Consider the following 144,179-nt stretch of genomic DNA (forward strand, 5'->3'; position numbering starts at 1 on the left):
TTTTTTTTAATATATTTTATTGATTTTTTACAGAGAGGAAGGGAGAGAGATAGAGAGTTAGAAACATTGATCAGCTGCCTCCTGCACATCTCCCACTGGGGATGTGCCCGCAACCCAGGTACATGCCCTTGACTGGAATCGAACCTGGGACCTTTCAGTCTGCAGGCCGACACTCTATCCACTGAGCCAAACCGGTTTTGGCATGATGAGGTTTCTGAATGTTTTGTTTTTAATCTTCACCTGAGGATATGTTTTAATTGATTTTTAGAGAGAGGAAGGGAGAATGAAACATCTATCAGTTGCTTCTTGTATGTGACCCTACCAGTGATCAAACTTGTAACCTAGGTATGTGCCCTGACTGGGAATCAAACCTGCAATATTGGTGTACAGGACGACACTCCAACAAACTGAGCCACCTGGCCAGGGCAGTTTCTGGTTTTTGTTTTCCAGTGTAGACATCAGTATCACTGAAGAATTCAGAGCTATAAGTAGCAAAGTCTTCCTAATACTATGGCTCAAAGAAAATAATCATGCACCATTACAAAAAAAAAGTTGGCCAGATGTCACAGTGGTTGGAGTGTCAGCCTGTGCGCCAGAGGGTCGTGGGTTTGATTCCTGGTCAAGGGCGAGTACCTTGGTTGCAGGTTCAATCCCCGACCCCGTCAGGATGCATGGGGGAGGCAACCAACCAATGTGTCTCACATTGGTGTTTCCCCTTTCCCTCCCTCCCTCTCTAAAAATCAATGGAAAAAATATTTTTGGGTGAGAATTAACAACAACAAAAGTTGGCCAGCAGATAAAACCATTTTTTACTTTTTCATTAAGGACCTGGAATCTGAACACCTGGATAAATATTGGTTTGGCAAGATCCCAAGTTTAATACCATTGAGACAGAAGGGGACACTGACCTGGAGTTTATTATCAACAAGCTTACTTTTAAAACCTCCAAAGTTTTATTATTGTGATCCCTCACTACTTTCCCCTCTTCTCTGCTTTCCTTTTGAAATTGAAAATAAATGAATGTACCTTCTTTATAAACCAGAGATCCGGTTCTTGGTAATTCTGACAGGACCTGATTGATACTGCATGGGGTGCAGTAAGGGGAAGTAGTCCTTAGAAGACATTTACAAGTATTGTCTCCCTACCCTTTCAAGTTCTTGAACCTTAAGGTAATGAAGGTAATAGGTTGGAAAGAAAATGAGAAAATCATGAGCTTGAGCTTGAGCTTGATCATTATATTTTCCTTTTCTATTTCTGACAAAAAACAGCTCAGGTTTGTTTTTTTGGGTGTGTGTGTGTGTGTGTGTGTGTGTGTGTGTGTGTGTGTTTAATCCTCACCAGAGGATATTTTTTCCAGTGATTTCTAGAGAGAGTGGAAGAAAGGAAGGGGAGGAGGAGACAGAGAAACATCAGTGTGTCTCACATCGATTGGGTGCCTCCTGCATGCACCCCCACCGGGGCCAGAGAACTTGTAACCTAGGAATGTACGCTTGACTGGGAATCAAACCCTGACCTGTCCACAGGCCGATGCTCTAACCACTGAACTAAATCAGCCAGAGCTCAAGTTTGTTTTGTTTTTTGTCTTAAATATCCACCAGGCTCCTAGCTGGGCTCATATGTATTGGTTACTTTCCCCTACAAGGCTAATGAATAGTGCTTAATTTCACTTTGGAATGTGTGTGTGTTTTCAGGCGTAAGGCTGAATGGCTGTTTTACATTATATTTGATTTTTACAAATATACATTATTTTTTATTAAACCGATATGAAAATTGGGTGTCAAGCAAAAAATAAGAATCTCTAACATGCAGAGGAGTATAAATAGTATGTGTATTTGTATGTAGCCTGTAAGATACTGAGTCCCTGTTTGGTTGAATAAATGAATTTGTACCTTTTACTGAACAAGGGGGGCAATTTAACAACTTACAAAAATTTTAACTATACTCTGGTAGTTGATTTGGTATGATCAAGGGAGTTGTAGTAAGTGCCAGGCTTTCTTGTTAATAATGCTCATAGCTTGATCTCTCTTCTGATTATAGTTTCTCCTATGAATGTGCTGCACTTTTCAGATCACAATATCATTAACTTATCTCTTAACAGAGAATACTTAAGGAGGGGGGATTGAGGTTCGATCTCCAGTCAAGGCCCATATGAGAAGCAACTAATGAACACATAAATAAGTGGAACAACAAATCAATTCTCTCTCTCTCTCTCCTGTACCTTCCTCTCTCAAAAAAACAAAAAACCAGCAGCTCCCAAATCTCCAAGTCTGCCTGCCTCTATAGAGACATTGAGTTTTTCTCTCTCTCTGATGTTCAATTTAAAAATTCTTTTTTAATACTCATCTGGGGATATTTTTCCATTGATTTTTAGAGAGAGTGGAAGACAGAGAGAAATATCGATGTAAGAGAAACACATTGATTGGTTGCCTCCTGCATGAGCCCAGACCAGGGCCTGAGCTGGGGAAGAGCCTGCAACCGAGGTACATTCCCTTGACCAGTATTGAACCCAGGACCCTTCCGTCTGCTGGTCGACCCTATCCACTGAGCCAAACTGGCTAGGGCCAATTCAAAAATTCATTAAGAGATCTCTGGCCGAAACCGGTTTGGCTCAGTGGATAGAGCGTTGGCCTGAGGACTGAAAGGTCCTGGGTTCGATTCTGGTCAAGGGCATGTACCTGGGTTGCGAGTACTTCCCCAGTGGGGGATGTGCAGGAGGCAGCTGATCGATGTTTCTCTCTCATCGATGTTTCTAACTATCTCTCTCCCTTCCTCTCTGCAAAAAATCAATAAAATATATTAAAAAAAAAAAAAGATCTCTGATTAGCCCGGCTCAGGTCGGATGTCCTTCCTCCTCAAATTATCAACTATAAGACATATGGGAAAATATGATTGGATCAATCACAGAAAGAATGTTTTCCAGAAAAGGGTGGGTGTTTTATATATTTAAAAATGTACAACTAATGCAAATAATTTCAGCCAGTTTGAAAATGCTTTATTAACCTTTGTCCTTGCTTTTTAGAAAACTAATGTGAATATTTTCACTGTTGGAACATCATAGAACTTCCTACCAACTCTACTTTTCCAGTGAATATTCAAATCTGTCCCTCTCCTTAAATTTAAGTACTGGGGAAAAACTGACTAGAGAGTGTGGGACAAGAACATTAATGTTGAGCCCTAACCGGTTTGGCTCAGTGGATAGAACATCGGCCTGCAGACTGAAAGGTCCCAGGTTCGATTCCGGTCAAGGGCATGTACCTTGGTTGCGGGGACATCCCCAGTAGGAGGTGTGCAGGAGGTAGCTGATCGATGTTTCTAACTCTCTATCCCTCTCCCTTCCTCTCTGTAAAAAATCAATAAGATACATTTTTAAAAAGAAAGAAAGAAAGAACATTGATGTTGAAAGCTACTCTTATTATTCCATGAATGCATAATTATCACTTTTTAAAGATAAAACCATAGGCTCAGCCTTTCATCCTTATTCAGAAGTTCTGCATTTTAACTTCTTAAAGAAAAAAACACAGAAGCTAAATATTAAGTGACCATTTATAGCAACCTTTTTTTTTTTTTAAAATAATTTCAGTATCTACTATAAGGATCAAGCTCGGTGGTATCCATCAACTTTTACCTATTCCCCTGGTGCATTTATTGGATAGTGATAACACCCTAATTTAATATTCTGAATTGGTCATTCTGGAACAGTAATATGTTTATTATTTATTTTGTTAATTATGGTTTTTATTGTGGTAAAAAAGAAAAGACATAACACAAGATGTCATTCTTAACCAAGTTGCAACTGCTCAGCACAGTCCTGTTAAACTATTAAGCTAATATTTTCAGAGTTCCAAAGCCACTTTGATGAGCAGTCGCAGAGAGTCAAGTGAGAAGAGAAACGGGCAGATCTCCAGGGGAAAAGCCTAGATGAGAATGGGCGTTGGAGAAGGTAGATCTTACATTCAGGATCCATGCCACCACTTCCCAAGGCCTTTTTGGCATTTCAGTAACCGAATGCCTTTAACTAGATCCCAAGGTGGACTCGCTTTAAAGTTAATTCATGTTTCTAGCAAATAGTGTCACAATGAGTTTCCTCTTGTGCCTTCTCATTCCTCCAGCCTCTTTGTTTAGCTTTCATGGACATCTGATTCCTCTGCACCAGGAAAACTTTCTGAGTAATGGAAACTTACCTGTGATGGGCTGACAAAAATAACAGTTTGGACGTTTTGCAGAGGGGATGCTCTCGCTTTTCTTGCAGTTTGTTATCCAGCTCACGGAAAGCCCAGCTCAGCACCGTTCCAGCACCAGAGCATTACGTCTAACAGGGAGGACTCTTACATTGCACTTCTCTCTTGTATTACCCTATATAATAAAGAGCTAATATGCTAATTAGACCGGACGGTGGAACAACCTTACAGACGACCTTTCAGAACCACCAGTGAGTGGGTGGGGGCGGGGCCACGGGGCAGTCGAGGCTGCGAAGGCCTACTCTTGCACAAATTTCGTGCATCAGGCCTCTAGTCATAAATCAATAGGAGACTCATCTCTCTACATGTGGTTATGCAAATGAGGGCAGACAGGACCCAAGCTTTCTCCCTCTTCTAGAATTTAAGCGCAGGGGAGCCAGTTTCTGACTTTTTCACTGCTGTATCCTTAGCTCAGAGAAGAGAACCTGGTATAGATTTGAGGAAGGGAGGGAGGAAGGGCTCTGGATTTGAATTTGGTCTTGAAATAGATAGCATTTCTAACATTCAAAAACTCAAAAAGGATCTGCCAGAAGAAGAGTAAACCCCTAAAATAAAGGAAGCTCAATATATAGATCACCTAAAGGCTGGAAAGGGCAAAATTATATATTTTTAAATTTCAAGTGTGTCAATTTGGCTGAGCCAAGTGCCGGAATTAATAAAATAGACCTGGGAATGTACACTCTCCCCGCCCCCCACCAACCCCCTAAAATCCTGAAGCCTGCTTTAAATTTAGCCCACACAGTGCTCGCTTCGGCAGCACATATACTAAAATTGGAACGATACAGAGAAGATTAGCATGGCCCCTGCACAAGGATGACACACAAATTCGTGAAGCATTCCAGTATTTAAAAAAATAATAATTTAGCCCATACAATCTGAAATAGTCTCCCTTGTGCTTATCATTGTTTTCTGAACTGTTGATAATTTCTCCTATTGCTCCTCACTTGTCTAAAAACAAGTATATGTCTGTGGTAGCAAATATGCATTCCCTATTTAGTGTATGTATTCCAAGAAAAGTGGTCTGGATTGGTTCTATTTTGCTTTTTATTTTTCTTTTCTTAATAGTTTATTGATTTTTAGAGAGAGATAGAAAGGGAGAGGGAGAGAGAGAAACAATGATGTGAGAGCAAAACATCGACTGGCTGCCTCCTGTACACCCCCCCACCCAGGATCAAGCCAGCAACCTGGTCATGTGCCCTGACCAGGAACTGAGCCAGCAACCAACTGTGCCACACCGGCCGGAAAGGAAAAGCAGTGAAAAGATATCAGAGATTATGAGTACATGTTCATTTTCAGGGATGAATTAAATTCATGGTGGAATTGCTACCATTCCTTCCAACAAACAGGATCAAATTAAAAATGGTACAATTACTATGAAGGAAGTACTGCCCATTTGCTGTTCTTGCTTGGTACTGTTCTAGGTGTTGGACCCAAGTCTATTTCAGATAGACATATTTTTCTTCCTGTTTTTTTCAACCATTTGAAAATGTAAAAACCATTATTTGCTTTTGGGACACAGAAAGACAGGCAGATCTGGCCTGAAAGGCTGTAATTTGCCAATCCCTGATCTACAGGATTAAGTGAGAGAGATAAACCTTCTCTAAAAGAATGGTTAAGCCCTAGCTGGTTTGGCTCAATAGACAGAGTGTCGGCCTGTGGACTGAAGTATCCCAGGTTCGATTCCAGTCAGGGGCACATGCCCGGGTTTCGGGCTTGATCTCCAGTAGGGGGCATGCAGGAGGCAGCCAATCGATGATTCTCATCATTGATGTTTCTGTCTTTCCCTCTACCTTCCTCTCTGAAATCAATAAAAATATTTTTTAAAAAAAGAATGATTAAGAATCTTTACCTTAGACTCAAACACAAAATTTCACTGTCCAGTCTCAGTCATGCCCTGCCATCCTGCGATCTCTCCCTTCTTACTGTCAGCGTAAGAAATATCCAAACCTGTTGAAACTTTCTATAAGAGTTTATTTGAGCCAAAATTGACCACATATGGCAGGGGGAAAAGATCTCAAATGCTCCCAACCGTAACCATTTTGTATTTGAAACTAAGGAGCCGAAGGTAAGGAAGATTACAGGAAGGCGGGAGAAAGCAAGGCAGGGATTAGATTACAGGCTAGTTAACAAGATTATGTGCTCACTTGAGGATGGTTTTGGTTTATTTAAAAGTTGTGCTAATCTAGATGCACAGAAACAATGGACCGGGTGTGCTTCAGGCAAAGATAAACCTTTCATTAAAAAGTTAAATGCCTGGGGAGTGACTACCTACCATGACCTGCCCAGTTAGGAATTTATGGTCAGGTCACCCTGTGAGATTACTTTCCATAGAAACCCACATTTCCTCCACATTACCTACTTCTTTCTGCCTTCAGCTACCCTCTACCTACTAATTTACGTTTCCTCGAAAAAATAAATGTATGAGTTAGGCTCCCTGCCATGAGCTTCCTGTCTCTACCCCAGCATACCTCCCCTCACAGTATCATAACAGCAACTGCATTTGCCTGTCTTCCTCTGACAAGCTCCTAGGGAACAGGGGCTGTGTCTTATTAACTTTTTGAGCTTGAACAGGTGCCTGAACAGGCAACTGGTTGAGATTTTATTCATATCTTTGTGCATATGAATGACAAATTGCTTGAATTTACATCCACGTGCTTGCCGAGCCTAAGACCATTTTCACCTAAACTTATAGGCTCATTCTTTCCAATGTCCTTACCGGCCATTGACCAAAAGTAGAACTCACTTCACAAACCAGACATTTCCAGCCCTAGACAGATGTAGTTCATGTAGGTATATTATTCCAAATAATATCTCTAGTATAACAGTACATCCAGATCACATAGTGTTACTGTTACTGGAACGCGGGTCTGGCCCTGAACAGGTGTGGGTTCTTGGTGTAGAAAAAATTTCACAACACGAGTCCAGGTGAATTTTAGGAGACGTTTACTAAAGCTGGGGACAGTGAAGCAAGGAAGGGCCTAGGATAACAGGAGAGGGACTAAGAAGTCAGAAAAAAGGGGGCCTTGGGGACAGGTTCAGGGGTTAGCCCTGTGTTACCTATTGGGGTTAGGGGCTGGGACCTTGGTTCTTCTCATCCAAGCAGAAAAGATTTTAAGGCCAACAAAAATAAAATTAAAGAGCAAGCCAGTCAAGAGAGACAATGGCCCTTAACTCCTGGGTTATAGCATTTAAATGAGGGATTTTCTGAGTGGAAACTTTCATTTGCATTCAGGGATGATTGACAGAAAAAGGTTATATAACTATACTAGAGGCCCGGTGCACAAAAATTTGTGCACTGGCAGGGGAGGGAGGGTGGGGGATGTCCCTCAGCCCCACTTGTGCCCTCTCACAGCCTGGGACCCCTTGCTAGATAACCACCTGCTGGCTTAGGCCCGCTCCTTGGGTGGAAGATGGCAATCCCGATCCCTTGGTGCCTGCCCCGCCTTCCTGGGTCACGCACATGGCAGGGCCGATCTGGGGGTTGGGGCGCCATCCCAGGTCAGGTTGCACATGGGATGCCTGGGCAGGCTGGCCGATCGCTGCTGCCCCGCCCAGCCACCCCGGGTCTGGTTGCACAGGGGATGCCCGGATGGAGGCCAGGCAGTGCCAGAAGCCGGACCACCCTTGCTGCTTGACACAGTCACTGTAGGGAAGAAACATCTGCACAGCTTATGTTTCAAGGGACCTGGCGTATATGGCATATGGTTTGCTCCCCCTCTTAGCGCTATGTGTTTTAAACAGGACCACCTCCCCGAGAAAGGTTGTTTGTTTCCCCAGGTTAGGGATTAACAGGACTAAGGAAGAGAATAAATCAGTAAATCCCCCTAGTGTTACAGAAATACCATGTACTACTTATGAAGAACTTGGACAAAGACTGTTGGCAATAAATTTGGGACTTGTTGGTGTTGTAATGTACCCCACGAATCACAGGAGGACACCTCAAGAAGTCGAATTAAAGAGTCACATTTATTGCAATCGGGGACTATGAGGGGCCATTCCCCAAATCTCATAATAATAAGAAGGCCGCAAAACCAGACTTATATAAGCAAAGATCACAAAGGTATTGATTACATCCCAAGGTTTGGAATGAGGAACCTGGTTTGCAAAAAAAGCAGTTTACAGAAGCAGAAGCAGCATGTTATCTAAATTATAGTTTTGGGTCTCCAGATCACTGAATTGACAAAAATACATTATCTAGAGCCCTTGGGTCTGGAATGAGGAACCTGGTCATACTTAAGCATGTTATCTAAATTACAGTTTTTTGGTCTCTGGAACACTGTGTCAACAGGGACACCTTAACTGGAGCCCTCTGACCTTGGGATAACTGTGCTGTCCTTCCCAGGTAAAGAAAAATGTGCTTTCTAAGACCAGTATGACCACAACCAATGGAATATTCACAGTACAATCAATAGGGTAGTCAATTGAATGGGGTGATTTATATAATTCAGAAAATTATAATAACTTTTCTATTATTTTAGCAAACAAATAAGTACAGGAACCAAACAGCAGGGTTAAAGTTAAACTATAGTTTCTACCTGAGATGATTGCTACCATACTTCATTGGGCCCACATCCCCAGGGGTCTGCCCACCAGGGAAAGCACCAAAGCCTATACCCCTGGAGATCCACTGACACAGGGCAGTCCCAGGGAAGGCAAGCAGTGAGGCTGGGAGGACATAACCTTTACTGGGTAGGATAATCTCCTTCAGTCACTTCCTTGTAGCTTATCAGTAGAGCAGCGACCTTGGAATAGCCCTTGTAATGGAAGACAGAGATTAACCTAGACAAGATTAAAATCAACAGAACTAGATAGCGACAGGATTTTTAGCAAAGGTCAGATAAGAAACAAGGAACTGTAGAACATTACCCAAAACATACCATGATGTGATTATAGAGGCATGCTTATAGGATCAAATGGTATAAATATAGATGTAACAGGACAATAAAGAGAGAACCTGGCTATGCTGATCAACTGAAGGCTGCCTCCATTTCCTTCATTCTTCTCCAACTCCATCCACACCTTTGGGAACCCCTGGACCTGCTGGGGCTGGACCCCAACAGGGCGGGCTGGCCGATCGCTGCTGCACCGCCCAGACGCCTCAGGTCACAGATAGCAGGCCTGGATGGTGGCAGGGCAGGCGGGATGGCGCTCTCCTGCCCTGCCCGCAGTATGCAAATTAGGCGCCATCTTTGTTGGTGGTTAATTTGCATATAGCGCTGATTAGCCAGTAGGAGGCGTAGTGAAGGTACGGTCAATTATCATGTTTGTCTATTATTAGATAGGATTTCTTCTGTGCATGCCCTTGCCCATAATGCATACAGAAAAACCCACGGGGGGAGGGAGAATGTCAAAACCGCAATGCAATTTTTATTAAAATTAGGGCCCTAGAAAAGTCACACTGAGGTTTTCCTCTGAGCCTGCCTGCTGGCAGTCTGCTGGCTTCAGACCACAAAGAGGCGGTCTGAAGGCAATGCTGGTCCAACTCCTGTTCATGACCCCACCCCAGCCCGCTCATGTCTAACTTCCCACCTGACACCTGGATGAGCTGCCACTGCCCATTGCTGCCCTGGATGAAAGCCTCGTGGGGTCTCTTTGAGTTTAGTAGATGCATGCCTGTGGGGGAAGAAGAGAGGGAAGAGAAAGGCATGGGCCTGCCCTGGGAGGGAGAGCATGTCCTGGGGCCTTCTTTTGAGGGACTTTAAAGGTAGTGCATGAAGGGGAGGTCTTATAGGAGGATCTCAATCTAGTACTCATCAGTTTTATGCTGATTTGCCAAAATGAGATTTATTCCCTTAACTTCATCTGTCCGTGGGTGTGGTTGGCCATTGGCACTATTGGATTTCTGCTACCTCCCTGAGAAGGGTGATTTAAGCTATTTACCCTCTGGTTGGGTAAGAGAAGTGTAAGCCATTTACTCTTGTCTTTTTTTTTTTTTAATCTTTTTTGTTGAAAGTACTACCTATGCCCCGTTTTTCCCCCATTGTCCTCTCCCACCCCAGTGTAAGCCATTTAAGTGTCCTTGGTTTAGAGAAGATAGGATTTACTAGATGGCTGCATACTGCTTGTCTAATGGTCTCAGTTTCCCTATTCTGCTTGTCCTGGCTTACTAACCTGTCTCATTACTGTATCATAGCAACAAAGGAAACACTGGTGTGATTATTTCTTGACTCCATATCAATAATTTATAGCCCATTTGTTCCTACGTACAGAATTCCGTTGTTCAGGAAGAATCATCATCTCTACTAGTAAGTGTGGGATGGATGCCCAAGAAGATATAAAGAAATCCACTCTTCAAAAACAACAAATTGGGAAGGAGGAATGACAAATCACTTAAATTTACAGTATTTTAAAATTGTAGGTACACTAAGAGAAGCTTTTATTTAGGCATAGGCAGATTTAAGAGTAAGTTGTATAGCTACATTCTTATATGCATTCAAATGCCCACGATCGTACGTGTGTTTCTTCTCTAATACACACTGGAGTATGTACCCACAGTAAAACAAAGACTCTAAGACAGTGGTTCTCAACCTGTGGGTCGCGACTCCTTTGAGGTCAAACGATTCTTTCACAGGGGTCACCTAAGACCATCGGAAAACACATATATAATTACACATTGTTTTTGTGATTAGTCACTATGCTTTAATTATGTTCAATTTGTAACAATGAAAATACACCCTGCATATCAGATATTTACATTACGATTCATAACAGTAGCAAAATTACAGTTATGAAGTAGCAACGAAAATAATTTTAAGGTTGGGAGTCACCACAACATGAGGAACTGTGTTAAAGGGTCACAGCATTAGGAAGGTTGAGAACCACTGCTCTAAGAAAAAATGTCATAATTATTAAAATAAAGTTGGAAACCTTCAGGGGGAAAAAACATTTAATGTAAACACACACGCACCAGTAATCTCATAGGTAGAGAACTGGTGGAATTTTATATATGGTTAGTTACTTCAGTGGGGAAATAGAGAGCTGTCATGAAGTAACTAATACCAACAGTGCCTTGCATACAATGTCTAGATGACAGATAAGCACAACAGGAAATGTGGCAAAATGCCAATTAAATACCACTAGGAGAACAAGACAATTTACACCCCCCTCCCCCCCCCCGCCCCCACCCGCCAGCCATATATGCCTCTACAAACTACATAGGGCTTGGCAAACCATGGCTAAGTTTACAATTCCCAGAGTGACTGAGGAGATATTCATTGTCTAAAAATGAAATTGTGTTCCCCTGTTTCTACTGATCTTCAGGAGGCAAGCTGGTTGTAGAGGCAGGAAGTGTTCAGATGCTGTGGTAGTCAGTCAACCAAGAGGGCCCCCAAGGACTGCCTCTTGGTCTTCGTGCCCTTAAGTAGTTCTCTCCCAACTGTATCAGCCTTGGTCTGTGCGTCCAACAGCATACAGCAGAAAAGATGGTAGGTCACCTCTAAGACAGGTTAGAAAAGATGGCAGCCTGTCTGGGTGCTCTGCATCCCCAACCCTGACTGCAGATCACTCGCTCTGGGGTAAGCAAGCTGCCATGCGGTGAGCAGTCCCATGCAGAGGCCTGTCTGCTGAGGAACTGACGTTCCCAGCCAACAGCCAGTGAGGAACCGAGAGGGCTGCCGGCAACCTCATGAGGTCGATTCTCTGGCCACAGTCGAGTCTGGAGACGATTGCAGCTCCAGCCAACAGCTTTACGGCAATGTCGTGAGAGACTCTCAGAACCACTGGTAAGCCACTCCGGGATCCTTGACTCTCAGAAACTGTGGGAGATAATAAATGCTTCTTGTTTTAAGCTGCCAGTTTACAGCCATTTGTTATGCAGCAATAGATACTAATACAGATGCCTTTCTTGTCTTTCGCACAGAATGTTCTTAGAAAGCTGAATGGAACTGCCCTAGCTGGTGTGACCTCAGTTGTTTGGGCATTGTCCCGGGCCCTTAGAGGCTGCCAGTTAGATCCCAGGTCAGGCAGGGATTAGTGTTTCTCTCTCTTTCTCCCTCTGCCTTTTTCCTCTCTCTAAAAATCAGTTTTAAAAAAATTAAAAAGCAAAAACACTGGATGAAACTAGTTTTGCTAATCTAAATCTAATTTTGCTCATATAAATAGTAGCCCTCTGTATTATCTTCTCTTTTGTGTTATTTTTTCATTGAGTGTGTCTTGAAGATCTTTCAACATCAATACACATAGACTTCCTTCATTCTTTGATTTGATGCACAGTATTCTATGCCATGGATATATTATGGATTATTTAAACACTAAAGGCCCGGTGCATGAATTCATGCACAGATGGGGTCCCTCAGCCTGGCTGGTGATTGAGGCTATGGGGTGGCCAGCCGGCTGGGGGAGGGGGAGGGACTGTGGGAGGTTGACTGTGGGAGCACACTGACCACCATGGGGCAGCTCCCGCATTGAGCGTCTGCCCCTTGGTGGTCAGTTTGCATCATAGCAACTGGTCGACTGGTCGTTAGGGTCGTTACGGTCGTTTGGTCACTTAGGCTTTTATATAGATTCCCATATTGGTGGACATTGAACTTGCTTCCAGTTTTTTGCTGTTACAAACAATGCTGCAGTGCCCATCCTTGTACATACATGGCCCCAGGCACACATGTAAGGGTTTCTGTAGGAGACATGCTGAGAAGTGGTATTGCTAACTTATAGGATACACACAATTTTAGTTTTGATAAGACAATACCACATTGGTCTCCAAAATTGCTTCTTGAGTTTATACTCTCATGAACAGAGCATGAAAATACCTGTAGTCAACATGAGATACTGCCAATTAAAAATTATCAACTACGCTAAGGCATGGATTCTCCTTTCATGCCTTATTAGCTCTTGGTAATTCCTGTTTTGTGAATTGTCTGTTCGTATCTTTAGTGTTTGTCTCTCACTTTGATTACATATTTTTGAAGGCACTCTATAATATTTGAAAGGCTCAGAAGGATTTAGAGTACCCACTAAAGTGTATCCTTTTAGAGATATTTTGTACGTATATTTTTTAAAACCCCCCCCCACACATTTGGTGTCAGAAGTGTTAAGAGTATGGAAGCAGTGTGAGAATAAAGGAGAAGCACCGGAGTTCTTTCTTATACAGATGTGCAAAGACAACTGAACACATCGCATGTTGTGTGGCAGTAACTCCCATTATAGACATGTTAGCATTTACTGTCACTATTGGTCTTCTTACCAGCATTCTCTGTTTGTGATAGAGCATGAGGATGTGTTAGATATCCCAGTGCTTCATCTTCTCCCCCTATTTTAAAATTTATTTTTGTTAAATGTATTGGGGTAGCATTGGTTAATAGCATTATGTAAATTTCAGGTGTACAACTTTATAGCACATCTGTATACTCTGTTGTGTGCTCACCACCCAAAGTATAGCCTCCAGCCCTTCATCTTTGAAACAAAAAAAAATTCAACTATTCTCTTTCAAACTTCTGAATGGCTTAGACTGAGGAACATCTTCAACTATTTACACATGTTAGAAAGACTTCTAGGAGTAGATTAGACTTTTCTCAATATTGAGCCATCAGATAGAGAAATAAATTGGATGTTGACCCTAATAGGACATTCGAACAATCATTAACAAACCCCTGGCTTCAAATGTGGGTGTTCAAGAAAGCAGCGTCCGGTGGTCATGGATTTCTTTATGATAAACAAAATCAAATTCTTCAAGTGTATAGTAATAAAGTACGGTTTCTATTTTATAAATGGGGTGAACTTAAAGAAAGGATCCCATTGCTAAAAACATTTGAAAACCACTGTGAAGAGGTGACTGCAGGATTCTGAGAGTCAGAGTTTGGCAGGAGGATGGAAGGCAGGTGAGTAACACCAAGATCTGCCACATGAAATGTGTGTGGCTTGCACCTGAGTGGACCAGGGGAAGGGAGCAGGTCAAAGGCAGCGCCAAGTTAGTAGGTCTGGAGTGTTAACTGTGAGAACAGTCGTCCACTAACAACAGTAAGGAAGTCAGAGGGGTGGGAAGATAGATGAGAAGTCTGCACCCCTTTATCTTACAAACAGGTAACCAGGCTCAGAACTTTTTTCTAGTCTTTCTTTGGGGAGGGCTGCATAAGAGGTATTTTGAAAAAACACATTAGTTTGATAATCAAGAATGGTTATTTTTATCCACATTAATCTGTATGTCTTTATACTCTTAAAAATATTTTTATTTTTATTGATTTCAGAGAGGAAGGGAGAGGGCGGAGAGAGATAGAAACATCAATGATGAGAGAGAATAATTGATCAGCTGCCTCCTGCATGCCCCCTACTGGGCATAGAGCCCATAACGCAGGTATGTGCCCTTGACCGGAATCGAACCCGGGAGCCTTCAGTCCACAGGCTGATGCTCTATCCACTGAGCCAAACCAGCTAGAGCTGTCTTTATACTCTTGAAAAAAGATTATATTTGTAATGGACCAGAAATCAAAATCCAACTTATTTGTCACTTGTTTAATTTTTTTGCTCACTTTTCATTATTGTTTTAATGACTAATAAAAACCATCTTCTGTATATTATAAGTATCTGCCATGGCAATGTTTCTCAAGAAGGCAGGACCATTCAGGTAAATTTAGAGTTTTAAATGTAACATGTCAGTTAATTATAATTTCCGATCACTGAGTCCAGACAACTTTCCTTTTTTCTGTCTGGGGATTTTGCAATTTTCCTAGGAGATGGAGGAAGGACTCAGTGTCTTTTTAATGACTTATGAGTTAGAGGCAGGGAATGGAGGTGGCTTTCCTTAATATGTCTAAGAGCACTTAGCTTTAGATGGAAGATTAGAAAAGAGGATCAAGGTATAAAAACAGTTATAATAACAAAGTTATAATCATAACAAAAAAATCTGTCAAGCACTTACTATGCACTCAGCACAGTTCCAAGAGCTTCACCTGAGTTATTTCTCTTAATCCCCACAACAACCCTATGAGGCTAGTGCTGCTATCATTATCGTCCCATTTTTCAGGTGGGAAAATGAGGCCCAGAGAGTTTGTTATTTTCCCAGGATCACAGAGTGAGAGGTGGTAAAGCTTGGGTTTGAACCCAGTAAATGTAGAAGTCACTTGTTGAGGCAAGATTTGGTAAAATAATTTCTTGCCCAGCCAGCATGGCTCAGTGGTTGACCTATGAACCAGGAGGTCAGGGTTGGATTCCCGGTCAGGGCACATGCCTGGGTTTTGGGATCAATCCCTAGTGCAGGGCATGCAGGAGGCAGCTGATCAATGATTCTCTCTCATCATTGATGTTTCTCTCTCTCTCTCTCTCTCTCTCTCTCTCTCTCTCTCTCTCTCTCTTCCTCTCTGAAATCAATCAAAATATAATTAAAAAATAATTTCCTAAGGACAATTGTATGGTGATTTCATTAACAAACTAGGATTTCTTAAGCGCCACACAGTCCCAGTTTACTTGCTTACTGATAGTGTAACAAAAAGTCGCAACCTAAAAAAGGTAGCAGTGGCCTAGCTCAGGTGACTGGATTCAGGTTCAATTACAATTGTTAAGCCAGAAACACTACCCACCCAGCTGCTACACTGATGGAATGGCTTTAAACAATCCATTATTGCTTCATTCTGTTTTGAATTCTTTTCATATTCTGCTTTTCCTTAGGGCCATAATTCTAACATATTCAAATGATCTCTGATAGACTTGCCAAAGGTTTTTGCTGCTCTGTCCACAGTTGTAAGGTTGTGTTCTTGACCATAATAAATTCAAAAAGTTTTAAATTTTGCAAAATCTCTTAGGTAGGACCTTAGACACACGCTGCATTTTGTTTTCCAGTCAAAATGCTTTTCTTTGTGGAGCATAGAGACAAGAATTTGAAAAACAGACTTTAATTTTATTTTCAAAAGTGATTATGTTTACATTCACTTGTGTGTTATGACTTGGGTGCAATTTTAGGAAAATAAATACCTGATTCATATTTCAGCGATGCGAGTTCAGGATCCAAGAACCTAAGACATACTATTGCAGGTTTCGGAGTTTTGTTATGCAAAATCGATTTGGCTGTGGAGGGCAGCCAGGTACATTTTCAGTTGGGCCTGGAGTGGCCCTGAATGATAATCAGCAGCCAGCCATATTTTAAGGAGGAAATTCATGCTTGAAAAATGAAATATTAGGCTATATTTATTATTCTGCCACATAGTCACCAATTAGCAATTTCAGTGATTACAGTTATAAATCGCTTAAAGATGAAAATACATTCTGATAAACGTGTCATTATATTATTTCATCGTTGTGCAAATGTCATAGTGTACAAACCTAGATGGTAAAACCTACTACACATCTGGGCTATATGATGTATCCTATGGCTCCAAGGTTACAAGCCTGTATTGCATGTTACCGTACAAAACAACAGGAGATTAAATCCAGCACAAGATAAAATGATGCAATCGGATGTATGAGGCTGCTGCAGGCAACACGGCATAGTTTTACAGCAAAAAAAAAAAAAAAAAAAAAAAGGTATTTATTGATTTCAGAAAGGAAGGGAGAGGAAGAGAGAGATAGAAACATCAGTGATGAGAGAGAATCATTATCGCTGCCTCCTGCACGCCCCACAATGGGGACTACTAGCCAGTAACCTCCAGCATGTGCCCTGACCAGGAGTTGAACCGGTGACCTCCTGATTCACGGAAACGCTCAACCACTGAGCCACGCCAGCCCGGCAGCAAACTTTTTTTTTTTATTAAAGTAAAAAGAGTGCATTCTAAAATAATGATAAAGGGTATATATACTAAATACATAAACTAGTAACATAGTCATTTATTTTCCATGCAAACAAGTGGTCAGACGCAGCCCAAAATACCATTTGGGAAATGATTGACAGATCTCATTTTTTTTCCTCCAAAAGTTTTATTATGAAAGGTCTTAAACATGGAAAAGTTGAAAGACTATGGTACACTCCCGTATGCCCTCCACCTAGATCTCACGGTTCGCGTTCTATCCTTTTTGTTTATCACATAATCTACCCATCCCTCTCCCCATTCATCAATCCTTCCCCTAAGTAAGGGACCAGGGTAGCAAGCTCCCGGTGGCTATCCAGTGTGATTCCGAAGGGTGCCATTGCACACCCTCAGCTTCAGCAACCCCGCCTGCCGCCTGCCGGAGCATTTCCTCTCGTCTGACTCCAGGGGCCCGGGAGGCAGAATCCAGGCTCCGGCGCGCCGGCGCCCCCCCGCGGCTGCACCGCTCGCCGCAGCCCAGCGGGCCGCGGGGCCGCCTGGTCTCCCGCGGGCGGGCGGGAGGGCGGAGCGCAGCCGGCGACGCGGAGCCGCACCTGGTCTGGGCGGCGCGGGGCCGCGGCCCGGACAGCGGAAGCCAGTGGCCCGGCGGCGGAGCTGCGCGCGGGCGCGGGGAGCGCGGGGCTGCGCTCGCGTGCGCTCCTGGCATTCGCCGCCGCTGCCGCGCCTTTGAGTCAGCAAACTCCGCTGCGCGCCGGCCTCCCCGCGCGGCCGTCCGTCTGGAGCCGCCGCGGGTAAGTGACAGGGCACCTGCCGGGGGCCTCGCCAGCGCCGCCGCCGCCGGGGTTGGGACCACAGCCGGGGGGCGAGTCGACCGCCCTCGCCTTTCCAGAGGCGTGGGCCCTTCCCGGTGCGCCAGGTGCCGCTCCCCGCGGGCTAGGAAGGGTTTGGGTCTCCTGGGTTTGGAGCGGGGAGCAGCCTGCTCCCCAGCTGAGCTGTGCGGGGGTGGTGGTGGCGGGGGAGGTGAGGAGGGGGAGGAAGACGCGGTGGTCCGCCGGGGGAGGGCGCGGGAGGCAGGACCCAGGGCTTCTCCGCTAGAAGAGAGGGTGGGGCAGAGCTGCAAACCTGATGCCAGATGAAGTGCTGTGGCACCTTGCACCAGGCCGGGGTGGGTGGGTATTATTTTAATTCATGAAAGGGAAGCTTTGGGTTTGGGCATTGGGAAGGATAGCAGGCTTGGTTTTTGTTTTTGTCCCCCCACCCCCCACCCCCCATGGGATTGTAGGATTGAGAGAATCCACGTTGACCCCGAGTACCAGGTTTGGTGCCTCCGGAGAGCAACAGCCTGGTTTGCAGTTCTGATGCCTCATGCTTATGTTAAGGTTAGGCACGGGTTGCTGAGGGGAGTGGTCACGGGATTCAGAGCAACATGGGGCTTGAAAGTGTTTTTTTCAAAAAATTCAACCGAGTACATTTTAAAGATACTGACTTTATTCAGTGATTCATGAATCGGACAGGTAGCAGATAGAAAGGTGCTCCCAGGAGCCGTACAAGATGGAAGACTTTCATAGGCACAAGGGAGCGGACCTGGAAGTGATGCCAGCAAACATCGGATTGGTTGTGGGAGGTCACCTTCCTTAGGGGAAGGCAGGGGTCTGTCCAGCAGGTTACCTCACCAGTACTGACCAGGTAATTGCAGATTGACTGATTAAAGGTTTTACTCCTGGTAGAGGCTGGATGGTAATTAAATTAGGAATTATCTTGGTTTGGTGATGTGGAGCTTAGCCTAAGTGACTCCATTTGGGGCCTGTTGTCTCTTTCTTTCACAAAATGAAGGGCTTTTATTTGGGCAAGACATGTTTACATGTAAGACTCACGGAATTCGAAAGTTAGAGCAGGCAGGAGATTTCATGTGATTTCATTCTAACCTTTCCTTTTAAGAAGGGGTAAAGAAGGCCCTGGGAGGGCAGTCATTCAGCCAGACCCGAGTAGAACAGGCGTAGATTCCCATGGGCTGCTGACTCCTGCTGCAGAGTTCTCCCCACTTGGGGGCGAGGGGTGGGTGTAAACGTGGGGTGTATAAACTCCCTTTATTCCCCTGGGTCAGAGGGGGTGATGTGGGTGCCACTAGTGAGAACTGATTTCTCCATCCTTTGACCAAGCTTAGCTGGGTCTCCTCATTCTGAGAATAGAGATGAAGTGAGGTGCTCCTGCTACTTCTGCCATTACTTCCAATGATGCCTGTTCCTAAGGCTTTTCTTTTTCTTTTTCTTTTTTTAAGGCATGGGCTGTTTTGAATAAAGAAATAAATATAGGAAGATGTGAAGTCATGTGATTAGCACTGACTTGTATTTTACCGGATCATGCTGTTTCTTCTGCCCGTCTGTTTCCTTCTCATTGTCGAGGTCACTGTTTCACTGAGGTGAGGAAAGCGGTGTTGGAAGAGTGGGGACTGGTTCAGGTGACACTGCTCCTCCCCAGGGCCCTCTCTGCTCCCCCCTTTTATTGAATTTATTGGGGTGACAGCCAGGGCTCTCTTGACTGACACTCTCCGCTTCTCTCCCCACCACGATGGGCTGTGGTGCGAACTTCCTCTTGTTTTACTCATGGGAATGCTTCCTGGAGCTTGGTATCTGGAAAATGGAAATAAGCACCTTCATTCTTTTTCCAAATAAAAGCGTCTGAATTAAAGACTAACATTTGTGTTCTGTAGCAGCAGTGGGACGTGACTTTCGGGCACTCTTGATATCTTTCCTCAGTCTTAAGATTTCTACTTTCATTTTTGAAGGGTTCACTTGGTTAGTTAGGTAAGCTATTGTGGGAAATGGCTTTTTATTTATTTACTTTTGTTTATTTTGGGGGCTGTGGTTTAACAACCACTTGTGAAGGGCTTAGAACTGGCCGAGAGCAAGGTCCTACCTTGCAATCTTTCATTTCTTTTCTATTTATTTATTTAAAAATATTTTTATTTTTATTTATTTTTTTAAATTACATCTTTATTGTTCAGATTATTACAGTTGTTCCTCTTTTTTTCCCCTCCATAGCTCTCCTCCACCCAGTTCCCACCCCACCCTCTGCCCTTACCCCTCCCACTGTCCTCATGCATAGGTGTACGATTTTTGTCCAGTCTCTTCCTGCACCCCCACACCCCTTCCCCCACAAGAATTGTCAGTCCACTCCCTTTCCATGCCCCTGGTTCTATTATATTCACCAGTTTACTCTGTTCATCAGATTTTTTATTCACTTGATTTTTTTTTTTTTTAGTTTTATTGCTTAAAGTATTACAAAGGGTATTACATATGTTTCCTTTTTTCCCCTTGATTTTTATTTTATTTATTTATTTATTTTTATTTTTTGATTAAATCTTTATTGTTCAGATTATTACAGTTGTTCCTCCTCCCCCCCCCCCCCCATAGCTCCCCTCCACCCGGTTCCCATGCCACCCTCCACCCTCACCCCCGCCCCCCCCCCACTGTCCTCATGCATAGGTGCACGATTTTTGTCCAGTCTCTTCCCACATCCCCCACACCCCTTTCCCCCGCAAGAATAGTCAGTCCACTCCCTTTCTATGCCCCTGATTCTATTATAATCACCAGTTTATTCTGTTCATCAGATTATTTATTCACTTGATTTTTAGATTCACTTGTTGATAGATGTGTATTTGTTGTTCATAATTTGTATCTTTACCTTTTTCTTCTTCCTCTTCTCAAAGGATACCTTTCAGCATTTCATATAATACTAGTTTGGTGGTGATGAACTCCTTTAGCTTTTCCTTATCTGTGAAGCTCTTTATCTGACCTTTAATTCTGAATGATAGCTTTGCTGGATAAAGTAATCTTGGTTGTAGGTTCTTGGCATTCATCACTTTTAATATTTCTTGCCACTCCCTTCTGGCCTGCAAAGTTTCTGTTGAGAAATCAGCTGACAGTCCTATGGGTACTCCCTTGTAGGTAACTGACTATCTTTCTCTTGCTGCTTTTAGGATTCTCTCTTTGTCTTTTGCTCTTGGCATTTTATTTTATTTTTTATTTTATTTTTTTTAAAATATATTTTATTGAGTTTTTACAGTGAGGAAAGGAGAGAGATAGAGAGTTAGAAACATCAATGAGAGAGAAACATCGACCAGCTGCCTCCTGCACACTCCCCACTGGGGATGTGCCCGCAACCAAGATACATGCCCTTGACCGGAATCGAACCCGGGACCCTTCAGTCCGCAGGCCAACGCTCTATCCACTGAGCCAAACCGGTTTTGGCCTCTTGGCATTTTAATTATGATGTGTCTTGGTGTGGTCCTCTTTGGATTCCTTTTGTTTGGGGTTCTCTGTGCTTCCTGGACTTGTAAGTCCATTTCTTGCACCAGGTAGGGGAAGTTTTCTGTCATTATTTCTTCAATTAGGTTTTCAATATCTTGCTCTCTCTCTTCTTCTGGCACCCCTATAATTCAGATGTTGGTACACTTGAAGTTGTCCCAGAGGCTCCTTACACTATCTTCATATTTTTAGATTCTTTTTTCTTTTTTCTTTTCTGGTTGGGTGTTTTTTGCTTCTTTGTATTTCAGATCTTTGACTTGATTCTTGGGATCCTCTGGTCTGCTGTTGGATCTCTGTATATTATTCTTTATTTCAGTCAGTGTATGCTTAATTTCTAGTTGGTGTTTTTTCATATCCTCCAGGGTCTCACTAAATTTATCGGCAGTTTCTAGAAAATTCTTGAAAAACCTTATAACTGTGGTTTTGAACTCTATACCCAGTAGTTTGCTTTCCTCCGTTTCTGTCATTTGTTATCTGTTTCTTTGTCTCTGAATTTTGGCTGCTTCCCTGTGTTGGTAGAGTGGCTTTCTGTGCTAGGTGTCCTATAAGGTCCAGTGGTTCAGCCTCCCCAATTACCTGAGGTGGACACTCTTGGTGCACCCCTTTGTGGGCTTTGTGCACAGTCTTGTTGTAGTTAAGCCTTGATTGTTGTAGGTATCACTGGGAGGAATTGACCTCCAGGCCAGTTGGCTGTGAGAATCAGTTGTGTCTGCAGTGGGAGAACTTCTGAGCTGGAGACACCCTTCTGGGGCAAGACTTGCTTCAGTGGGGCTTTGGTGCTCACTGAGTCTACCCCCTGAGTGTGTCCCTTTTGGATCTGAGGAGTTGTAATCTGGATGGTCCCACTCTGACCACTGGGTACACTGTTTCTTGGATCTAAGGAGGTGCTAATTTAACCTCTTCTTGAGGCTACCCAGCAGGAGCTATGAAGAGATCTGCAGATTCCCCTTCCTTGTTTGGGGTTTGGAGGTGCCCAGATAAGGCCTAGCTGTGAAGCAATGCAAGCTGCTGTGGGGCCTTGGGTCTTCTCTTGGAAGTTCTGGGTCTGTTTGGCCCAGCTGCAGTTTGTTAGGTAATTTTCAGATTGCAAAGGGCCAGGGCATTCATATGCAAAAGCCTCTGCCGCAGCTTGGGTGGGGCAGGGTCTCAGGGACTCAACAGGGCGGAGCAAACAGCTATGGCTGATCCTCAGCCATGCCCTAAGAGTCCCTGCCTGTCAGTTTCCCTAGGTAATCGCTGCAAGCACCTTTGAGAGAAAGCCGCCCTCGAGTTCCGAGTTCTGCCCACTGCTAGACAGTCCAGTTTCTCCCTGTATGAGTCTGGGTCCCCAGAGACTTCCTGGAACTGGAGTTCAGAGCATTCGGGGGCTTGTGACTCCCTCCCGATTTAAAAAGACAGCCGCGTCCTCAGTTGCCAGCCCTTTCTGCGTGCGCCTCCATACCTCTGCACTTGACTTCCGCAGCTCCTCTGAGTCTCAGTGTTCTTTTCTCTTTCCTTCTAGTTGTAGAGCTTCCACTCAGCCTGCCTTCCTGTAGTTCTGGATGATGTTTGTTTTGTCTTTTCATTGTATTTTTGAAGTTGTTGTGGGAGGCAGCAATTTCTGGTGTTTACCTATGCGCCATCTTGGTTTCTCCTAAAAATCTTTTTATTGATTTCAGAGAGGAAGGGAGAGGGAAAGGGAGAAAGAGAGAGAGAGAGAGAGAGAGAGAGAGAGAGAGAGAGAGAGAGAAATATCAATGATGAGAGAGAATCATTGATTGGGTGCCTTCTGCATACCCCCAACTGGGGATGGAGCCCGAAACCCAGGCATGTGCCCTCACTGGAAATCGAACTGTGACCTCCTGGGTCATAGGTCAAAGCTTAGCCACTGAACCATGCTGGTTTGGCATCTTTTCTTTTGAATTTATTGACTTTTTTTAGAGAGAGAGAAAGGGTGGGAGGAAGCATCATTTTGTCGTTCCACTTATTTATGCATTCATTGGTTGCTTTTGTATGTGTCCTGAGCTGAGATTGAACTTGCAACCTTGGCTTATTGGGATGATGCTCTAACCAACTGAGCTACCTGGCCAGGGAAGCAGTCTGTCATTTCTAAGAATGGCAAAGAAAGGCTTTGGCTCAAAGTCATGGTTGACCTCCATGGAGAATACCCCAAAGTTTGAACTGTTATCACAATCTCTTTCTTTCTTTCTCTTAGTAATCCAGGAGGTAATAGTCACCTTTATTTGTTCTCTAAGCTCTGTTCAAACAAGAGGCTGTGCATGGTAGTGGTTACAACTTCTGCTTTCAGAATCATCAGAGATGAAATCTTGGCACAACCATTTGCTATCTGAGGTGCAATCGGGGGGGGCACTTAACCTAAGTTTGGTTTATCTTTTATTCAGAACTACATTAAGGTAATGATAATCCTTGCCCCCAGAATTGTTACTCATAATGGCTGAAATTTATTGAGCATTTGTGATATGCTAGGGATTATGAGAAGAGTTTTTATGTGGCAGTCTCATTAATCCTCACAACCAATTTATGAAGCAGATTCTATATTAAACTGGGGAAACTAAGGCATCATGATATTTATAACTTCCCTACACTCTTCAGCTCACAATTTTAACCATGCAACACATGTGTCCCAGATTTCTATAATAGCCAGACCCTGTTTCAACTACCTCTATAGTAACAATCCTTGAGGTAAGTACTGTTTTTGGCCTCTCTACCTTCATTTTACAAATGAAGAAACTGAGGCACAGAGCCCAGGTCAGACAAGTAGTAAATGATGGAGCCAAGATTTGCACTAGGCAGCCTGGTCCTCCAGTGGGTACTCTGAGCCATTCCCTGTGAATGTGGGTAAAGGGCTTAGCCAGGCCTCAGTCAAGGGAAGCTCTTTTTCTAAATATGTTATTGTTGATTATTTTCTTTTTAGAGAGAGAAACATTGATGAGAGAGAGAGAGAGACACACACACACACACACACATTGACCAGCTACTTCCTGTAAACCCCTTATTGGGGATAGAACCCGAAACCCTGGTTTGTGCCCTGACCGGGATTGAACTATGGTCTTCTGGTTCCTAGGCCGAGGCCCAACCACTGAACAACACTGGCTGGGCTCAAGGTCAACTCTTTTTTAAAAAAATATATTTTTATTGATTTCAGAGAGGAAGGGAGCCAGAAAGAGAGATAGAAACATCAATGATGAGAGAGAATCATTGATCGGCCGCCTCCTGCAGGCCCCCACTGGGGATCGAGCCTGCAACCTGGGCATGTGCCCTTGACCACGAATTGAACCTGGGACCCTTCAGTCCATAGGTGACACACTATCCACTGAGCCAAAGCAGGTAGGGCTCCATTGCCCTTTTTTTAATTATTATTATTAGATTGTTTATCTTTCTTTTGTTAAGCTGTATGAGTTCCCTATACATTTTGAAGATTAGCCCCTTATTGGATATAACATTAGCAAATATGTTCTCCCATGCAGTGGGCTTTATTGTTGTTTTGTTGATGGTTTCTTTTGCTGTGCAGAAGCTTTTTATTTTGATGTAGTCCCATTTGTTTATTTTCTCCTTAGTTTCTGTTGTCCTAGGAGCTATATTGGTAAAGATATTGCTATGACATATGTCTGATATTTTGCTGCCTGTGGGTTCTTCTAAGATTTTTATGGTTTCCAGTCTTACGTTTAAGTCCTTTATCCATTTTGAGTTTATCTTTGTGTATGGTGTAAGTTGGTGGTCTAGTTTCACTTTTTTGCACGTATCTGACCAATTTTCCCAACACCATTTATTGAAGACACTGTCTTGACTCCATTATATGCTCTTGCCTCCTTTGTCGAATATTAATTGAGCATGCTCTGTTATTTTTAAAAGCTTGTGGTAGGGTAGGCTCTCTGGAGCATGCCCATGCCTTTCTTCCCCAGGCCTATATCTTTACCTTTACCTTTCTTCCCTAAGTTTTTTTTTTTTAATTATTTGTATTGAATTTTAGAGAGAGAGGAAGGGGGGAGGGAGGAGAGAGAGAGAGAGAGAGAGAGAGAGAGAGAGAGAGAGAGATGAGAGCAACACATTGATTGATCGGATGCCTCTGCATGCTTCCTAGTGGGGATTGAGCCTGAAACCTGGGCATGTGCCCGGACAGGAATCGAACCTGGTAACCTTTCAGTGCACAGGATGACGCCCAACCAACTAAGCCACACGGACTAGGGCTCTCTCTAAGTTCTAAGGGCCCCCATGAGACTTGCAGCCAGGGAGCAGTGGGCAGCAGCCAGCTTGTCCTGGACTTACCCCCCTGACCTTGTCTCCAGGGCCCCCTTTTCTCTGACTTTTCAATGAGCTAAAGCAGCCCTCCTTGGCTCACTCCTTTCCTATAGCATTTCTAGGGAGCCAAAGCAGAGCACTGCCTGGCTCTCTCCTGATACTTCTGCCCTAAGCCCTTCCTCTGTCTCACCGTCTTCAGCTGAAATACAAATATTCTCAAAATAAAAAATAAAGCCCTGTCCGGTTTGGCTCAGTGGATAGAGCGTCGGCCTTCGGACTAAAGGGTCCCAGGTTCAATTCCGGTCAAGGGCATGTACCTTGGTTGCGGGCACATCCTCAGTAGGGAGTGTGTAGGAGGCAGCTGATCAATGTTTCTCTCTCATTGATGTTTCTAACTCTCTATCCCTCTCCCTTCCTCTCTGTAAAAAATCAATAAAATACATTAAAAAAATAAAAAATAAAATAAAGCTAGTGGCAGGGCTCAGACATAGGCTTTAGGGAGTCTGTGAACCCCCTGAAAATGGATGATTTCATACCCATGTGCAAAAGTGCATTATTCTTGGAGAGAAGCCACAGCTTCTTAAAGGGTCACCCATGGTGGAAAGAAAAGTTAGTAATGACTATTCTAATGTCATTTTTTGTATGTATGTATGTATTTATTTATTATTAAATTCATTGGGGTGACATTGGTTAACAGGATCATGTAGGTTTCCAGTGTACAGTTCCATTATACAAAATCTATAAAAGCAATAATAATAACAACAACAACAACAACAATAAAACCCCCAAAATCTGTGTATTGCACTGTGTGCCCATCACCCAAAGAGGTTTCTCTTCTTTTTATTTATCTTATTTTTTCTTTTTATTTACTTTTTTAATAACCTAATTTTTTTTTTCGAGGCAGCTCTGCCTCTGTATCTATTTTTGTTCATAAGTTTATAATGGTCTTTATTATCCATGAATGAGTGAGATCATGTGGTATTTTTCCTTCATTGACTGGCTTATTTCACTTAGCATAATGCTCTCCAGTTCCATCCATGCCATTGCAAATGGTAAGAGTTCCTTCTTTTTTACAGCAGCATAGTATTCCATTGTGTAGATGTACCACAGTTTTCTAATCCATTCATCTACTGATGGGCACTTAGGCTGTTTCCAGATCTTAGCTATGGTGAATTGTGCTGCTATGAACATAGGGGTGCACATATCCTTTCTGATTGGTGTTTCTGGTTTCTTGGGATATATTCCTAGAAGTGGGATCACAGGGTCAAATGGGAGTTCCATTTTTAGTTTTTTGCCTAATTTTTTAAATGAGGCAACTGAAGCCTAAAGAAGAGGCAGTATAACGTAATCTGATGTGCAGTTAGTTAGAAGTAGGACGGGGACTAAAACTCAGGCCTCCAGACCTCCAGGTGAACAAGTGGTGCCAGGTGAATCAACTATGAAATGTCAGAAGGCTCCGGGCTCTGCGCCGGGCGGCAACACCGTGCGAGAGGCCAGCACAGAGGGAGCGCCTATCAAAATACAGCATCCTCTGGCTTGACAATGACATCTTGCTGGCTGAACCAGTTTACTGTGATTTAGGATGAGAATCTACAACTCTGAAAGATCTGAGCTGGCGTGTTAAAAAACCGGGGAGAAGGCAGAAAGATTCAGACCACGAGGAGCGTATTCAGGCCTCTTGGTAGAACCATAGGGTTGGAAAGTTTTTGGTGAGAGATTTGTAAATTCAAATAAAATTCCATGGAGTCTAAAATTTCTCTGTGTGTGAATCACTGGGAAAAAGGCCACCTCCAGGCCAGAGATTGATGCTCTAATGACTAAATAAGATTAATAGGTTGTGAGACCTTTAAGTGTTAGTTTAGGCTAGCCTTTCAACTTCATTTGATTTTTACAAACGGATCAAATTCGCCTGGAAAAATAGATCTGTACTAATAGGCAGTACATTTTTTAACGTATTGTTCAGCCAGACATCAAAATATGTCATGTAGGACCAGGAATAGGAAGTCCAGAACAGTTCTATTGTAAAGGTAGGAATTGAGTGTATGATGAAATTGACTGTAGTCAAGACTTTGGGATAGTTGGCTGTCTACTTAGGGAAAAATGAGATATGCCTCACACCATTCACACAAGTAAATTCCATTTAGATTAAAGATTAAATGTCAAAACTAAAATTATAGATACTAAAATGCTCATATACATATGTAAGATGATTTAAAAAAATAACCTGAGGAGGAAAGGCCCCACCAAATTTAATAAAACTCAGAAACTCTAAAGGAAAAAAGTGGTCTAACTTCAGGAAACGTACTTCTCTAAGGAAAAAGCTGTCATAAAGTTAAAAGGCAGATGACAAAGTAGTAAAGCAAATAGTTGCAATAGGTATAATGGGACTCTTAGGAATCAATAGAAAAAAATCCAATAGAAATACAGGCCAAGGCTATTAATAGGTCATTCACATGTGAATATTAAAATGTTAAACCTGATTAATAATCAGATAAGTGTGGATTAAACACAACAAAGATACCAATTTTGCTTAGGTTGATCACATCCAGTGTTGGTCAGGGTGTGGGAAAATAGATTGTCACCATGTACTTTTGTGGGGAGTCTAAATTGGTACAACCTTTTGGAAAGGTACTTTGGCAGTGTTTAGGACATTAAAAACTTTGCATTCTTTCTGATGCATCAGTTCCATTTCTAGGACTTTATCCCTCAGAAATACTTGCCTGCTTGGTAAAGGAGGACGTTGCTATAAACGAGCTGATATGGAGAATATCCCTTATATATTTAAGTAATGAAAGCATCGTGCAGAACAATAGGTATAGTATGATCTCATTTTTAAAAAAAAATATTATTTCTGAAAGGATATAGTCCTAGTTATAGATAGTTGTTGGCTTTTGGAGAGTGGGATTAGGAAGGGAATGGTAACATGGAGGATTTCATCAATAGAAGCCTATTTCTTTTAAACTTTTAAATTTTGAAATAAGCTTAAATTTACAGAAAAAGTACTAAAATAATAAACCTCTTATTTTTAAGAATAATAAGTATGGCCCTAACCAGTTTGGCTCAGTGGATAGAGCATCGGCCTGGGAACTCAAGGGTCCTGGGTTTGAGTCCGGTCAAGGGCATGTACCTTGGTTGCAGGCACATACCCAGTGGGGAGTGTGCGGGAGGCAGCTGATCGATGTTTCTCTCTCACAGATGTTTCTAACTCTCTATCCCTCTCCCTTCCTCTCTGTAAAAAATCAATAAAATATATTTAAAAAAAAAAGAATAATAAGTATGTAGTACTAAAAAAAAAAAAAAGAGCCGAAACCGGTTTGGCTCAGTGGATAGAGCGTCGGCCTGCGGACTGAGGGGTCCCGGGTTCGATTCCGGTCAAGGGCATGTACCTGGGTTGCGGGCATATCCCCAGTGGGGGATGTGCAGGAGGCAGCTGATCGATGTTTCTCTCTCATCGATGTTTCTGACTCTCTATCTCTCTCTCCCTTCCTCTCTGTAAAAAAATCAATAAAATATATTTAAAAAAAAAAAAAGAAAAATGGTGCCCTGTCCGGTTGTTCAGAGCATTGGCCTGTGGACCAAAGGGTCTCAAGTTCAATTCCCAGTAAAAGGGCACCAAAAAAACAAAAAATACTTAAGCATGCCTATGATAAAAAATGACATAAGTGATCTACCGTCTCATGGGTCTTCTGGGTCCCTCTCTCTGCCACTCAGCCCTGTTTCTCCCAGAGGCTCCTGAGTCTTTTCCCTCCATGGCTGTGGATATTCCCAGTTCCTCTCTCAGACTTACAACCCAAAGGGTCCAAAGTGCAGAGCAGAACAAGGGGCTTTGTATGTAGGGAATTTACGCTCCTTAGAAATTATAAAGACACACACAAGGGTTTGCTATTACCGATGATTAACTTCTCTTTTCTTACTGACATAGCAGCTCTTCTTATTGTACAGTGGCATTTGGAAGGGCTGGGAGAAGGCAGTTGTTTCCACGACACCCCAGGTCACTGCTTGGGGGGTTTGGGGGTTGGGGAGTGTCACCATAGCTCTGGGTTCCGGTGTCTCGGAGTAGGAGACCGGAGCCTGTTAAACAGCTATTTATGGATGCTCAGAACCTGAGATCTCGTCTCCTTCTGCCCAAACACACATGAAAACTCAGGAAATCAACTTAATGATTTACAAGGTACAGACCGGATGCTGGCTTTTCCTAGTCAGCTCATTTTCCTGATGGTTGAGAAGCATTGGGAAACTATGACCTGTTTTGGGAGAAGTTTGCCAAACAGTCTGCAGATAACACGTGTCAAATGCCCTTGGATTACAGGCAGTACTTCAGGCAAAGGGTTGAAGGAATAATAACTTTGGCGTTTTACCTACTTTTAAAAGGACTTTCTTCATGTCTTAGCGTAGCCTTCTTGGGCCAAGGCCAGGCCGTGGACGTAAATGATTTGCTGCGGCGGAAAGTGTGTTTCCTATGCATGGGCTGGGTTTCAGAGCGTTAAGATTTAAAATGTTCTGCTTCTGTAAACATCACAATCCCATCTGACAAACATACTTGGAGAGAATTTTTATTTAAAGGAATAAGTGCTCTGGGATCCTAAGGAAGAGACCTCAGCAGTTTTCCCCTCTGGGGTTTGGAAAAGTCTAGAACCGATAATAGAGAGTAACCATCGCTGACAGTGAGCTCCAGGCACACACCTTCATCTTTGCTGAGCAGATCCATGAAGTAGGCAGTTACCCCCTTTTCATTCATGGGGCAGCTGAGGCACAGAGCAGTTGACTCCCCTTGGCGAAGGGCAGAATAAGAATTCAGTGAGGCCGTTTAGCGTGGGACGAATCTACTGCCTTTCTCAGTCATAGTGTCCTTCCTACTCCTTCTCAAAATGAAAATCTTACTCAAAACTGAAATCTGCCTGCGGCTTGCTCCTCAGATCGCTTGCCCGTTCTCCATATCTGGACGGGTTGTCACTTTGGGAAGACCTGAACTTGACCCTGGGTTACGAGCCCTGGTGTTGCTGTCCTCACAGAAACCAAAATTGCCTCCCCAGCGGCAGCTCTTTGCGACAGAGGCTGCCACTCTGGACTTTGTGGAAGATCGTTATTTCCAGAGTGTCACAACGCTCTTCCTTTTTGAAACAGCATTTATCACTCAGTGGAAAAGAGGAACATTTAATGCTGACTTTTGTCTCTAATTTGCATACCCTTTTTATTTTTTTAAATCCTCACCCCAGGACATGCTTAGAGAGAAGGAAGAGAGAGAGAGAGAGATATCAATGTGAAAGAGAAATAACCATGTGAGTGAGAGAGAAACAACCATTGGCTGCCCTCCCCACGCACACCAACCAGGGATCTAACCCGCATTCCAGGCATGTGCCCTGACCGGGAATCAAACCGGCAACCTTTGGGTGCACAGGAGGATGCTCAACCGATGGAGCCACTCCGGCCTGGCACCTGGGCCCTTTTCTTATCTCAGCCCCCAACTGCTGTCCAATTGCCTGAAGACTGTTCTGGTGGATGTCCAATACCATCCCACCTTGTTCCGAGCTGAGCTCATCTTCTTTCCTTCTTACCGCTAATAAACAGCCCCCTTTCCAACTTCCTCCTCTGCCAGTGACACCATTCTTCTTCCAGTCACCCGTTGGTGAGTCATCCTTGATGCCCATTTCACCCTTGTGCTGTGCCCAAGTTCTTCTTTATGTGTGTGTGTGTGTGTGTGTGTGTGTGTGTATGATATTTAAATAGACTTGAGCAGTTTTAGGTTCACAGCAAAATTAAGGGTAAGTACAGGGAGGGGAGATCTTATCTACTACCTGCGTCCCTCCCCCATTATCAGCCTCAGCAGTAGAGTAGTACATATATTATTACAATCAGTGAACCTACATTGATGTATCATCATCCTCCAAAGTCCACACTTTACATCACAATAAGGTTCACTCATTGTGTTGTACACTCTGTGGGTTTTGACAAACGTATGACATGTGTCCACCATTATAATATCGCACAGAGCAGTTTCACTGCCCCCCAAATTACCTTCTTGCAGTATTACTTCCTTGCAATAGTCTGCAACACAGGCCCTCTACTTCTGGAGGCTTGGGCCCCTCCATCGCCTGAAAGTGGTATTCCTTCTTAATCACCCCAGGCGTGTCCTAACTCAAGCCCCGAAGCCTCATTTAACCCTCCCTCTCCCATGAAACCCGTCCCTCTCCGTTCTCCTTATTTCCTGTTATTTCCTTTGACACACACAGGGAGCTTTGGATTACAAGTGAATGTGCTTCCTATCTGCATCTGGACATCTGTAGGTCTTAGAACTCAGAGAGTTAAAACAGTACCCCTCCCAGGACCAAACCTGGAATGATGATTACTTATTGAATTGATTTGTCATTATTGTCTAGTTATTCATTAGTTATCCTTTATAGCTAAAGAACCTAAATAGTTCTTTTTATTTATTATTATTTTTAAACAGTTCTTTAAAAATATTTTTATTGATTTCAGAGAGAAAAGGAGAGGGAGAGAGAGATAGAAACATCAAAGATGAGAATAATTGATCAGCTGCCTCCTGCACGCTCCCTACTGGGGATCTAGTCTGCAACCCCAGGCATGTGCCCTTGACCAGGAATTGAATTGTGACCTCCTGGTTCAAAGGTTGATGCTCAACCACTGAGCCACATCAGCCGGGCCTAAACAGTTCTTTACTACACTTTCTCCAGTATTACCTCCTTTCCAAGGGTGAGAAGGTCATTTCCAGATCTTTGGCTGTTGGTTCCCAGGTTCATAAGAAGGGCAGAACTCTACCCCCACTTCACATCGCTAAGGCATTCAAGACATTAGTAATTCAATTTATTGCTTGGTATTCTCCACTAAGTGCTATCTTTTAAGTATTTATTTCTGAGGAAGATGCCGTGTTAGATGGTGGTGGTACTTGTGGTTACTAAGAGTAAGGGCTGCCCTAGATGGATAGGCTCAGTTGGTTAGAGCATTGTGCCAATACACCATGACTGCGGCTTTGATCCCTGCCAGGGCACATACAGGAACCAACCAATGAGTGCATGGATGGTTAGAACAACAAGAAGTCCCCCCCGCCCCCCCCCCACCCCGATAAATGGGGAAAAAAGAAGAGTGATGGCTTTCCTGAGTTCAGATCCTGGCTCCTTCACTTAACCAGCTGCATGACCTTGGGCACTGTTTCTGTATTTGTAAAACTGGGATAATAAGGCGTGGTTTTGGGGCTTTCTTGAGGATTAGATGTGATTATTCATATTGCAAGCTTCACACAGTGTCTGACATGTAGACAACAATCAGTTATTTTTAGTTTGATTGCTATTTTTGATTGTTAATGGTGTAGTTTTAACACTGTTCCCCCAACCTCATCCTCCACAATGCAGTGGAGTTAAGTCAGGAGGAAAGATAGAAAACAATAGATGACGATATGTGGCCTTCAAGACATCCCACTCTGGGTTCTTGCTGGCTAAAAAGCTTTCTTTTTTTTTTCCACAGGCACGTGGTTAACCATGAGTGGGAGGAGGTGGGCTGGCAGGGGAGGCCGGTGTTGGTCTTGTGCCCATCCTCCCAGCCCATGTGGCTTGGCTGCTTAGAAACTTGATGGTGCTGCAGAAATGGAGAAAATTGGCTGGGGTTAATCCAATCAAATTTAATGGACCCAGTATTTATTGAGCACCTGCTCTCTGCCAGGCACTCTGCTAAGTGCTAGAGTTATAAAGAATAATGACTTGGACAAGGTCCCTGCCCTCATAGGACTTTTGAGAAGACAGACGATAAACAAGAAAATAGACGAACAAAATAATAAGAACCATCCTGGCCTGTTTTTCTCAGTGGTTAGAGCATTGGCCCACGGACTAAAGGGCCTTGGGTTTGATTCCCAGTCAAGGGCACATACCTCAGTTGCAGGTTTTACCCTCTCCCCCCCTTGCTATTCCCTCCCCCATCAGAGTGTGCAGGGGGCAACCAATCGATGTGTCCCGCTCACGTCACTGTTTCACTCCCCCTTCTACCTCCCCCCGCCACTCTCTCTAAAATAAAATCAACAGAGAAAATATCCTCAAGTGAGGATAAAAACAAACAAACAAACAAAACTATGATCAATTCTAAGGAGAAAATAAAAGGGAAGCTAGAGCCGTCCTGGGGGAGTTTGCTTTAGTGGGTGGTCAGGGAAGGCCCCTCGAGGAGGTGGCGTTTAAGCCAAGACTTGAAGGCTGGGAAGGAGCCACCGTGGTGGGTGGGGTGTGGGAGGTGGGACGAAGGTCAGAAGGAACAAGAGGCCTGTGGTGGGAGTTGTGGCGCCAACCTGGTTAGGGCGCGTGGACACTGAGTGGGCAGAGGAGAGACAAAGCGGTGGTTGGAGGGCAGAGGAGTGTGGTTCGGAGGGGTTGTGCAAGTACAGACGCTGGACGATGGTTTTGTCAATTTTTCTATCAGTACACCCGAGGGGGCATGCGCAGCACTCCTGGAGTGGGACTGTCGGGGTGCGGGTGATGGGGAAGACTTGGGTATGTGTGATCATTGAAATGAGCCCTCCTCATTTGGACATACCTCACCTTCTCCCCGCTCCCCACATTGACAAGCACTGCTCTTCCTGACCCAGCCACTGACCCAGTCTTGAGATCTGGGAACATTATATCTCTTTTCTTTCCTTTTTTTTTTTTTTTGATATATTTTTATTGATTTCAGAGAGGCAGGGAGAGGGAGAAAGAAAAACATCAATGATGAGAGAGAATAATTGATTGGCTGCCTCCTGCACACCCCCTACTGGGGATCCTCCCACAACTCGGGCATGTGCCCTTGACTGAAATCGAATCTGGGACCCTTCAGACGTTGCTCTATCCACTGAGCCAAACCAGCTAGGGCTCTCTTTTCTTTATTTTATTTTTCAACGATAGTTGATGTTCAATATTATTTTGTATTAATTTCAGGTGTATGGCATAATGATTAGACAACCATCTCCTTTCCAAAGTGGTCCCCCTAATATTTCAAGCACCCACCTGTACACAGTTATTACAATATTATTCCCTATGTTGTACTTTATACATCTCTTTCCAGTTACATTTTGTAGGGTGATAGAGGCACACCGTAGGAACACGGACTTCTGTCGAGTGGTGAGAACATTGGCATGGCATTGAGGTTGAGTCACTAATTGGACCACTGTGTGACCCACTTAAATAAAGACTGTGTTGTCTCTTAATAGAAAAATTATTGTTCACATAACTTTGGAGACATCCTTTAAGATCTTAATGCATGTGGACGTCATCCTTTTGTTAAGAGAGGCGGTGTGGGGGGAGGAGAGAACAACCTCTGGCATTCGGGAGTCCTCAGTGCGTCTGGACCACAGTGCATGGCTTTCGGGGGTCATTTAACCTCTCTGGGTATTGGTGTCCTGTTCTTAAAAATAAGGCAAACAAGTCCTGCACTGCCTGCCCCACTGACTGTCACGAGACAATGCTGTCTCCGAGTATCAGGAGATAAAAGTTACTTAAAAATTAAATCTTGGTTGCATACATAATGGCCGATATGCATATGATGGCCAGGATGTAATTCATGACCACAGAAGAGAGCTGCTCCCTGCTCACTGATGACTGGCCTCTAGAGTAGTCCAAAGGAGCATATTTTTTGTAACTTTGCAGTAGGAAGGGGAGCTCTCAGTGTGGTGCAAAACCTAGAAGCCATAAGGAAAAGATTGATCAAATTTATTACCTGAGAAGAGTCAGCATAGTAAAAACCCTGAAAGCAGAACAAAAGACAGATTACAAATTGGAAAAATATATTTTCGCTTCATGTTAGATATTAAGGATTCATTTCCCTAATGCATAAGGAACTACAACTCATAAGGAAAAGGACCTAATTCTGTAGGAAAATGGTCAAAGGATATGAACAGACAACCCATATAAAATAAATTCATGCAACACATTTTAAAAAAATTCAATTAAATGAAATTTCACTTATCTGGGATTGGCGAAGATAAAAAAAATGTGAAGCCCATCCATGTTAGGAAGGATGTGGGCAAACAGAACTCACACATACATGCTTGGTGAATGCGTATTAGTTTTCCGCAGGGGGCATCTTGCCAGTGTCTGTCAGAGTTAATAATTCATGTGGTCTTACTTGACTCAGAAATACCATTTACAGAAGTTTATAGGCATCCACTGAGCACTGTTTATGATAGCAAAAGAGTGTCTCTTTGTGGGGGCTGGTGGAATGAGTTACGTTGTGTTTGCACTGTGTGGAGTAGTCCGTAGCCACAAAAAGAGAACGAGAGCATTGTGGATAGCTGTGGAGCAGTCTCCCTAGCCGGTTTGGCTCAGTGGCAGTGGTTCTCAAGCTTCTGGCCCTTTCAATACAGTTCATGTTGTGACCCAGCCATAAAATTACTTCTGTTGCTACTTCATAACTGTAATGTTGCTACTGTTATGAATCGTAATGTAAATATCTGATATGCAGGATGGTCTTAGGCGACCCCTGTGAAAGGGTCGTTCGACCAATAAAGGGGTCGTGACCCACGGGTTGAGAACTGCTGGGACTAAAAGGTCCCGGGTTCAATTCCTGTCAAGGGCACATGCCTGGGCTGTGGGCTCCATCCCCAGTAGGGGGCATGCAGGAGGCAGCCAGTCAATGATCTCGCCCATCATTGATGTTCCCATCTCTCTCTCCCTCTCCTTTCCTCTCTGAAATCAATAAAAAATATATTTAAAAAAAAGAGTGAGGCATAGGAAGGACTGTGTGTGATACTACTATTAACAGAAAAGGAGGGGGACAAATAATAAATATGTGTATATACTTGCATATGCATAGAATGTCTTTGGAAGGATAAAAGAAATGACTAGGAGGTAGAGGAAAGAGGCAATTTTTATTTTATACCCTTTTGTATTATTTTATTTTGTAATAGGTGTTACATTTTAAAAATTAATAAAAAATAAAATATAAAACAAATTTTGCTTGATTTCCTCAGATTATGAGACATCTTTGTGTGTCCACCATGCACGATCACTGTCACAATTCAGGACTATTGAAAGGGGAGACAGTCCTTCAAAGAGCTCTTGGGCAATTTGGGGACACAGGACGATCAGAGGCCAGTGGAAGGGGCTGGTGCAGATGAACTATGCTGGGGATTCAGTTCTATAGTTGTCAGGAGACCACTATGTTCAAGGTTTATATACAAAGGTTGTGGTAGGCAGAACAATGGCCCCCAAAGGTGCCTGAGCCCTAATCCCCAGAACCAGTGGACATGTTTTCTTAGATGGTGTAAAGGACTTTGCAAATGTGGTTAAGTTAAGGGCCTAGAGATGGGGATGTTATGCTGGGTTGCTCAGCTGGGCTCAGTCTAATCACTGGGTCCCTAAAAGCAGAGGACCTTTCCTGACTGTGGTCAGAGGGAGATGTGGCCGCGAAAGAAGGGTCAGAGAGATGAAAGGTCAGAGAGATGAAGTGATGATTTGTTGCTGGCTTTGAAGATGGAGAAAGAGATTGGTGCATTTGCTTTCTCTTGATGACTAATGAGGTTGAACATCTTTTCATGTGCCATTTGTAAATCTTCCTTGGAGGAATGTCTATTCAGGATCCTTTTCCTACTTTTGAATTGAGTTAGTAGCCATTATTATTATTATTATTTATTATTATACCTTTGTTGCCAGCAGGACAAAGAGACCTTGGTTCTTGTCTTCTTGAAGGAAATATTTCAATCAAGAGACAAAGTGCAGCAAAGCAAGCAAGAATTTATTGGCTGCAATAAGAATACACTTAGGACAGTGAAGCTAGGAAGGGCTTAGCATAGAAGAAACAACAGGAGAGCCTAGGCTGGGCTGCTTTGGCTCCCTGGGAAGCCAGCGAAAAAGAGCCCTGGAGACAGGTTCAGGGGGTTAGTCTGGGATGAGCTGCTGCTGCCCATCGCTCCCCTGGTTGCAAGTCTCGTGGGGTCCCTTAGAGGGAAGACTAGGGGGAAGGGAATGGCATGGGCGTGCTCTGCTGAGGGAGAATGCACACTGGGTCCTTTGCATTGAGGGCATTTCTCTCTCTTGCAGGTGGAAATCTTACGGGAAGGTCTCAGCAGAGGGTCTCAATAGAATATTCATCAGCTTTTCCAATGTGCTCTTTCAGAGTCATGGTCTCTGCTGATTGGTCAGCACCAGGGCGGTGAGGGATCGGGGTGTCATTAGTCAATGAAGCTGGTCCTGAGGCAGCCACAGTGTCACTTGTCTGGTTTTGCAGCTTTCCTGGGCCTGGAGCTGAAATACAACTGAGGTCTGGAAGTTATCCTTAGGGAGGTAAAGGTCAGGGGGTCTACACCGCGTGACCAGCAATGTGCTAGAGGCGAGGTCCTTGTTTTCCCAGCTTTTCCCCTTGCTAGGCATCCGGGGCTTCTGCCCTGGTGACCTTCTGTACCTGGCCCTCGTCCTTGCTCTGCTCATGTCTAACTGCCTATTACAGCTTGATTGAGGTGTAACTGGCAAAATGTACAATGTGATGATTTGAGATATGTGTACATTGTGAAAGGATTCCCCCATCAAATTAACACATCCATTACCCCACTTACTCTCCTTTTTCTTTGTTTTTAGTGAGAATATTTAGGTTCTACTCACTTAGACAATTTCAATTTTACAGTACAGTATTATTAACTATAGTCACCATATTATACATTAGGTCCTGAAGTCTTTTTGTTATTGAGTTGTAAGAGTTCTTTCTATATTCAAGTCTCTTATCAGATATAGGATCTGCAAATATCTACTCCCATTCTGTTCACTGTCTTTTCACATTCTTGATGGTATCCTTTGAAACACGAAATTTTTAATTTTCATGAAGTCTAATGATCTATTTTTTCTTTTTTTACTCATGCCTTTGGTGTTATATCTAAGAATTGTTTGCTAAATATAAAGGCCTGTATTCTTTTAAGAGTTTCACAGGTTTTGTTTTTATGTTTAGGTGTTCGATTCATTTTGAGTTAACTTTTACATACATGGTATAAGGTAGGGGTCCAACTTCACTCTTTTGCGTGTGGCTATCCACTTGTCCCAGCACCATTTATTGAAAAAACGATTATTTTCCCATTGAATGGTTTTGGCACCTGTGTTGAAAATCAGTTGCCCATAGAGATAAGGGCTTATTTCTGGACTCTCAATTCTATTCTATTGATCTATTTGTTTATCCTCATGCCAATTGCACACTGTCTTGAGTATTGTTGCTTTGTAGTAAGTTTTGAAATCAGGAAGTGGGAGTCCTCCTACTTTGTTCTTCATTTTCAGGATTGTTTTGGCTATTCTGGGTTGCTTTTAGGTAGATATGAATTTTAGAATCAGCTTGCCCATTTGTACAAAGAGGTCAGCTGGAATTCTGATAGAGATTGCATCAAGTCTGTAGATCAGTTTAGGGAGAATTGCCATCTCAACAAAGTCTTCTAATCTATGAACATGTGATCTTTTCCCATTTATTTAGATCTTTAATAGTTTTTTAAAAAATCCTCACCAGAGGATATGTTTATTTATTTTTAGAGAAAGAGGATGGGGGGAGGGAAGGAGGGAGGGAGGGAGGGAGGGAGGGAGAGAGAGAGAGAGAGAGAGAGAGAGAGAGAGAGAGAGAGAAAGGAAGGAAGGAAGGAAGGAGGAGGAGGAGGAGGAGGAGAGAAAAATCTACTGGTTGCCTCTTTTAAGCACCCCCACCAGGAATGAACCCACAACCTAGGAATGTGCACTGATTGGGAATTGAACCCACAGCCTTTTGGTTTACGGGATATTCTCCAACCAACTGAGTCACACTGGCCAGGACTTATTTGGATCTTTAATTTCTTTCAACAATGTTTTGTAGTTTTCAGAGTTTATTTTTACACTTTATTAAATTTAATTCTAGGTATTTTATTCTTTTCATGCCATTCTGCAGGTGGCATTTTGATGAGAAGTCATGGTGGTAGTACTTCTGCAAAGTCCTCTTACCAGGTAAATGGGTAGAGTGAATGGGGAGTTGAAAAACATCTCCAGTTGTTGACAGGGGAGAAAGATCAGGGCATTTTCTGTGACTGGGCACCGAGGAATACCTCAGCCTGCCAAGAATGCTGTACTCAAGTATCAGTGATTTTCCCTCTTTCCCATTCTAATCAAAACTCCAGGTGGTGAGAGCTTGGGGGAGGGGAGTGAGTAGTTGAAGGTAGATAGCTCTAGGTTAATAGGAATGCAATTTGACTGGATAATTCACATTAATATTTAAATTAGTAATACCCTCTCCCCTAACTTCTGAGATTTATCTGCTTTTCTAAAAGGGAAAATGGATAGCCCAGATGAGTCACTAATCAGGAGAACCTTAATAGCTCAAAAAAGGAAGGAGACCATTTGGGAACAGTAGAAAATATTTTTAGATTTGATCTTGGAGTTAGGATTGTTTTGAAGAGAGGATGTCACAGCACAAGTTAGGAAGTCCAGTATTACCTGCTTGGCTGGTCTGGTGGCTAGCTCCTCTCTCCCACATCTGCTTTTTATGGCTTATTTACTTCAATTCTGAGTATTCTATCATGTTTTACACCAGCTTTCAAGCCTGTCTCCACCTTAAGCTCTTGGAACCTGGCCACACCTCCAGAAGCAAGAAGAGTATTTTGTTGAAGTGTTGACTATTCCTTCTGACACAGCAAAGAAAAGCTACACAAGTTATCTTACCTAATAATAGATAAACATGTAAATTGACCGTCCCTCCGCTATGCTCACCAGCCAATCAGGAGAGTATGCAAATTAACCCAACAAAGATGGCGGGTAATTTGCATACATAGGCTCGAAGTGGTGGAGTGGCAAAGACTGAAGGCTCCGGCTGGAGCGAAGGCCTGGGTCCCGGGTGCCGGAGGAAAATGGGTGCCGGCAGCCAGGGGAATGGAAGGCCTATTGCATGAATCTATTCGTGCAATGGACCTCTAGTTTCCTTATAAAATACCCTTCTCTCTCCTCACTCTTAGGAAGGCCCTGTCTCTCCTGAGGCTAGTTGTGAATCCACCTGCATTGTCTTCTAGGAGCACATGAGATTTCTCTTGGCCTCTGTGTTGGAAATACAGAAAAACGTGCCTATTTGGTTTATGAAATTGTATATTACAGTGGGTCAGTAACTGCAGACTTTTGCTAAAACCAGTTTCGTTCGGTTTAGGATGTTCTTGTGGCATTGATGTCTATTCAGATCTCATTTCATGATTATCAAGCTTGTTGGGTTAATCAGCCTTTGACCTGGGATGGTAGGAAAACCCAAAACTATGCTACTTAACACCTCTCCTTTATTTTCATTTTAAAGAATAATATAAACCATACTTGTTATTCCTTATTTCACCATTGGAAAAGTATGCAGTCCTTTCTCACTCTACCCACACACAGAGTCTACAAACACTGTCAGTAGGTTGCTTCTCAGAGAGGAGGCCGCCCATAGTATTCAGACCACGTTTAGCTTTGCAGGGGTTTTTCCTGTTGATCTAATAAGGGGCTTTATATATATAGAATTGAAAGCACAATATTTCATGTTCCATAGGTAGGGCCTGCAAACTACTGCCACCTGTTTTTGTAGATAAAGTTTTACTGGAACACAGCCCTGTTCATTTGATTACTACTCCTCTGTGGGCGTTTTCTCACTGTAAACCGCAGACGTGAGTAGTTTCAACAGAGACCATATGACCTGCCAAGCCTCAAATATTGGCCATCTGGCCCTTTATAGAAAAACATTGCAGATCCCTGCTCTATAGAATTTTAACTTTGTTTCACAGATATTTTGTATTTTATAGAAGAAAAATATCCCAAGGTGGGAATGGAGGCAGTTTTTGGTTTTGGCAAATCACACTCTTGGTGGTAATGGGATTGTGAAGACACACATTGAGTCTCTCGGGGGAGTTTCCATAGCTGCTGTGTTTCCCAGTGCTCACACACCCGTGGCCTGTGGGTACCCAACTCCAACCTGAACAACAGGTGTGAGAAACCATCCCCGTCGACTGGAATGGTGTGAGATCTAATAATTCTTGGAGAAAAGTAATTGGGAAGGAGAATGGATTGCAGTGGGTGACCTGTCCAGGTGTGCGTGGTTCCCCAGGGGTGGTGGGAGATAAAACGCTCTAGGGACAGCCTTTTGATGGTCACCTGGAGGCAGATTTCCATACTCATTGGCCTAAAAGTCTTCCAGTGAGGCAAGAATTCTTCCAGATACATGGGCTGGGCAAATCTAAACAAATCTAAAATTTTACAACCCACCAGGAAGGCATAGTTTTGTCAGGGGGCGATTTCTGGTGAGCAGTTTTGGTTTGCCAAATTATAACAGTTGACCTTTTATCTCAATTCATCACTATTGTGGTATCGTTTAATTTCCTGTCACCATCAGTAGTTGCCACGGCAAGGCCCAGTACCAAACATCATTTTATGCTCTCCTCATGCATCCGAATTTGCTTTTATTTTTACATGAAGTAAAAATCTTCCATGATTTATGTTAGAGTCACTATTTCTTCTGATAGAACTGTGGTGTTTAATTTATTTTAGATAATTGTTACTTCAAAATGTATAAAATTAATTGTGTGAACTGGGAAAATTCAAACAATATGGATATATATGGAGTAAAAAAAAAATAAAAGTATTTCTCCCTCCAACCAGCCATCCATCCCACTGTCCAGATTTAAGATATGTAAGGTTGGCAGTGTGGGTCTCTGGGATGTTTCAGGACTGGCTTAAACTTTTCAGCTTCCTACTTTCACAGTTTGACTTGGTCTGTAGCATCTCAGGGTGGCCAACCCCCTAGTAGGGTAGAAAAAGCTCAAGCCCTTTGGAGAGAATTAAGACCCAAACTCTGAACCATAGGTTCCTATCACACAGTCATGGCAACAGCCTTGGGCAATGGAAGGACAAGGTTGGAAAGCAGACTGGCTTGAGTTGAAACTGGACTTGAGCTCTCTCCTTTGTGCAGCAACACAGCAATAATAAATATCAACAAGCGGATTATTATTGTAGATCACGCAGGGAGAACAAAGGGTAACATATTAAACTGTATCAGTGTTTGACTATTCTGTGCAGTGAGAAAACCTGAAGTCATTTTCAAGGCCCACCATTTCTTACTTCTTTTCAGTCTGGCCAAGTTTCTAAACTTTCTAAATCTCCGTTTTCTGGCTAATGAAAAGAAAATAGGATTCTACTGAGTCTCCTATCTACCTACTCCAGGACTTCTGTGAGGATCAAATGAGATGAGGCATGGGAAAACACTTCACAGACATTTGGTTAAATGTGAAATATTTGCACCTGACTATAAAGCAAGTTGTGTTCCTGGGCTGAAGAAACTGCAAGGAGGCTAGTCGTTACTAGGGAGAGGAAGCTGGGTGTTGCTACGTGACGTATTACCCAGATGGTTGGACACTTAGCATATTAGCCTTTTATATATATAGATAACCACAAACCTTTGTATTGTGTCCTGTGGCTGCAATGAGAAATTACCACAAATTTGGTGCCTGTAAACAACAGAAATTTATTCTCATCATTCTGGAGGCCAGAAATCTGAAAGCAAGGTGTTGGCAGGATGTGCTCCCTCTATAGCAGCGGTTCTCAACCTGTGGGTCACGACCCCTATGGGGGTCGAACGACCCTTTCACAGGGGTCGCCTAAGACCATCGGAAAACATAAATATAATTACATATTGTTTTTGTGATTAATCACTATGCTTTAATTATGTTCAATTTGTAACAATGAAAATACATCCTGCATATCAGATATTTACATTATGATTCATAACACTAGCAAAATTACAGTTATGAAGTAGCAATGAAAATAATTTTATGATTGGGGGTCACCACAACATAAGGAACTGTATTAAAGGGTCGCGGCATTAGGAAGGTTGAGAATCACTGCTCTATAGGTTCTAGGGGAGGATCCTTTAAAAAAACAACAACATATATATATGTATTGGTTTGGGAGAGGGAGAGAGAGATAGAAACATCAATGATAAGAGAGAATCATTGATCACCTGCCTCCTGCACGCCCCCCACTGGGGATCGAGCCCAAAACCTGAGCATGTGCCCCAACTGGGAATTGAACTGTGACCTCCTGGTCTATAGGTCAGTGCTCAACCGGCTGGGCGGGACGATCCTTCTCGCCTCTTCCAGCTTCTGGTAGCTCCAGGTGTTCATCAGTCCAGTCGCTGACTCCATCTTCACGTGCCGTCTCCTCTGTGTGTGGGTGTTTTCTCCTCTTCTGTGTTTCATAAGGACGTTTGTTGTTGGATTTAGAGCCCGCCCACTGCAAAGACCCTTTTCCCAAATAAGATCACTTTCACAGGCCCCAGAGGACGTGGATATACCTTTTTGGTGGCAGCAATTCAGCCCCCTCCACGCTCCAGGAACCTTTCCCTCAGCTGGTCTGGCCTGGTCACCATCTCTTTATTGTCCATTGTGCTTTTCTCCATCCTCTGTGCATGCCGTCGTCACACCTCTGTTCCTCTTCTTTTCGTGAACATCGACTTTCTCTCATTCTCCCCTGCCTTCTCTGTGGGTCCGGGTCCTGCCCTCTCAGGTGAAAGGAACTCCATTCCCCCTGGGAACCCGCCTGCTGCTCACGGTGGGCTTCTCTCACCTCCGCGGGAGTTCCTTTCCTCCGTCTGCTGTGGGTCTTCTCCTCCCTGACACCACGTGGACTGGAGGCCGGAGCTCCTGTTCTTCATGTTCCTCACAGCGCCAGGGACATTAGTAGAGATGGAAATATTTGTGGGTGATCATAATTATCTGAACAATGGAGTCAGACTAAGTACTATGATCAAAATAAAGGCAAATGGTGACCAGGTAGCCATAGCCACCTTTTGGTTGTAAGAATATAGACCATGCATGTGATTGGGGATTTCAATTTTTTTTTTTTTTTGCAGGGAGCAGATGCTAGCTCCAACGACCTTTTGTAATAAAGGGGGGTTTAAAGAACAATAGGCAAACTCAGGACGTGCAGGGCCTGGAATCAGCTGAGAGGCTGACTCTGACTGGAAGGTCAGAATCCAGGCCCTGACCTTCGTCTCTCGTGAGGCCACACCATCTGTTATCTGAACCCTGGAGTAGTTTAGATGTCACAGGAATGACCTGTTCCTTGAAAGGTTGGGTTGCTGGCAAAACCGTCAGGGCTGCTCTCGGATGTGGGTCTCTCTGGACATCTTTTCCCGTCTCTCCATCTCACTGCCAATCAGCTTCCCCTTGTCCCTTAGGGTCCCTCCACACCCTACGTCTCCAGCCTTCTCAGGGCCCCTCTGTACCCCATGTCTCCAGCCTCCTCTAAGTACCAAGGCCACAACTCCAGCCTGGCTCTGCCTGACCGTCCACTTTGAGGGCCTGTCATCATCCAGCTGCCTTGGACTTGCCATGTCCCAAACTCCCCATCCCCAGTGTGGACTGAGGTCCTGGTCAGCAGCAGACGGGCGGGGGGCGGGAGGAGAGGGGGGAGAGCGGCAGAGGTGTCCTTTCCAGAGACTGCGCTGGGCAGGCTCTGGGGGGATTTGGGTGGCGGCTCTGAGGGGCCTCTCTGCTCCAGGTTCCACGTCACCGAGTGCTGGCATCTTGTTTTTCAGATCCATCCTGTTATGCTGAAGATGCTTCCAGAAGAACAGAAAGAGGTATGTCACCACAAATCCGAAAGTAAATAATCCGTGCGTGTTGTGTCGCTGCGGGGTGGTTCTTCACCTCTCACCATAGCGCTGGGGTGGAGAGTCAAGGTCAAGATCCTGCCGGGCTTGCTAGGGGAGGGCTAAGGATTGAGCACGACCCCTGCCCCTGCCAGCAGTGGTGCCTCCCCGACCCTCATTCTTTGGTTCCAGGGACTGAGTGGTTTCTTGCACTCCACCTCCCCAAACTCTTGTTTAAGTATCTTTTCCATGACTCAGAATTCTCCAGACTCTGCCTCCACCTTTGCTGGAACCGCTCCCCCAGCCTGCTCTCTCGGTTTTCTCCTCTGTTGCCTCATCCCCGAATTCCCCCACCTCTGGTAACAGCCCAGGGCGACTGTCTGCCATTACTTTCAGTTTTGCCCTGCTTGCCGCCTCTCGGAACTCTTGGCTTGGTGCCACCTAAGCAGGGAAGGCTGTCCCTTCCCGAAACCAGCCTGGCCTCTCAGGCCTCCAGTCCCAGCTTCCTGAGCCCCCGTTCAACTAGGAGGAGGGTAGGACCACCGCCACACCAGCCGTTTGCTGAGTGGCCGTCCCTCAGACGTACCTGTTTGTCCTACTTTGCCTCCTGTGTACCACACACATCACTAGGTGAGCCTAATGAAACTGAAAAGCCGCACACAGACACACACCCACACCAACACACAAGCACACACATGGGCGCACACAGTCACACACACGCATACAAACACCCACACAGACACACATGCACACAGACCCAGTCACACACATGCATGCAGACACCCCCCCCCCCCACAGTCACACACACGCACACAGACCTCCCCCCACCCTCCAGGCACAGTCACACACAGTCACACAACCACATGGCCCTTAGTTCCCCTTGTCCAAATTTAAAGCACCAAACAATCCACTTCAGGGAATCCATCCACAAACTTCTTTGCTAGATCTCACATCAGCCCTTCCCTTGGGTTCAGGTTCTCCTCAATAGTCCAGCCCACTTCACCCTTTAATTCCAGGCTGGGCTCCCCCATTTTCAAAGGCGATGTCTGTTTGTTTTTTAACTTTTTAAAATTGGGTCTAACACATGCCCAGTAAAATGCATAAAATGCATAAAATGCATAAAATGCCCTGATCTTATGTGTACAGCTCAGTGGAGTTTTTCTTGTGTTTACACCTGTGTAACCACCACTTGGATCAGGGTATAGATGCTTTTAGCAGAAGGCACCTGTGTCCCTTTCCTGTCAGGCCCCCAACTTACCAGGCCAGGTATACTTTCCCTGTCCCTCTCTACACAATACTGGGCCGAGCTGCTGGGTCAGGAAATACCTTCTCTGTGCAGTTGGCCAGTCTGCAAGGCCCCACACAACTGCCCTCACCTCTGACACCAGTTGTAAGGTCCAGGGTTCCCCAGACACCCTCAGATTAGATAATTCACAGGAAGAACTCACGGAACCCGCTGAGAGCGATTACCCCCACAGTTACGGTGTTTTACAGGGAACGGATACCAATGGAACCGTCCGAGGAAGAGACACGTAGGGCAAAGGCGGGGAGGGGTCCAGATGTGGAGCTCCTGCTGTCCTCTCGGATGGAGCCACCTTCCTGGCGTCTGAGTGTGACAGTGTGCACCAGGGAGCTCACCCAGCCTTGGTGTCCAGAGCTTTTATTGGGCTCAGTGTTTACTGTGTAGTTGACCTTTAGTCTCCTCTCTTCCGGGGGTCAAGTTCACACCTTTAGTCTCCAGTTCCTTTAGGGGTCATAACCTAAGCACCTTCAGGGTGTCCAGTGACCAAAGGCCAGAACACTCCTTTCAGGCAGGACATTGCAGGGGCCTAGAGGGCACCACCCAGGAGCCGAGGGCAGAGGCCAGACCTCCCTTCGGGTCAGTGTTTCCTCACTCTCCACCTGGCCTGACCACTGGGCAGGCTGTGCCAAGGGAGCAGGGTCGTGGCCTTCTCTAGCACTATTCCAAAGGCATATGTAATTATTATTTTTAAAATATGTTTTTATTGAATTTTAGCAAGAGAGGAAGGAAGAGGGAGGGGGGAGAGAGCGAAAGAGAGAGAAAGAGAGAGAAACATTGATCAGCTGCCTCTTGCACACACCCCTACTGGCAGGGAGGAGCCTGCCACCTGGGAATGTGTCCTGACCTAGAATTGAACCGCTGACCTCTGGGCGTGTGTGTTGGTTTTAACACTTGATTTTTATTATGAACTCGGTTCAATGAATAGAAATGAGACACAAATTTTAACCAATTACATAAAGCATTTTATTGACCTTATAAACGTCCTTTATTATAAATAACTATGTAGTCTATATATATAAAAGGCTAAGTGACTGACCGTCCATCCAACCATCCGACCAGCTGGTACATATGACACACACTGGCAATTTAAAAATAAACGTTGACTCGCGCATGTGAGATTCATATAAAGCTCTTGCTGGTGCCAATCTAGACAAAGTAGGAATATTCCTACCTGAACCTGTTTTCAGACACGGTCAGTTATATGTTGCTTTTTCTCGAGTTTGAAGAGCATGTGATGTTAAAGAAAGTCGTGAATACTTCATCACAAGGGAAATTAGTCAAGCACTCTGAAAGTGATTATTCTTAATGTGGTATACAGGGAGATATTATAATAAGTTTAATCAATTTATTAGTCATTGTGTTTTTTTATCAATGTTGTTTTTATATCATGTTTTTGTTGTTTTTATATCATGTCTTTATTGTTATATTATGTTATTGTTTATTAATCAATTTATATATTATTTTCATATGCATTTTACTAATTTTCTTTCATCTCTGACACTTCTATTATAAAGAAAGGGCAAATAGCGATATTAAAATATTTCTTCTAATTAATTTCCTTTCAATATGCATGAATCCGTTCACCGGGCCACTAGTAATATTATAGCATTAAGGAATTTTAAACTGGAGAGTCCCTCAGCTGAAAAGGAAAAAAGTACTGTAGACTGGCCGGTGTGGCTCAGAGTTAGTGCCTCTACTTATGAACCATGAAGTCACAGTTCGATTCCTGATCAGAGCATATGCCTGGGCTGCAGGCTCAGTCCCCAGAAGGGGCTGTGCAGGAGCCAACCAACCGATGATTCTTTCTCATCATTGTTGTTTCTGTCTCTGTCCCTCTCCCTTCCTCTCTGAAATCAATAAAAACATATTTTAAAATAAGAAAATATACTGTAGGGAGAAAGAGGTATAATACTTAGAAATTTACTTAAGTCCCTCACTAAGAAATAACCCCACAAGGCTAGGTTCTGGATGTTCTGTAATATACGTTCATCACTTATCAATCCATAGAAAATGGATTTTACATGTGGCCAGAATGATCTGGCTTCTAATGCTTCACTCTTAGAGCAAAGTCAAAACTCCTAAATGAGGTTGCTAAGGCCTTTTATGATCTGACCCTGCTTCCTTCTCCAGGCTCATCTTCTGCCCCTCCCCCCACCCCCTTTGCACTTCCCACTCCTTAGTTCGGAGCTTGTTGGGTGTTGCCTGCTCTGCACTCTGGGCCCTGGGCTCTCACAGATGTTTCCCCACCCCCTGGAACAATCTTTCCCCCAGACTGCACACCAGGTTGTCTGACTAAGCTTAGAAGTCAAGAAGAGGCGTTCCGAAAGCCTCAATTATAAAGGTATTTTTATCTCCCCGCCTACCCCAGCAGCTCCCTGTCCTCCTTACCAGTTAGAAGTGGGGGAGGTTTTGGCTGAGCCTTTGCATATCCTTGTGGCGGGTTGGTTGTTGAGCGGAAAATAATTCAGGTCCCACCTAACTGCATATGGAAGGGCTGAATGCAATACCACTGATTGTTCTTGAATCTCGACCAAGGGGCAGTGTGTGTGTGAGCTCACGGCGCCCACAGCAGACTGTACTAATTAATCATGAGGTTGGCATGTGAATTGAGAGCTTTGTACCATCCTCGTTCAAGATTCCAACAGCCCGAGTGACACCGTTCTTCTACCTAACCGGTAATGCCAGCCTAGAAGTTTGGTAATTTTTTTTGTAAAGATTGGGGGTGGGCGGGAAACCAAATGCAGTCTCTCATGATAAAATAGCTTTATTACGGTAATAAATCTAGAGAGGGGGAGCAGGGAGTACGAGTCTCCCTTGGTAGTTAAACGCGTTCCGTGTGCACATGGGTTTGAATTCCCAGGAGAGCAGTATCCAAGCTGATGGATCTTCCCCATAAAAATGGCCTTGGCATTGGGCCATTGTGAAATGAAAATGAATTCAGATTCGTTCATGCATGCAGCTTTAATTTACAATTAAAATATTATGGTTACATATTTTAATAAGAATAATTAGGTGGACCCAACTGAATCAACCCTTCTGTTTAATGAGACAGAACCCAGAATCCTAATGAAAAGGCAGGTGGCTGTGACAGGGAACACGTCCCAGACAGCGTCTTTCGTGGAGTCCGGCATTCTTGTTCCTTGTATAGTCTGGTGTCCAGAGGGAGCGTTTGGTTTTCCTGCGTCACTGAGACCCGAGCCTCCAGCACGTGGCGCGCACGCTCTGTGAGGGGTGCAGCTCCCTCCTGCGAGGGGTGCATGGGCAGCTCCCTCCTGGTGCACAGTCTGTGTCATCGAGTCTGACGTGCTGGCCCCTCCAAGGCAGGGCATTCGTTCCTCTGCCCAGGGCTCACTTGCTGTAAAGGAGACGGACAATAAAAAAAAATCTTATAAAAATATCTTTAACCGCCTACATGCTTTATTTATTTCGCAATGACAGAATTCTTGCCCAGCCCGCCTGGCTCAGCGGTTGAGCGTCAACCTTTGGACCAGGAGGTCAGGGTTCGATTCCCGGTCAGGGCACGTGCCTGGGTTGTGGGCTCGATCCCCAGTAGGGGGCGTGCAGGAGGTAGCCCATCAATGATTCTCTCTTATCATTGATGTTTCTATCTCTCTCTCCATCTCCCTTCCTCTCTGAAATCAATAAAAATGTGTATTAGAAAAAGAAATCAGTAAAAACATTTAAAAATATCTTATGTTTAAAAGACAGTTCTACCGCAGTGAGGCGACGGGAAGGGTGTGTGCTGCTCCTTGTGTGTGGATCTCCTCTGCTCTCCTGGATCATGATTGCTGAAGTCTACCTCTAGACTCTAGAGATTTATACCGTTAGGAAAGGGTTTGTTTTTTTCTTCTCCAAAGGGTCTATATATACTTCATACTGAACACAATGGCAGTTATCAGTTACTGACACCTTCGTGGCAATAAGTCCGCCAGCTCTGTGGCAGCAGATGCCGGAGTGGAGCAGACCCTGGTGGCCGGAGAGTTCCAGGCACCTGAGGACCCTGCCTGAGGGAGGAGACAGGCTCTGCGGGGACAGGTGGGAGGGACGTGCTTCTGTGTTGGGTGTGCTGGCTCCAGGCTTGACATGCACCTCTTCCCGGTACATTCTGCTGAGTGATGGTAACATTTGAGACCTGCGCGAGGAAAGCGTGGTTTTGATATCGGGAAACTGATTAGAAAATGACTGAGCTACAACCAATGAATATCATTAAAGAATATCCCATAAGCAGGCTTCCACCTGGTGTCCTGTGATGCCGGGGACTTTGAAGGGAAGTGACAAGACAAGACAAAACACTCTCCCACTCCCTGAAACGAAATTTGTTGTTCTCCCTCCCTGCCTATCAGATGTGATATAATAACAGGGGAAACTGAAAGTGGGGTATGTGGGAATTCTCTACTATCGTCACAATTTTTCTGTGCGTCTAAAACAGTTCTGAAGCAAACTGTTTAAAACAACATTTTATTATATATGATCAAATATAAAGAATTGTAGAAGGTTGTGCAGTGACTAAAGCAAGGTACAAAACAGTATTTATAGCATATTCCATTTGTGTTAAACATTTTACATATACATATATGCCAGTTATATATATATATAATATAAAAATGTATAAAAATCCTAAGTATGTACATAAGAAACTGAGGGCCCAGTTGATCAATGAAGGAGGACTTCATTTTCTTTTCTTTCTTTTTTTAAAAAAATATATTTTTATTGATTTTAGAGAAGAAGGGAGAGGGAGACAGAGATAGAAACATCAGTGATAAGAATCATTGATTGGCTGCCTCCTGCATGTCCCCTACTGGGGATCGAGCCCACAACCTGGGCATGTGCCCTTGACAGGAATCGAACCCGGGACCCTTCAGTCTGGAGGCGACGCTCTATCCACTGAGCCAAAACGGGTAGGGCAGGACTTCATTTTCATGGTTTACTCATCTGTATTTGAAATGTTATATATGAATACAAATATATCTTTAACCACATACATGTTTTATTTATTTAATGAAAAAATGTTATTTTTAAAGGTCAATAAGTATTAGGATATCATTATGTGAATGTGTCAGTACATGTTATATGAATGGTTAACATTTTCAGATCCATGTTTATGACTTACTTTCACTTTCGAGTACCACTTCTGTTCCTTCTTCTAAAGCAGTCTGCTGGGCCCCCCTCCCTCCCTCCCTCTATTCCTCCCTTCCTCCTTCCTTCCCTCTTTTCCACCCTCCCTCCTTCCTTTTCTCCATTTCTCCTTCCTCCTTTCTTTTTTCCCCCCTGATTTTAACTTTTCATTATAAAATTTTAAACATACACAAAGCAGAGAGAAAAACATAATGAACCCTTATGTACCTAAGGTTTCAATAATTAATACATTATTAATTCATGACCAAGCTACCTCCCACCCCCACCCATTTCCTCCTGCCACCACACAGTGAATTATTTTGAAACAAAGTCTAGACATTCTGGAATTTCATCTGTAAATATTTCAGTACACATGTCAACAATGGACCCTTCTTACAAACAGACTACATTATCGCACCTTAAATAATTAACATTAGTTCCTTCATGCCATCAACTATGCAGTGTTCAAGTTTTCCTGATTATGTTGGAAAAAATGTATTTGCTTGTTCTAATCAGAACCCAAATTAGGACCACACCGTATTTGGTTAATATACTGCTTGAAGTAGATTATTCTGCCTTTCCCCCCTTTTGCAATTTCTTTGTTAAAGGAGCCGCATCTTTTGTCCTGTGGCGGTTTCCATACTCAGGATTTTGCCATCGATTGGGTCCTCGTGGTGCAGTTGAACATAGGTTGGCACTTACTTCAACCTGCGAAAGATGACTGTTTCCGTTGCACTTCTCCTAATGTAATTCCTTAATTTTGGACAGAAAGGCAGTTCCTTAATTTTGGACATGACTTGTGTAAAGAAACTTGCAATATCATGAACTATTCTAAGTTCTGTAAAAGGCAGGTCTAGCTGAACCTTATCCACAGTTTATCCCGAAGTAGTAAGAGCTTTCTAAAAATCATCATTCAAACCTGCAAGGCTGTGGTACTAAACACACTCCAAGCTGTAAAGTGGCAAGTAACACCCCTGGCAGCATATGTTTTAGGGTGTCAGAAGGATTATTAGGAAATAAAGGAAGGTTACTTGATACAGTCCTTCTGTCTTTCAAGCCTGCTATTTGTAAAGAATGTAGTATGTTAAATGGCTAAATATTCATCTTTGTTTTTCTTTTCAATAATTACTTGTAATATATTATTTACTTATTTCTTTATTTGAGAGAGAGAGAGAGAAAGAGAGAGAGAGAGAGAGAGAGAGAGAGAGAGAGAGAGAGAGAGAAAGAGAAAGAAACATGGATGTGAGAGCAAAACATTTATTGGCTGCCTCCTGCATGCCCCATTGAGGGGCTCAATCCTGAAACTTGGGCACGAGCCCTGGCCAGGAAACAAACTGGCAACCTTTCAGTGCATGGGATGATGCCCAACCAACTGAGCCACACCGGCCGGGGCACTAAATTTTAGTTTTGAGATTGTTGTGTGGAAGTTCTGAATAGAATTCTGGTGAATAAGATATTGATTAGATTCTGTAAGCATCAGCTGTGTGGCACAGAGTTGGTATTCATTATGTTTCAATTGTGTGAATGGATGAATGAAGGAATGACTCTTCAGTTTAAATTGGAATAGGAAAAAAAATGTCCTGAGAAAGTGAGCACAAATTGAAACAAGCTTTTATTTTTGTGATAGAGAATTCTCACCGAGGCTATGAAAAATGAATGCTCACTAACACCTAGAAACTTTGCTTTGTTAGCTTTTGTCTCATGTTTTTGGTAATCTGAGTAAATGTTTTTACAGTTAGCATAGTTATGTACTATAAAGATTTAAGCTAGACTACAGTAGAAATTTTAAATGATACAACTATCAAAATCCAATATAATAAAAGCATAATATGCAAATTGATCAAACGGCAGAATGACCAGTCGGTGGGGAACAGGGCTGGTGAGCAGGTGGCACCAGGCCAACCAAGGCACGTGCCAGCAGGCAGAGGGAGGAGACAGCGATGGGGGGGTGGGATGGGAGGCAGCAGCAACCAGCGGCTGCAGAGGAGGGGCGATGTGGGAGGGTGGGGCGGGGCCTTGCCAGCCAGCTCTGTTCCCGGTCATCTCCCACAGAGGGAGGCCGGCAGTGGCAGCAGCGGCAGGGTGATGGGTGCAGCGCCTTTCCCTGATCACCTGGTCACCTCCTGCAGAGGGAGGCCAGACTGCGGCTTAGCCCAGAGCAGGCCTGAGCCATCAGTAGGACATTCCCTGAGGCTCCCAGAGTGTGAGAGGGCGCAAGCTGGGCCGAGAGACGCCCCCCTCCCCAAGTGCACGAATTTTTGTGCACCGGGCCTCGAGTGCTAAAATAAACAGTAGTGATAATACCACTACAAACTGTATAGTGATGGACCACTGTGACGTTGATTTGCATTTCCCTGATGGCTAGTGATGCTGAACATCTTTTCATGTGCTTGTTTGCCGTCTGTCTGTCCTCCTTGGTGAAATGTTTCTTCATGTGTTTTGCCTAGTTTCTAATTGATTTCTTTGCTTTTCAAAAATGTTTTGTGCGTTCTTTTTTTTTGTTAATATATTTTATTGATTTTTTACAGAGAGGAAGGGAGAGGGATACAGAGCTAGAAACATCGATGAGAGAGAAACATCGATTCAGCTGCCCCCTGCACGCCCCCTACTGGGGATGTGCCCGCAACCCAGGTACATGCCCTTGACTGGAATTGAACCTGGGACCCTTCAGTCTGCAGGCCGACGCTCTATCTGCTGAGCCAAACCAGTTAGGGCGTTTTGTGCGTTCTTTACATAGTCTAGATACAAGTCCTTTGAGGGATGTGTGATTTGCAAATAACTTCCTCCAGTCTGTGTAATGTGTCTTCAGCTTCCTCATGGGGTCTTTCGCAGAGCAAAGGTGTTGGTTTTGGTGAGATCCAACTTATCACCTTTTTCTTATATGGGTTGACCTTGTGGTTTCAAGCCTAAGTCCTCTTCATCTAGTCCTGATCCCAAAGATTTTTCTCTTATATTTCTTTCTAAAAGTTTTATGGTTTTGCCCTGGCTGGTGTGGCTCAGTTGCTTGGGCATCATCCTGTGTACCCAAGGGTTGCCGGTTCCAGTTGGGGCACATGCCCAGGTTGCAGGCTGGATCCCCTGTGGGGGCTGTGGGGGAGGCAGTCAATCGATGTTTCACTTTCACATGGATGTTTTTCTCTCTTCCCTTACCCTCTCTCTAAAAATCAATTTTAAGAAATTTTTAAAAATTAAATATTATGTTTACATTTAACTCTGTGATTCATTTTGCATGAATTTTTGTGAAAGGTGCTTGCCGGGAGTAGGTTGAGGTTCCGCTTTTGGTCTGTGGATGTCCAGTTGTTCTAGAACTACTTGTTGACAGACTATCCCTCCTCCATTGAATTATTTTCACACCTTTGGCAGAAATCAGTTGGGTATATTTGTATAGGTCTCAGCAACAGGGATTCTTCCCACTTTATTCTTTTTCAGAATTGCTTTTACTTTCCATGTAAATTTTACAATCTATGCCTTCAAAAAAAAATCTTACTGAGCTTTTTACAGAACTTGCATTAAAGCTCTAGATGGGTTTGGGGAGAATTTGTCTATCATGTTGAGTCTTTTAATACATGAACACAGTAGAGGCATGACACTTACATAGATGTAAACAAAGAAATATATGCTTCTTTGATTTCTTTCAATAGCATCTTATAATTTTCAGCACAGAAGAACCTGTACATTCTTCGTTTTGGAATCTCTTTTGTAATCTAATTCTCAAACATTTCATGAGCACTAACTATGTGTTAACACTGTACTTAGTGCTAGAAATACAAAAATGAAATACAATGAGTTTCAGAAGAGCAGGTGGTTTCAACCGATGTTTTAGCCCAGGGGTCCTCAAACTATGGCCCGCGGGCCACATGCAAATACAAATATTGTATTTGTTCCCATTTTGGTTTTTTTTTTTTTTTTAAATATATTTTATTGATTTTTTACAGAGAGGAAGGGAGAGAGATAGAGAGTTAGAAACATCGATGAGAGAGAAACATCGATCAGCTGCCTCCTGCACATCCCCCACCGGGGATATGCCCGCAACCCAAGCACATGCCCTTGACCGGAATCGAACCTAGGACCCCCCAGTCCGCAGGCCGACGGTCTATCCACTGAGCCAAACCGGTTTCGGCCCCATTTTGTTTTTTTACTTCAAAATAAGATATGTGCAGTGTGCACAGGAATTTGTTCATAGTTTTTTTTTTTAAACTATAGTCCGGCCCTCCAACGGTCTGAGGGACAGTGAACTGGCCCCCTGTTTAAAAAGTTTGAGGACCCCTGTTTTAGCCAATAGCTAAGAAGATAATGTTTTCCCCTCCAAAATAATGCAATTACAGTGACATTTGAAGTGACTTGGACTTATTGTTGCTAAAAGAGCCACTGGATAGAAAGAATGTTTGTGAGGCTGGGCTTTGGAGCAAGGTGAACCTGAATTTGAAACCTAGCTTAGCCTATTGGCCATTTGACTTGGGGCCAGTTGCTTAAGTGTTAGAAGCCTTGTTTTTCTTATCTGTAAAATGGGATGCTAATATTACTGACTTTTTAGGATCGTTGTAAAGATGAAAGCAAAACACGTGTAAAACAGTTATCACAGTGCCTGGCACCTGTCAGTGCCTTGTACAATACAGCTATTTTTATTGTTAATTTCATCTCAGTATCAGAGCTAAGGAAAAAAAAGACAAGTTAGGTGGATGAAGGAACAAAGGTCGAACTGGGGGTGGGGGCGGAGAGAGAGGATATTAAAATCAAAGAGTGATTATTAAAAGAGAACATAGGGATTAGATTTTCAAGGAGTCTGGTATTTCCTGTTTTCCCATGGAGAACAGTAGGGATCAGTTAGTTTAAATTTTTAATTCTCTGCCTGGCTTCTTCCTTCATACTAGATATCGTCATTAGGCCCAAAAAGTCATTAAAGTGTTTAATAAGGTTATTAAATTGAATAACTGCTGCCGCCGAAGCAATTTTCATAGGAAATCCATAAGATTCGAGGTATGGAGCGCAGAGCTGTCCTCTGTGGCTGACAGGCTGTCAACATCCCTGTGAAGGATGGTGGGCAGCGCCGTGAGGGATGCGTCTAATTAAGAGATTATAGGTGAACCTTGGCTTCCTGGGTGTGCTGGGCGTAGCTGGAAGCACGGAGGAACTTCACTAATTCCTTCTAATTGCAGGGTGGGGGAGGGGCGGCTCCTCCAACGATAGAATATTTTAAAATAAGTGTACTTTTTATTACTTCTCAGTCCGTATTTTAACTCCAACGAAGCAAACAAATTGTTGTCTGGTACCAGCCTTCGGGGACCCAAGTTATTGGAGCTATCAGAATGATTTTCAATTATTTCTATGTAAATAGGTGCTTCTGGAGTTCTTCAGGGCGCCGGGAAGCAGTTAGTTCGCATAGATCTTAAACATTGCTCCTGCAGCGCCTGCTGTTAATTGGCACACCCTTACGGGAAGGGGTTTGTTCAATTAAGATAAACTTTAGACCAGCTGCTCAGTAACTTATCACTATTCATGACCTCCAGGAGCCCAAGTGGCTGAGGTTTTTATTTCAAAGTTTGAGCTCATTTTTTTTCTCCTGCAGGCAATTCATTCATTCATTGCTGCAGGCATTTATTTATTCATTAAGTGATATTAATAGAATCATTTGGATATGCCAGGCATTCAAGTCCTACAAGACAGCCTAAGCTACCCTAAGGAAGCCTAGCATCTGATGGAGGAGGCCTCCGGGTAATTACTGTGGTGAGTGGGACGGGGCTCGAGGTCTGCCCAGAGGCAGGGCGGTGGTGGTGGTGGTGGGGGCGGGGGTTCAGGGAGGATGGAGTGGATGAACCGGAGGATTTGCAGAGACTGAGTTGCACTTTGAACAATGAATTGGAAAATAAAAAGAAGAAGATAACGAAGAAGAAAAAGCAGGAAGTGGGGTGGGGACAGCCGTCCAGGCGGAAAGAACAGCTTGCCCAAAGCCATGCAGGTGTTCAGTGGCGTGTTGGGGATGGGTACCTAAGCCTCGCCTTGGAGATCAGCAGATGAAGATCATGAAAGGCTCTACGGTGCTAGCCAAGGAGTTGGAACTTGATCTCGAAGGTTATCGGGCTGGTTTTGAAGGATGTTCAGCAGGAAGATGACATCATCGGACGTGTGCCGAGGAGCCATTCTCGCCTTGTGTGGGGAGTGAGTTGGATTCCGGCCCAGAGATCAATTAGCAGCCCTTGCAGTCATGCTGGGCAAGCGGCACTCGACCCGAAGTAGTAGCAGAAGGGAGTAGGGTGTGGGATCAAAGGAGGTGGGCGTGGAGGCCTTGGTCAGTGTGGACTGGGGCGGTGATTTAAAGAGAGAAGTCTGGGGTAACTGGGTTTTTGGCTGGGGTCGCTGGGGATGAGACGGGGAACAGGGTGATGTGGGAAGGGTGGGACTTCGAAGCAGAGCCATGTAGGCGGGAGGCTGGATGCATGGAGAGAGGCCTGGCCTGGGATGGAGGTAGAATCATCAGCTCATGCTGGGGCTTGAACCCGTGTTTGGTTGAGGTCACCCTGGAATTGCAACAGGGTGTGAGAGGAGCAGCCTGGACGGCTCTGGGGGCCACAGCAGCGTTTAAGAGGACAGGGAGGAAGAAAGTTCGCCATCCACAGAAGAAGAGTGATATCTAGCTCTCTAACCAACTTAAAGCTTTTCAGGATTGAAAAGATGGTTGGAGTCTTAGCACCATCGTTAAATTTGAGTGTGCATTTAAATGCATCGGGGTGTTTTTAGAATTCATTCCCCCCCAGCATGGTTTTGAAGTATGCCTTCAATGCACCCTTCTCCCAAAAGATTAAAGATTAGACTTAATGAGTAGCCATCATGGCAGAGTCTGAGAATCCCAACCCACTGAGAGGCAGCGGGGAGATCCTTTACAAATCTGTGCTGCCCATCCCTTTTACAAGTAAGGAAGGCCTTGCCCCCAGTACGTACTAGGGAATTTTTAGGTCACTCCGCATTTTGCTGAAAAATTACAGTGTTAGAGCGTTTGCTGTTGGGTTCTTAATCATTTTTACTTAAAAAAAACAAACACATACACATTTGGTTAACCTTTTCTTATTGCCAATGTTTGTATGAAGACCTCGGTGCTTTGGGTTTGTAAGCATTTCCCTTTCTTCTTTTTCTTTTTTTTTTATTGTTGACTCTATGTACAGATGTTTCCCTCTCTATGTAATAATACTTTACGTAGAAAAGTATACTACTGCTTTCTATTCATGCAGCACTTAATGAAAAATTTCCCCGTGTTTTCACCAGTATTTTATAATTTGATTCTCCTCGTAGACAGCTGAGGTAGGATGGACAGCCATTATTCCCCTTTTCCAGATGTGGAAACAGAGGCTCGGTGAATACGTTCATAATTTAGGAAGTGGGTGACAGAATTTCCCCCTAGTCTTGCGACCATCATTTCAGGGCTCTCCCCATGATGGGGGACATGTTACTCAATGCTTATATGTCAACGACTGGAAGTAGCAAACCAATAGGGACAGTAAGCCCTGATTTTTTCCAGAACGCTTAGTCATCCTTCGTCACCCACTAGTATGCTGAGTGGTCAGAGGTATGAGATGCTGTGGATTTTACAAGCTTAAGTTCAGAAACATTTAAAAAAAGAATCACAAATTTGTAGCCAATTGACAAGTGTGTTTTCCTAGTTTTTGTTTGGTCTGCGTAATGGCCACTGACTCAGCGGCAGGCGCACGGCTCCTGTTAACGTGGAACATCGAGCTGTTGGAAAGATTTAATTTCCCTTTGGGTCTATTTAAGGACTCCTGCCTCTCCAGCGGAAAAACAGCTGCCGGCACCCTAAGAGGGAGTGTGGCTCACATGTGACCGGATGACTAGGATCCCCTGGTTCAAAGGGGTGTCATCACCTTGCCAGCCGTGGGCAGCCTTCTGCCTTGCTCAGAGGGCAGGCTCTGCCCACCTCTCCATCAGGCACAGTGCCCTGGGCCCACAGTGCTTTTCGGAGCCCATGGAAATGGCTTAACTTTATTTTTTTATCACTTAAAAATACACATTTTATTAACTTCAGAGAAGAAGGGAGAGGGAAAAAGAGAGAAACATCAGTGATGAGAGAGAATCATTGATCGGCTGCCTCCTGCATGCCCCACACTGGGGATTGAGCCCGCAACCTGGGCATCCTGACTGGGAATCGAACCGTGATCTCCTGGTTCCTAGATTGAAGCTCAACCACTGAGTCATGCTGGCAGGGCTGTTTTAAAAATTTTTTTTTTTAATCAGTAAAATAAAATGAACTTTTAGGTCAAAGAAAAGATTTTCATATATAATAGTAATATATTCATCTTTATGCCAGTGAAGTCATAAAGTCTGATTTTCAATATATTTTTTTGGAGAAGGGCCCATGAACGTCAGAAAGTAGCCCTGAGTGTGTGGGGTGTTTGGAGGGATAAATGCTCTGGTCTTCTTTTCCTAGCCTGTTTGTCCTTGTGTGCATCGGTTTACTGATGATTGATTCATTCCTCTAAGACTGTGGATGTGTGAAAAGTACTCCAGGAAAATGAGTCAGTCTTCTCTCTCTCTCTCTCTCTCTCTCTCTCTCTCTCTCTCTCTCTCTCTCACACACACACACACACACACACACACACACACACACTCACTCACTCACACGTGAAATGTGGACAGGCGGAGGCCAGCTTCCTGGGTTTTGTTTCAGTTCCCATCTCTGGGCAGGAGGCCCTCTGTCTTGACCCATTCACACTCTATGGAGCAGGGGCGATTGCTTTAACAATTTGCTTTAACAATTGTTTCTGTAGGGCCCCTAACAGTTTAGAAAGTGCTTTTGAGAAATAATAGCCAACACACTTAGAGCATCACTATCTTGTGTCCTTGTTTTTATTGCCTGTCTTCTGAATGACACTAAAAACACACGAAAACATGTTAAAATAAGACCTTTTGGAACATAACTCAGAGTCCTTATCTACTGAGGACACGGGCGGGCAGAGGTCTCAAGTGCAGGAACAGAGGGCGCGTTGTCTCAGAAGGTGAAGCTCGATAGGTGGCGAAGGTTATTTTCAGGGAACGTGGACTGTTTCTTCTTTCTAGAATCCTCTGTGTGGAAATTCTCACTTTAGTATTTGCACAATAGGATGGAGGTGCTCTGTCCAGAAAACCCCACAGTCTTTCTTCTGCTTCTGCTCTGGTGTGTTTACCGCTTGGCTTCTGCCTGCCTCTCAGACGTGCCGAAGCAAAGCACTAAGAAATGGCATAAGTTTCAGCCTTGGAGCTCCCCTTTTCTAGCCCAAAAGTTAAAATATTGAAAATTAAATTCCATGAACAAATTTATAATCACCAAGTGAATAAATTATACTTTAAAATGTATCATGCCAAACATAATACATTTTTGTTTTACATTATCTATTTTTAAAATATATTTTTACTTATTTCAGAGAGGAAGGGAGAGGAAGAGAGAGATAGAAACATCAATGATGAGAGAGAAACATTGATTGGCTGCCTCTTGCATGCCCCACACTGGGATTGAGCCCACAACCCAGGCAGGTGCCCTGACCGGGAATGGAACTGTGATCTGATTCATAGGTCGATGCTCAACTACTGAGCCACACCGGCCGGGCAACATTATCAAATTTTTAAATGAAGTTTATCCTCATGAAGCTGGGGTGTGTACACAAACTCATGGTCAACTCTCACCACTTGCTTTTCACATGACCTTTGCTGCTCTTTCTGATCTGTGTTCTGGGAAGTGACAGGTCAGGCAGGGCCTAGACTTTTAATTGTGAGAGATGAAGAAAGCAAGAAACTGGAGAAAAACGTGAACCTGTTTTGCGTGATTAAAAATCAAGAATCTGTTTTAAGGTATATTTTCTTAACTGTCTTCACATAATCTTTGAGACTCTGCAGCAGCGCAGCCAGCTTGGTATTGCATTATTTAAAAAAGTACGTTTTATGGCAAAATAGTTCTTTTTTTGGAGTTTCTGTGGTGCCCGATTCATTAACTTCTTGTTTTTTAGAGGGTCATAACCACGTTGGTCAGAGCTCATTTCCGCTTTGTCCTCATACAGTCACTCCTCTCCTCCCTCCCCAGTCCTCCTTGCAGCCCTGAAACTCGTTTGTTTATGACGCCCTTACAGGAGTTCGTGAGTGTCTGGGTGCGGGATCCTCGGATTCAGAAGGAGGACTTCTGGCATTCCTACATCGACTATGAAATCTGTATTCATGTGAGTATGCAGTCAGTAGTCATTGTCAGTCGCATACGTTTGATGGGATACTTCGACATACTTACAGTGGACATTTGTAAAGCTTTCTGAATTCAAAGAACTGAATTTTAATGATCACAGCTAATGCTTGTACCTTCAAGGAAGCAATAAGATGGTTCCTAAAGTTGAGATATTTCTTATTTGAATTCCTTATTATGCCTTTGTTAATATTAATACTTCATGAAGATGTGAATATTTCTAAAATTCACAGTTAAAGACTATTTATGCCTCATTAATGGTATTTATGATCGGTGATAGCATATTTCCAGGTAATAAGTATATCGCTCGATAAATCCGTTTTGAGAGGATGTAGGGTTCTCCGGAGAGGAGATGTGCAGTGATTCGTATGTAGAGTAAGAACGTCGGAACTGGGTATGTGCAATTATTTTGCCTTAGCCTAGATTCCGAGTAATCGGCACAGTAACTAGCAGTGATGTTCTTCATTTGGAAATAATGCTCTGTCATAGTCTCTTGAGCAATGTCCTGGGCGTGTGGCCTTCTGGGGTCCTCTTGAGCGGGGTCAGCAAACGTTCCCTGTGAAGGGCAGGCAGTACATATGTTCAGCTCCGTGGGCTCCGCTGTCTCCCTGACACTCCTCAATGCTGCTCTTGGAGGGAAGCCGCCTCAAACAAGGCATGAATGAATGAGTGCAGCTGTGTTCCAGTGACACTGTGTGAAGATCAGTGGCCGGCCAGACGTGGCCCACATGTTAGAGTTTTATGGTCCTGATCATGAATTAGTCACTTTCCCCACCTGATTTCATCGGGGCTTTTCTCGGGGGCATAGCAGCAGGCCCAGGTGTATCTGTGAGGACATAGCACAAGCGAAGTAACCTTTAGCCACCTTCAGTCTTCCCATTGCAGGTAACTGAGTTGGTATGCTGTATTGGACATGCAGTCACTGGCCACACACCTTCCTTCTTTCCAAGTTTTTCCAACTTAGAAAAACAAAGTAAACACTCTTATTTTATTTTATTTCTTTTTAATCCTCATCCAAGGATATTTTTCCCCATTGATTTCCAGAGAGAATGGAAGAGAGGGAGGAGGGGAGAGAGAGGGAGAAAGAGAAACATCGACATGAGAGAGACACATTGATTGGTTGCCTCCTGCACACGTCCTTACCAGGGCTGGGAAACCTGCCCCTGCAACCTAGGTACATGCCCTTGACCAGGAATCAAACCTGCCACCCTTTGGCTCACAGGCCGATGCTCTAACCACGGAGAAAAACCAGCCAGGGCCAGGCTGCTTTTTTTGGTGATTGTGTTGAAGGCCATTGCCAGGTTATACTTTGCATTTTGATATTGTCTTGGTTTTGCTCATAAAGTCACACCAGATGTAAATTCTGTGTGGGAAATTACGATTAAGCCTCTGAAAATGAAATGAAATTCGTGCCCTGGCAGGTGTGTGGCTCAGTTGGTTGGGTGTTATCCTGTGAACCAAAATGTTGCCAATTCGGTTCCGGTCAGGGCACATGCCCGGGGTGCGGGCTTCATCCCTGGCGGGGATGTGTGCAGGAGGCAGCCGATTGGTGTTCCACTCTCACATTGGTGTTTCTCTCCCTCTCCCTTAATAAAAAAGAAAAGAAAATGGAATTAAATCCTTTAGTTGCCTTTTAGCTTCCTCTAAAACATTTATGGGTCCTTGTCACATACTTCATGGTAGGTGTGAAATTTGCTTCTCCTCAGGGAGTTAATGATGTGAATTCAGAAATGTCCACTCCAAGCCAGAAATGGTGGGTGCCACAGATATTGGGTGGTGTTCTGGTGTTTCTCTGAAATGCGAATAAATGGACAATGAAGAAGTCTTGGCTTATTAGATAGCAGACACAAGCAAATCAGTCTAGAGGAACTTGTTAAACTAGCGATCTCAGTGTCGTCTGATTCCGTTGTACAGTTCAGAGTCGATGGGGGACTGGAGAGTCCTCGATGGTGTACCACAGAGCTTTGCAGGTAGAGAAGCCACCGTTGAGTTCATTTAAGTCAATCTTAAGGGAAATTATATCAGGTGACTCTGAAATCTTAGCACTTACTTGGCATTTTGTTTGTTCGTTTATTTTTTTTACTTAGCATTTTAAACATGTGAACTATAGAGGTGGGTAGTCTATGGTATACATTCTCCTGAACTTGTTCTGCAAACGAAGGACTTCGAGGCAGACAGACCTTTGTCTGGTGTCGGCACCTGCTGGATCTCAGTTGCTGGCATCTACAATGAATCTGAGCAGAGACAAGTAAGGGAGCTGGAACTGACCAGTGTGGACGGAGCCGCTCTGTCCACAGTGGCTAGCTCTCTCTGGGGAGGACCTCTGCTCAGGCCCGTTAGGGCTCATTCTGCTGTAAGCGCCCGCTTTCTTACTCCCCGGGGATCACATCGGCGTGAGGCCCTGGTCTGCTTTGAAACCCACACATGGAGTGTTCTTGGGCCACAGACTCCAGCACGTTTGGCTGCCCTGTTGTCAAAGATGAAGGGATTTAGACCAGTCTTTCTTTTGGGGGCAGGTCTCTTAATGTAACCTCTCCTCAGCCAAGGTTTTTTGAGGAATTCCCAGATGTTCTCAGATACCTCCTGGGGGCAGTTTAAGAAGGAATGCAAAAAAAAAAAAAAGATAAGAAAAGAAGGAATGCACAGAATCACATTTCCCAAAGTAAACAACTGCTGGGTGTTTTTAAAATGATGCAAAAGTACTTTTTGAAATAATATAAATCTTGGAGGCAAAACATCTCTCATTTGGTAACGTAAAGATTTTGAAATAGAAATTTGAAATAAATATAGAGAATAGAGGCCTTCTGACAAAATCAGTAGACAAACATTTGCCAGTCTCTTGTTACCCAAAGGAGAAGTGTTGCCATTTTGCTGAGGACGGGGACTCTGGAGGTGGCTTTTTCTGCGTCTGCCTTAGGGTAGCTGGAAAGAAACCAGCGTCTTGTAACAAACACCAGTGTTAATGGATGACATTTGCCAAGTGCGTGTTACCCATCCTCACAGCCCCCCTGGGAAGTAGGCATGCACTGGCCCACCCCTGTGTTATTCAGGGAGCTGGAGTGGAAGTGATTTGCCCTCTAGCAGAGCCAGGACTGGAATTTGGGTCACCCATGAGGATGCTTGTCCCTGGGCCTCACACCCCTTTCCAACTGAGACTAGGTTCCCTCCCACCTGCCAGAGAAGGGAAATGCTCTTCTCTTGTTTAAAAGTGATTTTAGGCCCTGGCCAGTGTGGCTCAGTGGTTGAGCAAATGTCCCATGGACCAGAAGGTCGCTGGTTTGATTACGGCCAGGTCACATACCCTGGTTGCGGGCTCCATCCCCACTAGGGGGCATGCAGGAGGCAGCCGATTAATGATTCTCTCTCATCATTGATGTTTCTCTCTCTCTTCCTCTCCCGTCCTCTCTCTGAAATCAATAAAAACATATTTGAAAAAAGTAGAAGTGATTTCGGGATTCCTGGTGATCTGTGTGATCCATAGTGCAGGCCTGTCACGGTCATGACAGCTTCTGTGATGTCACGTCGGGGACCAGGAAAAGGTGTCTCCGGTCCCCAAGGGCTTCTCCAGCTGCTCGGACAGATGCAGGTGTTAAAAAGCAGTGGATGACCCTCAGTTCTTACTGGTCATTTATGCTTCAGGATTCGGTTTTTATGATTCTTTGTTGAAAGCAGTGCAGATAGGTGGGCAGGAGGCTACTTCAGGACTCAGGGAGTGAATGGCTCGCCCCAGACAACATTTATGTCAGCCCAGCTGTCTTCAGGGCTGCCATATTGATGGGTGATGTAGAAGATTTGAATCTGGTTTAAATGCACATGTAGTTTTGGGTTTAAAAATCCTATTTATTTTTAAAACGCCTGGCCAGTCGGATTAGTTTATTATTTATTTATTTATTTATTCTTTTTAATATATCTTTATTGATTTCAGAGAGGAAGGGAGAGGGAGAGAGAGAGATAGAAACATGATGAGAGAGAATCATTGATTGGCTGCCTCCCGCACACCCCCCATTGGGGACCGAGCCTGCAACCCAGGTATGTGCGCTTGGCCGGAATTGAACCTGGGACCCTTCAGTCCACAGGCCGACGCTCTTTCCACTGAGCCAAACCGGCCAGGGCTAAAAATCCTATTTAAATAAATTTGGAGGCATATAGTGAGTCATAGATGTAAAAAAAAGCATTTTTTTCCCCTCAAGTAAGGCTTATATGTTTCTTTTCTCTGAACAGACCAATAGCATGTGTTTTACAATGAAGACGTCCTGTGTACGAAGGAGATACAGAGAATTTGTGTGGCTGAGGCAGAGACTCCAGAGTAATGCATTGCTAGTGTAAGTGACTTAAAGGGTATATCGAGGAGACTTAATTATTATATTCAATATTTAGAACTTGGATATGCGTGAGATATAAATTATGAAGGATTTTACAGGCATTCTTGATTGTAATTATAGTTTTAGTTAGTTTTGTGGCTACAGCATCTGAATTTAAAATTTATCATTTGAATTCCACCAGCTTTCATGGGTATTGACCATGAAAGGCCTCAACAATGTTTAAAAATGGGGTTTTCTTTAAGTTAATATTCTCTTATCCTTATTATATAATACATACATAATATACAGTCACTGTGTGATGGTTATTATGCGTAATTTGCTTTCACTGAGGGATTTCTGTAACTAAGCCACCTCGATCTGATGATGATAAAATTTTTGCTTCTTTCTCATTAGACAACTGCCAGAGCTTCCGTCTAAAAACCTGTTTTTCAACATGAACAATCGCCAGCATGTGGACCAGCGGCGTCAGGGTCTGGAAGATTTCCTCAGAAAGTAAGTGTGCAGAGAAGCGCTTTGCAAGAGCTGGGTGTCCTGTGACCAGGGAGGGAGCACAGTCCTGTCTCTGGAATCCTCCTCATCTGCTCCAGAGCCAACCTCAGTCGTTCATTTCCTGTATTAGCGCGCCACCTTGTGGCTCACAGCTGATGGTGCACATTAGGGACCAAATCTAGAAAGAAAACAATGAACTAGTAATTGAGTCTGATGATAAATACATGGCCCCTTAAGCTGTAAAGCAGAGCCAAAGTACTTGGGAGTGTAGCTGACAAAAGTAAAATTTTCCAGGAAACAGATGTGCCTTATTACAAAGGGCACTTATTAAAAACTGTCTTTATTTACAACAGTTAGGATTGATGGACAAAGACCCGCTTTCCGGTGGGCTGCTAATACCCTCTGGGCTCCTCTAGTTTCACTCCACTCTTTGAAGGGACTATATATAAGGGGGTGTTAGATAGTCTTAGTGGTCTACTGACTCCGGATTACGTGGTGATGGGAGGTACTGTAGTGAAGGCAACTTAAATTCACACTACTATAATTCTCTGCCCCCCGCAACACTGGAATTCCCATCCCATGGGACAGCACATTGGTTTGCACACAGACTCTGAGGCCAGCCTGCCTGGGTTCAAGTCCTGGCTCCATCCCTTATTAGCTGGGAGCTTGGGCCAGTCTTACCTCCTCCCTGCCTGCGTTTTCCCGTCTGTAAAATGGAGCCCCTAAGAGCACCTGCTTTTTAAGATTGTTGAGAGGATTAAATGAATTAACGAATGTAAAGCGCTCACAGCAGTCTGGCATATGATATGTGGTATCTGAGTATTGGCCATTATTTGTTTGATGCACTAAGAAATGAAATAGCTTTGAGCTGATTTTTCTAACTTCTTACTTTATAGATAAGAAAATAGGCTGAGCCACATGACTACTGGTTGGGGGGCAGAGCCCAGTCACCTGGACTCTCATTTTCTATTCGCTTCAGGATCTGAAGTAATCCCCTTTTGAGTTCACTGCATGGCACCTTAGAGCTAGCCTGAGATCATCTACTTACTGCCTTCTCTCCATGTGGCTCACTCGTAACCGGTTTGGGTGTTAAGTATGCCCATGAATATTAATACTTATTTCTATTAGGTTGATAGAGTGCCTTTCCTTTGAAGGGGTCATGGAGACATAAAGAAACACCCAAGATTATAAACTAGGGGGAGGGGCCTGGCCGGTGTGGCCCAGTGGTTGAGTGTTGACCTATGAATTAGGAGGTCAAGGTTTGATTCCCTGGTCAGGGCATATGTCTGGGTTGCGGACTTGATCCCCAGTGTGGGGCATGCAGGAGGCAGCCAATCAATGATTCTCTCTCATCATTGATGTTTCTCTCTCTCTCCCCCTCTCACTTCCTCTCTGAAATCAATAAAAATAAAAATAAATTGAGGGGGAGCCGGAAAAGAAAAAGAAGCTAGAAGAATAAAAATGACATGAGGTCAGAAGACCTAGTACTGAGCCGGGACCTGGGAAAACATTACAGTGAGATTCTTTTGGGCATCGCAGGCTTGAGAGAACAAAGACCTGGTCCAGTTCTTCTGCCCCTTCCCTTGGGGGACAGCTCCGATTTTAATTGCTGTCTGTCTGAGACCCAGGTGGCTGATGGCCTCTCCCTTAAGCTGTGGCCCCTGCAGCCCAAGGTGGCCGAGTGGCCTGCCACTCGATGCTGCTGGGGGAAGCTGCAGACGGGCCATTGCCCGTGAGGCCTGGGCAGCCTGCACCGGGGAGCTGCTTGTCTTCTGTATTGGGGACTCCTTTTGTGAGGTCAGCGGACAGCATGTGTCTCGTATTTATGTTGCTGGTTGATCGCAGGGCATGCATCTCTGACTGGGAATCACTTCATTGTTTTGAACATGACCCGTTCTTTCTCAGTTGATTTTACCAAATCCGTGACACAAGTGAGCGTCTTTCGGCTGCAGTGGGATGAGGCTTGCCCTGGGTTATTTTTGTGAACTGTGTCGTTTGGTTGCTTATTGACTGAATTTTTTTCTTTTTTTTAAGAATATATTTTTATTGATTTCAGAGGGGTAGGGAGAGAGAGAGAGAGAGAGAGATAGAAACATCAATAAGGAGAGAGAATCATTGATCAGCTGCCTCCTGCACACTCCCACACTGGGGATCGAGCCCACAACCTGGGCATGTGCCCTGACCGGGAGCCTGGTTCATAGGTTGACGCTCAACCAGTGGGCCATGCTGGCCGGCCGGGCTTGTTGACTGAGTTTGGTGCGGACTTCATAGTGCAGAGTGTCTTGGATCAGGAGCTGGATGAGCTGGGCTCCAGGCCTCCCTCGAGTCCTGGCTCCTGGTTGTTTTCTGGCTGGATGACCAGGGAAAAGTCACTTCATTCCTTTGAGCCTTGGCTTGCTGTAAGGGGGCTGTGGTGTTACCCATGCATTGTTGACCCCACTAGCAGTTGTGTCATTCAATGACACATCAAAGGAAAATCTGTTTAAGTGACTCCTTTGGGCCAGGCTGGGTCCTGGGGTTACCCGGCCACACGAAATGAACACAAATCCTGGTCCTTCTGAAGCTCCCAGTTGAGTGGGTCAGCATTAAGTGTGTATCGGGGGGTGGCTGGATTCATTACAGTTGGATTATCAGCCGGAAGTCGGATCATAGAACCGGCACCAAGTTCTCTTGCGATGTCATTTGCTCCATAGTCTCCCAGCTGATGGTGCTTCTGTGTGGCTTGGACCTGAAGAAAGCAAGGAGTCTAATACCACATGGTGGCTTCAGGCCTGACCTAAAGGTCCCCCCCCCCCCCCCCCCCCACACACACACCTTTCTGTGTTCCTCAGATTCTCTCCCGTTGTTTGCCTGGTTTGTGTAGGTGACAACCTTCCGTGTCTTTGGCGCCCCTGGTGTCCCTCAGCTCAAGCCGCTTTGGGAAACTGGATGTGACATACCAGTTGGCCCCTTGGCACTGCGCCCTGTCCCCAGCCTGAGACCCATTATTCACGGCCCCCTAGATGGCCTGCACCCCGTTTGTTTGTAGAACACTTTACTTTAGGCATCGGGAAGGAAGACGTCACGCATTAAATAGGAAGTCTGCTTGTGTGGTAGACCTCAGCATGCATTTTACAAATCCGGTTTTTATGTACGTTTGGAAGTTATGAGCCAAGGGCACTTAATATGTTCAAACCCTTCGAAACCCAACTGTCTTTGGGCATGTGTGTGTATGTAATATGACAGCTTTTTCCACTTAAGGTCATTGGAGAAGCAATACATATTTAATAGCAAACTACGTATCCAGGTCAATCTTCATGGAGGAATTAGAAAGTTGTTTCTCTCACTGGGTGCCAAAAAAATAATTTATACCATTTTTTGAATACTTGCTATATGTATAGCTTTCATGTTTTTATCTCAGTAATGACAATCATATAATTTCCTTGTCTCAATTTTATAGACAAGGCACTATATTACAGTTAGTAGAACTCTTAAATGCTATATTTGGTCAGTATGATTGTGAGATTTTTCAAATATATTTAAATATATTTATTTTTCCTCAATCTTTGCTATAATCTCCCTTTTGGACTCCTCCCCCCACCCCGGATATTTATAAATTGTCAGTCATTTCTACAAATAGTTATGGCAAAAATAGACTAAAATTATAAATTCTGTTGGTAAGACTCCACCTGTGAAAATGGCACTCCGACTAGCTTTTACGTTTGAATGTCACAATGGGAGCAGCCCTCCTTGACTGAATCCATCCCGTTAATCTAACTACACGGACCTTACAATGTAGGCTTTTGTATTACAGTTTTGTATTTCTTTAAAATTAAAGGAATATTACAGTTTTTGACCAAAGGATACCATGGAGACACTGTTAGTTACACACACACACACACACACACACACACACACACACACACACAGTTTTTATGTCATTGTGTTCAATAGAGGGCACCACAGCACAGTTCATGAATGCCTTCCATGAAGATTTGTGGGCTTGGGCTTTATGTTTTCTCATGGTAAGAGGTAAACAGGCTGAATTAAAATTTTTCCCCTACATCAAACTGCTGACCTCCCAGGGGCGATACAAGTGTGCAGGTGTGCCATTGTGCTGGGCACAGCAGAGCCAGGGCGCCCTTAGGTGGGCACAGTGTTTTGCATAGCTACATATTGTTCTCAACTGAACCAATACATAATACACCTAATAAAATCACGTCGAGGAAAACCAGATTTTTCGACTGCATCCAATTCAAGGGAAAAACGGGTTTTGCTTTGTGTGGTTTAACGTTCTTATGGGGAAAGGGATAACTTTTGACTCGTGTGGTAAATAGCTTTTCACAAATTCCTGTAACATTCGAGAGGCCGTTTTTTGTCCCTTTTGTAAAGGCTTGAACATTGTATACGCTTATTTTTCTGGAGGCTTATAACGATGACATTTTATTGACTGTTTTACAAAGGACTCTTTGTATTAAGTTTGAAGTTGATTTACTGCGATTTGATTTGTTTGTGGAAAATGCGGCGCAAATATGACTAAGGTAAAAATAGGATTTAATATTGTGGCGATGGCAGTCACAACGCTCGCTGATATGTATTAAGCCAGATGTAATGTTAAATGAACTAGTCATGCTCACCGAACCGGGGGGGGGGGGGGATGCTCTCAACGGTATTTTTAATTTTGGAAGGAAATATCTGACTAAAGATAAAAATCATAAATATATTAAAAATTCTTTTTGCATGTTTAAAACTCATACCCGTGGAGCACAGTGGCATACATGTAGCCAGCCAGGCCAAGGGAATTAAAAACCCAGAGTGCGTAGCGGATGTACCGATGTTGGGGTTCCCTCCCCAGCCACACGTTTCTCTCATTTCAGAATTGAGAGCTGGGTGTGCCCGGCTCCCTCTCGCTGTTCAGCGGCGTGTCCTCCAGATGGCAGTATTCAGCAGAAAACACTGAGAAATAATGAGTCTAATGTACAGTAAAATTGGAAATTGAATTATAGCTCAGGGAAAAAGACAGTAGCCTTGAGGTCCCGACGAACCTGGGCTCTGATCACTCTGGTTTGCTGTTCCCATGTGTTAGGTTACCAGCAAGTTAATAACCGTGCCTGAGCAGTTCAAGGCTCAGTAGAATTGCTTTAGACGTGAAATAAAGCTAAAATGAATTTGTGTCCAATATCATTGGCATTAGTGCTCATTACTTTTGCGGTGTAATGCCTTGAACCATCTAAAATCAATTTTAAAGATTACCTATTATTTTATAAAGAAAATAAAACACATTTCCACCAGAAACAAAGCAGTAAGTATAATCCTATGAACCAGTTACTTGCACCACGGCTGGCAGGAAACACTCCGTTCAAACGTCCCAGTGAATTCAAGTTCCTGTGAGTGGGTCCCGGCCACAGACACCTCCTCTGGAACTGAAGTATTTAAAGCAAGAGCGGCAAACGTTGTAAATGTGGAAAATCTCCAAGAATAGTAAGAGGAGTTTGCCACGTTTCTGCGTGTACTTGGTAAATGAATCTTCATCATGTGATGTGGAGGGAGAGGAAGTGTGAGCTGTGTGAGCTGCGTGGCCTGAGATTTTTTGCCTTTTAAAAAATCGCAGCGGTTTTACGTTTTCTTCCTGTCCGTCAGTAAAGAGTATTTTTTAAAACTACAATTGTAAGCCTAGGGCAGTGATGGTGAACCTTTTGGGCTCAGCGTGTCAGCATTTTGAAAAGCCCTAAAACTCTGGTGCCGTGTCACATAGAGAAATTTTTTGATATTTGCAACCATAGTAAAACAAAGACTTATATTTTTGATATTTATTTTATATATTTAAATGCCATTTAACAAAGAAAAATCAACCAAAAGAATGAGTTCGCGTGTCACCTCTGACACGCGTGTCACAGGTTCGCCATCAATGGGCTAGGGGATGGCCACCTTGTGGCGTGGCTACTGCGCCTTTCTAGACGTTTGCCTTCTTGAAAAAAGGATTCTGTTTCATTTTGAAGGAAAGGAAATATTCTAATGTTCTAATGTTCAAATGTGAATGACCAAGAGAGATGTACTTTTTCTAGTAACTTGTTAAAAAATGCATGCATGACAAATCCCATGTTGGGCAAAATTATACTTAGGGTTTCGTATTTTAGTTTCGCCTCCTACAACTGGTGTTAGCATCCCATCATTATATCGTTATTGAACTATGAACAGAGACGAAATTATCATACATAAAAGTCTTGGCTAAAAAGTTAAAAGCAGTTTTTATTTAAATGTGAGGGTGTCCTTCGGCAGAGAAAACACGTTCACTGATAATGTGAACCTGAGCATGTGTAGATTCGGCTACAGGCTGGTTTTTGCTCCTCCCTGCCGTCCTGAGGGACTAGTTGAAATCTGTACTCTCTTTGTTCCACTGAAGATTTTGGAGAAATTTCTGGTTAGTTTTAGGTATTCAAAAAAAGCCAGCTCTCAACTGAGCCCTTGTAAACTTGTACAGAAGCAAAGCTGTGAAGTTTTTCCAACAAAGAGATGACTTTTTAATAGAACTTTTAATAGTAGTTGAAAGTTTTGATGTGTCCGGACAGCCTAGCCCATAAAGATCACAGAATGGACATGCTGGTTGGCAGTAAAATTTTTTTTTCAAGTGGAATACATTTCTATGACTCCATAAGCAAAATATTTCCGTAATTAATCCACATGGCCGTAACAGATGGTTACATGGAAGAAATGTCCTTGAAGTTATTCTTTTAACAGATGTTCTTAACCATCAGCTTCATGTTTTTACTCACCTAAATTTCCAAATAATTGAATAGAAGTTAACATATGCTTCCATCCCTTTTAACAGGCAGAGAGCATCATGGATGCAAAGTTTGCCACCGTCGAGAGATGACTTCGGTGGCTCATTTTGGATGTTTCTCTCTCTCCTGCCCTATAGGTGTTCATCCCCGTTCACTGACGCTCTCTCCTGTTTTCTCTTACACAGGGTCCTACACAACGCGCTCCTGCTTTCAGACAGCAGCCTGCACCTCTTCTTGCAAAGCCATCTGAACGCAGAAGACATCGAGGCGTGCGTTTCTGGGCAGACTAAGTACTCGGTAGAGGAAGCCATTCACAAGTTCGCCTTGATGAACAGACGCTTCCCTGAAGAAGATGAAGCCGGAGAACAAGAAAACAATGTAGATTATGGTTCAGAAAGGTATTTCCTTGCATTTCCACGTAACACGTACGTATTTATAGAACACGTAGCACACACACGCATGTGTAGGGATCTCTACACACACTTCCCCTTTTTGTTGATGTAATCCTAAGATAATGAAAAAATTAATTGACTGAGATTTTATTGAGTTGTGACAGCTCATCATAGTAGTCTTCACACACACCTCCACACTGAATTAATGAATGCAGTAGGAATTCAATTATCTGCATTCTGATTATGTGACTTTCATTTAGTCAGACTTGAATTATTCGCGTTTAAATTATCTAGCTAAAAAAATATCCAACTGCACTCCAAATGGCTAATTAAAAGTCCAAATTTCCTGTCTCTCTTTGTGACTGGAGATAATTAAAGTTCTCCTCTGTTACTCAGGCTTTGAGTGTGTTGTGAAAACCAATTTCCTCTTTTTATTATTTCCCCCCTCTCTTCTTTTCCAGTTCATCCTCCGGGTTTGGCCACAGTCGTGATGACAGCAGTTCACATGGGTGTAAAATGAGCACGGCTCTGCAGGAATCCTGAAAAAGAATTCTAACATGACCATCTTAGGAACAGCAAATTATGTCCAGTCATAGAGGAGAAAGCCCGCTCATGATCTATTTTTACCTAAAGCTCACTGTCATGATAGTAGGCACTTAAATTCTTCAAGACGTTGGGTTGTTTACTCACGCTGTTTTCATGTTGTCTTATTTTGGCTAAGCTTCCGTAAAAAGCTAAAGGCCTGTGATTGCAACTCTCTCCTCTACAGGCCAACATTATTGGTAAAACAAGATCCTGCTCCCAAATGACATGGTGTATGTGTTTCAAAAAACAACAACCTGGTTGCTTTTACTGAATTTGAAAATATAGGTAAATAGTGAGCATTTGAAATCCAGACAGGGGATTCCTTTTTGAATCAACGGGGGCAGTGTTCGCGTAAACACAGCATGTATGAGCTTAACCACTCTGAAGACTGACAACCTAGACCAGACGGCCTCGCTCAGACATGGGGCTGATATTTTGTGGGTACCGCCCCCGCACCGGGAAGACACTTTGCTTTTGGGTATTTGGACTCTTTGAAGAGAGTTTAACCTTGCCAGTATTCTGTTTCACACTTAAGTGGGAAAAGTATCTTGGGAACAGAGACATGCTAAAATAATGTTTACATCCCAGACAAAACAGAAACCGTGCCAGTGTCTTTGCTTAGACTTGCAATATGTAGATTAAGAAATACAGTCTCATTGTCCAAAAATCAGCTTTAACACATGGTTTCTGGAGACAAATCATTTGTTTTCATTATCTTTGTGTAATTGGAATTACAGGTTAATGATTTATTTTCTGACTAAATGTGCAGTTTCCTATCCGTAGATAACTTTGTCAGTGGTGGTGACTTGTTACTGATCTTTAAGTTAGAAGTAGGCTCTTATAAAAGTAAATTTAGTGTTATCAGTAAGTATTCCCATAATTTAGAAAAGGATATAAAAATTAATTATTCATTTTTTAAAAAAGCCTTTTCATTTTAGGTAGCTTCCAGAGGATTGGTGTAACTTAAAATAATTTAATACAATCTTTTTTTTTTTTAAATGGCCCAAAGAGAAAATGTCTTAAACTACATTGAACTTCAACTTTCAGATGAGACAGCACTTTCTTGAGACAATTACCCAAGCTTCTTCCCTGTCGAATGGTACAAAATATCCCTGAAACTAACAGCAAGGTATTTTCACATACCTGGGGTAACTTGTTGCTTTAATTAAATGTTACCTCACCTCATCTCCACTAGGAGTTTAAAAGTTACTGTATTATTAAAAAGTCTTTGAAATGCTTGTAACTAAGAAGCAATAGAAAAAAAATTAAATTTAGAATAAGAATGATTCCATACTTTCTCCTTTTTCATTTTTGTTTGGTCTAAAACATTATTGAACTTATGTAAATATTCTGATTTAATGTATTGGGTCTTATTACTTTATCACCTAGGACTCATTATCTTAATACAGAAAAAAAGAGGCTTAGCAATTTCTTTTTATCTGGCCAACACGTAAAGTTTACCATCCTATCATTTAAGAGCGGATCCCAGCTCCTCGGCGACATGTATTTGAATCACATTATTTCTGTTTTTCAGCAGTTTTGAAAAGGATGTATATATGCTACCAGTTGTCATATTATTTTTAGATGATGTAAACAGCCATCAAAATGGATATTAAGTAATGCCTGATACTGCAGACTTCACAAGATCACCGTTTTCACAATAAACATGAAAAAAAACATCAACTTTAGTGTGTTGGATCACTTGTTTCTTACGAGAATGTATCTCTTCTGACTTAGACCTAAATTCAGTGTGTTTCTGAATGATCGGTACATTTTTAATGAAGAAGTCGGGTAAAATTTGCTTTAATATTCACTCTGGTTGTACACACTTGAGCTTTGGTTTGGTTGTTTTGATATCTAAGGACCATTCACGCTGATACTCAGCAGCTGAAATATTTAGATGAACTTCAGCTCCCACTGGCTTGCTTTCTGGCTTTGTTCGAGTCTCTTATTTTCATCTGGCATGTTCTTATAAAGCTTTATTTAGGAAAAGAAAATGATGACTTAAGTAACTAAACTGAATAGAATAGATGTTCATTTAAAACTATTTTTAATGTAACTTAAATTTAAAATATTCTAATCCTGGGTGGTTTCTGATTTATATACATTAAAACTGTATTTCCCTGGCTCATTCTGAAAGTGTAAACTGTTCACCTATAAAGTCGGTTTATGTGTTTTGCTCGGGAACCGCTTTTATACAGAACCCAAAGGGGTCCACAGTGAAAGCCAACACCTGTTACTTACGGCTTCTTTTAAAGTCTCACTTGGAAGAAAGTGATTTAAATTCCAGTTCAAATTTCAAGTTTTAAAAATTACTGAGGAAAAACAGAGATGTTTAAGTAGTAACGTCCCTTATGATATTAAATATCATGCAGGAGCTTTTCAAGCCTCGTTCACATTTTATTGAATAATTAAATGCAAACAAGTGATATGCAATAACCTTAAAATCTCTTTTATGGCCATTAAGAATTTAAACAAATTCATTTAGCCTAGCCACAAACTACCATTATATCCAACAGTAAATTGAATGTTGTTTTGAACTCAATTTATGTTTAATTTTTGGCGCCTTAAGGATTCATCATTATTGAGCTACTGTGGTATGAACAAGGGGGTCAGTATTTCGGCTATAAAGGAACAATGCCTTTCACAAAAGGCCTCTAAAATCTGAAGACAAAAACAATGAAACAAAAGCTTATTCTGTTTCAAAACAGTTTTCCTCTCAATGTTTAAATTACTTAGTTGGTATCTTATGAATACAATGCTGCATCTTTTTAATGGATGTAATCCATTAAAAATCTCAATCTCAATACAATCTCAATACAGTTTTCTGCTTTTGTTTGGAACACAGACGTTTGGTTACTTTATTATATGTAAACACATTTCCAATGACAAAATGCTTTCTGAAATTCGTTATTGCAATTTGACACTCAAAGCATAGATACAATTTTCCTTGCAAATAAAGGTCATAAGAAATGAACACATTTTAATAGAGTGGAGTCCAAAAATTTTAGAAGGATGTAAATAAGCAACAATTTCCTTAACGTTTGAAATATTTACAAAGGATTTTGGCTCTATTCTTTGCCATATGCATCTCACAAAACGAGTCACCATTGTCCCTTTAAGCCGGACACAATTGCCCTTCAGTCTGGCTGGAAACTTTCTAGAATGATCCTTGTTAGGAACAGTGCATTGGCCACTCATTTATTTCAGCTGCGAAAACTCTAGGGTCGTTAAATGACGCTTTTCTTTTTCTCCAAAATTCCAAAGACTTCTTTCCAAAAGATACAGAGGAAAAGAGAGAGAGAAAAAAAATTAAGCTACAGTTTCTGCTGGCTCTAAAGACACTAGGCGAATGACTTATGCTAAAGAGGAAAATACCCTTTCTCCCCGACGAGAAGCGTGGATGCCTCGAAACGCCACGCCGCTCGCTTGTCTTTGCTGCTCGCGGCACAGCGCGGGCGTGACGCGTGATGGTGTTTTTGCTAGTTTCTTACCTCGGGGCTTCTTTATAGCTTTGCCCCCGCCCCACTGGCGGAGGCGCTCCCGCCGCTGCCCGCGGCCGCCTGTTGGCTGCGGCCCCCGCGGCTCGCGCACACGCCCCGCGCCGCGCCCCGCACACGCGCGCTCCCGCCGCCTCCCTCCCGGGCGGCTCCGCCGGCGGCGGCTGGGTGGCAGGTAGCGAGCCAGCGGCCTCGGTCTGGTAACCCATGGCAACCACCCTGGTAACCCATAGCAACTGCGCTGCAGAAAGAAAAGGGGGAAAAAAAAAACCCGGGTGGAGGGGGAGGCGGGTGGTGAGTGGGAACAACAACCGCAGAAAGGCAGCGATTTACAGCGCAGCCTGCGGCGCCCTCTCGCCTGCCCCGCCTGCTCCCAACGTGGGCCCGCCAGGTCCCCTTCCCGGCGGTGAGAGGACAACGCTGGCTGCGGCCACAGTCATTACGAAAAGAATGTGCCGAGGGGCCTGGCGGGGCGGGGTTGGCTGGGAGGCAGCCTGTGCTCGCGATGGCCCTCGGGCCGCCGGAGCGTGGCTCCCAGGGCCCGGCTGGCTGAGGGAGCGCGCAGGAGCCGGGACCCCGCCGCCCGGATGGGCTTCCTGGACGGCGCGGTCCGGGTCGGCGGCGCCGGAGCGGAGGTGGGAGGTGGGGGGTGGGGGAGGGAGAGGGGTCGGCCCGAGTCTTTGTTCCGCAGATGCCAGCGCGGCGCTGCTGCGGGCCCGGCCCCGCCACCCGGCCCGAGAGGTGTGGGTGTGGCTGAGGCTGGAGGGTCCCCCCCGCAAGTGCCCCGGGGTCGCGGCGGGGCTGGACGAAACCCACGCGCCCCAACTGTTTTATATGCGCACGCACCACACCCATCAGTTAACCCGATTCTCCTGTAGTCTTCCCAGGACCCTAAAACCTGCAGGGCGGACCTGCCAGTCGCTTTAATCCGCTCCCTCCCGGGGAGAGACCAGCCCCCCTAGCCCAGGAAACCCGGGTGTCAGCTTGGGTTCCATTGCAATGGATGCCCAGGAAAACAGGAGCGCGCGACCGGTGGCAGAGGGTGCAAGGCGGCGCAAGGACAGAGGAGGGCGCTGCCGGGCCGGCTGGCGGAGAAGGAGCCGACCTTGGCCTGCTAGTGTCTGCGTGGTGCGTGGTGCGTGGTGCGTGGTGCAGGCTCCCAAGCGGAAAGATCTCCCCTTAGATCTCAGTTTGCGCTCGTGTGTTCGCAGAAGCCCCAGCCCGCAGTGAGATGAAGGAAACAGGCGGCACGGGTCCCGTCCACACAGCACCTAAGCACCCAGAAAGGCCACGCGCCAGGCAGCGTATTGAGCTGAGGAGAGGTTGCGCTAGGAACCTGGGAGTCTATAGTTACGGGCACCCCGTAGCTCTCACTAGCCGTGGTTTCCAAGCGCATTGTGATGTTTCAAAAAGGAAAAGGTTTGGCCTGGGTGATTACTGCAGACCTTTGAGATCTGAACCCTCCACTGTTCTCCTTCTGTAGGTGGGCACCAGTTACAAACCCAGAGAGCAACGCCGCTGTCAGCAACCTCCTCTTTGCAGGCAAAGGCCTGCGCGAGCATAACACACACGCATACATCTGGGCAATCCATGTTCCTGAAAACGTGATTAGAACAGTGCTTTATATAGCTAATGCCTTTACTGGTAAGGGAGGCTGGCTATGGAAAGAATCCCATTTTAATCCCTTTGTAAAGAAAAGAACTATATATATATATATATATATATATATATATATATATATATATATATATATATTTGTATTTGCTGGGAAGGGAAACTTGGTTTATTTCCACAAACATGCACGTTCTGGGTTCTGGTGCTTATCAGGCGCCAGGTGCAGAGGGGACTGCAAACTGTTAGAGGTAAAAGATGGGGACTTGCCTGCGCTGGGATCCGCTCAGCACAATTCCTGCCCTTTGCAGAGTGGTGTACTGGGAGCCCTGTGCTTTAATTTAAAAATTTTTTTTTCAACAAAAGCAATTACAGAAAAGTGCAAATTTAACGTGTGACATTTAACATTTCGCCGTGGCAGGCAGCCTCCGCTTAAATGGGGCCTTTCTATGGAACAACAGGAGCCAAAAGGCCTTGTGTCAGGGAGTATGTAAGACACAATCTGGGCTGGGAACGCACAATGAATCGGGAAGGATTTATGTAATTAATTGACCAGTCTTAACCTGTTATCGTGATGTAAGGAATTTGGAACTCATTAATTTGGGCTCTGACAGATTTCATATTAGAGCTGGCAAATATGGATTGAGCCTCTTATTCTTGTAGCAGCTGGAATGCCCATGACAGTGAGGGTTAGTGAGGAAGACCTATTGCTGGAGTCCGACCGCCTCTTTGTAATCAGCAGCCCTGCTCTGCATTAAAGGCATAATGAAAAAAAAAAAGAAGAAGAAGAAGAAGAAGAAAAAACGGAAAAAGCATATTACCTGAAACATTGGAAGGGGCTTGTGCTCACTCTGCTGGTAGGTGTATTGAGCTCAAGCATTTGCAGTTGAATGACAATATTAATTCTAGTCCTAAAGTTAGGTGCTTTCTCCAGCACCCTGAGAGGATGAGAAGGTAAGGGTCTCAGGGTCAGGTTTGGTATTGTTGTCAAAGTTAAAAGGGATGAAAAGACGGAGCCTTTGAATTTCCTCTTTGTGAACACAGAGATTGTATGAAGGAGGAAATAAAAGTCTTATGAGGGACAAACGGCATTTCTTGTAATGTCACAGCCACAAACAAGTGATTCAGAGCCGCGAAGGAGAAACCGGCTTTCTCAGAAACCTACTGTCGGACCCCGAATTCCAGAGCTCCCATAATGAGCATTTCGTCAGTACTCTAATCTGTGTCCTCTCTGCAGTGTTGGATGTTCAGCGAATCGCCCAGTGGGAAACGTCTAGTTTCTTCTTTGAGATTTTAAGAAAACCTAGGCAGAATCTAACATGCACTGCCCCCACTTGGCAATCAGAAAATTGCTGGGTTGAAAAAAAGGTTCCAAGATGAAATGAAATGCTTTTTCTTTTTCTTCCTTTTACAATAGGTCCTCCCTCTTGCTGCGCCATGTGATAAGGTTAATATAACAACTGCCACAGGGATCATTAATACAGGCAGATAAGCAAAGTTGCACGTTTAAAACACTTTCAGGGTATCATTTGCCTCCTCCTGCTGATAAAGAAGCTTTGGTAACAAATGCAGGATACAGGACTGAACATTTAACTCTTTAGTCAGAAAGCCCAACTAACCTTTCCTGATACATTATTACTCGTACGTACTCTTCAAAGTTGGGGACTGACCACTTTTGAGGTATGTTTTCCATTTTGTACATTCCCTCAAAACAATTTCCATTCAAGCATAACTTAAATTTTAATATAACAAATATTGTTCCAGCACAAATCTTTGCAAAAACAAAAAAGATTTCCAACTCTCTGGGGGAAGGATTGGAAATTTCCATGCCCCCCTCCCCCCCCCCTTTTTTTTAAGAATTTTTTAAAATATATTTTATTGATTTTTTACAGAGAGGAAGGGAGAGAGATAGTCAGAAACATCAATGAGAGAGAAACATCGATCAGCTGCCTCCTGCACATCTCCCACTGGGGATATGCCCACAACCAAGGCACATGCCCCCGACCGGAATCGAACCTGGGACCCTTTAGTCCGCAGGCCGACGCTCTCTCCACTGAGCCAAACTGGTTTCGGCTCCCCCCTTTTTTTGTTGTGACTCCAATCAAATTCCAAAGTAAAGAATTTTTATTTTATTTTATTGTTTTAGTTAGTGACAATGGGATTTGATCTAACAATGAAGGACTTGGGACAAAGATTTGTTTTGTGATTATCTTTTTAAAGAGTGATTTCTTCAGCTTGGGTTCCATTGGAATGAATGCATGAAGAGAAACACTAGAAATTGCATTGGTATATTAATGTTAGCCTTCCCATGGAGAGCAAAAAGACTGCTAGTGGTTGGTATTAGTGTTAGTATTTTAGTGGGAAGGAGGGCTGTGAAGATAAACAGTTGATATCAGCGAGGCTTGGATAAGTAGTGTAAACCATGACAAGGGCGATTAATAGTGTATATAAACACACTTCAAATTTGTATACAAGATCTCAGCTCTCACCTAGGGATTTCTTTGTATTTTTTAAAAGGGTAATTTTTAAGTTGACAATTACAAGGTTATCAACTCACGTGCTGTGTGTACTGTTTATGTATCAGAGTTATGGATGGACATATTGAAGCGTGATTTCCTGGAGAGAGTGTTGACTGGAAGGAAGTCTGGTGCATTGGTTCTGGCTCTGGGCCCAGCACAAGCCCAAAGGCGGGTCCCACCCTCCCTGGACTGCAGCTTCCTCATCAGAACAGTAAGAAGCTTGAATGCAGAATGTCTTTAAAGGTGTTAATAAAAATCACTAATATAAAGGAGGCCATGTAGTGGCTTTCACGGTCAATAACATTTCAGATGCATTGGGTACAGTGGTTCTCAACCTTCCTAATGCCGCACCCTTTAATACAGTTCCTCATGTTGTGGTGACCCCCAACCATAAAATTATTTTCGTTGCTACTTCATAACTGTAGTTTTGCTACTGTGATGAATCGTAATGTAAATATCTGATATGCAGGATGGATTTTCATTGTTTGCGACCCACAGGTTGAGAACCAAACGAAGTTTAACATGAATTTTCTGCAGGACTTCTCAGTACCTTTCACTTAGACTGAATCCTTAAGTGTGTGTGTGTGGGGGATACTGTATGCAGTTTTCTTAAACTGACCTGAAGAAGAGAATCTAAAATTCTGTGATCTTTTGAATTTATAAGACTTTGGATTCCTTCCCAGAATGATGAGGGGCCACTCAGGTTTCTTGAGGCCAGGGTTCAAGGAAAGTATGGAAACCACTCAGAGAGAAGGACTCCCCTTCAGAGATGCCCCTGCAGGTTCTGTAAGAGGCAGGGCGGATGTGCTAAGTTTAAACTTGTTTCACTGCTTACAAGGTGAGCGGCCTGGCCTGTGCCACTCCACCTGTTGGAGTTTGTTTCTTCACTGGCACCCTGAGGGCAGGGGTGAGGTGGGAATGAAATCACAGTGTGTTTCCTTTGCTTTTCCTCCCCCCTTCCCAATGCCTTTTTTGTTGTTGTTAATCCTCACCCAAGGATATTTTTCCATTGAGTTTTAGAGAGAGTGGAAGGGAGGGAGAGAGCCAGAGAGAGAAACATCGGTGTAAGAGAGACACATCAATTGGTGGCCTCCCCCATGCGCCTCCAACTGGGCCTGGGATGGAGCCTGCCACCGAGGTTGCCCTTGATCAGAATAGAATAGAACCCGGGATCCTTCAGTCTAGGGGCCAGCGCTCTATTCACTGAGCCAAACTGGCAAGGATGTTTAAAAAGCTTTTTTTTTTTTTTTTAAATATATTTTCATTGATTTCAGAGAGGAAGGGAGAGGGAGATAGAAACATCAAGGATGCCACTCCACCCACACCCACCACAAGTCAGGTGCCCTCCCCCGCGTTTCTAGAGCAGGACGCACCCACGTGCCCACATGCCTTCTAGTATCATTCATCCCCCTGCCTGGCTGGTCACCGTCTGTCTGTCCCTCTCTGCAGGCAGTCGCCCCTGGAGGGTCAGGCTGCATTTCATCTCTGACTCCCCCCACCCAGCTCCATCCCACAGTTTAATACAGAGCACATTCGAGAGTCAATGATGAATTACTGTCGTAAGGTAGACAAAAGGCCTGCAGACCCTTCTTAGAGTCCCTTTCCTGTGGCACAACCTGCAAAGTAGCAGAAGAGCTTAGAGAATGGTAGTAGGCAGTCAGGGATGATTCCTTGAACTTGGGAACTTGGGTTGTCCTGAGGATGAACCGGAGTGTCGTGTCAGTGTCTCATTTCCCGTTTCTCTTGGGCCTTGAAATGGTAAGATAGCTGTTCATTCATGAGGTCTACGTGGCAGTCAGAAATCTTTGCTCAAGGTTACTCTTCTCATTGATCCAAGAGACCATTCAATGACATATTTTGATGCAATTTCTTTTGGCCAACTTGTTTCTGATAAGACCCTGTGCCCAGGCGCAGTGTGTATATAGTAGAGTGACATTCAATAAAGGGTGAGTGATTAAGTTGAATTAATTGACTATGTAAACAGGTTAACATTTTCTCCAAATGAATGCTGCTATGTCATAGAACCCATACAAAACTGAAGCCCAGTCTGACTTTAAAAAGTAATTAAAGAGTAATTGAAAGCTTTACTAAAGTCTCCTAAAAACCAAAACAGCCTAATTTTAACCCCCCAGACTTTCTTAGGGTTCTTTTCTGAATCAAGTTTGCCCATCACTATATTAAACAAACTCAAAAGGGACCGTTCTGTGAGGCTTTTGACTGTGAGCACGTTCATGTAAGGTTGTCTTAGTGCAGTCTAGTTATTTGCGTAGCCTTGGTTCAACACCAGCACTGAGAAGAAGAAAGGAGTGGTGTAAGTGGGCGAGATAATACTGTCTGTTAGCATTAAGGAGACCGTTTATGACAGACTATAAGTAAATAAGAAGCCGGAGTTATCTGGAGAACACTATCTGTAACAGAGACCCCAAAATGCAATGGCAGCTTCAAATGAGTGAGAAATCAACTTCTGTTTCGGGAACTCTCGAAGGCAGGCGGACCAGCCCTGCTCCAGGAAGTCACTCAGGGACCCAGGCTGGTGGAGTGGCTCTGCCAACCTTAAAAGGTACTTTCCAGATGGCTCCCGTCATTCCTGTTTCCAGCCAGTAAGAAGAAAGGAGGGAACACAACTGGGGTGAGCACCATTTAATGTCTTTTTCAATAGAAAATGTCAAACATACACAAATGTAGGGATAGTGTAATATAGTACATCCCTATGTGCCCATCACTCAGCTTAACGTTACCTTCATCAGGTCAAACGTGTATCATTTCTATCCCCCATTAAGGCCCTCATTTTAAGTCAAATTTCAGACCTCTTTAAGAAGATGATCTGGAAATTGCACACATCGCTACATCACTTGGGAGGTACTTAGTCACATGGCCACGTCTAGCTGCAAGCAAGGCTGGGCAAAGTCTCGGGCTGGATGGCTGTGTGTTGAGGAGGGAGGAGAGAATTTGAGTTGATAGGATTTGAGGGGGGTGGAGGTCCTTGAGAAAAGCCATAGAAATGGAAATTGAATCATTCAGGGAAAGATTAAAGACATTTCTACACTGTGGTGAAATCCAATGGTGACAACTGCATAATGATACCTGTGAAAGGCTACAGTGAGGCTTATGCACTTGAATTTTCAGCAAATGCAACATCTGCTGAAAAAAACAGAACAGCAAAATGAAGTGCTTAGGACAACATAGGATTGTGCTCTTTTCCTCACCGTGTAAAATTAGCTGAGAGGATGGTTTCAGAGGAGAGTCAATATATGCAAATATCGTGGAGATAGTTTATCGCTTCTGCTGTTGGATTCTGTCTTCTAAAGCGTGAAAAGGTGTGTGTTCGAGACTTTGTGTATTTTCATGTAACAAAAAGAGAACAAAATACCACAGAACTTAAAATGAGCAAAAGAAGAACTCATTTAAACTAGTCTATCAAATGAATTTATTTGAAGAAACATTTACTGAGCATGTGCTGAATTCAGAGGGTTGTCCTGGGTTCTCCAGGAGGTACAGTGATAACAAACATAGAGTCCTTTATCTCAGGGGTTCTCAAGCCGAGGGCAGGTCCACGTGAAAACAGCTAACCGTGACACAAGACAATGAATTAGGTGCCATGGTTGAGGGTAGTGGACATCCATTGCTTTATCTGCCCGTGGTCCATTCTCTTCCTGCAAATCACTTGATTTTCCTCAGGGGCCAGCCCTCTTCCTTCTCTGTGGAGCTGATTCAATCTATGAGCCCAGATGGGGCTATAACCCAAACCTAGCCAATCAGAGCAATGGTATTTTCCTGGCCCAGGTGTTTGGTTTGGAGTGGGCACATGACTTCATTAGAACCAATGACTTTTGTGCAGCTGTTGAGAAAGGAAACTTTATATCTAGGGTGGCTGGGATAGGAAGCAAGTCAGAGCCTGAGAATGAGAGAGAAGAGAGTGGGCCTTGGTGACTTCCTTTAAGTCTGTTAGAACCTTCCATGCCAAGCATTGCAGTAAACCCACCATTTATTTATTCATTTATTCACTCACTGGCTCACTTTACTGGTATTGTGCCTTTAGCCCCTACAATGTTAATAGGAGGTGGGTGACAGTATCCCCCATTGTATAGATGAGCCTACTGTTAATTAATGGAAGAGCTGGAATTGAACACAGGCCTGTTTCTAAATCCTTAATAATCCCCCTAGACCTGTGGTCAGCAAACGTCGGCTCTTGGCCCATTGAGTGTGCGGCTCTTTCACAACATACCATGTGCGGGCGGGCGTACAGTGCGATTGAAACTTCATGGCCCATGCGCAGAAGTCGGTTTTTGGCCTGGGCGAGTCTGTTTTGAAGAAGTACTGTTGATATTTGGCTCTGTTGACTAATGAGTTTGCCGACCAATGCCCTAGACACAGGGCCTAGACACAGCTTTTAAGGAGAAAATGTCTCTTAGCTCACTGTATTCTCTTAAGCTCCCAGAACAGTGCTTTTGGTTAGAAGATGCTCCTGATGTGTTCATTGACTGAATGCACATTTGTGATGTAAGGGGTGGCAATGCTGACCACCCGGGCACAGGAAGAGGAGCAGGAGGAAGGGGAGGAGAGGATGAGCTCAGTGATGACTTTGGGGTGTAGATACAGGAAGAGATGATATGCTTAGAGGTGCCAATGTGGGGTTGGAATCAGGAGAGCAGTCAAAGATACAAATTTGGAAATCCTCTGAGAGGAAAATTGACAGTGGTCATTTTTGCACAAATGTCATGCCAGTGAGGCCTTCTTGACTCAAAATTGCAATCTCCGCTCATCTCCCTTCCCCTCTCCCTCCCTACCCCTCTTTTATATTCTCCATAGCACTTACCACATATATTTTACTTATCCGTTTTTCTCATCTGTCTCTTCTGCGCCATATAAGCTCCACTTGTGCAGGGAGAGCATTGTTTTTCACGTGGAATACAATGGGCCTGGGCTACTGGCTGTACATGGAAGGTGCTCAGAAGATATTCGTTGAGTGGGTAAATGAAGGACTAGAAGTGGACAAGATTGCTCACTGATGGCCTTGATGAGTGATAGAGTAGGATGGACAGAAGGCCAGAGAAGAGGAGACCCTGGAGGAAACCGAGAATGTCTAAGAAGCAGAAGGCAAATCAATAAAGAGCAATCCCCAAGAATAAAGACAAAGACAGCAGAGGGATTCAGAAGGCAGCGGTGGGCAGCAGGGTCACATGTTGCTGAGAGGTCAAAAATGGTCAAGAACATTGCATGTGGCGTGAGTTCTCTTTGGTGATGTTGTTCAGCAGCATGATGTCATAGCGCCTGGAACTCAGTCAGTTATGCGAGGTTGAGTTTCAGTCCTGCCATTTATTCGTGATGTAAATTTGGGCAACTCTTTGAACATCTGAGCCTCGGTTTCTTTACCTGTAAAATGGGTGTAATACTGATTCTACCTCAAAGCCTATTTTTGAGGATAAACTGAATTACTGTATGAGAAAGGCATAGATATTGGCGAATTATTGCCATTCTTACTGATTTGCAGGGAGTAGAATAAATTTAGAGAGTAAATATATAAGAATAAAGAAGTCATGAACATTTCCATAAGCATTATGATTTGGGAGAAATGGATTTCAAGACAAAACAGAATGCATGATGATTCTTGCTGCTCTTTTCAAACTCTGTGCATATGCACTTGGCAGTGAGCACTCTGTGTTTATGAGTTTGAATTTGGGGTATTTTCTTCATCATGCCTGTTTCCGGTTTTCCATGCCCCTTCCTGCCCAGGCTGTCTGTGTGAAGGCACAACCCTGAAACCAAGAGGTGACATCTCAGGCCGCTGACAATTGGGCTCCAGAGCTGCTTGTAACCATTCCCTTCCCCCACCTCCCCCTTCTCCCTTCCCCCTCCCACTCCTTCTCTCCCCCTCCCTCCCCGTCCCAGGGCATCTTGTTTTCCACCCTCTGTAGCCAGGAGGTTGCAACGCTCATGTCTTCCTAGAAAAATCACTGCTTATATTTATGCATTTGTAGCAGGTTTTGAGTTAGATTTAGTCTCAGTGGCTGAAGGTTCAACATTTTCTGAATATTTTCCTTCAAAACCACAACCATCTTTGGCAGCAAAGGAGCTGAGGGATGAATAGGCTTCCATGTTGCTTGGTTATAGATAGGGAGAAGCCGGCAGAAATTTGCAAGCATTTGCATATATACAATTGTCTGCCTGATGTTTGCTTCCAGTGCTTGCCCTCCTCCTCTGCCCCCTGTTCTCTTTGTGCAGTGAATTACTAATACAGATGCAGATAATGAAATTTTCTGATCCCGGCCTGAAAAGCCCGCGCACATTTTGGAAGGTATCTGGGGAAAATGGATGGGTTCTCGTGATCTTGTTGCTGTATCCACACAAGGAAATGAAGAGGAGAAAGCAGTTACAGGGACTTGTCTTTGAAGGTAGCATGAGTGGCACTGACAGGATTTCTTTTCAGAGAATCGTGTGGAGATGCTCTTTTCTTGTTAATACCAATAGGTATTTGCCTGGAAATAGAGTTTACTTATTAAAACGTGTGTTCAGCAGATGGGGCGCTGTCCACAGGAGGCGGGACAAGTTCCCTCGTCGTGCTTCCGAACAGAGTGGGTCTAGGGCAGGTGAAATTTGCCCCCAGGATTGAGGCGTTCCCGGGGGAAGCCATGAGAATGCAAATCCTAGAGGCAGGAGGAAAGGGAACCTGCCCCTGAAGCATCCCTGCTCCTGCAAACTCAGGAGCCACCAGCTTCCCCAAGCAGAAGTGCCATTTTGTTGGGCAACGGGAGGGGGTGGCTCAGTGGCCCTGATTAGGTGACCGTGACATCAGTCATGCGCAGCCTCCCTGACTCCAGAACATGTCCCTGTTAGCTATTAGGGAAAGAGCTGAAAATCAACTTTACCTGGAAACTTTTTAGGGTGACAAACATTTTCTTCTACCTACCCTGCCATGGACCAAAAGTTAACACTCTGGTAAGCTAGTAACTAAAGTGAAGCCCATGGTTTCTTAAACAAACACTCAAATGAGTAAGCAATGACATTCTAATCACCTTGGGTCCCCAGAATGCATGTCTACTATTTACTTCCTTTTTTTAAAGTAAATTAAAAAAATATGTTTTTATTGATTGATTGCTTTTTTTTTTAGAGAGAGAGAGGAAGGGAGAGGAAGAGTGAAATATCCATGAGAGAGAAACATTGATTGGCTGCCTCCTGCATGTCCCCTACTAGGGGTCAAACCCAGAACCGGGAATCAAATCTGTGACCTCTTGGTTCATGGGACAGTGCTCCGCCAACTGAGCCACGCCGAGGGGGCTCTTTACTTCCTTATACATGATCTTTGATTTTTACCTATTGTTGATCTCTTATCATCTGTCACATAGCCAGTGCCAATTCTGTTTGTCTGAACAGGTCTCTAAACAACCTGAGTTTGTGTTGACAGCTTGTATGAAAAGAACAAATATTTGCTTCTTATTTCATGTAAATATGCGCATGCTGTCAAAGGAGACTGGCTTTAAGAGGCTAAGGTTTTGTCTTTCATCGCTCACTAAGGGACAGCTAATCTATATCAGAGATCATTCTTGATGTGGGAGCGCAGCGTGGAAAATACAGACCTCCCACTGGTTGCAATGACATTAGTAGGAAAAAAAAAAAGGTTATGAAATGTTTATTCTGTCATGCCGCCTAAAATACATTGGGAATAGAACAAAACAGAGAGAAATGGTTTAGAAGACCGTTCTAACAGCTATTACTCTATTGGAAGTTCATTTAGAGATATTCTAACACTTTAAATAGACAATGCGAAATAACTTTACATTAGAACGGCGTTAAGTAAAAACAGTGATAGCCTTATTTTAGGTCCAGTGGCTTCGTTTTTTTGAAACTACTGGTATTAAGGAACTCGGTGGGCAGTCGCTGGGGTCTTGGCTGTTTATCAAGTCTTTCGTGGCCTAGCCTTTGGAGCACAGAATGAGGTAGGCAGCGGTGCACCGTTATGGCTGCAGTGTTGGGGCAGAGAGTGAGTGACAGACTATTTCTCTTAAAAACGAAAACAGTGTCATCCTCATGGAGCCGCTGGACTGCACACTGTGGACGGTCAAGCGAGTGTGGGAAGTTCACTTGCAGGTAGAACCGATGCCGACCTGAATATGAAATAGTCATTATGCGCCATATTGCTGTGTTTGGACGCACGCTGCAGGCCTGTAGGTGGGACTGGCCTGCCTTCCCCTCTGACCTGCTTCCTCCCTCAGGACGCCCACTGCGCAGTGTCCCTGGGTATGTCAGTCCCGGAGCCGCCTCACTGGCCTGCCTGTTGTCCCCCTTTCCCCTCACACAGTGAAGGAGTCACTGTCCGCGTCCTACCATCTGCGTCCTACAACACGCTTTATGACACAAGGAGAATTTTAATAAGACCTCCAAAGGGTCTGCTGCCAATTGCAGAGGGAGGGTTTCCTGCGAAGGAAGCGCAGGGAAACTCCCCAGAGAAGGAGAAAGCTGTTGAAACCCCCCCTATCGAGAGGCACCGGTGTCATCCCATTTTATTGTCTACCTGTCACCAGGCCCTCGCCTGATTCTGACAGGCCGCTGTTTCCTCCTGTAGCCAGTGCTGCCTCATGTCATTTTCTTGGTCCAACGTCTTCATTTCTGACTTGTTACAAACCATTAACTAGTTTCCAGTTTTCAATGTCCTGCCTACTTTTGACGAGTAAGTCATTTGGCATAACAAGGTTTCCTGTGATCTTCTTGCTCAAGGAATCTCTCCACGAAATGATCAGTCTTCCTGTGTTTATGAATCCTAGCGGATAGGAGGTGCCTGTCATCTGAGGCCAGGCGCGTGTTCGGAGAGCGTCTCCCAGTTCACGTGATAGGAGCTGACAGGCAGCGGCTGACCATTAGGCTTCAAGGCTCCCAGTCATGCAGCTGAAAAACAGAGCATTTTACAAATGTACTTACTTGCGATGGTTTCAAATAAACACACACAGTTTTTAATTAGATTTCCTGGCTGCAGTGTGTTCAAACGTAAATTTTTAAAAAAATGTATTTTGAAAAGGGTGAAGCGGTTTAACAGTTGTCAATCTTTATAAACACACTTTGAAGGGGTGGTTATTTGTAGCATCGTCAAAATGAAGACTGGCTGCTTTGGACATTGATGTTAAAAATAATATATTCAGATGTGTGGCTTGATGACATAGAGTAAACCATTAGAAGCAACTTAGACGTCAGTTTGCTTTTGTGTAAAGCTACTCGCACATGAAATGAATGTAAGTAAAACTTAAATAATCTTTTCCTAGATTACTCTATAACATTCAGGTTTTAACAATATATTTTTAAAATGCACTTAAATGTTATGAGCAAATCTATTAATGAAATATTATACTATTTAAATCCTTAATGGGAATATTTATCGATTCTTGCCTAATGAATGGATTAAGGAGATTTAAAAAATCAGTTACTGACCTTGCAATTCTACCTCTAGGACTATCTTGGTGAAGTCTGTCTTAGTGAAATAGATGAGCAGGTGCACAGCATATACGCCCAATGTGTGTGTGGCATTGTTTTTAATTGTGAAAAATCTGACATGCTGTAACAATCTATTAATGATGGAATGGATAAATGAGCCATGGTACCGCTCTATGAAATGGATGACTATATTGTTTTTGAAAAGTGAGCTACAAATGTATGTGCTGATATGGGGAATGTCTTTGACATATTGTTGAGTGAAAAAAGCAACTTGCAGCACAGTAGATAGAGTGCTAAACTGTTTTTGAGGATAGAGGCAACTCTCTCTCCCCACCTCCTCTGTCTTTGTATTAGCAAAGAACATTCTGGAAAGATACACATCAGACAACCTCTGGGTGTGAAAGAGTGGGGGAAATAAGAAGAAAGACCTGACAGTTTGCTCCATATTATTTGAATTTAGATTCTCTGATGTTTCTACACAATAAGAGTTCCCTTGACAATGTGATTAAATAATTTAAAAAGGAAATCTCATGTCACGGAAAGTTTAGGATAAAAAGAGGTAAATGGCCCAGCTGGCGTGGCTCAGTGGTTGAGTGTTGACCTATGAACCAGGAGGTCGTGGTTCAATTCCTGGTCGGGGCACATGCCTGGGTTGTGGGCTCCATCTCCAGTGTGGGGAGTTGCAGGAGGCAGCCGATCAATGATTTTCTCTCATCATTGATGTTTCTCTCTCTCTCCCTTTCCCTTCCTCTCTGTGTTCTCTCTCTCTCTCTCTCTCTCTCTCTCTCTCTCTCCATATATATATATATATATATATGTTTTTACAAAAGGTAAATGTGGCTAGTTGAAGACACAGAGAGGCTGGCTTCCTTCCACTCAGTCGGCTCTGACTCTTGGAGTATGTGTGTCCCTTGATGATTTTAACGGCAGAACCTCAAAGTCTGGGTGCACCTGCTGTCAAGCCTGAGGCTGTGTCATTCCCGGCAGCGACAGTGGTCCTCGGTTGGTCTCCTGGTGCTATATTTCCAGTCAGCTCATAAATTATTAATAGTACATGTGTAGGTCAGAGACACACTAACCCTGACAATCATTCCATAATATTCTCTCTTTAGCATTAGAAGAGAAGAGAAGGGAGTGATCAATATGCAACATCAGAGGTCCATCTCACATAGATACGGGATATGCACTTAGAAAAAAAGAGTCAGGTCTTTACAAAAACCTGTCAGCCTGGCATTAATCTTGTATTATGAATAATGTGGCTATCTATGAATCTTTAATATTTTTTTAAATGATGAAATTGTATGGTATGCGCTCCCAAAGCAAATTTGATACAATGTGGGAATAGTTTGATCAATGAAGATGTTGATACACATGAATAAAAAAAAATGTAAGCCTAGCTCATTAAAGCAGAAAAAAGAGCAGCTACACATTGACCCCAGGGTACATTTTCAGCCCCAGTAAATTTAATTCTAGCATGATCCAGAATGCCTAGAAATGATTCTGTAAGGTATTAAATGATTGTTTGGTTGAAACCATCATCCCACGAGACAGGAGGCTCTGGTAATACTCCACTAACAACCAGTATGGTGCTGGCTCCTAGCTTATACTCAAAACCATATTTGAAAATTCCTAACAAACACATAAATTAATGCTTCATACATAAGATACAGCAGTGCTTGAGAAAGATTACGAAGCCAATGGTTTGTTGGGAAGAATGTTTGTTATATTCATCCCCTCTCCCGCCACCCCCTCCCCCATGCAGTAATCTGGGAACAGTTTGTTCCAGGTTTTAATTTTCAGTGAAAGTAAGAAAAGTAGATCAAGAACTTTGCTTAGGAAATTTGCCTAATGAAGAAATTTTAATCAGTGCTTATTGAACTGAAGATAAAAACATAGTTTGTTTCTACAGATTTGAGAATTAACATGTATCTGATGGTTAATATTTGATTCTTGTTTAATTATTTATGATATCAAGGAATGAATCTGTCAAGTAAATAATGAAATGCGTACATGCGGCATACGTAATTAGGTTAGGTGCATAAATCCAAAATGTTCACTTTGTAGTTGTCAGTGTAAAATTTATTAATAATGAGAAATGGTAAGGGAAGAAAATTCTTAACACGGTCTACCTCATTAGTGTGGATTACAGCGATTGTTGGTCAGAGAAGAAGAGGAAGAGGAGGAGGATGAAGAGGGGGACATTAGGCTTCGTTTTCTTCGTTGTGCTTTAATTGTTTAAACATATTAGTGAATTGGAGCACATTTTCCTTTCTCCTGTACAGAACTGTATGATTTGAACAATGAGTGGTGGGTTTGAGTGAATGCTGCAAGTGGAATAATTCCATATTAAAAAATATACAAGTCCCAGGCATTCTAAACCTAAACAATTACTTATGGGGATGATTCAACTAAAATTTAGAAAGGAAAAATCTACTTTTATGATTAAACTGTCAGATCCTAATCTTAAATTTGGCTTCAAATTCACCAGTGGTGAAAAGATGGCAAGCAAGGCGTTATCCACTGAACTCTTCCCTTTTCCCTTTCTTCACTAGCTGGGTGGGAGGGCAGGAGAGAAGCTCTTTGTCAAGCACATTCCTGCACCCCGGGCTGCTGGGAAATGTCATGGAGTGGATTTGAGGAGAACATACCTGTGAGTGGGGCTTGATGGTCCGTACTGCTAGTGCGATCTCTGGTTACGATGGGCTGGAGCTTAGAGGACACGCCCCCTGCCCCTGGGGATACAGTATGAAACCTGCCTCTGCAGGGACCTGGCTGAGTGGGTGCCACCAACTCCGTAGTAAGGAATCTGATTGATAACCTGGTTAGATTTAGTTTTGTCCTTAATGTTAATCATTAATAGCATTGTGTGGCATGAAGGGCAATCAACCAGAAAACAAGATAATGAGATCCCACACAACCACTAACTAGCTTGGAAACTTCCAGAAAGTTCTCTAAATTCAAGGGCCTCAGTTTCTGTAATTCTGGCTTTAATGGTCTATGATTCGCAGAGATGGTATTGAAATGCATCAGATTTTGTGCAACCAAGTCCCCGAGCTTCTTGAAAAAAGGTGGGGAGAGAGGTAGTATTATTAAACGAACATTCATCATCTGACTAGGATAGTTACAGAGGCAGTTATACATTTATTAGAAGATAGACGATATAATCACAAAAGGAAATCCATGTTAGTAAATGATATGAATCTAACTAGAGCCACCACTTAAGAACTTTCCGCCTCACATATATAAAAGTTAAAAGAGAACTAGAAGTCCCCCTTAGGATAAGGACGTGACATTACAAAACATAGAGTGTATGTTGCAATGTCGCTACCTGCCTTGATTAAAAGAGGGGAATGGTTATTTAATCATTTTATCCTCAAAAGCTTCTGTGACTTACAGGTTTTCAAAAAGGATAATATGCAGATGGTGAATGATCCAGTTATCAGATTATTTGCTAAATCAAAGGAATGATTTGCTATTCTCCTGACCTTGATTCCCAGATTTCTACAAATGAAAGAATTTAGGCCCAAAATGGCTGAATTCAGTCAAGCACTAATATTGTTAAGGGAGACCCCCTTGGTGGAACCCATTCTATGGCTAGTTATTTAGGAAAAAAAAAAAAAAAAAAGCGAACATTTTACCATCCAGTAAGAAAATTACCAGTTGAATTTAGACAATCAATTTGCTATTGGATAAAGTCATATATGTAATTTTGAAAAACATGTATTTTGTAGAAAGAACCAATACAAGAATAATGTAAATGTGGCATTTTGACTTCCCAGTGATAAACCATCATATGTTGCAGAGAGATAGATTAGTTCCCTTCTTTCCTGGGAATCACTCCTTTTCCCCTCAAGTCCAGAGTCTTGAGGAAAGTAAATTATTTTTTTAATCTAATTACTTTTGGGATGGTTTGTATGCAGAAACCTATGACCAGGAGGCTGGCTAAAACTCAGCTTTTGTTTTGCTATTGCCTGTTCTATCCCATCTCCCCTCCCCATAACTCAAGGTAAGTCCTGATTTAATAATATCATCATCTCATCTCCCTTGCCAGTAAAAATTTAGAGATAGGCATGCGGTCCAGTTCTGGCCAATGAAATATGAGAACAGATCTTTGAATGGGTCTTTTGGTATAACTTCCCCACTCTTAAGAAGAAATTTAAGGTGAGAACGGTCCCACGTTTTTGGCTGGACTTTCCATGTGTTTGAGTGATGCCAGGAACAATGGCAGCCATTTCGAGACCTTGACAACTAAAGACAAAGTCGACAAGCTGAGGATGGAAAGATGAGGAAAACCTGGTTTCTTGACAACATTAAACATTATGGAGCCATTAATTAAGCCACCTCAGCACCTGCTACCTTGAGACTTCTTCATGAGATACAGTACTACCTTTTCCTTGAGTAAGCAAGCAGAGACACATTTTCTATTACTTACATCGAAGTTATCTTAACAAAAACAAGAGGTGTAAGCAGCTTTATTTGATCACATCTACCAGAACAGCTCATCCTTAAATTGGGAGTGAGGTGTATACATTCTGCTGATATTTATCACTCATTTTTACTTGTTTTCACGAAAATATTTAAATCCTCTGCTATTTGGACATGTGCACTATTCTAAGAATACTGGGTGTAATATTACTTAATATCACCGAGACCAAATTCTAGGTAGCTCAACGTTTTATGTTACTAAACGTGAGGAATGGGGAAGGCTTCTTGGAAGAGGTGGTATTTAACCTGCATCTGGAGGGATCAGTGGTGTTTGAACAGTTGGAGATGGGGTTCAAGGGCATTCCGGAGAGTCTGAAATGTAGCAGTGTGCTTTGGGCGTGTACGACGGTAGACAGGCGAGGCCGGAGCTGGTTAGGCCATTTCGGAGTGTCCCGAATGCCTTGCTGAGCAGTTTGGGCTCCCTTTCTGAGAAACACTAGAGATATTTGAGCAGGTCACCACTTATTGATTCTGGATGAATTGTTAAAGCATATAGTATGCATTTTATAGACATTTTTGCATATTTTAATGAAAAATGTGCACGATTTTAATGACACAATAAAAATCCAATTTCCATTCTAATTTGGATTGTATGTTTTAAAGTGACTGGTTAAATAGCCATTGTTTTCCAAAGCATTCAAACCAGATGCAAGTTCTCTATAGAGACTACTTGGAGACCAGAAAATAACATAGGGAAGGCGGTCAAGCTCAGACACCTGGGTGTTGGCGGCACGACAGTTAGGTGGGGGGTCTGACGCTCTGGGAGGGAAGGGGTGCCTTGCCTGTGTTGGCAAAGAGATGTCTCCATGGCAAAGCGAGTTGGGGAAAAGCTGCTTGGAGCCTTGAGACTGAATGAGGTTGGAGGTGAGTGTCCAGAAAGAAGCCGGAAGTGTGAGGTTCCATTTTACGTGCCCGGGAGCTGACCCTCTCCAGTCATCTTACTGATGAAGAAAGGGAAACAGAACAGGGAGAGCTATGACCCAATTTCTGGAATTCACCGTGAATATAACCCTGAATAAACACGAGGGAAATGACTTCCCTGCTGGTGGAGATGGGCCAGGAGGAGGCTTGCCTGAACCGCGGCTCCCTCATTCAGAGGGAGCAACTCTAGCTGCTCAAGTAGTTGCCCTGCTGGCTGGCCCCTCCGTGGTGCCCAGGTGGTGAACGCTGCCAGACCACACAGTGCCACACCTTCCAGCAGGAGTGGGAATACTTCTCTGGGCCTTTTTTTTTTTTTTTTTTTTTTAAAGCAAGGAAGCACTTCCCAGAACCCCCAGCAGATGTCCCCTTCCTGGTGTTGGCCAGCACTGGTCACATGCTCTTTTTGAACCAAGCCCCGGACAAAAGAAGGGGCTGATCAAACAGATTTAGACTCTAGGATTTACCCTTGGGCCAAAGGGCGGGAGGGAGAAGGAAGAGGGTGTGAGGCCGCAAGATGCGGGGTGGTTGAGAGCACAGGCTGTGGAGGGAGGCAGGCCAGCTCCTCCCGTGCCGAGCTGGGCTGCCCTGAGCCCCTTGCGAGGCTTCCCTACACCTGCACCCCCAGGAGAGCAATAGGGTGAGGTGGCAGGAATAATCTAGGAAAAGCAGTTGGCATAATGCTTTGTGCATACGCCCTCAGTAGATGTTCTTATTGTTGCTGCTGCTACTGTTGTTATTAATAAAAGTGACGTAGCTTCTGTCCTCGAGGCACGCAACGGGAGCTGTCACAGGGCAGGAGGGACCTCTTGCCAGGGAGTGCGCCTGCCCCTCTCTGCGCCACAGGCAGGAGCGAGGCTCCGTAAGGCCTGCTTTTCCCTCCTTCCGCACAGGGCTGGCCTCCATTCCCGCATGGCCCGCTCCGCTGGGGCGGGGGTTTGGGCTCTGCTGGTGGCAGCCGGACCGAAGGCCTGGGGGCAGGGCGCAGCACACCCTCTCCCTCTGCTCAGCAGGCGAAGTGGGGCGCGAGGGATGATGTTTTCACTCAGATTGACCACCATGGGCGTGGTGGGCGGGGACTAGTGGGCCCCAACATCTGCCATCAGGGTTCAAGGTGATGCATCCTCCCCGTGAGGTGCTCACATTTCCTGGCGCTTTCACATCCGTTAGATGACAGTTAAGAGGCTGGGCATTGGCTTAATAGTCACGAGCAAATCTTAGTTATTAGTTACTAAGACTTAGGAGATCTGCAGTTCTCACCCCCTCTCCTCTGCATTTCTTTTTCCAAATCGGGGTGTACTTGGTCCCTCGGCGCCAGGGCGGGCCGGCGGGGTCTGTCCCAGGGGCGCAGGGGCGCGGGAGGGGGAGCCGCGGGCCAGGCGATTCATTGTGTCGGTGGCGCCCAGAGAGGCTGGCGGCTGGGACTGGCGAGCCATTTGCATTCGCCCGCAGTCATTTTTATACGAGGAGGTAATGAAGTTGTCAGCGGCGCCCCGAGTGTGGCAGAGCCTGATGCTCCAATAGAGCCGCCGGCCCGCGTCTCCCTGCCCCCCCACCCCCACCGCGCACCCTCGAATCCAGAAAAGCGTGGCGCCCCGTTTCCTCCTGGCGGCCAAGGGCGCTTTGTCTGCCCGGGCGCCTCGCCCTGCACCCGCACCCGCACCCGCTCTCCGCAAGGCCCCGTCGCTCTCTTCCCTTTCTTCCCCGCATCTTTGTCTGCCTCCCTCCCCTCGCACCCCTCCCGCACCCCCTCCCGCGTTGTGTCGACGGGAAAGACTCAGCCCCAGATCCCAGGGACCCTCCCCAGGCTGACTGCCCGTGACCGTGACCGCACACACCCCGACTGCACGTCTGGGGGGAGTTAGAGGCGGCAAAGCCATCCCCTCGCACTTCCCATTCAGACCTCCCACCCCCCTTCACGTCCATCTCCCAGCGCTGGGACCTGAGGCAGCCGCCATCACTTGGACCTAACATGTGTCTTCTCCCCTTTCTGGATGCCTATTTGTGGTCACTTTTCTGACAACAAACCCCAAAACACATCTACCCACTCGGAGGGCAAAGAGAAGGCCGTGGGGCAAGTTCAGCACCGGCAGAGAACGAGGTGGAAAGCGGCACACACGCCTGCTTCCAGCGGGAGGTGATGGAGGACAGCCAGCTTCGAAGCCACAGGGACTCACTTTCCTGGGCCCCTGGCTGCGCTGTCTGCTGGGCAGCCGCTGGCTGCATGTGGCTGCTGGGCGCCTGAAATGTGGCCACACCGACTGAGATGGACTGTAAGTGCAAAGGACCGACTGTGTTGCAAAGACTCCATATGCAAGAAAGGGTGTACCAGTGGTTCTCAACCTTCCTCATGCCGCGACCCTTTAATACAGTTCCTCATGTTGTGGTGACCCCCAATTTCATTGTTACAAATTGAACATAATTAAAGCATAGTGATTAATCACAAAAACAATATGTAATTATATATGTGTTTTCCGATGGTCTTAGGCAACCCCTGTGAAAGGGTCATTCAACCCCCAAAGGGGTCACGACCCACAGGTTGAGAACCACTGGAAGCAGTCTCATTGATTATTTAAAAGTATTGATTGGCTATTGAAGTGATAATACTTTGGATATATTGGGGAAAATAAAATATGTTATTAAAAATCTATTAAATATGATTCTTTTCACCTTTAAAAAATGTGGCTACAAAGAACATTTAAATGGGCACATGTGGCTCCCATGATATTTCTCTGGGATCGTGCTGGTCTAGAGGCTTACGGTGCCAGGAGCTTTTCTCTAAGCCTCTTGCCTTACTCTGCGGGTGCTTTGGAACAGGGCAGGGAGAGAGGGAAGGTTCTTGGATGTTAAACATCAACACCCCAGAAAATAAATAGGAAAGAATTGGGGTGATACTGAAAACCTGCATGACACGGTAGAAGCGGCTTAGGTTGCACGGACTAGCGGGGCCTTTCCTTCTGTTTACTGTAAGGAAGACCCGCACTCCGCCACAGTCGGGCCGTAATCCCACAGACCACCCGTCCGGTCCGCGTGTGACCGTTAGGAGTTATTGGTCGCACACTCAGCTTGCTGACATGCCGTTTAGAAGAGTGAATACGGAGCACGCACTGGAACAATTGTAAGTATGGCGGTGAACACCGTCCCTCAGCACGCGCGGCGGCGGGGTGAGGGCTCCGCAGTGTGCATCCACACGGCGCTGCGAACGATCCGGGCACGGGGGAGTCCCGGGTGTGCACTGACTCCACACACGGCCGCTGCGCCTGCAGGGCTTTTATGGCGAAGCTCGCCAATGATCCGTGCACTAAAGACTCCCTAAATACACATTGACACGAGAGACTGGAGCTGTTTGGGTCTGTCGTGGCAATGATCCGGGGAGAATGGCGGCGTCGTGTGCACTTTCCTGGAGATTGGAATGCTCATGGTCCTAAGGGCAGGCCCAGAACTGCCCCAGTTAAGCTCCATTGTGACTCCTGGTGCAAAGTGCATGGGTCTTTGACCTCCTGCCTATGAGGATGTGGCCTTGCTAATGTGCACTGAGGTTTTAAACGATGCAATGGAATTAGCGTCCCCCACCCCCCCCCCTCCTCCACATGTACTTTTTATAATCCAGTACCTGGATTGCGGGGGTGGGGTCCATGTACTGATCATGGGTTAATGATCAGCTGAAGACCTTGGGAAGGTCATCTTTAAAGTCAAAAGTCGTTTGGACAGAGTAAGTTTAGAAGACGTGTATGAGTTTGAGAGAGCATTAATACGGAATAATAACCCCAGTGCGGAGAAAACCTAGCTGACTAAACTGAAATAGAAACAACAAAAGGTGGTAAGGAAATGGGAGACACGTTTAGAAATCATAAAAGTAATCTATTCAATGGAAAAGTAATTTAAACACTGCAGAAGTGTATGAAATTAAAAAGAAAATTCTCGTCCTGGCTGGTTTGGCTCAGTGGATAGAGCATTGGCCCGAGGATTGAAGGGTCTCTCTTGGGTTCAATTCCTGGTCAAGGGCACATCAAGGGCATGTACCTAGGTTGCAAGTTTAGTCACAGTCTGGTCGGGGCGCATGTGGGAGGCAACTAATCATGTGTCTCTTTCACAGTGATGTTTTTCTCTCTCTCTGCCTTTCCCCCTACTTTCCACTCACTGTAAAAGAAAAAAAAATCAATGAAAAAATATCCTTGGGTGAGGATTAACAAAAAAATAATACATAAAATAAAATAAAATTCTCCCATCCATTCTTTTTTCCTATGCCATCCACTATTATAATCTCTGTTAATATTTTTGTATATCCTTTCAGTAATTTTTATACATATACAAATATATGTATCTCTTCTTTGTTCACACAGATGGTTAATACCAAACATCACTCTTCAATGCCTTGGATTTTTTTGTTTTGTTTTGTTTTGTTAATCCTCACCCAAGGATATTTTTCCCATTGATTTTTAGAGAGGGTGGAGGGGGAGAGAAAGAGAGAGAGAGAAACATCCAAGTAAGAGAGACACATCGATGGGTTGCTTCCTGCACAGGGATCGAGCCTGCAACTGAGGTATGTGTCTCTGATCAGAATCGAACCCAAGACCCTCCAGTCCACGGGTCAGTGCTCTATCAACTGAGCCAAACTGGCTAGGCAATGCCTTGGATTTTGAGTTAATGATTTATTGAACATCTTTCCTTTTCATAACATTTAGATCTGTTGCATCCTTTGTAATGATTGCATGGAATTCCACAGTATGGATGTAACAGTTTTTAAATTTATGCCATTTCAACCATCACTGCAACAAATATTCTTATTAGATTTGCAGATTTGAGTCCCTATATTTATAGGATAAATTTTTAGCAATGGGAATGTTGGGACAAAGGATGCACATTGGAAATAATGATACATATTGCCAAGTTGATAACTAGAATGATTGTGCAACCTTAAACTCCAACTAACAGTACATTCTTTTCCCACTCTGGCCAGCACAGCATTTTAGCATGGAGGACACTTCTCATGTGTGTGAGTGAATTTTCCCACCAGGTTCTCTGCTCAGCTTTATGGTGAGAGCCCAGCACTGGGGCTGTGAAAAATGCAGTGAAGTGTGGAAGTCAGACCACAGAGTAGGATGTCCTATTAGTCCTGATAGATGATTGCTCCGCTGCACACACTGAGACTGGTTGAATTTTGCTAATAGCCTCTTAATATGATAGAACTGGGATTAGAGCACATTAATTCATCACTCAACAAATATTTGTTGGAAGTTAAAGATGACTTCTCCACTGGATTGTCCAAGCTCCTTGACAACCAAAGCTTTGTCTTTTTATCATTGTGACTTTCAATAATTATGGAATGGAGTCTGGCCCAATGATCTCCCTCCCTCCTTCCCTCCCTCCCTCCCACCTCCCTCCCTCCCTCCCTTCCTTCCTTCCTTCCTTCCTTCCTTCCTTCCTTCCTTCCTTCTTTCCTTTCCTTCCTTCCTTCCTTCCTTCCTTCTCTCTTTTTACTGTTGTTTATTTGCTTCTTAAAATTTGGCCATTTACTGTCCAACATATACTTGGCTATATCTGAAGCCAGGGATTCTGACATTTAATCCTTCCTCCCAGCAGCTGCAGGTGGGAGAGATGGAGAGCTGTGAACCAGTTTGAAAATTCACATAGTACGGCAAAGTGAACAATGAGCAACTAACTGTGATGGAGTAATGATTTCCCCAAAGTTTGATATTCGGGCTGGGTCTTGGAAGATGTCTAGGGAATGGTTTCCAGACCAGCAAGGAAGGACTGCTAGACAGAGGAAACTACAATCGAAGGGGTAGAGCTTTGTGGGAATGCTGGTGTGAAAGGGATCACCACCTGCTTATGAGGAGGCCTTGAGTCAGGAGCCCTGGAGCATAAAGGAAGTGAGGTATAAGGAAGGAATCCTCATTCAGGCTCTCTATCTGACTTGTAGTGGGGCATTTGGAAGCCATGGAAATCCTGTAGCTGCAAAGTGCCTCATTTGTAAAATAGGACGTTTATTTAGGCCAGCTCATTTCTAATATTTTTTTTTGTCAGCTCTAAAATTCTATGGCCTTGAGCTGCAGGACTTGAACTTGCCTGTAAAAGCTTCACCTTTTGTTCTGTGTGCCAAGGAGCATTGGGGATATTTTGGGTGTTCCTTTAAGATGGTAGTAAAGGGCAGTTAAAATTTGCTGGACCTACCTCCTCTGGACACTTACTGTCATTTTAAAAACGGAATATACTTTTGGAGAGAGAGAGATGAGAATGAAGAAGAAAACACAACAGCAGACAATATAAATCTTGTGATAATTACTCTTCATATGTAGCTAAATCCTATCTTCACTGAAAGTTGCAGACACTGCTTAAATGGTTTCACTGACGCATATTGCAGAGTTGGATGTCAAGTGTCGTGTTTCTTGGGACTCATACACTGAATGAGTTTTGTTGGATTTGATAAGCATGCTATCCATGTCCTCCTCCGTGGCTGAGGGAAACATTCTGACTGAGGCAATGTCTAGAGAGACAGAGAACCCTGTGGCCTATTGATTGGAAACCTCCCTCCAAGCTGACACCAATACCCTTTGAGAATTATTACCCAGCCTATCTGGCCCAAAAGAATGAGGAACTCGGATTAAGTCTGTGCTGACTTCCAGATGAACTTGACGTAATTCCCCCAGTTTTTAGGCCCAGGGTTTTCCAAGTTGTACTTGAGGCTACCTAGAAGCAAATAAAACAAACACAAGCAGCCTTCCCGAAGTAGGGCCAAACACATGTCACAATAACACATTTTGTGACAGTGACTTGCCTAAGATCAGGGAGTTTGGTGAAATGACTGGGTTATTAAAGAAAGGCATCTTGCCAGCTGTATTGGTCGCTGTTCGAAGTCTTGCATTTTACAAGTGAAAGCAGGTCTGAGAGGCTCTGCTGACACCTCACAGAGTCGGGCCATCTGTCCCACATGCCAATACTGGGGATTTCCCAAACAGCTTCCTGTGAGATTTTCTCATATGTGGAATCCATGGAAACCACCTCTAAGAGGAGCTCCTGATGGAACCAAATTTGATAATTGTCATTGACATGGAGCAAGGCCTGGGCACTGGGAATAAATTTCTAATTTTCTCAGAAATCAAACGGCGACACAAGGTTGTTGAGAATATGAAGAGTGAAAATTCTTACTAGTTGGGTGGGTAGGTGGCAATCCAGAATCATTGTTAGGATTTGGGAGATATGCAATCCTTGCTCAGACAGCAGTCTTTCATCAATGATCCACTCCCAGATTCAAGGAGGAGAGTAAAGAATTTTGGGGAAGGTTCCAGTCGGGGGCACATGCCCGGGTTGTGGTCTCGGTCCCTGGTGGGGGGCGTGCGGGAGGGGGCCAATCGGTGATTTTCTCTCATCATTGATGTTTTTCTCTCTCTCTCCCTCTCCCTTCCTCTCTGAAATCAATAAAAATATGTTTTTTTAAAAAAAAGAATTTTGGGGAAGAGTGGTCATTGTGAAAGAGTATGTCCCTTAACTGGTCTGAGGTAGAGCCATTGCCAGAGCATGTCTTACAATCATCGGGTGTCAGGAAGCTTAGGTATTTCTACACCAGTGAAGACTGGGAGGCCCAAACGTACTCATCTGGGGACCATGACCAACAGATGAAAGTAATGCCAGTTCTTAGTCCCTAACTGGTAAGAAATCATCCTAAAATTTTTTCATGGACATTTACCAAGATTAGTGAGACTGACTTCACAGTAGTTACATAGTTGATAGTTCTGGAACCATATTGTGACTGTGAAGTTTGCCTCCTTCTTGGGGAAGCTCAGGAAAGAATAAAATTATATCACTTAGAATTAATGTCCAAAAATTCTTATACTCTAGCAAAGTAACTAGACCATATCTAGGTGCTCAATTGGTATTGATCAAATAACGAGTGAAGAAGGAATGTCCCATTGTTAGACAAATAATAAAAAGGTAACAATTATTATTTTAAAATATTTAGTACAGAATATCTATGTATGAAAAGAGAAATGACTGAAAGCCTAAACATGTAGGTGGTAGAACCTAAGAACTTGTCCTAAAAGTTGAAAAAAAAAAACACAATTAGAAAAATGGATCAATTTCTAAGGTCTTCGCATCCTTTGAAAGCCCCAATTACAGCAAGATCTCTCAAAGTAGACTACATTTAAATCTAGACATGTCATCAATTAACTTGAATTTTGAATTTTTAATCTAACAAGATTGGCTTTGAAGAAGTCACACATACCTAGTGAACTGTACTAGTGTCTCAATACTCAATACTCCTAACACAGGTGAAAGCTGAGGAAATGAAGAGCCCATGGAAATTTGCAGAGGTCATTCCAAGTTTATGAGAAACTCAGATTGTCAGGATGAAGCAGAAAAGTTCCAATAGGGAATCAGAACTTTTTTTTCACCTTAGAAAACATATGTGGCATCTTCAGTAAATGAAATCCAGACTGCACAGATTGAATCCCTGTAAGAGGCATTTAACTGCAGAAGACAGAGCCCCCATACTTCACATCAAGAGGCTGCGGAGAGTTCAGTGTCATACCCAAAATTGTTTCCCTGGCATAAAATGTAAGAAGGCTTGAGGATAAAACCTAGATAATAAGTTTCATTTGGCAGCAACCTTTTAACATCAGATCTTAAGGGGTCACCAAAGCTATGATACAGGGAAAGCAGTTCTTCAGTGGTTAATGTGGCTACTTTAAGGAGCACTGGGTATTTCTGCATCTCCTGGTAAATGCAGAGATAGTCTCCCAGTGCACTTTTTTTGCAGGTTAAAATGTTCTGTAATTGGATATGCTACTACAGTAGTTTTCAAAGTGAGGTTAGCAGGGGAGACACATCAAGATGCTTGTTAAATTTTAAAGGCAAATTCCTTTACCCTGAAATCAGCAATAAAACCTCCTCTGGTGATTCTTAAGTTCATCCAACTTTGAGAACCCCTGTGGTTAGGGTTGCAATAATGTGGTCTAAAGTGATTGGTTGATGCCTTGAAATATTGGAAGTTATAGGCTAGAAACATAGGCCTGGTGAAACAGATACCAATTTTTAAAAATAAAAAACAGCTTTATTATTTTTCTCAGTAGAAAAAATGGTATTTGCTCATTGTAAAAAAAATCAAACAGTGTTGGAGATTATAAAGAAGAAACTATTTTATACACTCCTTTTAGATTAGTAATGTTAACTCTTTAAAAATAATAACTTGCAAATATTTTTCTATTTGTCATTTGCCTTTTGAAAAATTACTGGGGTTTTAGATTTTTTAATAAGATAAAATTGATCAGGTTTTCTCCTTTATATTTATGGCTTTGACTCATGATAAGAAAGACTGCCATTTTCCCTGGATAATAAAGATCTTTATTTCCCACTACTCCCCACCCCCCGTTACTTTTATAGTCCCAGTTTTTATATTTAAATTGTTGATCCCTCTGGAATTTACTCAGTATAAAGAATGAGGCTGGGATCCAGCTCTATTTATTCTTTCCAAATGACTAGCTAGTTTTTTCAAGATCATTTCTTTAATAATGTATCTTTCCCCACTGATATAAAATGCTATTTCTATAATGTACTAATGTCCACATATACTTTCTACCACGACCATTTGAGCACTCTGCATTTCTGTGCCAGGACCACACATTTTAATATCTCATTATTGTTTAGTTTTTAGAAATTTCCTGGCTATTCTTGAATATTTATTTTTCCAGATGAACTTTAGAATCATTTTTCAAAGTTTCAAAGAAGATCTTATTGGGAATTTTGTTAGAATTGCATTTAATTTATAGATTAGTGTTTGTTTGTTTTTTTTGGGGGGGGGGAGGGTGGTGTAAAAATTGGCTTCTTTGCAATTCTAAATCTTGTGTGAGAATGAGACACAATTTCGCAAAGTTTCCAGCCTTTGTTTGAATGTCCCTCCGCGTGTGTGTCACAAATAGATTTTTCCCATTTCTTGTAAAGTTTGTTTCTGGTATTTTAGGGGGTTTTGATGGTTTTATGATTAACCAAATGGTTCTTAGGTATGGGCTTAAATAAGCTACCCTCTGGCGTAGAATGTAAGCTTGGAGGTGGATTGCTGTATTTTAGGGAGTTAATATGCAACAGAAGCTTGTGTTTTGAAGACAAACCCAAGCGGATCTTTGCTATAACTTCCAGGTTACTATGAAGCTTAGGGCAGATTCTCTCCAAGCTTCTTTCCCATCTGTACAATAGAAAACATGGCAGGGCTTTGCAAGGATCAGTGACTCAAATCCCCTAATGTGGGGGTTTGCACTTAGGGAGTCCTCAGATACCCAGCTTTGTGGGCCAGGCTAAGGAGTTCATTTCAAAATTCTTTACAAAGTTGAGATTCCGTGAGGCTTCCAAAAATGTGTTTGTATTTGGAAGATTTTTTTTAAAAGTGCTCTAATAGAGCACTGTTCTAATAGCCTTCTCTCTCTGGCCCCGCTTCCCATCGTAGTGTATTTGATGTGAATAGAGATCTCATCCGATGAGTGTCTAGTTCTGAGCCATCATTGCTGAAAGGTATAGCCCCCACCACATCCCAGTGGGAGGCCTGGGTCCCTCTTCTCACATTCATGTTCGTGAACGGTCGCTTGGAGAATTGGGGGAGGGACTTTCCGGTGTTAATGGCTTAGAAAAATGTGTCTGAGGTACACGGACCATTTGGAGTGCCCAGTTAAGAATGATTTGCCACGTACAGGAAAGCTCAAGGAACGCTTTTGCAAGCACGGGCATTCAGCTAAACCAATAGTTAGCCCCACATGCTTAATGGCATAATCACCAACATAACCCATTCAGCATAATGGTCTCTTAATACTGGAACAATTACTTTGGATAATAAAATAACACTTTTCATTTGCCTGACACCGAATTCGACCTGTGTGGGTCATCTGATGGTGAGGTGAGGGGAAGGGGCGTTGGATGAGTTCTCACTGAATTATAAAGTGATCACACATAATGTACTTCAGGCCTGAGATTCATTAAATGGCTTATTGGAAAAATAAAACGATTATCGGAAGATGCAGTTGCTTTGGAATTTCCCAAATCTTTCATAACTTACGTATTGATTTCCTTAGGAAGAAATAATTAAACCTTGATGCACTCTCATTAAATTTGCTCATTTTGAACACCTAATGTGAGAAGTGAGTTTGGGAGATACAGCCAGTCAGCGAGTTTTTGTAGAGTAAAAAGTTATGCTGTGTCCTGGAAGGAAAATGTAAATAAAATTCATTGTCTCACTATGGTAGTATCTTGATAGCTATTATTTGGGTATTGTAAACTGTTTTTATCCTCTTTTTAAAAAATTGAATTGTTTAAATTTTCATCGGTGTTTTTAAATTCTTTTGAGAAGCAGGTGAGTTTTAAATCCTACATAATTCAAAGGCCTTCACATAGGTTCTGTCTCAGTGGGTAATCAAGGCAGCCATCTGTGGTCTCATGGTTTGCTGGTGGAGGGAAGGACTCTTGTTTTTTCATTTGGAAGGAGAAGGGCTTGGACAAAGCTTGTGAGCACATGGCACATAATATCGGGGACTCCAGTCAGCTCCATCTGTTCCCTGATTTCAAAGTATTATTTCTATTGAAATCTGACAATTAATTCCTTTTAGCTAACGCTGACTTCCATTAAAGGGCAAATGTTCCCTAGGAAATATTAGGTGCTATCAGTCATTTACAACTTAGTGAGAATGAATCTATAGCAGCTTTCTTAAAATAAGTTAAGGAGATGTTAATTAATATGCTAAGAAAAAAGTTAATGCTAGCCACTAGGTAAGATGATCTACCAAACTGTGAGTAAAGACAAGGTAGTTATAAAGTCCTTTCTTGATAAAGTCCTTTTTGATGTGTAAGAAGTGGGATCAGACCATTTGTATAATTTTATGTCAGTCTTGTTTTCTATTTACCACCATGTCTATCTCCAATGGCTGTGCACTATTCCAATGACTGGTTTTACCAGAATTATTTTTCTGTTCTTCTACTATTCTATAATTGCATCTTAGTGGTTTATAATATAAAAGATGCTCTTAGGCCTATGAACTACCTTTTTATTAATGTCTTTGCTTCCATTTTTTTCTTTTTCTTTTTCATTTGGATTTTTAAATGTTGGGCTTTTCTTCTCTGAGGTGTACCTGTAAGTACAAATACCCACCATTGTTAAATGCTCTCTTGTCTTTTCGGGATCAGGGGCTGCAGGTTGAGTGTCCTAGATCAGTGCTGGGCGAAGTGTGCTCTGTGGACAGGTGCCTGTCCGAACTGTTTGCTGAGGCTCTACAGTGAGACACATGTGGAAACTGAGAGAAGTCTTCAGAACTCAGACCTCCACAGTGACTTGACATTGCTGCCCCCTCTGAGAAGTGGTCAGATGATGGTCTCAGAGGATACTGAGTGGGTTGGGTGATGAGTCTGTGTGGTGGGACCCTGCAGGTGGATTGGAACTCTATCACTCCATGGCAGGCTGGACCAAACACACAACAAGCAAACCAGTCCTTCACTCTGGATCGGCTGAAAAGCACTGTCCTCGATCAGAATGGAGGATGCAAGCACCCAGGGTCTTCAAGCTCCATAAACCCTCAGAGAGGGGAGCATAGAACAGTAATTAAAAGCCAGACTTGGCTCAAATCCCAGTTCTGCCCCTTATTTGTTCTGAGGCCTTTGGCGAATCACTAAAATGCTCTGAGCTTTTGTTTTCTTACCTGTAAAAACAAGAATACCAGTAGAATCAGCTTCATAATAAGATCCTACAGAGAAAGGACTTAGTACACTGCCTAGGCATGTACCAAATGCTCAATAAATGGAAACCACCTTCATTATGTCACTAAGTGGCTCCCAAGTAGAAGTTTCTGGAAGGATTCCTTTATGCACTATTATTGCAAAGCACACAGCTCTCCTCCCCTCCCTTCCAACATCCATTTTTGTCAACTTATCTGTGACCCAGGAGCTGCTATTGTTTATGTCCTAGAGAGGGTGGGGGCACATCCCTTGCCGGGCAGCCTGGCTCAGGGCTGATGGGCCAGGAAATGACAGACCCTTCAGAGCAACCATCTCCGCTCCTTCCTGCGGTGTCACCAACTCATCGAGGGCTCCGAGTTTATCTCACAGGGGCCAGATGTCCATCTGGCTGGGATTGTCCTGAATTTTACTGCCCTGTCCTGTTTACGGTCCTCCCAGGGCTCACAATGGCCCTTTGTTGGTGTGAGACGAGGTGGGAGACGTGTATCCATGACGTGTCCACATACTGGCATGCCAGGATCCGGTGGGCCTAGCTCTGCTGCTACTGTTGACCCACTCACTACCCTGCAGACTCAATGTATCCGGAGAGCGGAGAGTGTCAGAATTGGTGTTGAAGAACCGGAATCTTATCCTGGCTCTGCCATTTACGATCTCTGAGCCCCTGTGTCCTTATCTGTAAAATGGGGCCATAATACTAACATCACCATGCAGCTCTGATGGGCTGCTCTCATTCTTCTGCTCTGTCACTTTCAGGCTAGCTGGTCTCATAGCCCTAAGTGGCTGCTGCAGTTCCAGACATCACATCTCAACATAATAACATCCAACAGAATTGGAAAGAGCTTCTCTCTTCCTTGTATACCGTTCTATACAGAAACCCAGAAACCCTCCAGTGGACTTTTCTGGAAACCCTTGAGCTGATGTTTGCTCACTTGCACACACCCAAATCAATTACTGGCTTGGCTCAGTTAGGATGGATCCCAAGTTATGTGTGGGAGGGTAGTTATCTGAACAGATTCTCGCCTTTACCAAAAAGGAAGAACAGAGGGCAGTCAACTATGTTGGATATACTTACTCTTTGGAGTCTTAGAAAAAAACACACGAATGATTAAACAAAAATTAATTAAACAAGTGCACGAACAAGTAAGTGTTTATGTCACATGTGAATTTAGGGCTGGGGATAATAAGTGAAGAGAGAATTGCATTTTGAGAGTTGGAGGAATGTATCCTACCCACCTGCCTATTCAAATAGTCGAGTATAAATACATTTAGGATTGCCAACTGGCTATGTCAAAGAGGGTGCTTAAATGCAAGATGAAGTAGAATAAGATGCATTTGCAGTGTTGCCATGTCTCATGGATTAAGTTAGAGATGCAGACCCATCACTATGCATATCATCTCAATGCATCCGCTGTTTATACAAAGCATGCCCTCCTTCACCTGGCCGGGCTAGTATTTCCCCATATTTTCAAGGGAGAAATGATTTGCAAAGGAATGAATAGCCCAAGTAGGAGTATAAAGAATGTGTTAAAAATTATTTTTTAATATTCTGCCATATTAAGTAGTAATAGTTTATTTAAGCAGTCCCCTGGAACATATACTTGACACACTTAATAGCTTGTGGTTGAAGGCACTCTATGCATTTGGATTTAACCAAACCAGTACATTCTAAAGTACTTTGTAATGCAAATTCCCTTAATTCAGCCCTTGCCCTCCCTGCAGTTAGGTTGGATTTGTGAGGTGTTCTTGTGTCCTCAAATCTCAAGTACTTAGTGGTAATCAGACCACAGGAAGCCAGCTCTTGTTTTCGGTGCTCCTACTGAGAAGTTGCGGAGGGTCAGCTGCAGGGTGATGGCTAGTGGAGGTCCTGTAGGACACAGAAGCCAAGCATGCCAGCCTGGTCAGCCAGACTTCCTAAGTGCAAGTCCCAGTTCGGCTATTTGTTCTCTGTGTGACCTCTGGTGAGTTATACTCTCTCTCTCTATGTCTCCGTTTCCCGGATGTAAAATGAGAATTATAGTAATACCTACCTTCTAGTGTTGTGATGAATACATGAGTTAGTATATAGAAAGTTCTTATAATAGTGCCTGCCTTACAGTAATTATTATAAAAACGTTTGCTATTTATTTTCTTATGTTGAATACATGAACTCAATATGAACATATCAAATTATAGATATTGTGATTTAAAGGAGAATGTTTGACCAATTACAAATTTCTTAATGCATGGGCAAATTTTATCCAGCATGTCTCTGATAGATATTATAGCTGGATAATGCTTCTAGGGGTTGCAATTGATTTAAAAAAAATCCTTACCCAAGGATATGTTTTCAATGATTTTTTTAGAGAGAGTGGAAAGGAGAGAGAAACATTATACGAGAAACATCAATTGATTGCCTCTGGTGCCCTGACTGGGGATGGAACCTGCAACCTAGGTATGTGTCCTGACTGAGAATCAAACCCCAAAGCTCTTGGGGAATGGGATGATGCTCCAACCAACTGAGCCACCTGGCCAGGGAGCAATGGGTTTTAATAAAGTTAACTACTTGATCCCTCTCAAGCAGTTTGCGATGATTTTATTTCATTGCCTACTGATAAATATTCTCACTGTGGCCTCCCACTGAGTTAAACGTAGCAGAGATGGCATATACGTTGCCAGCAGTGAACTAAGTTGAAAATTCTTGTTTAGCTTGAACCTACTTGGCTTACTTGTGTTATCTGTTTAGAAATCCTCATTACTTTGCCACGAGAGCTAGAAAAAAAAATTCACTGAAGAGCAACCCATTTAAGCATGTTTAAGGTTAAACTCCTCTGCATGAATTATCCCAATCGAGGGGTTAGGGTGTGTCTGGATTTTCCAGTGGATCGAGTCATCTTCTATTTGTGTTCATGGATCTGGGACTTCCACACTCTGCTAAGGTTGTTGCGCTAACGTGGGCATGTGAGTTAGACGCTAGTTATTGTGTATATAGTTCTGACCGGCCTGGGGCTGGTGGGTGTTAGAGAGATTCCTTATCTCCTACATTCAAGCTGGGAGTGAAGGGAAAGCAATTGACTTCTTGTCAGTTCCTGGAATTCTTTCTACCCATCCAAGCAGCAGAGCATTGTCTCACTTGGGTGCGGTTAGTCTGTGAGAGGAAACCAGTCACACACACAGCACCATTTATGATGCTCCCACGCTGAACTTCCTGGGAAAGGCTAGGGTCTTAAAGTCTTTTGAAGATGTTGGGATGAAGGCGTATTTAAAGCTCAACATGGCTCTCTCGGACTCAACCCTTAACTTGACCATTTTCAGGGTGAATTTGAAAGCACGGTCCCCTCAAACCCTGCCCTCAAGCTCATTCCCCCAGATTCGGAGTCTGTATTCCTATCTGCTGTAGACCTTCCATGTTTTCCTAGGGTGCTTATCACAAGCTGAGTTGTCCCTTGTGTTTCTTTTCCTGAACGTTTGCAGGAAGGTCAGAACTCTCTGGTAATATATGAGCAGCCCGGAGGAAAAATCTGTTATTTTAAGGGCTACCCAGGAATTCCTTTCAGGGAGGAGACTGTCTACCACTGTAATGGAAGCATTTGGCTGTGAAGATAAGGCCCTCGGTCTGAAGCTAGACTAGGAGACGGAAAATTGCTCTGTGGAAGACATTTAAAGAATCTGGGAATGGGGAGGGCAGAGGAGAGAGAAGGAAAGAGAGGGATGACATGACGTACGGGAGAAGCAAGATGGACTTGACAAGAGACTTTTAAGGAAACAGAGTCTGCTCAACATGAATACTTGTTTTTGAGTCATTTTAAATCAAATAGAAAGTACTTAGCTTCAGAATCTAGGTTGGCATGAGACAGCTATGGGAGATAAGAGACAGTGAGATCAAGAATGTAGCCCAAAGAAGCCAAGGGGGGGGGGAGAGAAAGAGAGAGAGAGAGAGAGAGAGAGAGAGAGAGAGAGAGAGAGAGAGAGAGAGAGAAAGGGAAAGAGAAGAGAGAAGAGAGAAGAGAGAAAAGAGAAGAGAAGAGAAAGAGAGAGAGAGCGCTATGAAAAAAATATATATATAATCTAAGAAATTCTCAGATCTAGAGGAGAACACTGGAGTTCCCACAAAATGTGGGATAGACACCTGAGCCAGTTTTTATTTAAATTCAAAAGAGGGAGAGGCCTTAGTTGACAGACTGTTCCAGCTGTAGCAGGGACAAAAAGTATTTCTGAATTAAAGAATTTTTGGAATCCTTCTATAAAGATGAATGAGACCTTAAAGTGAATTGTATGACTTATGCATTTCATAAAAAGAAAAGCATATCAGTAGCATTTTTAAAAATTATTTTAAAGGATTTCTTTATTCTAATGGATAGAGATTGTCTTTGGATAATGGAAGTATTCCAAAGATTTAATGAAGTAATCTGAAGCCTCGTAGACATTAATTAGAGTTCTATAATTAGAATTATAGTTATAGAAGTTTCCTACTGCAAAATAGAGGGCAATATTTCAACATTTCAGGTTTACTGTGCTGTTAGAACACAGTACCTGATGCATTTTCATATACCATGGCTGTCATAATTCTTTCTAAATAACCATTTTGATAGATATTTAATAGTTTTTAAATGAATGTGGGAGTAAAGCCATTTATATCTGTGCTCATCCCGGCCCTTCCTTTCTCACAAGTGAACAGTCTGTCTGCTTCCCATGCAAGAGCCACCCAAACCAACGATGACACAGAATCCAATCAGAAAAGCAGCATAAAGATGAAAGGTCTTGCCAATGAGAAGTGAACTTGCTAAAGTACACCTTTCAATGAATTTGGACAAAACTGAAAAATGTTGTTGATATCAGATCCTTAGGCTGATTACTGAAGCGTTCGATTGTTCAGTATGTCAATTCATCACTGTCTACCTGGTTATATTTAACACTTTCTCCCGTTTCCAGCAGGTCTGCTGAGATAGGCAATTGTTGTCACATGATACCTGCCTCTCAGGAAGGTCAGTAGACCATTTGAGAGGCCGTGGTTTCTGTCCCCCGCTGCCTCGAGTCTTTCTCAGGCATTACTGACAGCAGATGGAGCCTCCATGTCTTGCAGGATCTAAAATATTAATAAGATTAGGGCTTTTATCCTTCAAACAGTTTAGCCTTTCCTTTCAGAGGCTCTGCAAAATGTCGAATCTGTTAATTTATGCCACTGGCCCTCCAGGAAGACCTGCCTCTGCTCACAGCCACCGAAACACCACTCTGGACTGGGTGCTTCCTTTTCACTCTGGAAGTGCTGGTTCATGCTTTTTGTCCTTTAATTCTTTACTGTTGAGATGATGACAGATGTCCCTCTTTTCCCCTCTCCATTGTTCCCTCCACCTGGTTCCTGCCCTGTCCCAGGCCTTCGCCACCCTATTGTCTGTGCCCATAGGTAATGCATATATGCATATAAGATCTTTGTTTAATATCTTCCCGCGTCCCCACCCCCTTCTCTCTGAGAATCATCAGTCTGTCCCATTTCCATGCCTCTGATTCTATTTTATTCACAAGTTGATTCTGTTCATTAGATTTCTTATTTGTTTATTTTGATTTTTAGATCCAGTTATTGATAGGTATGTATTTGTTGCCATTTTGTTGTTCATAGTTTTGATCTTTTTTTTTTTCTTCTTCCTCTTCTTAAAGAATATCCTTCAACATTTCATATAATACTGGTTTGGTGGTGATGAACTCCTTTTGCTTTTTCTTGTCTGTGAAGCTCTTTATCTGACCTTCAATTCTAAACGATAGCTTTGCTGAGTAGAGTAATCTTGTTTGTAGGTCCTTGCTATTCATCACTTTGAATATTTCTTGCCACTCCCTTCTGGCCTGCATAATTTCTATTGAGAAATCAGCTAATAGTCGTATGGATATTCCTTTGTAGGTAACTGCTTTCTTTTCTCTTGCTTTAGCCCTTGGCATTTAAATTATGATGTGTCTTGGTGTAGTCCTCTTTGGGTTCCTTTTGTTTGAGACTCTCTGTGCTTCCTGGACTTGTAAATCTATTTCTTTTACCAGGTAGGGGAAGCTTTCTGGCATTATTTCTTCAAATAGGTTTTCAATATCTTGCTCTCTCTCTTCTTCTGACACCCACGTAAGGCAAATATTGGTACACTTGAAGTTGTCCCAGAGGTTTCTTATACTATCTTCATATTTTTTGGATTCTTTTTTCTTTTTGCTCTTCTGGTTGGGTGTTTTTGCTTCCTCATATTTCAAATTGTTGATTTGATTCTCAGAATCTTCTACTCTACTGTTGAATCCCTGTATGTTATTCTTTATTTCAGTCAGTGTATGCTTAATTTCTGACTGGTCCTTTCCCATTCTTTTTGGAGGTTTCTAGAAGATTCTTGAGTAACCTTATAACCGTGGTTTTGAACTCTATATCCAGTAGTTTGCTTTCTTCCATTTCTTTCATTTATGACATGTTTCTTTGCCTCCACATTTTGGCTGCTTCCCTGTTTGTTCCTATGTATTGGGTAAAGCTGCTATGTCTCCTTGAGTTGGTAGAGTGGCCTTGTGTAGTAAGTATTCTATAGCGCCCAGTGGCTCAGCCTACCCAGTTGCCTGAGTTGAGAGTCTAGGTGCCCCCCTTTGTGGGCTGTGAGCACAGTCTTGTTGTAATTGAGATTTGATTGCTGTTGGTGTCACTGGGAGGAATTGACCTCCAGGCCATTTGGCTGTGAGGACCAGCTGTGTCTGCAATGGAAGAGCTGCTGTGCAGGAGACACCCCTATGGATTTGCTTCAGTGGGCTTTGATGCTCACTGAGTCTGCCCCTTGAGTGTGTCACTTACGTATGTATAGAGTTGTAATCAGATATGGTCTGACACTGACCACTGGATACACTGGCTCTTTGTCTCCAGGGAGGTGCAAAGTCAGCCACTGCCTAAGGCTACCCAGCATGAACTACAGCGAGATCTGAAGATTCCTCCTCTTTGTATTGGGTTTGGAGGTGCCCAGATGAGGCCCAGCTATGAAGCAAGGCAGGTTGGTGCTGGTGCTGGGTCTTGGGCCTTTTACTGATAGCTTTGTGGCTCCCTGACCCAGCTGTAGCTTGTTTGAGAGATTTTAGCCTGAGCAAGGACAGACCATTCATTTGCAAAAGCCACTGCACACAGCATGGGTTGGGTTATAAACTGGATGAGGTGGGGTCTTAGGGAATCACCAGGGTGGAGCAAACAGAAATGGCTGCCAGTCATTTGTGCAGCTGGGGAGGTCCCAGCATTAGGAACAATGATCCCTGTGAGCACCTCCATCTGGGAGAAAGCCACCCCGAGTTCTTGCCCCGATGCCATACAACCCAGTTCCTCCTCGTATGTGTCTGTGTTACCTAAAGCCTCGCCTTGGTGCTGGAGCTCAGCGGAAGGAGGACCTTGTAAGTTCAGTTAGTGGTGCTGGCCTTTTAAGAGGAGCAGCTGGGTCTCCAGCAGCCTCTGTGTCAAGGAACCCCAATCCGCACTGGTTTTTTTAGTAGCCCATAGTTCTTACTGCCTGTAGGGACTTTTTTTCCCAACTCTGGGATCCTGGGCTGAGGGGCTAGTATGGGGCTGGGATCCCTTGCTCCTCTGGGTGGCCTCCGCAGAGACAATCTCCCTCCTGATTAAAAAAATAGCACACATGGGTGCTGGATCAGCCCGTTCTGCACCCCCTAAGAATCTCAGTGTGCTTTATTCTTTATTTCTCTAGTTGTAGGACTTCCATTCAGCCAGTTTTCCAGTGGATCTAGATGATGGTGATTCTGTATTTTAGTTGTAATTTTGATGTGGTTGTGGGAGGTGGTGAGTACAGGTGTTTCCCTACACCAATGCCATCTTCTGGATGTCCTTGTTTGTTTTGTTTTTTTAATTTAAATGTACATTTTTTCCAGTGACAGTTGACATTCAATATCATAGTTTCAGGTGCACAGCATAGTGGTTAGACATTTATATAACTTCTGAAGTGGTCCCCCTGATAAGTCCAGTAGTGCACATTTTATTTTTATTTATTTATTTATTTTTAAAATATATATATTTTATTGATTTTTTACAGAGAGAAAGGGAGAGGGATAGAGAGTTAGAAACATCGATGAGAGAGACACATCGATCAGCTGCCTCCTGCAAACCCCCTACTGGGGATGTGCCTGCAACCAAGGTACATTCCCTTGACTGGAATCGAACCTGGGACCCTTCAGTCCACAGGCCGATGCTCTATCCACTGAGCCAAACTGGTTAGGGCTAGTAGTGCACATTTTATTTTTATTTTTTTTAAAAATATATTTTATTAATTTTCCACAGAGAGGCAGGGAGAGGGATAGAGAGTTAGAAACATCGATCAGCTGCCCCCTGCACACTCCCCACTGGGGATGCGCCTGCAACCAAGGTACATGCCCCTGACCAGAATCGAACCTGGGACCCTTGAGTCTGCAGGCTGATGCTCTATCCGCTGAGCCAAATCAGTCAGGGCGGTAGTGCACATTTTAAATCATTCTCATCTTCCGGAGACACTTGGATGAGTCTAATTCCATTTTGAGATGGGAGGTCTTGGGGTGTGTTTTAATAAATATTTGATGGGAATGCTAGCCATGGGAGTCATTCTTATTTACAGAATTAGAGATGGTTCCTCTGAGGCAAGCTTAACTTTGTGGAGGAAGCAATGTTTATAAATGTGCACAGTGCTCTCACGCATGGTGTTTGTCTACTCTTCAAAACACAGTTCAGTGGGGCCTTGACTTATGAGTTTAATTCGTTCCGTGACGGAGCTCATAACTCAAATTACTCGTATGTCAAATCAGTTGTGAACGAGTGAGACACGTGATGCTGGGCTGATGTTGTGGCGTTCACTGTGACGTTTGCTGCGCAACTAGTGGTGGGGTACCTGAAGCTGGCTCGTAACCCGAATTTTAGCTCGCAACTCAAAGCAAAAAATCGGCCGAGAGATGCTCGTATCTTGGAAAACTCGTTAGGCCCCACTGTACTTGTCCATGGCTGGTTCCATTTTTAGAAGCGGTAATTACATTGCAGAGCACTTCTGTGTGATACCAATTAAAATAACCATTGTCGATTCAGGAGTCTTTTTTTTGTTGTTAATCCTCACCTGATGATATTTTTCCATTGATCTCTTTAGACAGAGTGGAAGAGAGAGGGAAAGACTGAGAGAAACATCGATGTGAGAGAATCACATTGATTGGTTGCCTCCTGCATGTGCCCTGACCAGGGCCCGGGCTGGGGAGGAGCCTGCTATCGAGGTACATGCTCTTAATCAGAATTGAACCTGAGACCCTTTGGTCAACAGGCCGATGCTCTATGCACTGAGCCAAACCGGCTAGGGCAAGAGTCTTTTCATTAATGGAAGACAAAACTCACTTTTCTGCCTATATCCTCCCAAAATATACATATAATTGGTTTGTGATTTAGATTGTTTGAAAGGACAGTGATGGCATTAGTTTAGAGATCCTATTCTGGTTGGGCCATGAGTATCAATTCTGTTAATTAAGAATGTTAGGCTCTGAAAACTTATAGTACAATTATAGTTTGCTTCATATGGAAGAGGGTCTTTACCCCATGTCACCATTAGCAAAATGTCTACTTTTATTATTTGCTGACAATTTCAAAGGCAGATGAATCTTAGAGGAAGAATTGCCATTTCTTTTATTGCATTGAAATTTCTCATTGAATGTTAACTGTTTGTCAGCAGAATGCCACCATAAAGACTTTGACTTCAATCTTTCCTTTTTTCCTCCCTTCCTTCCTTTTTTTCTTTCTTCCTTCCTTCCTCTTATTTTTTTTTTTTTTTTTTTTTTAAGAAACAGCCAATTCATCATGTAGGAAAGGACTGCCTTTTGTAGTCTCAGGTCCTGCTAGAGACAAATGACTAAAAATTTAAAATCAATCATTAACAGATTAGCTGTTGAACCAAAGTAAATAGCAATCAGCTTATTAGGCATCAGGCAGAGTGAGATAAAGGGGAAGAGTTATTGGAAATGAGAATGTTGTCTGGGGCTCTGCTTGTGGCGTAGGGCACCAGGAAGCTGTTTTCTCTGTGAGTCTAATTACAAATGGAAAACGAGGCGGCTGGCTGGCTGAGGTGAGTTCCTGGTCGTGTTAAACAGAGTCCTGTGGTTTTCTGTTCTGTGTCACGGCTTTATTCACCCTGATTAGCATGGAAGTCGGTTGTGCTCCCTGGTTGTTCTCCTCTTTGCCTTCTAAGCAAGGTCTGTCAACTGCTGTTCAGTAGACTCTGCAAAGCAGCCTTGAAATTGTGGCTGAGACTCCTTCCTTTCAGGAACTGGGCCTTTCCTACCCCTTTGCACACTTGGTTCAGATCTCATTATTGGTGAGGTTGAGGGGTGGGGGGAAGCGAGGGGGACGGTTCATTGGCTGTGTCCCTAGCCTCAGGTGTGTGAGCTACCATCCACAAATGCCATAGTCAGCATGGTCCACTAGTGGATGCTAAACTCAGTGGGTGAAGCTTTAAGGAGAAACAGGATATTTGTATAGTCTCAAAGTGTCTTTCTCAATATACTTATTAATTTTATGTATGTATATATATATATATATGTATATATATATATATATATATATATATATATATATATATAAAATTGATTTCAGGGAGGAAGGGAGAGGGAGAGAGAGATAGAAACATCAGTGAGAGAGAACCATTGATCAGCTGCCTCCTCACGCCACCCACTGGGGATGGAGCTGGCAACCTGGGCATGTGCCCTTGATTGGAATCGAACCTGGGACCCTTCAGACCTCAGGCTGATGCTCTATCCGCTGAGCCAAATCAGCTAGGGCCTCACCCCATATACTTATTAATTATAAAGGAAAAATAGTAACTGTATGGTGATGAAACCGGCCAACTACCCCCTTAACCAAGTGATCAAGGTTAACATCCCAGTAATAAGATAGCCCCTCCACTCCCCACCCCACAAGCATCGAGGACACACTATTTTTGTGGTATTCTTACTCAAATTGCATAAGATCAAATTATGAAAAAACATCAAACAAACCCATTCTGAAAATTACTGACCTGTAATCTACAAAAGTGCTAAGAATGTGAATGTTAAGGAAGACGAAGTAATTGTCATGGATTTGAAGAGGCTAAGGAGACAATACCTCGTAGGATTCGGGATTGGATGCTAGAACAGAAAAAGGACATTAGTGGAAAGCTGGTGAGACCCAAATAAATGTTGGCATTAGGAGAAGCTGGAGAAAGGGACCGCAGGAACTATCTGTAATATTTTTTTGCAACTTTTCTGTAAGTATAAACTTATTTCAAAATAAAAGATAAGCCCTAGCTGGTTTGGCTCAGTAGATAGAGCATCAGCCTGTGGACTGAAGGGTCCTGGGTTCAGTTCTGGTCAAGGGCATGTACCTTGGTTGCAGGCTTGATTCCTGGCCCTGGTTGGGGTGTGTGCAGGAGGCAATCAATTGATGTCTCTCTCACATCCATTCTCTCTCTCTCTCTCTCTCTCTCTCTCTCTCTCTCTCTCTCTCTCTCTCCCCCTCCCTCCCTCCCTCCGTTCCACTCTCTATAAAAATCAATGGGAAAAAAAAATGTCCTCAGGTGAGGATTAGCAAAACAAAACAAAAACAGGTAAAAAAAAACCAAACCAAACAAAAAGGAATGAGACACAGAAAGAAAAAGAAAAAAGTGTGAGCTCCAGAAGCTTCCGCTACAGAACCCAGCTTGTGGTCTGGGCTAGTGTTAGCTCTAGTTCACAGCTGTGCTTTATTTAGGCCAAAGCTGGAGTAAACCATTGGTTACAATGGGAATAAAACAAAACAGCGCTCTTCGTGTGGGGCCCTTCTTCACAGCTTCTTTTGTGAAAGCACGTTGATGGGTTCACTAAGGACCATCATTGTTTGTGGGATGTTGGATTCTGCAATTTGTGTGACTTGGATTTTCAGTGTGTGAATGATTTTACGTCATTTAATTCTCATGGGTGTGCAGGCTCACTGGGGTTGCCTCTGCTTCATCCCGCAGGTCTGGGTCTGCTCTTCCTGGGACCAAGAGGCCAACTGGGACATAACCTTCTCAAGCCGCACCACACAAGCACATGTTAAGCTGCAGCTTGTGTCCTATCTAACATCCTGTTGGTCAAAGCAATTCACTTGGCCATGACCGAAGCCAAGGGGTGGGGGAAGTTTACTCCTCCCGTGGAGGTTGGGAGATAAATTTCATGCTCTTAATCATACTACTTCTGGCCTTTGCTGTCTCTACCACGGGGCTACGTCTGACCTGCTCTGCAGAGCCCTCTTCCCTGGCTTAAGTGCAGATACCGAAAGATTGCCCTGTTCCCATTGGTATGATGGGTTTTCATGGTGCTGTGACTGCTGGGTGGTCTCCTGGGAGTGAAAATGCTCCCTCCGTTATGTTACAGTGGGAGTGGGGTCCTACAACATCGTTGCTTGAGCACTGAGTGTTAAGAAATGTATTGAGGAGCCCCCTCCCCCCAGTTCCTACACAGGTATGTTGACACCACTGGGGTAGCTGGGTCACGTGGCTCCAGGCGCCAGGCACCACTGGTGAGCCAGGATCCCCTCTCCTATCTGGATCTCAGGCCTCTTCACTGACTGGCTTGCCCTGCCAGACCCCACCCCACACAGAGCTCTCTCCTGTGTTCTTTTCATCCTTCCCCACTGTATTTTGGATTTATTTGTGTCAGATGACGAACCAGTTCAAACTCTTCCAAACTCTTATCTAGATGTAGGATTAGCTTCTGTGTTCCCAGTGTTCTGTAGCTGAGTGAGGGCAGACGCCATTTATCTCCGTCCGTTGTATAGGCAGGTAAGCAGTGGAGGCCAGAGCATGTGTAGGCTGTGCCCGATGTCCCCTGCTGCTAACTGGCAGCGCCAGGCTGGAATTGCCTTCTGGTCTCCAGTCCAGGGTTCTTCCCGCCACCCAGGCTACCAGTCTCTGCACTTGGAGGAGGAATCCTTTTCTTCACTTTCCTGGGGTAATTGTGTCGCTTTTGTAAAAGATCTATCACGCTGCAGATGGGTTAAACTATAAGGTAAACATTTCAAAGGAGAGGAACGAAGTTGGAATGTGAGTCTGGTGTCGCTGGCGCCTGGCATTATAACCGATGACAATGACTTCCCATAGCATGGAGCCCCAATCACGGAGAGGCTGTAATGGGCAAGGCTCTTAAGTAGTTACAAGTGCGAATCAAGTGGCTGCCCTTCATCAACAAGGGCAGGTGCTGGAGTCTGCACCCCGCTGTTAACTGGGATGGCCTTCAGATGGTAATTTCTCACCCAGTTGACATTCAAGTCCTCTGTCGCCCCGTGACCTGCCTGTCCAGCCCTTTTCCCCCTACTTCTCTTTACTTAACTTGCCGTCCAGCTAAGTTGGAATTCCCTTCCCCGCCCTTTCTCTGTCTCCCTGTGTTTGCATACTTCCATGACTTTCTACTCTAAGATCCAGCTCAAATGCCACCTCTTCCAGGAAGCCACCCTGCTCTCCCCACAGGAAGTGGCTCCCCTGCTTCCAAACCCCTAATTACTTTCTCTCCCTGCACGTCTCCTGCAGATGTTTTTATAGTAACTGTGCTTGTTTCTCTCTCCTTTGTGCCCATAAAACCTTAAAAGGAGGTTTATCAGACCCTAGCATAATGCCTGGCACATGCAATCCTCAGTGTAAATGCTGGTTGGAGAAAGGACTGAATGAATACAGGAATGAATGTCTTACCTAGCCTGCTGGTTGGGGAGCATTTTGGTGCATCTTTGAGTCTCCACAGAATTGCAGTCAGTGCCTTGCATGTAGCAGGTGCCCAGTGTGGCTTTGTTGAAAGGAAAAAAATGAAATGAAATGTGTGTGGATGAACAAAGGCATAAAGAATGCATGAATAAAAAAAAAAAAGATTGAATAAGTATCTGGAATACTGAAGAGAAAATTGAGGTGAACACAAGTCTTATCAGACATCAGAGTTCCTTAAAAAGGATTAATAACATTTGAAATGAATGTGTAACATTCTGGATGTCAGAAGAAATTTTTTGAAATTCTACTCATTCAAAGTATAAGACATGTGAATGGCTGTTTCCCCCTGGTGATGGTAACACTAAGTTCAGCAAACCAGTATTCCATAGTCGGTGCTATTTTTTTAAAAGTAAAACTTACCACTATTTTTCAGTTTCCTACCATTTGTATTATTTAAATACTAGAGGCCAGGTGCACGGATTCATGCACTGGTGGGGTTCCTCGGCCTGGCCTGCAGGGATTGGGCCGAAACTGGCTCTCCAACATCCCCCGAGGGGTCCCAGATTGCGAGAGGGCAGTTCTCGGGTGATGCACCCCGGAATTGGGCTCCCTCCTCTGGTTCCAGGTGCGTCACCTGAGAACCGCAATTGCCAAGTCACCGCAGCTCGGCAGCTCCTGCGTTGAGTGTCTGCCGTCTGGCGGTCAGTCTGTGTCATAGCTACCAGTTGGAGTGTCTGCCTGCTGGTGGTCATTGTGTGTCATAGCTACTGGCCAGTTGGTTGGCCGGTTGGCTGGTTGGCTGGTCACTTAGGCTTTTATATATATACTAGAAGATGGCATTTAAAAAACAATGAAGTTGGAATCCTGTATATCTTGAAGCACACCCTGTGAGTTTACACCTGCATTCCGATTCCATCAGGCGCTCGCCTGCCCCCTGCTGAAAGCCCTTCAAGGGCATCCTGTTATTTTGCTTCCCACCTCCTGTGTTGGCAGTGAGGTGGGCATCTTCTGTCTCAGTCATTTGTAAACCCCAGAGCCAGCTACACTGCCTGGTCCCTGACAGAAGTGGGGGCACAGGACACCTGAGGGCTCAACCTGGTTCTCTCTCAGGTGCAACAGATGGTGGGATGATAACCATATCTCACCTTCTCATAAAATGCTGGTGTCTTGGAATTTATTCTACAAAATGGATTTTGTAATATTTAAAAATATATTTTTATTGATTTCAGAGACGAAGAGAGAGGGAGAGATATAGAAACATCAATGATGAGAGAGAATCATTGATCGGCTGCCTCCTGCACGGCCATGTTCCCCCCCGCCTCCCCACCAGAATCGAACCCGGGACCCTTCAGTCCACAGGCCGACGCTCTATCCACTGAGCCAAACCAGTTACAGCAGGGAATCTTTTTAAAATCCTGATTTCTGGGCCTCATCCTCCGGAAATTCTGTTTCTTTGTTACTAATGTTGTGGCCCCACCCCATAACAAAGAAACAGAATTTCCGGAGGATGAGGCCCAGAAATCAGGATTTTAAAAAGATTCCCAGGTGATTCTAATGTGCAGCCAAGGTTCAGAACCACTGCCTTAGAGCCTCTCATAAAAACTTGATTCTCCTGCAGGAAGATGGAAATTAGAATGAAAAAATTCGAAATAAAGTATGTAACTTGGAAAGATCCTATGTTGCATAGAAGAAACAGAAGCACAAATCAACCACAAGTGTAGAGCAGCCTTTTAAAATCTGTGCCACCCACAGGCCCCCAAGCAGCAGCCAGCCCTCCCGCAAGCTCAGCGGCCTCACTGTGCTGCCCTCCTGCCCAATGCCACACACCCAGCCTCAACCTGCCACCCAGGGGCCCTTTACCGAGCACCCCACTGCCACCTCCAGGAGGACAGCCTGGGGGAGGGGCGGTGGTAATTACCAGCATTGGATTCTCTTATTTTATCTGAATTATTGACAATGGAAGGAAGCAGTTTGGAGGGGAGGGGCATTAGGGAGTGTGCTCGAACCACCCGCATTGATTCTACCCAGAGCTAGAAGAGCAGACCTATTAAGAAAAATCACTTCCTTTTCTTCCTCTCTTTCCTTTCCATCCCCCCGCCCCCCCCAAGTCTTAGAAATAATCAATAATGCAAAGAGAAGCTGTAGGCGCTGCGGAAGTGGGGGGGGGGGGGGGAGGCAGGGCGGCTGGTGGCCTGGCCTTGGCGGGAGCTAGTTCCTGGCATCGCAGGTGAGTGCTGGCCCGAGCTTTCAGCGGTTCCGTCCTCCCTCCCCCGCTCTCATCTTGCGCGTCGTTGCATAATGAACGGCACGTATGGATTTAAATCCCATTTAGAGGATGTGCAGTTACGGGACCTGTAATCAGGAGAGTTGGGTTTTAATCCCAGAGGTGCCATTTCCTTATCGTTTTTTTAAAATTTTACGATTTATAGCTCTCCAACTTCCAAATGAGCGTGTGGATGGTTGGCCGGGGCCCAAGTGAGGCACGAGGGGCCTTTGGGGGTAAAACAGAATGGAAGTGGCCTGAAGGAAGCTGAGTGGCTGTCACAGTCGGGGAGGGGGTTGCGGTTGATTGGTGCTTCCGTTTCTTCTTTGCAACATAGGATTTTTCCAAGTTGATAGTGTCACATACTTGATTCATTTCGCCACTGTTTGTTGTTCTGGTGTATGAATACTCAGACTTATATATCCATTTTCTCGTGGATGACCAAATGGAGACATCTGGAGGTCTCCATGTCTTTGTTGTTGCGATCACAAACCACGTTGCCATGAATTCTAATCTAATCTAGTCTTTCTGTGCACGGGTCTAAAGCTCTTCATTGCATTTGCCTGAGAGTGGCACTGTTACCTTATAGGGAACCAGCATTTCGACTTTATTAGATCGTAGTGGTTGTCCAAGCTACACTCCCAACAGCAATGTTTAAGAAGGAACTCAAGAATTCGAATCACTTATGAGCTCTCAAATATCTGAGTTAAGAGGAAAGAGACTGCAGGGTTAGGAGTCCACAGATGATGGTTATGGTGGTAGAGGATATGATGAGGCCAATAAACCCTGATAGAGTGGTTACCAGGACACGTCAAACATATGGGCTCATTCCATCTTTACAAGGAACATGTATGAGCGCTTATCCTCAGTGATAGGTAAGGAAACGGAGGCAGAGAGAGGTTCAATAACTTGCCCAAGTTATGGCTGGTAAAGGTAGGATCTAGAATTCAAACCATTGCTCTGAACCCCATGCCTCATTTTAGTCATTAACCTATGAGTTCTCTCTTAATGAGTCAGAAATAAGTGCAGCTTTGTGATTGACCAGTGGTTGACTACCCTGCCATTGGCGGGGGGTGGGGTGGGGGTGGGGGGCTCGAGGAGAGCTTTCCAACAATACTCCTTATGGCACACATCTTTTCTCAGTTCTCGTCACCGAGAGGTTTAACTGTGTTTAGACTTCATCAGGATTTGATTGTTAAGAAGAGAAAAGCATTCTCTCTTAGGTAGCATGGAATTTGGATGCCCTCTTTGGCTAATGTAAGAAAAGATATGAGGAGACCTTTAATGAACACACCCCCAATACTAACCTAACGTAGCCTCCCTGAAGTCAGTGCTATGGTTATTGGCACTTGACTAGACAAAAAGAGAAATAATTGTTCCCACTGGCCCATACGCAGGAGCTTGATGGTAGGTACCGTAGTTTGCATGGCAAAGTGACGGGGGAGGATATTGACTATATCAAAAGCAGCTCAAAATGGCTAAAATATGACATAATAATACTGTCATAAGGCATACAGGCATTGCTATTTTTTGTCACGAAAACATCAGCAGAAATGATGAACCATACATCAATTCATACCTCAGGATCAATAAAGCTATATTTTTTGGTCCAAATTATTCAGATTCGTCTTTTACATGGTATCCTCAATCCTCAACTTTCTACTTCCCTTGGTGTGTACACAGACATTTGAACAGGGTAGGAAAGTGGCGTCACTACAATTTAATACTTGGAATCTTTCTTTATGATGTGTCTTTAAAAGCACACACATTTTCAAAGATGATTAATAGCATTGTTCTCAAGATAGTAATTTCTTTTTTTGTTTGTTCAAAATAGGGATGTTCGTATGAAAACACAATGCAAAGGCCAAATCATTAAGCTCTTCCTAAGTCAAAGTAGGCATAGATCATGGTGAAATATGTCATTTTAATGTTGAAAAATAAAAAAGAGAGTCTTTAAAGATTTGGCCCATGGAGTAAATTTCAAAATGGGAAACAACACTGGTCCTGTAATGAGATGTAAATCATACCACCGACATTTATCTTCCCTCAGTGAGTTCAGTCCCTGTAGCTGCATAGAGAATAAAAGAAAATATTGAAACTGAGAGTAATAAAGTGAATCCAGCAGGCTCCACATGTGTGAATGGCGATTCCTTCATAAAATAAGAGTAACTGGCAGGCCTATGTAAGACATGGTCCCCTTTTTGGAAAATAACCCAGACTTTTTGACTTTTACCAATATGTTTACTGTCTTTAATCTCACCAGTGAGAGGATCACTGGGCTATGGACAGACCCCTTTCCAAAGGCAACTATCTTGGGGAGTGTTGAGAAGCGATAGGCCAGTCATATGTGAGTATAAATTGGATCAATCAGATGTGTTTCCTTTTGACAGCCAGCTGGGAGGGTCTATATTGAGGTGTTCAGAGTTCTGAATTTGGGGGCTGAACTAATTGGGAAGAGGGAGGTGCTGAGGGATGAGTGAGGCACAGAGGTGAGGGGTTTAGGGCAGCCGTGAAGATGGAGAGCACATGGGGAGAGACGTGAACATTGTTGAGAAGGCGGTGAAGAAAGCGAGCTGGGAAGACAAATTTGGCTTCCTTGAAAAATGTGCCTGCGTGCTATGATTACCTGAAGCTAGGCCACTGGTATTACTCTTCTTAGCATTAAATCAGTTTTGGTGAGCTAATCTGATAAACTACAATTTGAATTTTGTTTTTATAAAAAAATGCATTGAGAATGCAGTGGATTGAATGATGGGCTTCAGTTCTTCACCCTCCTGCGTTAGCCTCTGTGGATAGACTATATTTTCCTACCCTTTGATTTTGGACTGGTCCTTGAAACTTGTTTTGGCCAGCCTTATGGGCAAAAGTGTGCCAATTCTGACCCGAGGCCTTAAGAGGCTTTGCTTTCCGCTTGCCTCTTGTGCCCTTTTGTGTTTCTCCCCTCTCTATGAGATGAACTTCCCACAGACAGCTATAATCCTTTAGCTGACCTGCAACTTGAAGCAGAGCCATGGAACTGAGTAGCAGCTTAAATGAGCTGACCCTCAGCTGACCTGCAGCCATGAGAATAAATGAACGTTGTTTAAAGTCACTGAGTTTTGGGATAGTTTGTTACACAGCATCTTTGTGGCATAGCTAACTGATACACAGAGTTCCAATGAGCCTTCTTACAAGTGAACTCTTAGGATATAACCCATTAGTAAATTGGGATTTTCCCCATATTGTAACAAGATCATCATTCTCTTTTTAATGAGAATTTTGTTTACTTTTTATTTAGTTACAGCCAAGTGATAGAACAAGAACACAGTTTGTTACCTGATAAGACAAACATTAACAGAGTAGGCCTTGTACCTGTAGATGAGCCCCAATAGCTGCTGGGGATAGCAGTGGCTTTCAAGCAACAAGTAAAGTTCGAGAGCCTTTCGTAAAGGCTGCTTTGGAGTGGGAGCCCCCTCTCTCCCACCTTCACCTAGTCTCAGCTGTAGTAGAACAAATGTTATTGGTTTCGCACACTGGGCTTCTCTGTAAGATTTTTTCTAAATAAAAGGCTAAAATAAGTTTGAACTCCTCCCGTAAATTCCTCACTTTCCTTGAAACTCATGATTTTTCACACCTGTACATGCTGGTCCTCTGTCCAGACTGCTCTGGGCAGTCGGCTCCCTCTCTCTCTGTTTCTCTGTAGAAAGCTTTTATTCATTCTTCATGGTGATTTCAAAATATGTCCTTGAGTTCTCTGATACTTCTTTCTTTAAAGGATGGGGTCCGCCTGGCCGGTGTGGCTCAGTGGTTGAGCATCAACCTATGAACTCGGAGGTCACGGTTCGATTCCTGGTGTGTGTAGTCCAAGCTAGGACCACTCTGTCTCTTTCTCAGGTTAGTCATTGTTGGGAAAGCCAGCTGACATTTCACGAGGACACTCCGACAGCCCCAGGGAGAAGCCCACTGCGGTGAACTGCGTGAGGCCTCCTTCCAACAGCCACATGAGTGAGCTTGATTGTAACCTCAGGATGAACCTAAAGCTAGCTCTCACATCCTTGACTCGGAGAGAAAAAATATTTATTTTAAGCAGCTATGTTTTGGGGTAATTGGTTATGCAGCAATCTATAGCTAATACAATACCCCAGTTAAAAGATTCTTTTCTATGACACTCTCCTGAGATACCTGAGTGTTAACAACTTTCTTTTTTCTCATAGCCTTTAGAATATACCTCATTTGCAAAATTTATTTCATCACATTATCTATTTTTATATCTGTCTTCTGCATTAGGCGATAAGGTATTTGTATTCTTAGATGCCTGGCATAGTTCCCAGCATTTTACCGGGTATATATTGGATAAGGAATTAAAAAATAGCTACAGCCCCAATCTGAAGAAAAAAAAAAAAATCAATCGGAGAATAAGACAAAGGGTAAAAAACTTAATTTCTATCTTTCCCACAGCAGTTCTCAGATTTGGCCAGATAAATAAACAGAAAACTCTCAAATAGAGTCAATATTGTATTTTTTTCACAACATATGAGCATATAAAGCAGTTCTCTGTGTTCTTGTCTTAGCAAATGATAGGCATTGCTGCTGAGGTGATGTGTCTAGAATCACAAGTTCTGTAAATGACCAGGATCAGTGTTTTGAGTAGGTTTATAGGTGAACAAGTTGGAAATCTATCACTGTTCAAAATAAGCCCTGGAATTATGGCTTTGACCAAGAGTAAATAGGAGGTATTTCATTTACCTCGGTACAGGTGCTGTTTTTGTTTGTTTGTTGTCATTTTTTTTAGATGTCAGAGCTATACAGTCAAATAAAAAATGGTTAAGGTGGTTTCTGGTTAATTCCATGTGGACCCAGTGATTCGAAATCAGAGTCTTTTGGGTATGCAGACTACATTGGCCCTGAACAATTAGGTATTTAAAATTGAGATTTAAAATCACCTGAGGATATTTTTCCATTGATTTTTAGAGAGAGTGGAAGGGAAGGGGAGAGACAGTAAGAGAGAAACATCTATGTGAAAAACACATGGATTAGTTGCCTATCACAAGCACCCTGACCAGGGCCAGGGATTGAGCCTACAACCAAGGTATGTGCCCTTGACCAGAATTGAACCTGGGACCCTTCAGTCCTCAGGCCGAACGAAGCTCTATCCACTGAGCCAAACTGGCTAGGGCTGTGTCTTTATTTTAATGATCATCTAAATACGTGTTAGTAAAAGAGTACTCTAGATCATCTGGAGGTCAAGCTGATAATGTAGAGCTGCCATGTAATTTCAAATCCCAAGTTTATGAGTGAACATGGCTCAAATGGCTCCTCAAGTGACAGGGCCTAACTTCTGATGCACTGTTTCTCAACTGTCTGTGGGCTTGTAACTCAAGGACCCACCAGTTCTTACACTTGGAAAACAGTGATAGAGACGATAAATGCTTCCTCTAAGGAGACATTATTGATTTTTTATCTGGATAGTCAAGGGAAGATTTTATGAGGGAGCTGGCATCTGAGCTGGCCCTCAAGGGCAGGCCCTGTATACTCTCTCATAACAAATGACACCAAGTGTCCTCCATTTAAACTATCTGCTTGAGAAAATAGCCCACTTCCAGGGGCCATTCATTACTTCCTGTTATTCTTTGAGAGCCCCTATGTGTTAGTTATATTTAATTATAGTGCGGCCCAGAGAGAAGATGGAATGGAAACACTGTGTGGAGGGAGACAGGTGAGATGGAAAGGGTGGGCTTGGGCAGGAAACAGGACATAGTTCAGGTTAACTGAAGTGCAGGACAAATGCAGGCTACAGAGGGACGGAGGGCGCAGTGCTGGCAAAAGCCCTTGGTGAAGGTCAAGGCTGAAGAGTGGGCATTTTTTTCTGTAATTAGACAAGGAAGGAGTTTGTGCAATATTTTTGCAGGGGTGCCATTTTATACAGATGGGGAGGACTCCGATAATACTATAGCGAACACAAATTCACGGTTATGTTGTTGAGTAGCCATCTCGGCATCATGTTTTTAGATCTGTTTTGGTCACGTGGAGGGGTTTCAAAGCGTGTGTCGTTTTTGAACCTTATACAGGACACAGAGGATATGTTTTGAGTTGTACCTTGCCTTGCTTAAGGGGTGGACCTGGGCAGACATGTTTATTTTGAATTTTTACTTTTTTAATATATTTTTTTTTTATTGATTTCAGAGAGGAAGCGAGGAGAGAGAGAGAGAGATAGAAACATCAATGATGAGTGAGAATCATTGAACGGCTGCCTCCTGCACACCCCACACTGGGGATCAAGCTCGAAACCTGGGCATATGCCCTGACCAGGAATTGAACCGTGATCTCCTGGTTCACAGTTTGACACTCAACCACTGAGCAACACTGGCTGGGCTAATTTTTTATTTTTAAATTACACTTTACTTTCAATATTATTTGTATTGGTTTAAGGCAGGGGTCGGCAAACTCATTAGTCAACAGAGCCAAATATCAACAGTACAACGATTGAAATTTCTTTTGAGAGCCAAATTTTTTAAACTTAAACTATATAGGTAGGTACATTGTTATTAACTTAATTAGGGTACTCCTGAGGCTTAGAAAGAGCCACACTCAAGGGGCCAAAGAGCCTCATGTGGCTCGCAAGCCACAGTTTGCCGACCACTGGTTTAAGGTATACAGCATACCAGGGGTGGGCAAACTTTTTGACTCGAGGGCCACAATGGGTTCTTAAACTGGACCGGAGGGCCGGAACAAAGGCATGGATGGAGTGTTTGTGTGAACTAATATAAATTCAAAGTAAACATCATTACATAAAAGGGTATGGTCTTTTTTTTTTTTTTAGTTTTATTCATTTCAAACCGGGCGGATCCAGCCCACGGGCCGTAGTTTGCCCACGGCTGGGTTAGACAATCATATACTTTACAGAGTGTTCCCCCCAAGGGGCAGTCATGTTTAAATTGTATAAGCTTACCCAACCTTACCTCCACCTAGTTGGTTAAATCCAACTGGGCGCCTGACTGTGGGCAAACCAATTCAGGGTCTGGGCTGAGCTAATCAGACTGTCGTCTAGGGATTTGAAATTTGGACATTGAGAAACTGAGTTAATAAGATGAGAATGATGCCAGGACCAAAAGTGCCAAGTGAAGCACGTTGAAAGCAGAGGAAGCTTGTTGAGAGAGAGAGAGAAAGAAGAAGGGAAGCGTCGCAGAGATGAAATGCACAAAGAGAGAATGACCCTCGTTTCTATTTCCCAGTTCCAGTCCTCCTTTCTGTTTGGCTTGCATGCAATTTCTTTCCTATGTTTCCAACCCCTTTCAGCATTGCCTGTTGTATGTTAAGTAGAATTCTCGACATGTAAGCTAATTTGAGTGGGTTCCTCTTTCTTGCATCCACACATAACCCTTCTCAAAGGAAGCCATAGGTTCTCCAGAGACCATCAGGCTGAAGGGAGCCAGGTCAGCTCACCAGCTTAGGTGCTGAACCAGCTTCCACGGTTTATTCGTGAGAACTCTGGGAAGCAAGTTGGCAAGTGAACTGTGAGCACTGCTTGGTGAGATTCCTCCTCTGGATGTGGCCACAGATGGACCAAAGACCTTAGCCGTCCCTACGGTCTACACTGACCAAAGCCAAGAACATTCTGACAGGAATCTGAGACCCATCACCACAGTGACAACATATGATTTTTTTTAAACCTGGAATTTTCCATTGTTCTTTGTGAGCAACAAAATCTCACAGCCAAAGGAGAGTCATTGCCATTTGTTCAAGTGTCTGATGAAATCTAAAGATCTCTTCATACTAAATGCAGGATTTAATCAGGAGTGGGTAACATGAATGTGTGTACTTTAATGAATCTGCAGAGGTTGTCAGTAGCTGAATTCCTGGGCTATGCAACTTGTAATTGAAAATCTTTACATTTTAGTTCCACCTGTCATTTTTCTAATTCTATTCAAAGAATGTCTATTACAATGATCCCTTTCCCTGTCTATCAAAAGTTATGCTTTAGCAGAAATGTGTAGCATTAGAAAATATTAATTCCAACATGTTAGTAGTTTGGAAAGCTTGATATTTTTCAGGGTTGTTGAAACTATAGAAAGGACTTGCATCCCAATAAGGAATACATTTACTAAATAACAAGTGGCCATGCGAAAGATTATTTCAGCCCATTTCCTTTAAGATGCTGAGTCTTTTGGGGGCATATACGAGAATCCCACGGAACTCACCCGGCAGGGGATGGACTCCCAGGGAATCTTCTTTGCACTTTTCCCTGGAGCATGCTTTGCTGCTCTGCTGTGATGCATCCCCACTGGTGGGAATTCTATTCTTCACGCACAGAGGCTAAGGGCAGCAGGATGAAGTTTTGCTTACTCTCTCTCTCTTGCTAGATTTCCTTGAGCATTGGACATTTTACAAGGAACAACCAAACCGCACCACGAAATGATATTGATATTATGGGATTGCATCAATAGCATTGGCTGTTTCATTTCCATTCACTTATCAGACGTATTTACTTCTCAGATATTTCCTTAACCGGAATTGACTGAACTATAATTGCCTATTTCTTTGGTCCATTGGCTGTTAACCTTGAAGTGACTGGGGTAGAGCTGGCGAGGCCTTCCCTGTCAGGCCTGACCTCTCACTATGCTGGAGAGAGCGCTGCCATGACAACGGCGACAGATGTCAGCTAAGCAATGTGCACCCCAGAAAGACTCCTGTATTGAGAAAATCGATCTTGTAATGGTGCCATGGAGCACATTCGCTGAACTGCCAAGTGTTCTAGGCTTAATCATTTATTTCATCTCGCAGAGAGAAGAAAACATAAAAGAAATGAAATGAATTTGACCTCTGTCTTCCGAGTGACTTTAGCGCTACGATGAATTTCTAGCAAGTGCCTCTTATGAATTTTAAAAAATTACATTAGGAATAACATTTTGAAGTGAAATGACTCTTGTAATGCCAATCCTCCAGAAACATGTTACTTCAAATGTCAGATACATAATAGTCATTTGCTATTTTCTGTGTATGTCCAGGGGTTAGCTCCGTCTTGGGTATGTTTCAGGCAAATTATTATAAAGGAGCCAGGAATGAGGCCGACCAGAGCACGCTGCTTTGGCGCTCTCCATTTTTTTTTTTTTTTTAACGTAAGGGGACTTCCTTTGGGCTGATTACCACAGGGTTTAGTGAGCAGCACAAACAGCGTTTTATATCGACAGCTCCGAACCCCTCTCAGTTGTAGAGTCTTCCCGTCGCGTCCAGGCCTCTGCCTCGGGAGCGGCGTTTGTCTCCCTGACAGTTAATCTGGGCACAGCCTTCCATCGTCTTGATGGGCTTGTCATTCATGCCTTGACACCTCTCATTCATCTGAGTTTGGCCTGCTGGATATGCAAATGATCGGAGGACTGAAAACCATCATCCCTCAGCTGTGATGGCCAGTCTGTCAATGTCACTATTCTTGGGAACAGCCGTTCTGTCCAGAGCCGGGGAGAGATGAAGCCAGGGGACCTGAAATGCACTTCTGACCTTTCTCTGGCCCAGGTCACAACTTGATTCTTAAACAAGCAAACACCCAAACCAAGACAAACCCCAAAGCCTAGAGATTGTAGACAAGTCTCTCTGATCACCTTGCCCATATCAATAAATATCATTCAGAGTGATTCTAGTGAAAGGGATCTCTTAAAATTTTCAATGCGATATGTCTGTCTCTTGTGCTGTGGGATATTTTATTGCATTTTTGCCCTCAAGTGGAGCTGACGGGAGCCAAGCTTGTAATTTAAATCAATAAGAACCCTTTACCATGGCCATAAAATACTTGGCTAAACCTTTGAAGTGGCCACAGTTGAATGCACAGTGAACACAGTATAAATGTTCCTTAAGATGTATTGTATGAGACCACAACTAAAACAGCATTCAAAGGCACCGGCCTTAAGCATCTTTCGTGACTGATGGGAGAGGGTCCCCACTGCTTTTGATCATTTACATGCGCTGTTCGCATTGCCACCCGAAGTGGTTCCAAACAAGCCCTCTGAATTGGCACATCACCCCAGCCCGCAGCCTTCTGCGTTCTCTTCAGACCTTTTCGTGATATTTGGCGGTTATCTGGGATCTGGGTCCTCTTCCACACAAGTAACCCACAGCAGATAGGCTGTTGTGTGGACTGTTTAGATTTCGTTTGCATCATCGTTGGGAAAACCAAACAAAGGCTAGCTATTTGCATCCATCCAGCCGGCGGCGAGTGCAGTGCTGCCGGTATTCACCGAAGCTCGCGGGCAGCGTCCTTTGCAGGAAACCGAAGCTGACCTGTTAGTTTCTTCCGCAGTGGCTAGGTTTGGGGGTGGAGTTCTTAGAAAACTGTCAGACTTGAGAAGATGGCATTCTCCTCCACTCGGCTCTCCTCTCTGCCTCACACCTGCTCGGGGCCTGTCCCCTTTTCTGGCTCATCCTGCTGCCTTGTGTCTCCTTTGTGCGGACTGGGTGGATGGATGGTGATGGATGCTTCCTCACTCTTGTTCTCTGAGTCTCTGTTCCTTACCCTTGGTCTTTCCCTCTCTTTCTCTCTCTCTCAGATTCTAAAATCCTCTCTGATTCCACAATATCAGTAATATCTGAGTTTGGAATTTGGGCACGTGACCTTCCAGTCTCACTTGCTCAGCTGGTAGGTAGTGTTGCCATTGGGCCAAAGGCACAGGTTTAAGCTCCCCCCGCCCCGCCCCCCCCAGTGTCAGTCATTCCCTCCCAGAACTCTGACTGAATACCTTTCCAGGTCACTGCCTCTAGACGCCACTTATTTATTCTTGATGAGAAGCCAAAGATAGGGGCCACTTTCCACCTTATCTGATAGAATAAACCTTCCCCACAGTCCCCGAGTCTCAGGAAGGGACCGCGCGTATCGGTGGCTAAGGAGATGGACACACTCTATGGCCTCTCTTCTTCCTGTAGCCACTTTCCAAAGGGCTTGTCTGAGTCTCAGGTCTGACTTCCCTCATGGGCCACATGTCATGTGTGCCTGGCGTATGCAGTCTGGTCACACATGCTGCTGCCTGGCCTCTGCAAACCCGACACGATTAGGTGGCTGTCGATAATCCAGGCGAGTTTATGAGGTTTCTTTTGTCCTGTGTGAGAACAGAGGAGGCAGGGCCTGTGCAATGCCTTATTTATGCTTATGAAGTCGGCGTGTATAAATGACACGGAACAATGTATGGGAGAGTAAACTCGGAACTGAAATCAGATGTTAAATATCTACTGATGAGGTTCAGTGTTTAGAACTTGTTTGGGTCCTGACTTGAACAAACTAACTGTAAAATGATGTGTTGGTTTTTTGTTAGACAATTGGGAACATTTGACCGTGAACTGGTTATCAGATCATTTAAAAAATAGAACAAGCAAAGAAACAAATAGGGTAGCTAAAACCACACTGGGAAATGATGCTAATTGGTTAAGCTGGGTGCTGTTTAGAATAATGGTTCATTACACCATGCACTCTATTTTTCTGCATGTTTTAAGATACTCTGTATTACGAAGTTGGAAGAAGCTAGCCTGCAGCCTCAGGATTGCATGTTTACATATCTGCACGGGTCGCCATAGTGACACCTCCCATTCAGTGCACTTTTTTCTCTTAGGGCGGTGACTGTTTGCCTGTCAGCTGATCTGTTTTACCTTCTATGTCACGATCACCTTTCAATTATGGAGCTGTTTGAATAACATCTATCTGCACTTGCCAGCTTTGTGGTCCGAATGTCAACATTTGGCATGGGAGTATCTGCCTGCTCTCTCCCAACCCAGACCAGAAGCTCCTTGAGGTCAGGACCGTTTCTGAGCTTTTGGTATTTCCGGCCCAGCATCTCGCAGGGTGAGGCCCAGAGTAGGCTGGACTGAGCTGTGGCACCATATTGGCCCCTAAATCTCGGCGACTTAACGTACTAAAAGTTCAGTGAGACTGGCCGGGGAAGGAGGTGGAGGCTGCCGGCTGGCTTTGGTCTGCCTCAGCCTAGACATGACCCACAGGACCTTCCCAGAGTCCCTCGGCTCGAGCTGATTGTACAGCCTCCTAACAGCAAAAGAGGCTGGGAAATGGCGGGGACTTCATATTTGGTGAGCATCAATTGTCTATGTTGCAAGGCGCTAAATGATGTTTGTTTGTTTTTTTAAATATATTTTTATTGATTTTTTTTTACAGAGAGGAAGGGAGAGGGACAGAGAGTCAGAAGCATCAATGAGAGAGAAACATCTATCAGCTGCCTCCTGTGCACCCCCTACTGGGGATGTGCCCGCAATCACGGTATATGCCCTTGACCGGAATCGAACCTGGGACCCTTCAGTTCACAGGCCGATGCTCTATCCACTGAGCCAAATCAGTCAGGGCTGAATGATGTTTGTTGAAGCCACTTCTTACCCCATGACTTTCTGCTCTGGGTTCACTGCAGGGGCCACCCTGTGAAAATGCCGCTTTGTATCCAGGGCAGAATGTGCCCATGAAAATGGACATGCCTGAGAAAAACCAGCACCAAAGGCTCTCAGCCACTGCTTTGGGTGTAAATTTCGTTCACTCATGCCCCCCACTCCCCCAGAGGTTCCTAGTGAGCATGTGTAAACCCTGTCCACTGATGGAGGGGCCAAAGGGCAAGAAACAGGGACCAGGGGAGTAACTGTCTGCTTGGATCCTGTGGATGCAAAGAGCAGCGACCCCTCAGGCTAGGCTAGGCAAAGGCGATTCACCTGAGGTGACAATGGAAAAAGAGGCCTCAGGGCCAACTTGGGGCAGAATGAGGCAGAGCTGCCCACCAGCGTAGGAGCCAGGAGCCGTCAGGAGGCAGCACATCCCAAGTCAGGGTCCCAGTGTCTCCCCTGGCAGCCATCAGTTCTCATCTGTCTCTGTGGATGAACCTATTCTGGATATTTCATGTAAATGTAATCCTACATGTGTGACCTGTCGTGTCTGGCTTCTCTCACTCCGCATACTGCGTTTGGGGTTCATTCGTGTTGTAGCATGCATCAGGATTTTATTCTTTTTTATGGCTAACATTCCCTTGTTTGTTCCTATCACATTTTGTTGATTAATTCACCCATGGATGGGTATTTGGGGTTTTCCACCTTTTGGCTATTGTGAATAATGCTGCTATGAACATTCATGAGCAAGTTTCTGTTTGAGAACCTGAATTCTTTTGGGTATATACGTACGCATGGAATTGCTGGGTCATTTGATAATTTTATGCTTAACTTTTTGAGAAACCACCAAACTGTTTTCCAAAGTGGCTGCACATTTTTTAAAAAAATATATATTTTATTGATTTTTTACAGAGAGAAAGGGAGAGAGATAGAGAGCTAGAAACATCGATGAGAGAGAAACATCGATCAGCTGCCTCCTGCACATGTCCCACCAGGGATGTGCCTGCAACCCAACCACATGCCCTTGACCGGAATCGAACCCGGGACCCTTCAGTCCGCAGGCCGACGCTCTATCCACTGAGCCAAACCGGTCTCGGCATGGCTGCACATTTTACCTTCCCACCTGTGATGCACAGGAGTTCCAATTTCTCCACAGCCGTGCCAACACTTATTTCCCGGTTTTTTATTTAATTTATTTTTTTATTCTAGTCCTCCTAGTGGGCACGAAGCGTGTCTCCCTGTGGTTTTGATCGGCATTTCCCCTATTTTTATTTTCTAAATGCAGAGGAGTTGTTCGGTGTTCCTGGCTTCTTTGACACCCCAACCATCCCTGCTGGCTAATATGTTAAAGAGGCTTCTATTGGGGAAGAGGTCCGCCCCTATGCCTCCAGTTAGATTTTAAATTAGTCCAAACTCTGTGGAAGACCACTTGGCAACATTCCTCATTGAAATGACAAATGCACGCACCCTTTGACCCAGCAGTTCCAAGCCCAGGAATCTGTGCTATGGATATTCTCCCCTGTGAACCACATGGTGTATGTATAAGGTTATTCACTGCCACATTATTTATAATAGCAACAGATGGGAGACAAAACAAATGCCCCTGCTCGGGCACTGGCTGGCTAAACACATTTTGGCACCGCCATACAATGGGATACTGCACAGCTGTGAAAAAGATGGGGCCACCTCTTTGTGTGCTGAGGTAAAGGAATTCCAAGACACACTGTCAAGTGTAAAACACATCAAGTTGTAGAACAGTGTATAAATAGGCTGCCCGTCATATAGAAGTGGGAGGAAAGAATGTCTATGTGTGTGTGTGTGTGTATTTTCTTGCATATTCATGAAATACCTCTGGAGAGGGGAAATTGGTGAGGGGATGGACAAGGGTGGGAAGGACAATTTTTACTGCCTACCTTCTTGTGCCTTTGGAATTTCAAACCCTGTAAATATATTTCCTGTAAAGAAATCAATCACTTAAATGAAAATTAAGGCAATTCATAAACACCTAAAGATCTCACTAATTTGAGCTCTGATATTTCTGGTTTTATGGTCATTTTGATAGGACATGGGCTCTAATGGAAGATTCTCTATGTAAGTCCAGGCGAGGGGTGGGGTTGCAAGAGAAATAATTTAAGTTCTCATTCTTCTCCCTGCTACTGCAGTCCTGGCTGCAGCCACAGCTTGCTGACTTGACCATAACTTGAACTTGAGCCAGCCTGCCAGAGGCCATCCTAGTAACCTCTCACAGCACCCCCTCGGTCTGGCTCCCAGGAGTCCTGCCATTACGGTAGCCCCCTGAGTGAGGCTCAGACTGAAACTGATGGGACTGGGTGAGAAGAGGAGCAGGTATGGCCCTGGGCATTGGGTGGAGACTGTGTTTAAAGTAAATCTTTGAACCTGAGACTTGGAGCGCAGTGCCGCTCCCCCATTGTGCAGCCCAGAGAGCTCTGAGCAAACCAGACCATCCAGGAGCAAGACTTAGCTCTGCCAGTTTTTTTGCCATGTGGCTTTGGAGAAATCACCACAAGTCTCCGAACCGCTGTTTTCTCATTTCTAATTGGGGCTAGTAGATGCAAGATTGTTGCATGTAGAAGACGAACGTTATTACGAGGGCTTTTCTAGTGTAAGCTCTACAAGAGGCAATAAAAACGTGAAGGGTTATCTTGAAAGTTACTACAAAAACCCCACATTGGCTCAGCTTCTCTTATGTGCTGAACAGACTAGAATACACAGTGTAAGGAGGCAGAGAGAAGGGCGGCACTAACTCAAACTAGAGACATCAGCGAAGGTCTCAGAGAGCTCTACTAGGGTTGAATCTGGAAAGGGTAAGTAGGAGGTTGCCAGGTACACAGGGAACATTCCAGGTGGAGGAAGCAGTGTGTGAAAAGGCAAGAAGGAGTAAGAAAAATTGTCTTTGGACAACTTCAAGCACCTGTCTGCCGCTGACTTAGGGAGGAAGTTGAGGCTGAAAAGAGACACATCTTGGAGGTCTTTTTTTATGGTGGGTCACAGCCATATGATGCAGTGAGAAGTAAAAGGGAAATAGGTCAAAATAGGTCAACAGCAAGGAGTCGTTGTGTATGTATTTTCTTGCATATTCATGAAATACCTCTGGAGAGGGGAAACTGGAGATATAGAAGACACTGAGCAACCCATTGTTTTCACTGTAGGCAAAAGACGGGTCCTACGTCCAGTCGTGAAGTCAGTCCAGGCTTCGCATCTTCCTGGCTGAGATCCTAGGCCTCATGGAGAGGCAGAGACAAGCTGTCCTCACTGTGCACTTCCCTGCCCACAGCATCTGTTGTATCCCAGGATCCCAGGTCACTGATCCAGACCACAGGGGGCTGACATTGATGAGACCTGTCCCCGAGAAGCGTCTTCTGCATAGGGTATGTCTCAAGGTCAAATGTGAGGCAACATGCTTCATGTTGTGCCATTGGCCTTTCCTAAACCCAGACTTGATCATGCACTTCCTTGGGTTTAAAAGCTTCCATGGGTCCTCTGCAGAATCCAGCCTAAATTCTCAGCCTGGTGCCTAGGTCCTTCTCAATGGGCTCCTCACCTTCCCTGTAGTCTCATCTCCTGCTTCTCTCCCCGGCATCCCCACGCTCTCACGTCCTGGTTGCTCAGGGAAAGCATATTTCTATTCAGAGACTGGCTAAAGCTCACCATCTGTAAAGCCAGCCCAACAGTGGAGGCCAGAGTGAATCTAGGCTGTTAGCACTAGGCAGTATCCTCTCTAGATTGTTTCTTTCTGTGCCCATTTCTTAGCTAAGTCTGTGGTTTTTATCCATGTGTGACTCATCTCTATAGTCTCGGGGTCTGGCTCAGGGCCGGGCTCATGGTAGATGGTCAGTAAATGCTTGTTAATGAGTGAATGGATGCCTGAGAAGGAGGGAGGAGTGCTCGCTGGTAAAGACATGGGCAAATGTTTTCTGAAAAGTGGTAAGTCATGAGTGGTAAGTGGTACCCTCTACTTACTTGTCTCCTGTTTTTCTTTCATTCTTTCTCTCTTGCACTGCTCCTCTCAAACTCATTATTTTGGGGCATCCTTAGTTCTCTGGAAATACCTGTCATGCTAGGCTTGTGTGTTTGGGACATGGATACCCAGATAAAACCCAATACCAGAACAGTCACTTGAGCTCTTATGGTTGAAAAATTAGAGCCCTCTAATGCAGATTTCTATTTTAAATTTCTTTGTTAAACATATTAGGAAATATTAGTTATAATGAAAATGAGAGATAGAAAAAAATATAATTCAGTGTCTGACACAAAGTTGTTTTCTATGGTCCATAAGCTAAAATTTTTTTTCTCTTCAGAAACTGATGATACGTTCAGTTTTTCCCTTAGGAAAATAGTTATGGATTTAGCAATCTTACTTTGAGCATAATTCTCCAATGATTCCACCTAAATGTTTCTTTTTTAATTTCGTCCCAAGGCCAAGCGTTAGTGCTTGAAATGATTAGTTCACACTGCAACTAATTTAGAATTTGAGTTAACACAGACACAGTTTGCATGTGTATTCTCATTAGATTTGAAATAACCCTTTATCTCCAAAGTTTCAGAATTGTACTTACAAATGTGCAGAATTTCATCCAAGATTGTCACCAGTTTATAAACCAAGGGCTCAAGAAATACAGGCCTCTTGAATCATCAGGGCCTACCAACTATTTTTAAAGACTTTAATGCTTATGATGCATGCATAGGTAATGCAGGCCCATTACGCATTTCAATTTTTAGTCAATTGATCTCATTTACTTATTAAGAGTCATTTATAGAAAAATCAATTTGACTAAGTATCTGCAAAAGGTAATGCAGACAAAGACTTTGTAAATTAGTGAAAATTATGCAACTTTTAGGTATTATTAATGTCTGCAGGCAGTTAGCAAATACAAGACTGCATTTTAAAAAGGTGTAGACAAACAACTGCCTGTATTTGCCTACCATTTCTGCTACAAATAAATCTTTATTGTTTTTCATATTAAGCTAAACAAAACCAGAGAAGGTATTTCTGGAAAAATACACACCAGGAACTGCCCTATGCTGGTGGGTATCCAAACCTTTCCCACCTGAAAGCTCCCTTGTGGCTTGCAGTGTCTGGCTGCACCAGTGACAGATTTTGATGTGCCATCCAAGAGAAACCAAACTTTTGGAAAAAATGTCACAGACCACGCAGCATGTAAGTAACACTCTTCATGTGAAGATTCTAGGTGGCTCTGTTATAAAAGTTCTTGTGAGACAGAAATGCCATCTCACAGCTTGTGGCAGCCTGTGACCCACATCATAGCTGAGAGTTCTGCCCATTTAAGAGTGCTATACTGACTTGCACAGTTGATGTCTGTGACATTTCACACCTGAACTTTGAATGTTAGAAAAGTTTTCCTGAACTCTTGTTTCATGATGGTGGGTGGTTTTGTTTGTTTGTTAAGCTTTTAGGAAGTATGGTAGTTGGAAGTAATGATTTCCCTAAGGAGTTGTCCATTATAGCTTTAATTTTGGGGAAAATGACTTCCCCCCTTCAATAAACTTCTTACTTAAGTCCTGGTATGTTTTTAAGCTCTACTATTTTTGAAGAAAGGCATTTAATAGTCATTCAGTTAATCTCTTACCTCTCCCCGAGGTAGCATTTAAGAAGATATCAGGATTTAGGCCTGGTTTAAGCTCCAGAGCTTAGGGATTTGTGTGCAGAAAGTTGATTAGAGAATGTGCTGGAAAAAATACCTGGGAGGGATGGGGGAAGGAGAATGGGGAGAAGGAGGAGTTGAGTTGCAATGAAGCTAGGATCTAAAACTAGGACGGTCCCTCACAGTGGTCTTATACTGAAGCAAGGGAGTGGGTTTTTGTACCCATCCCCAACCATCAGTATGAGATGTGGCTCGAAGGGCATGGCCCTCTGGTGTTGGCCAAGGGCAAGGCCTCGGGAGGGTCTCAGTTGTGAGTTATCAGTAGCTGAAATGCCTGGCAGCTAGGGGAGTGAGTGTTGTGGTCTTGAAGGGAGGTCTGCGCAGAATTGCCCAGCACCCACTCCAGAGCTTTAACATCAAATTAGCACCTGAGCAACAGTAGCCTCATGACAGCACTGTCTCGCCCACCTTGTTCCCCTAGCACAGTGATGGCGAACCTTTTGAGCTTGGCGTGTCAGCATTTTGAAAAACCCTAACTTAACTCTGGTGCTGTGTCACGTATAGAATTTTTTTGATATTTGCCACCATAGTAAAACAAAGACTTATATTTTTGATATTTATTTTATATATTTAAATTCCATTTAACAAAGAAAAATCGCCCTAACCGGTTTGGCTCAGTGGATAGAGTGTCGGCCTGCGGACTCGAGGGTCCCAGGTTCGATTCCGATCAGGGGCATATACCTTGGTTGCGGGCACATCCCCAGTGGGGGGTGTGCAGGAGGCAGCTAATCAAGGTTTCTCTCTTTCATTGATGTTTCTAACTCTCTATCCCTCTCCCTTCCTCTCTGTTAAAAAATCAATTAAATATATTTAAAAAAAAGAAAAATCAACCAAAAAAATGAGTGCCATAGGTTCGCCATCACTGCCCTA

The 144,179-nt window shown here is 43.8% G+C and overlaps 1 protein-coding gene across 3 annotated transcripts; it reads left to right on the plus strand.

Moving 5' to 3' along the window:
* The first annotated feature begins 17,426 nt into the window (after window positions 1-17,426).
* Window positions 17,427-77,448, plus strand: SNX10 (sorting nexin 10). Of its 3 annotated transcripts, XM_081102600.1 has the most exons (8): window positions 17,566-17,700; window positions 44,968-45,012; window positions 57,082-57,163; window positions 61,546-61,632; window positions 65,871-65,971; window positions 66,365-66,463; window positions 73,407-73,619; window positions 74,075-77,448. In XM_081102600.1, exons 5-8 carry the CDS (start codon window positions 65,880-65,882, stop codon window positions 74,154-74,156), a joined length of 486 nt encoding a protein of 161 aa, XP_080958726.1. In that variant the 5' UTR covers window positions 17,566-17,700; window positions 44,968-45,012; window positions 57,082-57,163; window positions 61,546-61,632; window positions 65,871-65,879; the 3' UTR covers window positions 74,157-77,448. The 3 variants fall into 3 exon arrangements, with proteins under 3 accessions (XP_080958725.1, XP_080958726.1, XP_080958724.1); XM_081102599.1 differs by lacking the exon at window positions 57,082-57,163 and having other exon boundaries at window positions 17,427-17,700; XM_081102598.1 differs by lacking the exons at window positions 17,566-17,700; window positions 57,082-57,163 and adding an exon at window positions 39,322-39,371.
* The last annotated feature ends 66,731 nt before the right edge of the window (window positions 77,449-144,179 follow it).

This window comes from Myotis nattereri, assembly GCF_964212035.1.
Source record: "Myotis nattereri genome assembly, chromosome: 11".
NCBI classification, from domain to species: Eukaryota; Metazoa; Chordata; class Mammalia; order Chiroptera; family Vespertilionidae; genus Myotis; species Myotis nattereri.

What these genes read in the sequence shown, in the direction of transcription:
- SNX10 (XM_081102598.1), top strand. Translation starts at nt 39,327, where the DNA reads ATGAGAAGTCATGGTGGTAGTACTTCTGCAAAGTCCTCTTACCAG. An exon ending in TTCCAGAAGAACAGAAAGAG is followed by an intron (nt 45,013 to 61,545) that starts GTATGTCACCAC and finishes ACGCCCTTACAG; the next exon opens with GAGTTCGTGAGTGTCTGGGT. An exon ending in ACTATGAAATCTGTATTCAT is followed by an intron (nt 61,633 to 65,870) that starts GTGAGTATGCAG and finishes TTCTCTGAACAG; the next exon opens with ACCAATAGCATGTGTTTTAC.